We start from the raw sequence: 105,964 nt of genomic DNA on the forward strand, positions 1-105,964 counted from the left end.
AGGGATCGCAGTAACATGGGTGCAAGTCGAATTTCTCGAGAAATTCGGTGAATGTTTCATTCCAGGTTCTTCCAGCCTGTTTCAATCCATATAAAGCCTTGATCAGGAGGCACACGATGGAGTCATCTCCATTGTGGAAACCCTCAGGTTGTGACATGTATATGGTCTCCTTTAGAATCCCGTAGAGATAGGCTGTCTGGACATCCAGCTGTGCGATATGCATTTTCTTTGCTGCAGCTATACTTAGTAGAAGTCTTATGGACTCGTACCGAGATACGGCGGAGAATGTCTCAAAATAGTCGACGCCTTCTTTCTGTCTATGCCCTCGTATGACAAGCCGGGCTTTAAATCGATCAATTGTTCCATCCATTTTACGTTTAAGCTTGTATACCCATTTACTGTCAAGCAATCTTGCATTGGCTGGCCTCTTCACGTATTTCCAAGTCCCATTTTTCTTATGACTTTCAATCTCATCTTGCATTGCCTTTATCCATTCTTCCTTCTCTTTAGACTCAACGGCTTCTTTATAAGTTGAAGGTTCTTTGTCTGCATAAATGGCATGAGCTTGATATCTATCTGGTTTCTTAATTTTAGCTCTGTCTCTTAAATTGCGAGTGGTTCCTGATTTTTTACTTGTTTCAGGCAAGACAACACGTGTCGTCCCTTGCGATGGAATGCGAGCCGTGTAGTCTCCTTTTTCAGTTTTAACTTGGACTTCTAATTCATCACCCATTTTCTCGTTGTCAGGTTGTACTGGCTGTGGGTCAACTTGATCAGGCTGTGGGTCCTCGGGATCGTATTTCTCCTCGTCCGTCCATTCTGCATCATCTTGTGCATCATCTTGTGCATCATCTTTTGCATCATCTTTTTCAGATTTGGATTCATCAGGTTCATCTCTTTCTTCTTCGCCATGTATCATTACTGTCGGTTCAAAAGCTTCTTCGTGGAAAGATACATTTCTTGCCTCAACCACTTGTCCGGACTCAGGGTCGTAAAGACGATATTTCTTGCTCTCTGATGCGTACCCACACAGGATAAGTCGCTCTCCCTTTGCTCCCCAGACCGTCCTTTTCTGGGCTGGTATATGTGCAAATGCTACGCTACCAAAGACTCTCAAATGACGGAGTGAAGGTTTCTTGCCAAATATTGCTTCAAATGCGGTTATATTTGGACTTTGCTTGTCCAGTATTCGGTTGTGGACGTAGACGGTGGTGGCAACGGCTTCAGCCCATAAAGATTCGGGTAATTTAGCTGCCAGCAGAATAGTTCGAGCACAGTCTTTTAAAGTTCTTATTTCACGTTCGGACCTCCCATTCATTTCTGGATTGTAGCTGACGGTTGTTTCATGAATTATTCCCCGGTCTCTGAAGTATGATGCCAAAGTAGAATTACAGAATTCTCCACCATTGTCTGAACGGCATATCTTGACCTTTCTTCCTGTTTGATTTTCCATAAATTCAATGTAGCATTTGATACGATCCTTGGCTTCGTCTTTGCTCTTGAGAAAATATACAGTGCGGAAGCCAGTAGCATCGTCTTTCAAGAGTAAGAAATATTGAGCTCCTCCCAGGGATGCAACAGGCATTTTTCCGGCTAAGTCCATATGGACCATTTCTCCTGGTTTTATCGTTGCATTTCTTGTTGCGGCTGGAAATGGCTTTCGAGATTGCTTCCCAATCTCACAGTCTTCACACATAATTTTATGTGACACGGCCTCCAGGTCAATTCCACGAACTGCGTCTTTCTTGATGGAGTCCACCACATAGTTCATATTAATGTGTGTCAAGCGTTGATGCCATAGTTTAGCATTAGTCACGGGATGCATGTATGCAGCAATAATTTGTGAAGTGGGACGAAACTTCATGACATACATATCATTTTTGAACTCGGCAATTGGCCCCTTAAACCGTCCATCCTGATAAAATGTTGCTCCATTCTTGTCACGGACGATGGAGTACCCTTTCTTAGCCATTGATCCCTCAGAAAAAAGGTTGACAGCCCCTTGTATGTACAACACGTTATCTATGGTACATTCCTCCCATATGCCGTTGATGTAAGCGTCAAGTGTCACTGTCCCTTTTCCTAGTGCTTGTGTAGCCCTTTTGTCCGTTAGGAAGACTGACTTGGGAGTGTCAAACTCTTCATATCTTGTAAACCATGCCTTATCTCCACAGACATGCTGGCTAGCTCCAGAATCGCTTAGCCACACTTGTTCAGCCACGGGTGCTTGCATGGGGGTTTGTATTGCATTTAGCATGAACGCTTTCCCAGGGCTTCTATTGGCTTGTGCGGGATTATCTGAAGGTTTATTGCTCTGATTTTGTGGATTACTCCTGCATTCCCTTTTCCAGTGGCCCTTTTTCCCACACCCATGGCAGGTTGTTGCCTTTTTCAACTCTTCAATGCTCTGTTTCTTCTTGCCTTTCTTCTGGTCATGGGTCAAGAATGCCTTTGCTGCATCTTGATTGGTTGCTGCTGGTTTGGATTCCTTCCTCTCCAACTCCTCCTTCTTCAGACGGGCAAGTAGCATTATCATGCTCTGGTCCTTATCCGGAACGCTGTCCCATGCCTTTTTGAAGGCATTATACTCCTCGTCGGGGAGACTTGAGACAATCTTTGTGACAATGGATGCTTCAGGCATGACGACTCCCATTTCATTTAGTCTTCTACCCAGCTCTTCCACCTCTGCAAATGCTTCAATCAATGACTGACTCTTGCCAATTTTGTAATTGAAGAATCTAGCCATGGTATGTTGCTTGTTAAGCGAGCTTGAATCTGAATTGATGCTTTTCAGCTTGTCAAACATTGCTTTTGATGTAGCGCAGTCATAAATATGATTTGTTTGAGTGGCACTGAGAGTGGGGACAATGATGGATTGTGCTTGTATATCCTTCTTATCCCATGCTGGCTGTTGTGCTTCATCTGCAGGTCGTTGGGTAGTGCCGTTGACCACTTCCCACAGGTCATGTGACTTGAGAAGTAAAGTTATCTGAAGTCTCCACCTCGCGTAATTGGTGTCGTCTAGCTTGACAATGTGCGTAACATCTATTCTTTTGATTGTTGATGTCATCTTGTCGTTGTGGAGTAGGGAAAGCAGAAGCGAAAAACAGAAATAGACTTGTTACCTTCTCTTTGCCTAATAAAGAGCAGTAGAATCGAAAAAGGTCGAGATTTGGTAGACGGGAACTCAGGATTTGGGTAGAGTGGTCGTCCTCAATAAAACTCGTCCTCGGGCGGAAGGTTCAGCTTCGGGTAGAGTCAAAGGGTTGATGTCTCTTGTCCAAACAATGGTCCAATTCACGGCACACTTTTACAGGCTTACTCCGTCCAGACTGGCACTGGGCAGTGGAGACTTACTGCTATTATTAACTGATGAATTGACCTTTTCACTTCACAACAATAACACTGATCTACTTCAGTTTATCAAGTGTTGAACAGGAAACAGTTCTTCTCGTTGTGAGACTTTAACAGACTCTGAGACTGGGGCACTTTTGAGACACTCAATGAGGCAGGTTGAGACCAACAATATGAATCATACAAACTAACGGCTTTGCTACCATGAAAGTAAAAATGATCTCGCTGAAAGATATTTTTAGACTGATGGTGATTTTTATTAAACAACTTGGTTTTAAGGTTTTGACAGTACATAGGAGACATTCATACATATGTAATAATATGTGGTCAGAAGTGACCATACAAACTACGCAGAGTTATGCTCAAACGAAGTGTCCCTTCTAATGAGGCATAAAAACAAAAGGACCCTTTTAATCCCTTGTCCTGGGAAAAAGGTTGGAAAATGCTCAGCCCTCATAAAAGTCGACAAACTTAAAAATTGATAAATATGGAAAACTTTGTTAACATGCATATTTTAACAAATACCCGCATCGCATCATGCATAAACACATGACATATGTACGCATAATAATCCGTACGTACATATTAGTGTTGCATAAGACCTGGAGCATCAAACTCATTCCTTCCTCTTTTCTCTGACTTCCGCCGCACAAAATACCAGATGAAGCACGAATTTCATGAAACTTTCTCTTCTCCGATTGGAGAAAGTTATATCTCACTTCCACTTTTGCTGATTAAAACTGATCCGCCTCGTCCAAAACTTTTTTTTCTGGAGTAGAAGGAGAGGATTCTGAAAATATTTTTCAAGTGAAAGCACCGAATGACAAAATGAGTGGACAGCATTGTTGTCCTTGATAGATGGACGGATAGATAGGGAAAGTGAGTGAGATGGAATGTCAGCATTGGGCAGAACAGCGTGTATGTCGTGGGTGAGGAGGAATTGAAAGGAACTGCATTGGATGGATCTCCTATGCGTGGGAACTAACTATCCAGCATTTTCGACTACTTGGCTGCCTGACGCGTCAACGTGAGCAAAGTCGGTCTGCCCACGCACAACCCAATCCTCGCTCCAGAGAACTCACGCACTTTTTATCCCGCTCAACCAGCATCTCCATGGGAACAGACCCATTCACTTGGCTGGAGAGTCGATGGAGAAAAACTCTAATGTTTTTTTTGGATTGCTTGCTTAGATGATACGACGAGAATCATCATCATATTCTTCTCGTCGTCGTCTTTTCTTATTCTTCTTATTTCCAGTACTAGTTTAACTTAAAAATTGCGAATTGTTACATCAAAATTACGTAATAACCAGAAGACCAAAGATTAAAGTGCATAGGGAAAATTCACATTCAAATTTTTGTAACCTAAAAAAATGAATCGCATTCATGTTACGTATGATGAAATGTCTTCTCTTTTACAAATTTGCTTCTCATTATAGGTAGAGCTCCTTCATTTTTCATGAGCTGAACGTGATTTCCTCTGGGGCCGATGCAACTAACCTTCTATATCTAATCCGACGTGCAATTAAATTCGGAAATTTGACAGCGTTTAAAAAACAAATTCCTTTGGTTAAATGGTTTGAGAAATGTTCATAATAATATCCAACTCTGTTACAGAGTCTGCCTTATCATCGCTACAATTGGGGAAGAAAACTAATTTAAAATCTTAGATTGGATTTAAGATGTAAGAAAAAAGGTAACAAAAATAATACTCGAATTTTTCAGCTACATTATTTCCAAGCGAATTTAGCGTATCATATCATCTCCTTACATACATACGTACGTACGTTTTATGTAATAAAAAAGGTAAATTTCCTATAAAAAGGCAGAGTTGTGTAGTTGGTTGAATTGCATTATTATTATTGTGGTTGGTGGATTGGTATCGTAGCGTGGCGTAGGTATTGCATAAAGTTGCGTTCCTTTGTAAGTCGTGGTGGTGGGGATGGATGCACCGTTTTTTGTGTTGGAGCAGCGAGAAAGCCTGTTTTTGTTCCGTCCTCGTGCATTGATCTCCGAGGTTGTTGACCTCACCGTAAACAAACTCCTCATCTTTTGCCTACCAACCGACCAACTAAACCCATCCAGCAATATTATACTCTGCTTGGCCGGCACATTATTGCGTATCAGATGAGGTTTAATTAAAAAGAACGTTTTTGAACAATTTTGACCACTGACAGGATACACAGAAACTTGGCTAATTGCTACTATAATTTCTGACATAAATATGGAGAAAGCAAACATTATTGTTGGTTTTGTTATAAAATGTACTAATGCTGAGCAGAAAATAAACAAATTTTGTCTCGATACGTAGGAAGTGACTGAAATAAATAACACATTCGTTCATACATATTACACATAAACCATTCCAGAAGTTATAAGCTCAACATTTCTTTCATTACTTCATCTCGAAATATTTTACAACATTGGGCAGTAAAGGAAGCGGAATAATTTGGTAATATGTATTTTAAGTAAGGGTGATTTTATACACGTAGAGAATTAAATTTCTTTCCTTCCTTGGCTTCTTTGGCTTCTTCTTCGTCTTGCACGTAAGTACAGAGTGAAAGTAGAAAGAGAAAGAAATGATGATGTGATGTGAGAAAGGCTGATGTGTAGGAAATGTTCTTTTGACTGAATGTGTCTGCGTGGCTAGAATGAATTACTCTCTTCTTCTACTTTCACTACTATTCGGCGAAGGAATCTCTGTAGTTTGCAGAATTGTTTTGAAATTTCTGTGAGAGAGAGAGAATTTGGACTTGGTGAGAGAGGGAGGAGGCGTGGCGAGAGTTTGTTGGTAAATAAAGAGAGAGAGAGAGAGAGAAGCGGTGGTGGTCGGGGGAGTGCGTGTGCTGCGTGTGGAGGTCATTGCCCTCACCACCACCTCCTCCTCTCTGCCCCCACCAGCATCGAAACGACACCACAAGTCAGCGCGCTGGCTTCCTTTCCCTCAGTCCCAAAACTACGTCCGACCCAGCCACACACGCACTTTTCATGCGTCTCCTCGCCTCCACCCACCCACCCAGCTAGCCAAGAAAACCAGCTATACTTTTAGTTTACCATTTTACAAGTGACCACTGTGATCAAGATGTGGTGGTGACCAAGACGCACGTTTTTGGATTGGATTTTCCGGAAATTTTGTAAGTTTTTATACTCGTTTCATGGCACGACTTTTAATTAAAGCTGTATCATACGTACGCTTTTTGAGGGGAGGATATCCTTATCAGAGCGAGAGAGATGTCGTTAGGAAAGTTTTTATCAGTTGTTTATTAGACTGGAGTTAATCCAGAAGAAGAAAAAGAGAAGAGGTTCATTTCAGAGTTCAATGGTCATTATCCAGGCTGGCTATGTTTCATCTCGGAACGAAATTATTTATCATCTAATTGCATACTACTAGTTGATGGAATATTTTCCCTCCAAATTGGTACAGGACGCAGGTAGTAGTTGTTGTTGTACATTATAAAAAAAAGATTCACCTCTTGCTTTCCATTCTTCAGTTTACTTTGTAATAAGAAGCATAAGAAGAAGAGTTGAATATCGCCTACGTACGTATTAATCCTGCTGGATGAGCTCGGTAGTTATAGCTTTGGTGGTACTGCATGGCGTTGGCGAGAAGAAGCGCAGCGAGCCACCACCACCAGCGATGCGATGAGATGCCGCATGGCAACTTCTCCTTCGAAGTTGTTGGAGTTCGAGCAAGAACACATCCGAACCATATAACTGGCAACCATCGGAGGTAGCGGAGGTCAGTCGAGAAACCGACGTGAGTCCCGTACCAACGACGCTCGCTCCCTCCTCCCATCAATAGAAAAACCATCCACTACCCTCCACCACACTTACTGTATACACAGGCAACTGAAAACCCTGGCAGTAGCTATACGACAGAGGCCTCAACCACACCCACCCAATCAACCACCACCTAGCAATAGGGATAGCAGTAGTGGTGGTGGTGGTGGTGGCCTCCTTCATATACAATCCTTCAACTGTGCTCTAACAAAAAGGTTGTTACAGTCCTTCGGTAAAATATTGGGTGAAAGTATTTTTGTGAAAAAGAATCTGGCTGATTCTCAAAGTGAAAAATTAAAGAGGAGAAGAAGAAAGCAAAAGTTGTTGGGAAAAGTTTCTTTGGGAAAGTGTACGAGCAAGCACTCACTCACTCACTCAAGATGAGACGAGAATAATACAACAAGGCTGAAAATTTCTCCTTCTGCTCATATTCAACTCAATTTCTCTCCTTCTCATACTTGTCTTGCACTAATGTGTGGCTGTATTATGGATGGATCGGGGGGTGAGATGAGACGAATGTTGAGTTCTCTCTCTGTATCGGGTGAGTCAACGAATTATTCCATTTTTTGAATGGCTTGTATGTAGTAGTAGAAAAGTTGGGCTGGACAAGTAGTACATATTTGATACTATGTTGTAATGTGTTGCATTCGAGGTTTGGTCAGTTGCATAAATTATATCTCTCAACTTTTTAAAATTTTTATCCTGCTCTTCTGTCCAGCAGCACTCGGTTCGTTGCTCTCTCACTTTAGTGAATTTAGAGCTCTCTCATTTCTTACAACACGCATCCGCAATTGTGCATATAGGGCGAGAATATATGGTGGCAGATGTCATGCTATCACTTTTTTTTTTAACTTTTTCAACTTTTTATCTCGTGAATCTCTCGAGTTGTTTGTAATATAAGCGTTAAATGATTTAATGGTGTTTTTATATATAGAAAATTAGATTTTGAGTGTAAATGCAACGAGATACATATGAGATACTAGCAAAAGAGCGTTCCATTTTCCGGATTTCATTCTATGGCTCATTCATGGGTATGGGTATGAGGGAAAGATATAGAGATTACAAAAGGATTGGATGGGTTACAATTTCTGTCTGTAAAGTAGATTTTGGCAGGATTTTGCAGTGGTAGGGTTGGCATTGGCAGTTTGGATTTAAATGGAAAGATGCCTGCATCGTTGTGGTGGTGGTTGCAAATAATTGAAGTGTTTCGTTTCGGAGGGAATTGCAGTGATGGGTTCACACTTACATAACAATAGAATGTAGGAGAGAAAGAGTGGGGAGGTAAAATGTTGGAAGGCAAATGATAGGATGTGGTGGCAAGCAAACATAATGGCCGTGTAAAAGTATGCATATGTACACGTGTCTCATGGAACTCTTTTAACTTTTGGTAATAGTTGTTGGTCGGTATCCATCCATCCATCTTTTCTAGTCCACTTTTTATCATCTCTTCTTCTTTTTCTTCTGTTACTTTTTCTTCCACCTAAGTATGTATATCATCCTCTTCTTTATTCCTTCATTCGCTGTTCCAAAAGCAGTGTTTTTATAGGGACACAGACACATCGACATCTCCTTTAAATCTCCAAATTTCAAATCACATCGGCAGTAGGGAAAGAATTTATGCAGTTTCCCATTTTTCATACGGTATGAGTGATCCCTTTTCTATAATGCATCAGAAAAAAATAGAGAGTAAGTTTTACGGAGAAAAAGTTTGGCGTTGTGTAGATGGAAAATAGTAGTATTAAATAGTGGCGTTGGATTGTGTTCGTATGTGTGAGTGGGATGATGGGCAAACTTGGTTTCGAATAGTAACTTCTTTTTAGGAGTCCTGCTGGTGTGAGACTCTTTGAAATCGTTGTAAGACCTAAGCTGCTGGAAAGTGGTGCCCTGGAGAAGTGCTGGCTGAGCATGCAGTTTAAAATGGTGTGCATGATGTGTATAAGAAAACGTAGGAGTAGAGAGTTTAAAATGTTGTGGTGGTACTGGACACCCCCAAATACACGAATGCATGAGAGTGGTTGAGTTTGATACGACGGGCGACGATGACGGAGGAACCTGTTTTTGAATTAGTATTCAAAGGTGAATTTTAGACTTTTGAGAAAGAGAGGGAGAGAGACCTGCATATGCATTAGGTATGAACAGGTGGGCAGGGGAGAAAAGGTATAATTATATCTGCCTGTTTACATAAGATTTTGCAACGGCCAACTCTGCTAACTCCAGAAGAAGTCGAAGAAGAAGGGCGAAAGAAACTGCAAGAGGTCCATTTTTAAGAAAGGGTTAAAGCTTTAAATTAGTGGTTGGTAACAACAACTTGCATGCAGTCATCAGTACCTTATGGCCCACATATACACACGATATGTACAGAGATGTATATAAAAAGCACAAAAAGCATAAGAAAGAACGAGTTAGAAGTCTCTGTATCAGGTTGTTTGTTGCCATTGTTGGCGCCATGGTGAGATGATGCCATGCAAGCTTGGCTAGGATGCTTGGGTATAATTCGCACAGGGGGAAAAGTGCGGGAGACAACGGCGTCGGTGCAGTGCAGGCCTCATCAGAACAGTTTTCTCCAAGTGATTGGCAAACTGGGCGGTTTTTGGATTTGCACAGGGGTTGGGCGGGGGCAGGCGAGTACGTTGTTTGGCTTTGGTTGGCTTCGTCGGGGTGGCTCGGTGTGCGAAATAGCATGGCATGGATGTGGAGTCGTTTGGCAATCTTGCCATACTTGGTGAGCGCGAGGAGAGGAGAGTGGTCGGGGGGGTCGGGAGAGAGTGTCGGGTGGCCAATTCGCAAATCTTCAGACTCACGCACTTGACTCCGTCGCATTAGCCAATCTCCCTCCATCCACTCCACCACCCTTTCTCTCATCGCTCCTCTTCAACCAACCACTACCACTTCCTCATTTTTGCAAAACCAAATTCCCCCTCTCATTCTCGAGAGGGGAACCTTCCGTTGGACCTCACTCTCTCATCACTCGTGGAAATAAACACTATTATTCTGTGAAATTTTGTTGATTGCAGTGTGCACAAAGTGGGTGTGGTGGTGATTTGTGTGGCGCATCGTCATCTCTTTACCATCATCCTGATCATCATCTCTGTGGTGTGGACATGCAAGGAAGATCTCACACAAAAGGACGCGCTGGTGCTGCTGCTAGTACTACCACTGCAAAAGACGTTCTCGTTCTCCCTCAAACGGTGATAATGCATAGGGGTGAGAAATGGACTTTGGCGTGCCTTAAAAGTCGTCAGTCTTTTTCTCTCTCCTATATCTGACACCGAATTTTCGACGAGGGCGCTGAATTTCCCTCAGTGAATCTGCGAAGGAAAGTGAGCGAGGGAGCGAACCAGCGGCGGACTCGTATTCTTCTGCCGTGTAATGTAATGAGGACAACAAACTGCGTCGTTCCGCCAACAAATGAAACCAAGCCATCGCATACAGTTATACACGTACGGTAACGCTTTCCACTGCTAGGACATCGCTACAACACCACACAAAACAACCTCATCATCACGTTTCGTTTTCTACTGTCCCAATAAAAAATAGCATTACGACATTACACATCGTCACTAATTCCCTCCAAAAATCTTTCCATGCACCTGAAACAAATAAAATAACTTATTGTGTTTCGCAAGCATCATTATGTTTTTCCAAGAGTTTCCCACACTGGATCAATTGAAAGATGCTGAACACAAGATGGAAACTTAAAAAATGGTAAAATTTTCTGAAATATGTAATATTGACGTTTGTAATAAATGTAATGCAACGTATCGATGTAGCCATGCGCACGTATGAATGTCTGTAATCTGTGTATGTATGTATGTATGTATGTATGTCCACATGCTTAATAAATGTGAATGATTTAAAAAATGAATGAATAAATGATTGTTTCTACCATTGCATATATTATTTTAATCGTATTTAAATCCTATGCATCTATAATAAGTAAGTAATGCAAGACACATATGTCGTCGTAGCTAGTGCATGCATTTAAAGCAAGTTTTTAAAGTTTGCATATTGGAGAGACCAAATCATCATCATCATCCGAATTGCGACCACGCCACGACTTCATGATCTCCTAATACTGGATAATGGCTTGAGTGGTTCAAAACTTCTTGCGTGGAAAATAAATATGTTACCCAAGAAGAATTTTTTCCCTTCACCGTGATTTCTTGGGAGTGCGAATTCCTGGGAAAAAATATGGGCTGACAGGTTGACCGTTGTTGGTTAGGTTAGGGCGCCAAAAAATGGCGATGGCGTGGCAAAACTGTTTGCCGCTTCTTAAAAACGTGCATCATTATCATCTCCAAAGTAAATGACGAGGTTTTGCATCATCATCATCATCATATAATCATCATCAAAGGCTTCATTCTATTTGTTGGTGGGTTGTATGTATAAGTTGGCAACTCTCAGACATTGCCAAAACCACTTCCAGCCATTCGTCCAAAGTTCACTAACGGACATTAGGTGAAATAATGTAACGAACATTTTTACATAACCAACAACAACCTAACCTAAACCTCCGTCCAATTCGCCAATCAGCAATGCAGACATCTACAAACTCCGGGATTTTTACACGCAGCCTCCTCCAATATTATGCCACCCAAAAGGCTTGGGTTTTACATATGGAGATGTTCCACTTGTCACACTTGGTCCTCCGATTGTGCAAATCTTCTGTCCCAGTAAAATATAATTCAATCAGAGACAATTTACGAACAATTTACATAATATTCAGTTCAAATCGTCCCAATTATCTAATTGCCACTTCTCCTCCTCCCACTAATCCTAACTGCAAATTATAATATCTAAGCCCATATATTGACGTCCAGATGGATATCTGAATTGGAAAGAAACATTAAAACTGAGCTCATTCATACCATTGTTTCACGTAATGTTGTCCCATTTGCAAAAATTTGTCATATTTATTTGGTTCAAAATGCCCTAATTGCTATTTATTTATATAGCTCAAAAAAATATATGTAGCAACAGGAATTCTGCATTTTTACTTGTGAGCCTAATTTCAAAACAATTTCGATCATTATGAAGTCAGTATAAAAGAGTTTGACTTACCTTAATTGTTCGTAATAATGAATGGGCTTAGTAATTTAGTGTTATGTGCCGAAAAATGAGCACAAATCAATACCAATAAGATTGTGCATATAAACGGTTTCACTGGCTTCAGCAGTCATGAGTCATCGTCATATCTATCCACTCCGAAATGTCGTCCGTCCTTTTACCGTACGGAAACTAAACCTATTTAGTGTACGTAATATGGAACTTCTTTGAGTAGGAAAACCTCCGCAAAACTCACCGCACCTTCACCTTTGTAAGTGCAAATATACCACGTTTCTGAATAGGTTATTGCGAACCAAGACTTAAAAATAGTATGGATGCAAAGTGCAATTATTGACCAGCATGGGGCGACAATCTGTATAGAAATTGAGTATAAATAATAATCTGAGCTGTACATATAATAGTTTAGCTAAATATTATTATTGTATTGTCATGACATGTATCACATAGTGTTGTGTTGTAGGAAAAGTGGATTAAGCGACTACTACGTCGTATATTGACACACTAACCTCAACAAAACATCTAATTACAGTTAACGCAGTGTAGCACCGCTTCAGCCCCATTCAACTCTGGGTAGGCAATGAGTATCTGTGTGTGGCACCTTTAACAGTGCATAATAATTTGTCCCTGCGTATTTAGTCCTCTATCTGCTCCAACTTTATTATCAATCTCTGATGAAAAACCATGTAAAGTTTCATCAAGTCAAGTGAACCATTTTCAAACCATTAGCCGGACTTGTAAACAAAACAATTATATTCTTCTCCTCATTCACAGTTCCGTTTTTGGTCTGCCTCTCCTGGGAACAAGTGTGAGATATAATAAATTTCATCCACAAGGATCCTTGCTTACTTACAACCTTATGTATGTAGGTTACACAGTAAATATTTCAATTTAGAATAATGCCTCAAAAAATTCAATATAGTCCAAATAACAGATATGCGAGTAACAGAGGATCCATACTAACAATAAATTTAAATGTTTGTGAGAAGTCGTAAGAAACCTGAATAGCCCATCAGATATAATTCGGACATAAATAATAAGCCGACTACTGCTCTTCCAGTAAACCTTTTTTAACTTTCCATCCAGCATGTGCATAAAAATAATATCGTGGTTTTATGGTCTTCGCAAGAGTTCGCATTACATTCTGCGGATGACTTTGAATTGCTTGCACAATAAATGGAGTAGAAATCACGCATTCGTGTAACTCAAATAAAGATAAGAAGATGCTGATTAAATGAAATGAAGAGTTAATATCAATAATAATATTTTAGCGTTATGGCAAAGTATGCCAGATGAGAAGTATTCAAATCCATACATAATGGCAGATACCTATGTACATAAGTACGTACGTAGATGTGTATGTGCAGCTCAAGTTTCATGAAGAATGTCGTAGTGATGCGTAGTAAATACATGACTTCGTATTTTTCCGGGTGCGTTGTGTTTTACAACATTAGCAAAAGTGCAGTCATATTTTTACCGATTCGAGGAAACTGAAGGGGAGAAAGTTTATCATTCTGCTGCAATTTCATCGAGACTGGTTTAGCTGCCTCTCGGTACGTGTGTGCTTATGGAGTACGTATGCAAAGAGGTAAAGGAGACAGATGAGTCATTAAATGTTGCAGTTTGCACAGGCAAAGCTGAGCAAACATAGAATTTCTTTATTTTCTGGGCGATTGTTTCTTCTTGAGTTGTGTGGAGAGCGGTGGAGAGAAGGGATTTGTTGCTAAGGCTGTTTTACACTATTCCATGGGATGGAAAAGGGTGGCTTTATGAGACTGATGAAAAAACAACGGGATTAAAAAGCTCCGGATTTTTGCTACTGCATTGCAATTCAATTCGCATACCCGTCACCCTCTCCTCCTCCTCTTGGTTGTGGTGGTAGGAGCGTGTTGAACACATTAGAGTTATTTACAGGAAACGAGCCACAAGCAAATTCGCTTCTTCTTTTCCTCTGTCCTCACTGGGTTATTATGCAGGACAAGCTTTGTTGCTGCCAATATGCTCACGGATTGTGTGTTCGCAGATATAAAGTGACGATGGTGGTGTAACTGCACTTTGCAAATACGAATACTACGGCCTATGGATGGATGGATGGATGGATGATGGGTCGGGTGGCCATTATGGGATTCTTGCTGACTGTATTGTGATGAGACGGGATGTTGTGCAAAATAAATGAAGAATTGTGAGCAATGCACAACTACATACAAATACATCCAACTTTTGCTGGCTGTTGTGCTGACTCAGCCAATCCCCCTTTTACCAAGAAATGTGAACACATAACGCAGGGTCCCCATGATTCACCGAGCTCGACAAAAACGCCCAAGTCAAACAACGTGTCCAAAAATGGTTACCAGATTTGCAAACGTCTCAACAACAGCGTTGTCATCAGCACGAATAATTTTTATGCCGCTGGATGGATGATAATCTTGCAACTTTGTGTGTCCTGATGAATTTTTCCTCTCTCTTTCTCTCGCGCTGGCTCTACCAACCAGATATAACCAGTTGCAAATTATTGTAAATTCAGGTGTCCAATGCCGCTTATTCTCTCTCTCTCTCTTAGAGTGCATCAATATTCTCACCCGAGAAAGCGTTGCTTTTAAAGAGCGAGTCTTAGCCATAATTTCTGATCAAATAGCTAATAAAACGCGCCAGGGAGGGAGGAGGGACGTACTTAATCGCGCGATCAGAGTGCGACCCATTTTGTAGTTGGTGGATGCATCAGTCGTAAATTGCGAACATTGAGCCAAGGAGATCTGGTCATTGCCTCCATTGCAGAAGAGTCCACTGCGCCTTCCGAGGTGGAACTTCAACACTGTGCGAATATTTTCACCCTCTTCTTCTCCCTACTAAACTAACTTCCCTTCTCGTAGCCACTCCCACCCTGCCGCAAAACTGGCCCCATAAAAACACGCACTTCTGCAACAAACCAACACATCATGGTCGCCGTTCCTTGGTTGCATTTACTATTTCTCCTTCTCCTCCTCCTCCTCCTTCTCTTCTGCTTTTTCTTCTCAGGGTTATTTTTATTTTAAGACCAAGTAATTGTTGTTGTGCGATGCATGTAGCAGATTCAGCCAACGCAAGCAAATAAAATATCACACCAGGAAGAAGTTGGTGGTGCGTGCTTCTGTTGCGGTTAAAATTGACATCACCAACCAACAAGCCAACCAACCAATCTCCATAATAATAATAATAATAATATAAGTGTGATGATGCGTTTGCTTCTCTTCTTCTTGGTCTTCGTGAGGTGTGTGTGTGCAGGAAATGTTTCATTATTTGTGGATGAATAAAACAAAAGTGGTTGAAGACGAGAGATGCTGAAGAGTCGGGAGCCCTCAGGGCGTGGGTATCGTTCCACCTCCAATACCGTAGGGGCGGCGGCGGTCAGTTCATGAACATTTTTTTTGGTACGAGTTTAAAATGGCAGAAACCGGAAAGAAACCACAAGGATGATGATATGATAATATAATGAATGCATTTAGACCGGAGCAGCAATAATCTTTATTCCCCTCGCCCCTCTCACCCCACCCACCAAGGATTGTTTGCAACCAACCACAATAATAGGTTCACGTATTAAGTATTATTTATTTCAGAGGTTGGTTGGTTCGTTGCTGCTGCTGCATTGTCGTCGGTTAATGCATGCACATCTCCTGGTAGGTATTGGCAATCTCGCAAAAATTGCACACAAGTACATACGTACGGATGAGCTATCTATCTGCTGTATGGCACGAAAACCAGTATTATTTGTTTACCTTTGCTTCTCATTTTTTCCTAGTGCACCAGCATAACCCAACCTGTCGGAGAGATAAATATCTGGGGTGATAGGACCAAAACATAGCGTAGTAGTAGTATACGAACGTAGTAATTATTTTTATCTCCACTCGTTACATGAGGATGATAATGTGTGTAGTGTAGCCCATAATGCCCATTGTTTCAGTTTCCTACGTACACACACCTCCGTCAATCTTAATTAAAACGAGCTAAATTAAAATAAGCAAACCCGTTTCACACGGTTACAGATTGAAACGAAATAATAAACTCCGCCGTTACTACACTCGCCATGCCATGGAGGAAGGGTGTATTGTTGCGCAGGAAGGCAATAATACATAAATACCTCTCAGAGGCTAAATAAATAAAGGTGGAGCATAATATGTTTCCATAAAGTTATTCCTTATCACCTATCACATCTTCTTCGTGGTGGTGACGGTTTGGCAGCCCATGTCCACGCAAAATTATGTGAAATCCAATTTTGACTACTGTGCGGGACAGTTCTGGACATAATCGGAGTCATAGGGCGACTTCGTAGGATTAGCGGCATGCAAAGTTCTGATGTACAATGTGTGGCGACAGGCTGTCGAAAGCTGGAGCATGTAAATACTTTCAACTTGAATTTTACTTTTATCGCCGTGTTCCCCTAAAATTTAGTCCTGTTGACAATTGGTACAAGCAGAGTTTATTTATATTTTATGCGAATTGTAAATTCATACAAGTACGAACTGTGCCCTGTCAGCCAGTCCCCTCCCTTCCTCCGCTGACACACACGCCAATAAAAATTACTCCAAATCATTCCCATTACTCTTAAACAGTGGTTTTGAATGTGAGCTGCTAAATGCGATTGAACTGTTGTATTTATTCTATGTACCTGCCAACCAACCACCCTCACTCGCAGTTCGTACTCGCAGTTCAGTTCATGCTTTCATGGGTGGTACTTTTACATCACAGGAAACAGAGCCAGTTTTGTGGCAAATAAAATTCTTTTTAAAAAAGAGAAGTTAAAAAAATGAGATACATGTATAAAACTTAATTTCTCAATAAAAATACACTACATTTTACGCACCCGTATCTCTTTTTCTCGGCAGTTGAAGTATATAATGACAACTTGTCAAGTTTTACCGATATTATCTCCACATGCAACTCAATTTCCAATCTTTGACAGAGATTTCGTATTACGATTTTCTTATTACGACAGGTAAAATTGTAACAAAAAACGATCACGGAATATGAAACGTCTTCTTCCTCCTGGTTTTGTGATAAAATGGCTTCTAGTTTAACGTTTTATGGTGGTGTGCACGTATATTTACATACAAAGGCTAAAAATAGCCATAATATTCTTTAGGGCTTCATACAATCTCAACTGGCTATGCACCCTTGGCAATTTTCTATTGAAATAATGTATTTATTTTCTTATTGAGATTGGATATTGGTTGCACATTCTGTTCATTTTGTCTCTTTTCTTGAATCTCAGCTTGTCATAATAATAATCATCATCATCATATTTATCAAAGAGGAGGCTCTTTTATGCCAAAAATAGTTAAACAAATACCCCCAGCCTTCTTCCACTTGGGATTGACGTGCCTGCACGTGCATTCAAAATGCGAACCTGTGAAGGGGAGTCCCCTCCCGTCAGTGTCCCCCTCACTTCATATGTACTCGGTGAGTACTAATCCCAAATACAAACTTACCACCTACAAAGCACGAGCTTTTAGAGTGATCATCAAATTCGCAATAAAACATTTATACGCGGAATCGCACTCTTATTATTATCAATAAAACCAGAATATATCAAAATAAAATCGATTCGAAACTCTTGTAGCAGAAAATAATTATCGCTCAAGTGTGGTTTTTTCGTCTCCCTACTTTTTGGGATCGAGTTCACGAGATTCGAGATCTATTTCTTTTTATTACCAGTTTTCACCATTGACAAAAATAATTCTGCGTGTCGGAACTAACAATTTATACAGAATCGTAAAAATGGCATGCATACTAACAATAATAGCGTCATCATTGCGAAAACACGAATAAATAGAATAATTTGTTTAAGATTCGCGAGGTCAGGTTTTTGGCATAGACTTTAAAACATTGAATACAAACCTGTATCCAAGTGGAAGTGTAATTCATGTATCTAATCCTAAGTAGTAAGTGGACACCTTGCACAGATTTTTATTCACATCGTGACTTTTTCCGACCCGAATCTTACCGGGATTTGGTGTAGCCAAAACACTCATCCAATGATATCCCTGTTGTTACTAACGGCTCCATGAAAATAGCATCTTTGATGTTAAAGAGGATGGCTCGAGGAGTTGTAATTTTGCGTGAATTGTGTGATTTCAAGTGAATGAATTAAACGAATAAACCCTGACGCTAACGAGTCTTGGCTTGGATATTAATTAGCTTGATATTTTACACCGGGCCGACATGTACGAATTCACTCGCAAAATGTTTACGAGTATCGCCTTTGTCTCATAAAGGTGCCTCAACGTCTCATTCATAAAGTCATTCAGCTCCGTTTGGTCTCACTTTCAATGTAAACTGTCTGGTTAATAAACTTCCACAACGGCTGCCAAAATTTTGCAGATGCAATAATCGTAGCTTTAAGTAAGTAAGAGTGAGGAGGAGCGAGCAAAATTATCCAAATATGTATGTATACACCACACATCATCACGAACTAGACGGCCTGGTGACTCTCGTAAACTGAGTCCAGACGACGACAAGATGAAGATATCGTATACAAGAGCGGACATTATCGTCACATTAAATATGTTAACTGATTCCAAGTAAGTGACTGATTTTTGATCCTCTTTTTATAAAATGTGTGTACACATCATTTTACATACAGCGAGAGTTGAGCCATGAAGTTCTTATTGGTGGACGAATATCCACATAACGTAAATACTTATAATTCGTGACAACTGACCGACTACTACGCATCGACATTTTATAATTTGTTCTCACATTTAATAAGCAGTTTTAATTCTTCGTGTTGTGATGGACTGTGTCATGAGCAATCCGATACGAGACGACGACGAACCTTGAGTTTTGCTATCCCTTTCACAAAAATCCAGCCAGCCAGACTGGATAGAGATATTTATGTACATGGGAATGAGGTTTGTTTCCCTTGTACTGTAAGCTTTTATCAAAAAATGACAGATATGCGGAATTGGATAAGCGAATAACGTGCTTAACAACATTTCGTACATTATTACACACATTCTGTTGCAACGGAGTGAGTAGTGCCAGAAGAGTGAGATGAAGTCATGCTATTTTTCGGCGTTGATGCTCCCTGTCTGGCTGTTCATTTGTGGAGCAGCAGACGGAGATTTCCTTGGTCTCCTGATAACCCGTCCATTGTCCTGACCCTCTTCACACTAAAAACTCATCATGTCGATAACATTTTATTTGAACGCTCGCAATTTCTACACACATCGCATATTCTCTCTGCTCCTCTCTGACCCAGTTTCAACAGTCTTTCCAAATGGAACTGGGTGTAGATTATTGTCCCCTCAATTAAGTTTACATGTGAACCAGGGCTTTCTACATATATTATGCGACGATGCGTGATATTGAGGATGGGTGATGTTGTAACTGACGTACATATCTTTAATGACGAGTAAAGTACACATGAAACAATTCGCACATACGCAGTCATTATTTTTTATGGATGGATGGCTTGTCATTTATTCAACTATAATTCATTACTTAAAAACAATGTTTCAAACGAAATCTACGTATATTTAAAACTTGCGCCACCCATCGGATAATCCATAACATCAAAAAATCCATCAAATCTAGATTGGTCCAACGTCCGCACTCATAAAATTGGTGATGTCTTTATTCCCTCTATTTTCGTGTAATAAAGGGTGCACCAGCTTTTTGTCTCAAAAGATTCTTCTGACCATCCACATAGTTATCATCGAGACAGGCCATGACGATGCTGTTGTGCTGGCCTTTCGTCGACTTTAATGGCCCCAACCTAATTCCAAAACCGCAATCGCACAAAACTTCTCCCAATGATTCAAATCTGTCACAAATCATTACACGATACTTCAATTTGAAATTGAATTTTAGATGGATTTCATATCTGGCTGGAACTCACTTGTAGTCTTGCTTCTCGTCCTGAGTAATGACTTCATACACAGCATCAATTCCAATGGAGGTGAAGAAATTGCAGAGGAGAACTGACTCACTCATTGAATTGACGATGCTGTTTAAGGCCGAAATGCGACCAACGGAGGGTCGCCATTTACCGGCTTCTGGGTTCCAGCAAAGCTCTTGGTTAAAATCTTGAAGTTCTAGGACAGAAGCAGAGGCAGGCATCCACACGTAGTAGATTGGCACTTGCTGAAATTAGGGTGAAATAATACCGACATTGGCCATTTGAAAAACAATAATCGTTGTACAATGTTAAATATATTTTGTAACATACATAATTCCAGGCATTCATATATTTCATGAAAGTGTCTCCTGCGTCACTTGACCACTGGCGTCCTACGCTTGGAACGAGAAACCGAGAATCCAGATGAACGCGGAAAGCGAAACCTGGAATTTTCTGAAAGTATGCTGGAAGGTAGCGTGTGAAGTGCTCTTTTATGGAAATATCCGATCCGTAGTCCACCAGAATAACCTATGAACGAGTCTTATAATTAGTTATTCGTCGTATTTTTTGAATAGCTAGTAATATTGAAAGACTCATAGTGCAATTTTTGCATACCTTCAAAAGTTTGACACTGTGAAGGACATGGCGTACCACGCCTCGGACCCATGTAGGTTCTTGATTAGGGGTAATTTGAATCTGAACCGCAATGGCAAGGCCTGCCTTCACACAATTGTATTGAATCGACTCTTCATTTTCGACCATGAGACTCAGAGCAGTTTCCATTTCTCGCAAATCATTGATATTGTTCTCCAACTGGACGTACATCACGCTGGGACAGGACATGTGAGAAAATCTGACCTGACACATTGCATTCTTGTAAGTGTTGGGAAGATGGAAAAAGAGATCTGCAAATTAATAATGTATTTCAACTATGAATTTCAGTGAGTATCTAGCAGAAAATATTTAATTGTATAACCATCACCTTTGGACTCATCATGCTTGGTACACATATCCGGAGCAAATAAGTCATACTGGGTTGACACAAAAATATCAGCCAAGTTCATCTCCTTTTTTCTTAATGTCTCTGACGTGGCCATTGCCGTCTTTAATGTCTCTTGAACAAGTTGTACACTTGGCTTTTTGAGGACTTTCCCAGTAGCTATAGCGAAAGCGTTATTCGATTCATTTCCAAAAGATTGTATGTCAAATCGCCCAATTTTTTCACCCAAAGCTTCCAACATCCCTGCATATCCGGCTCTACATAAAATACAATTCAAAGAGTTTCTGGCTCATTAAATAATCTGGTGTACATACACACAAATGCACATCAAAGCATTATTAGAAGTATTTTGTCCACTGCTTACAAACAACCAGTTGCCTCTGCAAACCCAGCCTTGACCAATTCTGCCTGAACGGTGATATTCTTCCAAGGATTTCTCTGCATCATGACCACTCCGAGGTACTCGCTAACTTCTGGAAACCCTTCAGGGAAAGGTATCTGAGATCTTGTGATGACAATCGTCGCAAAGCTTTTGCCCTCCACCAAACGTTTAAAGTAATTAACTGCCTCTGGTGACCAATATTTGTCCCCATTTGGAGGTTGGATGTTGAGCAAGTGGGTAGGAAACCCATACGCAGCAGATATCTAGATAGATATTAACATTAGCAAAAAAAGCATACATTTGCATATCATATTTAGCTTCACGCAAATAAGGCTACTTTTTGAAATGCAAATAAAATAAATTACACAAAAGTCTGGGTTGAGTTCCATTATTGATGATTTTGGTACAATTCGAAATTCATCTTGCTCAAACATGAAGACTTCCGCAATTTTTTTCTTCGTGCAATATTTCATCACGCGCACTCTTTCCCACAAGCCAGTCTCGGGATCATGGTACGCGTAACAGCGGTACTTGAATAGAATGGATGTTTTCTGCATAATAATTATCGCATTATGCAGTTATATTTTTCAGCCGTAATTTTAATAAGGGTATAATTAAAAGCCTTAATTAAGAGAGAGAGGTATGTACGAACCACTTGATACATTTCTAGGCCTGGGTCTTGGTCATTGTTGTAAAAGTTCTGCATGGCCGCTTTCCAGTCTTTGAAGCTATGGATTACATTTCTCATGTCAAACTCCGTGTAGAACATGTAAGGCGTCACGACCTTGTCCACACGTAAGTGGCGGATTCCCCGGGTTGGGTGTTCTCGATACTTTTTAATATCAACTTCGGCATGAGTGTACAACTATAAAATAATTAGTAAATTGTCATTAATTATTAATTAGCCGATCGTATGAATGTGAGAATGGAGGAGTCGAATGGCTGGATTTTCATACCAGTTTGTAAGAATCGTCGCCATCGACGGGGTTGTCTGATTCATAAAATATGACCGGTTGCTCCGCAGATGTTTCAGAAGGACCATTACTGGATCGAGTTTCAAATTGGTTGCAAGTGGCCATGATCTCGATAAATTGGGAAACTAAATCAATAAACGTAAGATAAAATGTCAGACGGGAGACGAAGACCAATGCATGCGGAGGAAAAGAAGGTATGTTTCAGACTAAAATTGAAATTGATGTGTTCCTTAATTTCATTCCTTGTCAATGGTTTCAAGGGTATGGAAATTAAAGATAGTCATATATTTCCTTCCTTCGTCCAAGTCCTGCTTTTCTCCCTCGCGATCATACGTATTTGCATTAATATTCTAAATGGATGGGTAGATGGATGGATGGTCGGAGGCCAGTTAGTTATGCATATTGGTTGTGAATATAGCTCCTCAAGAAGAGTAGTAGTGGCACCTTGGGACGTGGGGTGGTTGACCATGTCTGCATGCATCTAAATAAAATGAGTTGGGAATGACGTGACCAAGACAAATAAATGAGAAAATGCAAATTAGACAAATGCACACGAGAACAGAACATCCGAATCAGAGTATTGGTATCATCATGGACTCGAGTTTTCGAATTCTTGGCACCAACTTGGATGAATCAAATGGGAGATGTACATTCTAAAAATAGGAACGCGCCCATTGTTTGTGATGGATAAGCAAGCGTCTGAGGTCACTTGCCAAAATTCCAATGCACAAAAAAATGGCACGCATTCTCCTCTTTTCTTCTTTCCCAAATATAGTGAGACTCGCTTGTTTTCGTCGTCATCCTCGTTATGCCACACACACTCATACACACACTCGACGCTGACTTATATAACTCTGAGACGATAATACGCAGGGGTGGGCAAGATACTTTGGTCGTAAGATACAAGATACAAGATAAGATACTTTCTAGGATAAGATATAAGATACAAGATAAAAGATACATCTTGTTCAAGTACACAAGATACAAGATACAAGATACTTTCCTAAAGATTGAGTAGTCAAGATACAAGATACAAGATATGTATCTTAAGATACTTTTATACTAGATAAGATACTTTCTTTTTTTAGCTTGGTATTCATGCCCAATTGGTCATGTTTAATAATTTAAACGAAAAAATTTAGTGAGTACAAAATTTAAAATCATTCTATAATCATCTTACAAATTTTGTAGCCAGTGCTTATACTTCGAAAAATTTCGAAAAACTAGAACTCTACCTAACATACACATTTTTAAGAAGTTGGTATTATTTTTACAATATTCCCTGCTTATCTAAACCCTATAAGATATATACACTAGTTCAGCGTAGGTACATATCATGTAATGTGCATGTATGTGTACAAATGTACGAGTACAAATGAACATATATACATATACATATATATATATATATATGTACATATGTATGCATGTAGAAGTTTTTTACAAATTGGCAAAACATAAACTAAAAATTCACCAAATTCTGGTTCCGACAAATTCATGGTCAAATTGACTGTAGAACGAAATTGACTTTGACTTAAGAATTTGACGGAATTTTGAGAAAAAGTATCTTGTATCTTGACAAAACTATCTTAAGATACTTTTCTGCCAGGCATATCTAGATAAGGTACTTACACAAGATACTATTCGACTTTCTAAAAGATACAAGATACAAGATACAAGATACTTCTCTGATCAGGCGACCAAGATACAAGATAAAGATACTATCTTGTATCTTGTATTTTTTATCTTGACCAAGTATCTTGCCCACCCCTGATAATACGTAATGTATAATGATGATAATGATGGTATTGATAGTTATGCCATGGAGGAAAACAAATGACACAATTACAATATTTTAAAATACTAATTTCGTATATTTCAATATTTCTCTGATCTTTCGTCATAATATCATTTCACTTTTATTATTAGCATAGGTATATACACGTGTTATATATATAGTTATCGGATTTCGTTCAGTGCATTATACAACTTTTGCAATAATAAGTACGTAATATCAAATAAAGAGAAAACTAACCTGTCGACGCCAATGAAAAAATGTCACAGACGTAATAGTTCAAGTCATAAACAATAAAAATAGGTAATTCTCAAAATAATTTGTCAAGAACTTATGACTAAACAACTGAAAGCTGTGTAATGTGATCCGGTTGTTGACCATTCTCAACGCGCTCCCACATTTTTAAATACAATTTCTCCAAGTCTGCAGCATAATTAGCGGCGTCAAACAAAGTTGACTCCATCCTTCCTTGCCATACTTTCGCTCTGATTCCTCTCAAACTGTAATGTAAAAAAAGTGATTACAAGCTTGTTCTTGGTTAAGTTAAATTCTGAGTGGCAGATTAGTCTTTAATGTGCATGGGTATGCACATTCTCGGCAGATTTTAGCTAGAACACATTTAAATTGTCGAATTGCAAAACTTACAATTCACGATCCGTTCCCAGCCGGACAGCTATTTCTTCGTAATCTTCACGACTTTTTGCGATAAGTTCACCTACACCCAAGCATTTCAACTGAGACGCTGCAACACGAGATGCAAGACTTTCTAATGGCAACGTGATAACAGGCGTTCCTGCCCAAAGGACGTCCATCGATGTTGTGTGTCCATTGCACAATGGAGTGTCCAGACAGATGTCAACCAGTTGCCCCCTCCTTACGTGCTCTTCTTTCGCAGCAACGTTACTGAATATAATTTTACCAGGTGGCAAGCCCCAGGCTGTCGCAGTGGAGAGAATATTGGTTTCTCCTACTGCTGGGAATCTTAATAGCCATAGAACCCCATTGGGAACCCTCTTTAATATCTGAGTAATTAGATAAAATAGAATATATTAGACATACATAATTTTTAAAAAATACGTGTTCTTTATGTATATATGAGAGAAGTTTGATAACAGCTTAGAAAACTGGACGTAAGTTACAGAAAAAAATCCTTTCTTGTGATTAGGGAGTTGGAAAAATCACACGTTTGAAATTTATTATATGGAAATCGTAAAAAAACAATACTCTAAAATGTTGTCAAACTCTCACTGCAAATAAAAAATGTAAAAAATAGTATCACTTACATTAACCCACATCTTGAGGGTAGCAGGATCAATTTTGTATAATTGATTAAAGTTACAATAAACAACCGCATCCTCTGGTAACCCATACTGTACTCTAGTTGTAACAAGAATGCTTTGTGGAACTTCCTCCCCAGTAGCTGCTTTGTTGTTGGTTTGTGGAGTCGCCAAACCATTTTGTAGAAGCAATCCATTTACGGTAGTGTGCACGTGGCCAGATCTAATCATGGTCTGTTAAACATTTCACCAACAATTAACATTATCCAGCAATCAAAGGGTACGATTTTGCAATCATGAATCAAAGTAAACTTACATCGATCGCTGAAGAGTTTGGTAGTTCTGCTACTTTTAGAGAAATTGATACCGACGTTGTTGCTGTGCTATCAGGTGACGATGTTACTTGCACCGTTTCTTTAATTTCCCTCACATCTGCATGCCTCAAGACAGGGCTCAAATCTGGAGCATTAATTACCGTTACATTATCAGCGGGGACACCACCATTCTGTAAGTGAAACATCAAAATTAAAATAGGAATTCCCCACTAATTTCATCGGCATTAACGCGCATTTTATTATTTACTTTAGAATCAGATTGTCCGACAACAACTCGTTCCGTTAGATGAGGAAACATTTGCTTGTGGTCACCAATAAAATATGTATAGGGCATGTAAGCAAATTTTTCGCTATAATGACTTTGGAATTCCATCGGCGAAGTCGTTCTGTCGGTTATGATGTAATCCATGTAGGTAGCACCACTAGATCCAGGGTATCCGAGCCACATAACTTGAATAGGAGCTGGCTTCAAAGCAAAGATTTCATTCCTTGCTCCCTTTGTGTATCCATTCATATTCACCAACACGTGAACTCCATCCGCATGAATTTTATCGGCTGCTTTCCCATTGCACATAATCTGAAAATGTAATGATATTTTTTATGATGGTATTGTTATTATTGTAAGTAAGCCATTTCATAAATTCAACAATATTTTTTTTTAAAAAGAAGGAAACCTTACTCCTGATAAATCAACAAAATGTTCCGCTTTCGTAGCAATGTTCGCTCGGAATGTGGTTGCATCATCTGGGCTTAGTGCGTAACAAAATATTTCGACATTGTCGCGATTATGAAATCCTGGGATGGATTGCATCAAATGAGACGTCGGATGGTTGCCAAAGTCAGATGAGACGTAACCAATTCGCAATCTAGCTCTACCAAGATTTACAGGATATGGATAAGGCAACTTGTGCAAAACCGTCACCTAAGAAGAGTAACAACATTTAAATTCGAACCATGTGTTTGCAGGTTGTCGAGTTATTCACTACATAAACAAACACTAATCAATGCTATTTGATTTACAACTAACCTTGTCGGCACACATCAACGCATGCTTTCCTGCAATTAGTTTACGTTGCTCATGAGTCAGGGGATACAGCATAGAATGATGTGGATGGACTGATGGGAGACGATTTTTCTCCAATTGGTCAGCAACAATCTTAACCTATTAAAACAGAATAATATAGAATAATAAACAACGAATTTATATCATTACAAAAACTAATAAGCCTTGAATAATAATTAATAACTTACCAATTTTTCCATCCTTTCTTCATAATCTGACCAATCACAAATAATTTGCAAGCAATGAACCAAGTTGCAATATGCATCTGGAAAATCTGGTTTCAATTTAAGTGCTGTTCTGTAAGACTGAATTGCTTCAGGTATATTTCCAGAATCCTTGTGAATCGATGCCAAATTAGAATGTGCATCTGCGAATGCCGGATTGATCTGAATTGCTCTAGAATAGCATGTTAGAGCTCCAGCAATGTCTTGCATTTCCTTCAGCGTGTTTCCCATGTTGCTGTAAGCATCAGCAAATGTAGGTTGGATTCGAATAGCTTCTTTATAATGCATGAGAGCCTCCGTGAGTTTCCCTTGTTGTTGTAGAACGGAAGCTAAATTTGAATGAGCTGCAGCAAATTCTGGAAAGACTTCAAGGGCCTTGTTATACAAAGCAGTGGCTTCTTCAATCGACCCCTGTTCCCTCTTGATGTTTGCCAAGTTGTTGAGAGAGTCGGCGTGTGTGGGACATAGTCGAAGTGCCGTGTTGTAGCAGTCCTCCGCTTCCTTTACCAAACCCTTCTCCTTCAATGCATTCGCCAAGTTGCAGTAGGCGTCAGGGAAATTTGCTTGTAGCTCAATGGCCTTTTTGTATGTTTCAATTGCCAAATCCGTAAATCTGATAATAGTTTTAGAGGAAAATTAAAATTTTGATTGTCCTCTTTCTTCAATACATTATGTTTTCAGAATGTATGAAATCAAAGTAAATTACTTACCCTTGTTCATAATACACACAGGCAAGGTTCCCGTGAACCACGGCGTTATTTGGGCTTAAGTTAAGAGCCCGCAAATATGCAGCCACGGCACTAAAAGTTTTAATTTGCAATATGAGTTGAGATAATACTTTGTGTAGGTAATAAATAATTAATTATAGTTAAATATACCGATCAAATATCCGAGCTTCTTTGAGCACATTGCCGAGATTAATGTAAGCATCCAAAAAGTTTGGGTCTAACGTCACTGCTTTCTCGAAATGGTGCAACGCGAGCCATATTTCTCCCAGAGCGTTGAAGACGCATCCAAGATTACTCCACGCAACGGCAAAGTCCGGTCTGGTCTCGATGGCTTTGAGGTAGCAGGCCTTGAGTTGTGAAAATGAGAGTGAAGAAGGGGGCATTTGGTAATCGGGGGCAAGGTCAGTTCAGTCGATTGAGGTAAATGAGGTAGTAGGAGGTCAATGATATCGAGTGAGAGGAGGAGTAGGAGTAAATCAAAGAAAAATCAATTAGCTCAACCCTTCCAATTTTCACTTTATAAATCAATGATGAATTCTAAAAAAATAAGATAACGAATATTTTCTTTTGCCATATCAGTTCAGAAAATGTTTCATATTTCTTTCTTAAGAAGTACGTAGCACGACGCGATGAGTAACCAAACTATTTCTTTTTTTTCAGAGATGAAACAGCGCAGCGCACAATTGCATGCAATTTTCTCACGTAATAATTATAATCATAATAATAATAAGAATAATAAGTCAAAGAGCGCGACACTATTGAGCAGTGATCCGTGGAGGAGCAGCGTTTCCTTGAGCGCGACGCGCAACCTAACAACGACGACTATAGCGCAGCGCATTCCCTACGATAAGAGCGCAAACCCTGTAACCGGGTTTTAAGTTATAAAATGTAGAGCGCGAGGAACCTGAAATTTTTAGCAAAGGAGCGCACAAGGCTTTATAAAACACGATAGCAGCGCGCGCGCATTATTCGGTCTTCAATTTTTCTTGTTTGATCAATCATTGCGGCTTGGAGCGTTGCGTTGCGTTGCGAGAGCGCGGCGCGAGAGTGGTGGTGTGACAACGGAGTAAGGATTTTAAGGATTCGTGGATAATAGGAGGACCAAGATTGCAGATAGGATCTGAACTGAGAGAAAATCGCATTTGCGAGAATAATACTAATATGTTTATCGTAGTCTTATAAAAAGGAGAGGTAGAAGGAGGAGGAGAAGGAGAATGGAATCGGAATGGATAATAAACCTTGCATCCACGTTGTATTTCTTACAACAATTAGGTATTTATATGTAGGTACAACGTGTACTAATCGGTGGGTATATTGCAGCGCGTGGATATAAGGTGGTGACAAAGAGGGGGAGTGGAGCGATATTAAAGTATGGAAATTTGAGCAGTAGAGAGAATAATTATAGTAATTACCATGATATAAACTAAGATTGGGCAACAACAACGCTAAGATCGACTTGTTGATTATGGATAGAGGATGGATAGGACAAGGTTGTCGCTGCTTTCCGCCATATTCAATTCTTGGCAACAGAGAAACACCATGCACCACGACAAGGCGCGACGACCGACGAGACGGTGCTGACGGTGACGTGTTGGAGATCATCTTGGTGGAGGACACGATGTGCTTGGCGGTAAGAGAAGAGACGAGCGCTCGAGTACTATGAGGTAGTAGTGCAAGTCAAGGATGGCCTATCTACCTCTCCTAACTTACCCGAACAATCACAAAAATGAAATGTGTCATTAGTAAAGGTCAACTCCTCTCTTTCATCCCCAGCAACACCAGAGTAAGAACAATCAAAGCACCTAACAGCTCAAGTCTTTTGTATGAAGAGTCCAAGATGCACTTTAGAGATGAGTAGTTGGGCACGGTCGCCCTACGTCACCGCCAAAGATCATTTTGGAATCCAATACACCAGACGACAAGGTTGAAGAAAAGCGAAGTAATGGATCCCATGCACTGAACCGCCTTCCGTATCTTCCGAATGGGCTGGCACCGTTCCAGTCTCTATTCCTTTGTTTTTAATAACCACGGCTCACTTCTCCTTTGAAGTTTAATTCGAAAAAAACTAATAAATAAAATCAAAATATTTTTTTACAATCATGAATCAGTGAGCTTAGGTCAACGCGAGCGAGCGCATGCATGTGGGTTGTTACTTATCTGCATAGTTTTGGTCCATAGCAGCGCGCGCGGTAGTTTGGAGCCACAGAGGGCGAAAGAAAAGGTACAAATGCCACTACATACAATATCGTTTCTGGAAAAAAATCCATGTTCCACTGATTAATTAAAATAAGATATTCATATGTAGTTTTAATACATATTCAGCTTGAACATTTTGGACTATTTCGACCAAAAACCATACACAAGAACTTTAATGCACCCAAAAACTGTTAAGAACAGTAAGCGACAGAATATAAGAGAATTCTAGATCCTTCCTCTGTACAGCAAATGAATCGGCAAGGAGGCGATGACACCAATGATGATGATGGTGATCCATCGTCCAGAAAATCCAGTCAGGATGAGTGAGCAAGCGCTTTTCATTCGAAGATCTGGAGCGTTGGTGTAGGGCGGCGGCGCAGCAGCAGCGCGATGCGTTTTGGTGTTAGCGAGCAATGATGTGTGTATGATACGCACAACGAACCAGCAATTCGATGTTTTTTTTGCCAACCCACAGCAATTTTGAATTTCTATAAACTAGGCTAATCCATCATTCTGTGAAGACAGGAACTAACCACACGAGTCCTGGTGAGCCCATTTGGAATCAACAACGGAGCAGATTTGAAATATTGACAGCTAATATTCAGGAAAATTCAGACAGTGCCAGAACAAACATTACTTCCCAGTTTCCTCAGCTAACCGATCTTTTGCAATTTACTTTATATTATATAGAAGCCTCTTGTAGAAGTAGGTTTTCTTACAGAACCCACGTATTTGCAATGTTGCACTAATTCGATTTTTTTCTTTTTTATCAGCTTCTTGTTTCTAAGTTATGATTGGAGCTGACTCATATGAACATAATTTAACAATTACCTTCGCCTCATCAAGCCGCCCTAGTGCTTTTAACAAATTTCCCAGATCACTACGTACGCAGTAAAGTTCCTAAAAAGAGAACAAACAAATCAAATAGGTCCTCCAAATCAGAACTTTCGACGATAAAAATTCGCCCCTATATAAACTCTCTCCTTACTGGGTTGTACTGAAGCGCCGTGACGTATGCTTGCACAGCTTGTTCCATTTCGCCAGCTGCGACCAGTGCGGCGGCGAGATTAATATATCCGTCGATAAAGTCGGGCTTGAGTCGAACTGCGTGACGATAACTTTCCAGCGCCTCCTGCAACTGACCCTTCTCTTTATACACGTTTCCCAAGTTGGAGTACGCCTCCGCCAACATTGGATTCTGCTTGATGGCCAAACTGCTGTACGACGCAGATCTAAATAAAAAATATGAAATATCAGCACCAACATCTCAAACACTTTTTTGTTACTACACGAAAATTAACTTACTTGTCTAGTCGTCGACACTGGAAATGGATGGAGGACAGGAGTAAAAGTACCGATGTGTTTGTAGGCTCCTGTCGCCTAAAATGAGAGAGAGGTTTAACTTAGGTTAGGTTTAACTTACAACAGATTTTTTGTATAATTGATTATTTTAAAACCTACCACAATTGCATGCAATGCCGTTCTGCGTTTTCATAGTCCCCTGTTTGATACTCGCGATGAGCGAGGTCCAGGAGCCCCGTTACGATAAATCCCCCCATTAATTAATTAATTGTTGTGGAAATTTAACGACGACACCACTATCATTCCAAAGCTGAATGTCTTTGTGAGGGAGGAATGAATAGTGATCAAGCAGACGGATTTTTTTATTAGTTACGCAAATCCAACTCCTTCTTCTTCACCACCAAGCTCCTCCCTCCCCACGAGCGTTTACGAGAAACCAGATGGAGCAAAGTACAGCTGCGATACCAACGAAGTAAAAACCAGACGTGGTCAGATGAGGAGGCAGGTTGACACGTTTTTCTTTGTTCCCTTGCTATAAGCAGTCGAACAGTAATGTCTAAAAATAAAATCAAAATGCGAGGTTCGCTTGATGATAAGATACAATGGGGTTTCCAAATTATTCATAGAAATGCATAAAATCATTCAAATCTTAACAGTTTGATGGAGGTTTGAACTTAAAAGTTCTTTTAATTTGGTTATAAGAAATTAAGAAAACATTTTTGGGGACAATCTGACCTGACTTTTTCCGTGCTAGAAGAGACAATCTGTCCCACCTGCAAATTTGATTATGTAACAACTAGTTCCATTTTTTAAATTATACTGTATCCTACATAGTTCAGCTAATGTTTTCAAAATAGGATCGGGCCGATAATGTCTGCACCGACAAAGCTTATCGGTCCGGTGCGGTCCGATTTTGAGAACAGTAATTTGGGCATTTCAATTTTTAATGATTACGAGTACAAGAATATTCTGAAAATAAATATTGACAGAGAATAATGGGGTCCAAAATAATAGCAAAATTTGTTTGTAAAAAATGTGAAGAAGATACTTTGTATTTTTTTGTCTTGTTCTGATAAAAATACGTCTCAAGTTTGAAGACTGGTCAGAATGTATCATGTAAATAAACAGACAGAATAAGATGGAGACTCGGAAATGGGTCAAAATTCAATGATCAGATTACCGAATGTTGACTTGAGGATCATATCATCATCATCATAATATTCATAGGACTCGATTGGATAATGATTGATTAGGGCGTTGCTGATTGTGTCACGTACTTGGTCGGCATGACCTGTTCTCCTATTGTCAGGTGACGCCAGTTGCATGAACATGCAGTTAGTGACACGACGAATTCATACATATATTTATACAAATTTATCTTCCTAGGCCAGTGGTTGAGTAAAAAAGTTGCATCATTTCCAAATTTTTAATGTGGACCCATACCGTTTTAAGGTGATACAACTAACTGAAAATGGTAAAGTGATAAAGTGATGGCAATTGTGGCGTCGTTGTTAGTGTAGGGAAAGGAAAGGAGGGACACATTTCCAGGTATTTATACTTAAATTACTCAAAATCATATAGTAGCCAAATTTTCTATAAAAACGGTCCTAATAGAAATTTCCTATCTTCCAATTAATGACAATAATGACGAAATAAAAATGAATCGTAATAATTAAATCGACTTTCATTACTTCTGGTCCCATTACAAAAATGGGCAGAATGATAATTAGCATATCTCCGATAAGTCTTGTTTGCATGTTGAGATGAGGAATTGAGTGTGATACTGAGAACCAATAAAATAATAATAACACAACTTTAAGATAATTATGTGATCATTGCTACAACGACCGTGTGACTCTTGCTCCCAAACATTTCCTGGCATATCAGTCGCATATCATAGCAGATCACATATCAGAGCAGGGTTATGTATGATGTGTAGGTGGGTACCCGACAAGAACATGCCGTGGGGTTTGTATGGGAAATGAATGGGTTTCGTGTGGGTGTGTGGATTTGACGTGGGCAAAGAAAATATGTGGGGTTTGGGCGAATTTTTCGTGTGGAAAATGCATGGGGCAAAGATAATTTGCACGCATAAATATTCTGAATACGCATCCGCGCAGAATTCTCGTGGGGATTTACAAGAAAATGCAAGACGAATTTGTCTCATTGTCACCCAAACAAAAGTTGCATGGGTAAGTTTTTGTGAATTTTGCCCCACAAGGAATCTGCGCATAATATGCATGCGATGTTGCTCCTTTCAACTTTCGTGAGACTCGTAGATACTCGGGCGAAATGACGTGGGGAAAATTAGCGGGAAGAGGTGGCCACGCATCTTTGTCCGTTATTTTTTCCCCACCACACACCAGTCAGATTTATTTAGCTCCAAGTTCTTCTTTCTTATTAAAAATTCGTACAAATTGTAGAAATGTTCTCAGTCGTAAAATTTTTAGGGGAAAATTCAGTTTCGACTGTTCCATCATCGTGGTTAAGCCGGAAAGGTTCAAAGTGCTTTTGGCCACCAGGACTACCAGCAACAGTGTCCAGGGCCATCAGTTCAAAAAAATCACCTGAATCATCTTGGACAGCTCACCCAATAAAGTTTTATAAGACAGCAGGTAAGTTTTTTAAAAAATATTTTTCACTTCCGACTCATGATTGATTTCGTAGTCTTCTTCCAATCAAGCGTAAAACTGACTGAACTAAAATGTGTCAATTTTTATTTACAGATAGTTTGTTAGCTGCCAAATCTCTCGAAAAAGAGGCTGAAAAAGCGGAAACGTTGGACACAACTGATCCTGAAGAGTTTTCAAACATTAAAAGAGCAGCTACTAAGACGTTACAGCCCCGTAGCAAGAAGGTCAAGAAATCGCGACCACCTCCACCAGAATCGTCGGACGATGACGAATCAGTTGAAGACGATGACGAAGAATTAGATTTGGTTGGATTTAATGGTCATGTATTTTCTCAAGCAGGTAGAAACCAAATTTTATTTTTTTTCGTATCGATAAATTTATTTATTCAAATTAAATAACTACACAATATTTCTATGTATTTGTAGAAGTGCATGTCGCCCAGACTGACGAAAACTTAGGTGCGGCCACTTCTCTACAGGATGTTTCCTCAGCTTTCGTTTTATCAGATGCTCAAGAAATTGCAACAACTACGACCAGCCTTCCACACCATTTAGAGAACGAATCATTACAAAACTTGATCCACCCAAGACCTAGCTTGACTCCAGTCTCTAAGTTTACGTCGGACAAAACAAGACGGGTATTATTTTCTGATGTGCGTCCTAGACCAAAAGGTGATGGTCACAATAAATTGTAAAAGTTAACAGTTATTTTTGATACAATATTTGAATTACGGTAAAATAACTGTTTTACAGAAACTTTTGAGGAGCTGGTGCTACGATTGCTGACTGAGCTGAAGACTGATGTCGCAGAACTTCTACGTCGCTCGAAGGTAGTAAATCCGTCAAAGAAAGTTGTCGAAATTCCGTTCAGTTTACCATTCCGTGAACAACGTGAAATTGATGAGTTGGAATTATGGATTTTGGCCGACGAGAAAAACTCATTAGATTTGGTGCGAATAAATACTACTTAATATTTATTTATTATGCTGTCGCGTATTATATTTCAAGATAAAAATTTTCAATTTTTAACACTTAAATTTCAGATTGAATTTCTCTCTCAATGGGGTGGGGAAACATCAGCCAAGGTCACCCGCCGAATTTTATCAGAACTATTTGATTCAACTTTAGGACGACAGTTCAATTATACGGGAGGTGGAACATTGAATAAACGCTCTTTTTCTGCGTTGGAACTACACGATAAAGTTGTTGGTATATGATGAATCATTTAATCAAGCTTTTCATTTGTATTTGTTTAGTATGTATGCTAGAAAATACACTAATATTTTTTATTTATTTCTTAGCTGCAACAAGGCAATGCGAGGCTGCATACAATACTGAAATTGTGAAGATCGAGCGAGTTATTCAAAATTATTTTAGGGACACTCGCGACAAGAAAGGACCAGGCGCTCGGATTCGCTCTCGCAATGTATCAAAGAAAAAGAAGAGTGATACGGCAGGAGGTTCAGAAACTTCTGTCGCAGATGGAAATTCGAAGTGAATCTACCACAGACGAATCTATTAATGAAGAACATGTCTCTAGTTCTTCCGATCTTAATGTAAATAGTTATGAATGCCAGAAATCCTCTTTATATTTAGATAGTAATGTTAGACATCAAATTAGCGATATTGATGAGCCGATTTTGACTAGTAAGTTAGCAAGGTGGGCAGTACAGTATAATATTACTCATACTGCCACCTCCTCTTTGCTTAAAATTTTAAACCCGTATGTTGATTGTGAGCTCCCAAAATCCTCAAAAACTCTTCTATCTACTCCTAGGCGTATTTTAGTTAATCCTTTGGGGGATGGAAAGTTTGTTTATTTTGGTATTTTAGATTTTCTTAAGAATGAAATATCTAATGGGCTGGCAGAGTCCCAAATTCCTTTGGTAGTTAACTGGGCTAATAATTTTAATACTATTACTAAAAAACTCCTTACAATAAGTACTTCAACTGACGGTATTCCAATTGTTAAAAGTAGTAGCCGCCAAATGTGGCCAATACTAATTAGATTAGACCAGTCAAAATGTAAAGAGCCTAAAATGGTTGCACTTTATAGTGGGGAAAGTAAACCGTCTGACGTACAGGAATTTTTTAAACAATTTTTAGAAGAAGTTAAAATTTTACAAAATGATGGATTTACGGTAGATAGTGTTACTTATTTTCTTCGAATTAGTTGCGTGATTGCTGACGCTCCAGCCCGTAGTATGATCAAAGTAATTAAGGGGCACACGGGATATCATGGGTGCGAGCGTTGTGAAGAAGGAGATTACTACCAAAACAGACTGGTTTTTGTAAATTCCAACTCCCCGTTACGGAATGATATAGGATTTCGGTCAAAATGTTGGGGATTCGCGTTGGGGATTCGCCGCTTTTGTCTGTAAACATAGGTTTAGTGTCTAACATAGTGCTTGATTATATGCATCTAATTTGTCTAGGAGTGATGCGTAAATTATTGTACACTTGGGAATCTGGTCCTCTTGTTACTCGACTTCAAAGTAGAATCTTCTTACTTCTTCTTACTTAGTAAATATTTCTAAATTGGTTCCTTCCGAGTTTGCCCGTAAACCCCGATCATTTAAGGATTTACACCGTTTCAAAGCTACAGAATTCCGTCAGTTTCTGTTGTATGTAGGTCCTGTAGCTTTGAAAGGTAATTTACCTGCTAATCTCTACAAACACTTTCTTTTGCTACATTCTGCAACATTTATACCATTGTCTAGTAAAGCTCATATTGTGGAATTTAATAGCATAGCTAAATTAATGTTAAGAAAGTTTGTTGACAAAAGCAATGATTTGTATGGCAGCACATTTATGAGCTATAATGTTCACTCCTTACTCCATGTGGCAGATGATAGTATTTATTACGGAAATCTAGATAATGTCAGCGCATTTCCATTTGAAAATTTTTTAGGGCAAATGAAAAGGATGATTCGTGGAAACGGGTATGAAATTGAGCAGGTTGCTAAACGCGCACACGAAAAAGAGAATTGCTTGGGAATCAGGTCAGAATGCGTTAACTCTAAATTTATGACCAAGAAAATGATAGTAAAAATATACACTAAAGATAATATTATAGTATCGTCTTATCGACGTGATTGCTATTTTTTACTTTCTACAGGAGAAATAATTCAAGTTATTCAAATTTTATCACAAAACTTAGTTAGTTGCAGGACTTTGATTTCCAAAAAATTGGTGAAATATTATCCCATTGTTAGTTCAAGTCTAGCTATATATGAAATTAATTTAAGTAATTTTAGAGGATTAAAAACTATAAACGTTAACAATATTATTTCCAAATACGTTGTATTACCGTTTAGTATTGATAATCCTAATGTTTGTATTTGTATTCCAATGGTGCAAATGGATTTGAAATAAATTTTTGTTTGCAATTTGAAACTTTGTACAACTTATTATGCATGAAGTAGTGTGTGGGAACAGAGTGGGAAAAGAGGGGGTGTCCCTCGCGAAAACTGCGCAGTTGTTGCATAAAATATACACGAGTACTAAGTGGGATCGGAATGGGGAAGACGTGGGCACCCCACGCGGGACACCCCAGTCGAATTTGCGCTGGACGAATTTTCATTTGTAGCGTATTTTCTTTGGTCATTTCCCGCGTGGGAACGGCGTGAAATCATGATTTGGTTCTTGTCGGGTAGGCAGCGTATATCGGGCTCGGTGAAAGTTGTAGAATAATAAGACAGGTTGAGTGTAATTAGATAATGGAGTTGGTCTCAATAATCCACTATACTACGACCAACAGAGAACAGAGAACAGAGCAAAAGGCAAGGGTTGCCCAATTGTTCCTCCATCGTTATCCACATATACGCACACAATTACTTTCTCCCCTCGAACCCTCCTCTGGCAAACTCAGCACGGTTTTATGAAATGCAATCACAAAATGTACTATTAAATCACCTACTTCTTGGTCGAGGCTGTTCATTAACTATTGCAAATAGTGGGCAAAAAGGACTTGTTTGAGTCTCTGCATATGCATCTGTACTTGTGATAATTCGAGTGAAAGTCTCAAGTGCAAAATGAGTATCATTTGTAAAGTAATGTTGTTCCAAATTAGCCAAAACAGTTTAGCCATGTGGAACGATTATTAGAAGATTATGACGGCAATAAATAAAGTCAGGCAAGAGGTAACAGGGATGGTGGAGAGGTTGTACGGTTGAGGGGAAATAGTATCGTTGGAAATGATACACGGTGACATAGTGTGGGTCGATAACTCAGAAATTGCGAAAAGCTTTTTCTATCTCTCCAATTACATCAACATTCATCCACGCAGTTCTGATTTATTTCAGTTTCCTTTTCCATTCAGTTTATCCGAGAATATGTCAGCCGACAGACATACACATTTCTGTTAGTGGATAAATTGTACATACTTTTAATTTGCTCAGCGTTCTCACTTTTTTGGTGGGCAACTCTTTCTGCACATATTCATGACAATAGTCTGGGCACTACATAACATATATTTTCACGGTGACATAATGTATCCGGACTGAATCTAGTGAAAAATTTGGCTTCAATTTGGTGCCCCACTTCGAAATGGCATCACAAGAAGTTTCAAATTTTAAGTCAAATTCTGACCAAAATAATCAAAGCGCAAATAGTAGCACTGGCAATAATGACGAGGCGGTTAAACCCAAAGATTTGCTACTCCAGGTGCCTGGAGCTACTGACGCCATGTCGTCCGTGTCACCTCGGAGTCGACCCCGGCTTTCCTTCGACGAGACTTCCATCGCCAACACGAAGCAAGCCGCAGCAGCCGAAGGTCCACCAGCTCCTCCTCCTCCGGGGGGCCCAACGACACTTTCGACAGAAGCTCCCGGTGCCACGACGAACATGGGAAGACTTGCTCCTGAGTCAATTTTAAGAAGATCATCATCTCCCAACAATAGCAACAGTGCGCCAAGGCCAAGTCTCCATTCAAACACGAGTGACGATTTATGCTCTGAAATTGCCCGACTGGATATGGATCCTCCAGACGATTCCAAAATTCCTCGAATTCGCAGAGTGGTTAAGATTGTGCAGGTATCAGGGCGTCAGATTAACATAAATACAAATCTCCTTATACGTAAATGTGTATTTAATACTGTAGAATTTTCGCCAATGGGCAAATAATCGGACAGCCCCGAAAGAACCGGAGCGTCCGGACTCCTTCTTAGAAAAATTTGGGATAGGAGTGGCCGGCGCGGGAAGCGAAGCCGGAAGTCAGAGATCTGCAAGTCGAGCGGAGAAAGTCACTTGGTGGCAGAAACGCAAAAAGACAATTTTGTCAAAATGCGTGATTGACTCTTCCAAACCTGCACATTATCGAGTACGTTAATTGTTTATGCAAAGATGCATAATAATGTCCCATATTTATTTATTAACTAATGAAGGCTATGCTTTGATTTTTCCCTTCCGACGATAGTGGACAGGGGTATTATCAATAGCCGTTTTATATAATCTAGTCTTTGTCATTGGACGTGCAACATTTTGGGAGTTGCAGAACATTCTTCCAACAGCATGGTGGTTTATGGACGCCATTGCTGATATAGTTTACTTGGTGGACTCTGTAATTCATGCTCATGAAGGTAAATGATGATTTAACTGTTGCTCCTCACAAATATAGTAAACGTGTTTTTTTTACTTGTAGGATATTTGGAGGAGGGAATGATGGTTAAAGAGCTGTCGAAACTTCGGAGCAACTATTTTCAGTCACCATATTTCAAATTAGATGTTATTAGCTTGTTACCCACGGATTTTGGTTATTTTTTCTACCCTACTCATTGCCCAGCAATTGTCCCATGCCCTGTTATTTTCCGTCTCAACCGACTCTTCAGAATTCACAGGCTCAACGAATTTTTTGAGAAGACAGAAAGTCGTACCACGTTTCCAAATGCTTTTCGAATTGCCAAAGTCGTGTTGTACATTTTAGTCATCATTCACTGGAACGGTTGCTTTTACTTTGCAATGAGCTACTACATCGGGTTTGGAAGTGATGGCTGGGTTTACAGAAACATCACGGTGGGGAAATACGCTGATCTATCACACCAATATATTTATAGGTATGTTTATATTCAAATGGAAAAATCTGCCGATACTAGTTATTAAAAGTCTGAGAACTAAAAAGACAAAATTTTTGTATTCAAAATTTCTACAGTTTTTACTGGTCAACCTTAACGCTCACGACAATCGGAGAAGTTCCACCTCCAGAAATGGACATTGAATTTATTTTCGTCGTCTCTGATTTCCTCGTTGGAGTCTTGATTTTCGCCACCATCGTCGGTAATATTGGAAGCATGATTACGCACATGAACGCGGCAAGAGCCGAGTTTCAGGACAAAATGGACTCCATAAAACAATACATGGTGTTCCGCAAAGTGACAAAAGATTTAGAGAAACGAGTCATCAAGTGGTTTGATTACTTGTGGACAAATAAACAAGCACTGGATGAAGATCGAGTAAGGAGAAAGTAGCTAGAAAGCTTTGTAAGCAATTTTATGATAACTTGTTACTCGTCACAGGTACTCGGGGCTCTTCCAGATAAGCTAAAAACGGAAATTGCCATTCATGTTCACTTGGGAACCTTGAAGCAAGTCAAAATATTTCAGGATTGCGAACCTGGATTATTGACAGAACTTGTGCTGAAACTAAAACTTCAGGTTTAGTAGAATATGTTTAACCCAATATGAATTCTAAACTATAGCTCCTAATCGGAATAATTTGATTAACAGGTTTTCAGCCCGGGAGATTACATTTGTCGAAAAGGAGACGTTGGGCGAGAAATGTACATTGTTAAGCGAGGAAAAGTTAGTGTTGTAGCAGATGACGGAAAAACTGTATTTGTAACTCTGGGAAGTGGATCAGTCTTTGGCGAGGTATGTATCAGTTCCTGTCAGAGTCCACCATGTGGATAAGAAAGAATCGTTGTAATTACTTTCACGTATCAACTTAATCGCGACAACAGGTTAGTTTGCTGAACATTGCCGGAAATAAGACAGGAAATAGGAGAACTGCAAATGTGAGAAGTGTTGGATACTCGGATCTCTTTTGTTTGTCAAAGGATGACTTGTGGGACGCACTTCGAGTAAAACTATTTATAACCACAACCTTGTACTTATTACTTTACAAGATCATAATAGCACAATAGACCTTTGTGATAATTCGATAGGAATATCCTGAAGCAAGAGAAGTGCTCTTAGAACGGGGAAAGCAGATGCTACAAAAGGACGGATTAATCGATGAAGAAGCATTAGAAAAAGAAAGACAAGCTCAGCTAAACACTAGTGACAAAATCTCAAAATTGGGCAAGTCGTTATTTAATTGTTGCTTAATTGGGTGATTGGTAACTTTTTGTACGTTACGATACGACGCAGACTCTCTGGTCGAAACTTTAACCACACGGCTAGCTCGACTTACTGCGGAATATGCAAGCACACAGCAGAAATTTAAGCAAAGACTGACAAAGGTCCGTTTCAACATTTTTCTATTTGACCGTGGTGAAGCAATAATTTGTGCCTTTAGTTGGAGAAGAACATGGACGGACAAAAGGGTCGGGGTCAGTTTTTCATAAGAACAATGGACGCTGACGATGAGGCTTCAGATGGTGAAGCGAGAAAACTGAGACGTTCTCCTTCTGCCCCTGAGCCCTCAGTTCCTCCAGAGAATGACGATCGAAGTTAAGTCCAGCAAAATTTATTCACAGCGAACCTGATTTTTAGTCGTCAATACTTCTGACACTTTTTAAATTATTTAAAAGTGTCAAACTATTCTAAGCTTCACACTTGATGCCTTTGATGTTTAAATAGTTCACGTTCAATTTAATTGTAAGTATCGTATCGATTCAAATTCTGATTTCTGACACCACCAAGCTCCATTTATTTACCAAGAATGACAAGTAATGAGAATTTTTGAGATATTTTTATTTATAGACGAATCGTGATTAAACCAAACCATTTCTACGTTTAGTTTTGTTGCAAAACAAAAGTCGAAAAATGGGTTTATGTTTTGCATGCAAAAATGACTTTCTCAATTTCCCCGTAACGGAACTTACAATTCATGGTAAATACTAAGGATGAGCTTGGTGACGTTCGAAGCTAGATGCAAAGTACCACTGTTCTTAAAAATGCCACAGATTATTATGTGCTCTTAATCAATCCTTCCATTCATTGTGTTACACAGTGCAATTTATTCGCCTTAAAGTCTTACATGAATGAAAAAGAATAAAATCAATTCAACGATTAAAAACCGTCATTAAAAATGTCGAACTCAATTACGGAGTGTTGGGATAAATAGCGTTTCTGCAGAGGAACACTTTGCAACCATTTTCACAACATTTCTTAGCCCCTGAAAAAAATGGAATAAAAATTAAGATTCAAATTTAAACTTTTGAGGTTTCGTAGCAGCTTTTTAAATAGTTTAGTTGATAATTTACCGGGACAGTCAACGTCAACTTTGCAGATTGAGGTTTGATTTCGCTTGGAGCAATCGTCAATTCCTGGTCTGGGGGTAACTTTGGTGGGACAGATGCCTGGTCGGCTTGAGCTTGGTGCTGAAAATTAAGTACATCAATCGTTACATAATTTTAAATATCAATGTACATTGGATCTCAAATGATATAATTATTACTTCTTGGAGTTGTTGATGCCTTGACTTTATCGCAGTCGAACTTGCTGCATTTGTCCGCAGCAATTGTTGCACCGCAAGTACAAGTGTTGCAATCTTTCGGGTATGTCGTTCCCACGGCGCAATTCTCTGTAAATATTACACACAGAATTTGTTAAATCAGAACAAAGAGGTTCGTACAAGTTGTATTTGAAGCTCACTTGGACGAGGGACAACATCCAGAGCGACGGCCGTGATGACCAACAATGCGGCTAAAATGAAAAGTCGGGACATTTTGAAAAAGAAAGTTATAATCCCTTCTGATTTTCTTATTTTGCAGAAAATGCGTCAATGGACACTGTTAAATTGACTGTTGAGTTGGTACTGAAGTAAAACTTCTCCCAGTGGTTGAGGTTGTCACTTATTGTGCGAATGGGTTGCAATTATGCAGATGCAAAAAACTTGTGCGACAGGAAAGGCGGAATGGTTTGTGACGTGATATACCTTTCCACATGAGATTAACTTGCTCATCATTGTTGCGAACTCTTACTAAACATCATAAGAATACGTATATATATATAGTGGATTATCTGCATACATTCTATTTTCAGGTAGCAACAATATCGTTGTGATCGTATGTATGTTTGCTGTGCACATTGCATTCGTCATTATTTTTTATCGTCGTCAGCTATAGTTCAGCAAAACAAGCTTATTGTCAACCATTTTTGAGGTACACTATCAACTGTGTCGTCTGTTTATTCTCCACGGATTCTGTATTATGCTCTGAGCACTCAAAGCCACATAAAGTGTACACACACATCATGCCTCATTTCAAAGCCATATGGAATTTGGTCACGTTAAAAGTTTTGTTTGGGATTTCGGGGACATTATTATGTTTGTACTTTTGTGGTGCATGTACAAAAAATGCAGCATTATTTTTCATGGCTACACTAAAATGACTCTTCCACTGCACGATCTGAGAGCACAATGGATTTTTAATGACAGTACAGTATGTGACCACCAGCATATTCACATGTACTCAGAACTCGTGTTCACTTTTATTTTCAACTCACTTCATTAATGAGGATTTGCAGGTAATCGGTTTCAGCGAAAAACAAACTTTTCTATATCTCCAGTACAATGTGTCACATTTTCTACGAAATGAGTTCAAGGTGATTTTCTCAGGAAGGTGCATGGGACGTTGATAAGGTCATGTGTCACAGAAAAAGGCTAATGTTTAATGTCGACGTGTTATGATATGAATTAAAATTAATGCAGGACACGTTTCTCATGCGTCTAAAAAATTACATGGTTCAATGAAAAATGGTATGACACTACATATTACTATTTTTTGTTCGAGAATGTGACCTCTCGTTTGGGGTTAAACTATTAAAGGTCAAAATGGGATTATGCAGCCCTAACTGTCACTTTAAATATTCAGTATGCGTCATATATTCTATAATTTTTACACTTAACAAAATACCAGACTACTTTAATTATGATGTTACAAGCTGTAAATTTCGAGAGATGACGATGACGACCGAGCTGTACGGAAGAATCACAAAATAGGATTCTGCATATGATGTCGCAGACGTAGATGGAGATGCAGATGGGTGCTTGTTCCATACTCTGATCAGATGTTGATGACTAGAGACCCAATGTATTCCGTTGAATTGTCCTAGATGCAACGGAAATTGAGCTACTGCACATTTAAAAACTTATCACTAATAATGCTCACCATTTGTTCCATATATTTGTAAATATAATTTACTCCTCTTACAGCATTATAATAGTTTGACACACGTTATATAACTAATACACATTACTACAGTACTAGGAATTTTTTAAAAGTTTTTCTACGGTGTCTGCAACTTGTTGCATATTATATTTGCCCCCAGTTTTCGTCTTCACTTTTGCTATGAGCTGATTCATAAGTTTGGACTTTCCACTATTTTTAAATTTCATGACTAGGTTAGGGTTTTCTTTTAGCACGTCTTCACAAGCAGACATAATTGCTCCAGAATCCGTTACTTGCATCCAGTTTTCGTCTTTGACAATCTGCAAGCATTCAAAACATTGAGATTAAGTGTTATTATTTCGGCTAAATAGACATAATTGTGCGTACTTGCAAAGGTGAGCGATTATCTCCTTTTAGTAATAATTGCATGATTTCTGTCGCCTTTATAAAATTAACCGTTTGGTCATCTAGTATCTTGATAAGTTCACCAAGTTTGTCTGGGTCGATCATACTGAAACGTTAAAAGAACAATAAGTTAATTCAGCCATTAAAGAAGTTCAACTTAATAATTTCAAGTACCAGTCGTTCAATGTTAAATTGTTCTTGTTTAGTTCAGATAAAATTTCAACTGCAATAAAGTTGGCTGTTCTTAAACCTAAGTTTGAATCTATGTTCTTCATAACGGACTGAAAGTAGGGCAAGAAACCAGGTGTGTTCTTAAGCAGCAAATAATTAAAATTCATTATTAAAATAATTACCAAAAACTGAAACCTTCATAGTATGGATATAATGTTGTATTAGTGTGTTGTACATACCACGATCATTATTGCAGTCTCTAATTTTAACCCAAACTGTTTCATTAATCTCTTTCTCGTAACTTCAGGAAGTTCTTTCAACCTACTCCGAAGCTTGGCAATATTAACAGTCTTACTGTCTGTTGACCCCGGATCATAAGTCACCTTTAGTGGGGGTAAATTAGGTTCAGGCATAAACCGGTAGTCCTATATTTCCAGTATTTATAAAAATTAGACTAATTAATAATTAATTAGATACTTAACTTTTAGGGAACTATTGGACTGCATGACTGACCTGTCGTTCTTCCTTGTCACGCATCGGAACCGTTTGTTTCGTCTGTGCGTCATAACCTCGCGTCTCATTAACAATTCTACGCCCTTTTTCTAACTCGCTGATTTGACGTTCAACTTCAAACTCGATTGCGTTTACAATTGATCGAATGCTGCTTATATTTTTTACTTCAGTTCTGGTGCCTAGTGGTAGTCCTTTTCGATTTACTGAAATATTTGCATCTACCCGTAACGCACCCTCTGTAAAGCAGAGTATATTTTAGAACTGGGAAAATAATTTTAAAAAATTGTATACCCTTTTTTGGGACAAACCTTCCATTCGGCACGAGCAGGTTCCGATACGCTCAAGTATTAAACACAATTCTTTGACTAGTGCACTCGCCTCCTCTCCGTCTTTCAAATCTGGCTCAAAAACTATTTCCATAAGAGCGATCCCAGCGCGATTTAAATCAATAAGGCTTCTACAATTAAATATAATTGTACAAAATGTTCTACTTCAAGAAAATATCAACTGATGATTAAAGAGATATGTACGTTACCTGTTTCCAGATGGAACATGTAAACTTCTCCCACTATCCTGCTCTAATTGCAATTGTTGGATCTTGCTCTTTGCGTAATACGGCTGCTTATGAATTGATGGATTATACACCACGAACTGTAACTCCCCCTTGTTTGCGATTGCCTTTCGTTGTTGAGTAATTTGAAAACCAGACTACCCAAAAAAGAAGTGCATCAAATGATAAACGTCAATTAACCATATATTTTCCAAATGAATTACCGGTAAATCAGAATAGAAATAGTGTTTCCGATCAAACCATGATACAGGATTGATTTCGCATGAGAGAGCCATCGCAGTTAACACGGCAGCTTCCACGCATTTCTTGTTCAAAACCTGGATGAATTTAAGAAATAGCTTTTGAATTTTGAATCAAATTCAAAAATAAATAAAACTCTCAAATTACCGGAAGCGTGCCAGGAATGGCTGCATCAAAAAATGTAACCAGTGAGTTCAACGGTGCTCCAAAAGCGGTTGCTCCCCCAGAAAATAGTTTGGATTCTGTCGAAATTTGAGCATGCACTTCCAACCCAATAATGCTCTCCCAGTCTCCGCTGAAAAACAGGATCAAATTAAAGACAATTAATATCCCTTAAAAATATCGGCAGGATGCAGGAGAAGGAAACTATTATGAACAACGTACGGTCGTTTGATGCTGGAAAACCATCGTTTCGTCGCCCGGTTCGCAATGTTGTTGGTAGAAAGCTGAAGGAATGATCGTCGCATTTTGGTTGGTGAAAGCTTAGATAACTAAATGTACCAAATCACCTATTCATGATTCCACTAAAATAGCTTCACCATCCGTAACGAACAAGAGATTTTGAAATTTAATAAAGAAAAACTAACAAACTGTGAAATAATTTAAACAAAATTTTCTTATACCGAGCCGGTCGAGTCGATGTACACAATTCACTTATTTTTATTTATGGGATGAGAATGATGAGATCCACATGAAATATGAGATTTGCGGGTTTGAGTTGGGGCAATATTCATGCTCTGTGTGATGCGATATATTTCATGAGTAACATTTATGAGATTTGGAAACGACTATTTTGTCTCAAGTAAAGTGAACTAGACACGAGAAGTAATCTTTCGTATTATCTTCTGTAAAACAAACTTTATTATTTGATTGCGTAAATTATGGCAATTACATCACCTGAATGAGGATCTATGAGCTTATTCGACAATGTCGATAACATTATGAGATGACGTTTCAGAAAGAGGTAAGAAACCAGTAAATAATAGGAAACATAACGGTGTTAAGACTAATCATAATGATGAATTGGTAAAATTAGGTACACATGTATTTATATATATATAAATATCTATACAATATTTATATTTCGGTTGGGCGAAGGCTGCGAATTTCCAGCATTATTTTGCCCCGTCGAGTCCAAATTTTGTTTCAATTGTTCCAACTCTCGTAGTCCAGTCTCTGTGAGTTCGTATTTATGTACCACCAACTTGTGGTAGAAGTGAATGGCGAAAACAATAAACAGAATTAGTACTGGCACCATAACAATCGTGGCTGACGAAGCAGCCATCATTGAGTAGTCGTAAAATTTGACCCAACATAAAATTGCTAGCTCGCAGAGAAACAGGAATATTCCTAAAACTGTACTGAAAGCCCATCCTGCTTCAATATACCTGCAGAAAAATAATTATTTACTCTTAAGATGCACATGCATATCGAATCTTGTTTTTGTAAAGTACCAACCAATGCATTCTCTCATGCGGTGACTCCTCCACAATATTAATGTTATGAAGATTGGAAACAGCTTCGACATTTGGTAATATACACGTACTGATCATTAGTGCGAGCATGTGAACAGCTGCAAAAAAAACAGATTAAGTAGTAGATTTGAAAATGTAATGATTGAATTAAAAAAAATATATGACTGTCAGAAGTGTACATACCTACTAAAAGACTAGTGCAAATGACAAAGGCAACTAACAATCCGGGTGGGACTTTGGTGTCATCATTGAGTTGCATTTCCACCATTGCCACCTAACGCACAACAAACAAGAAAATAAAATCAATACAAACAAATCCTCAATTCATGTACAAATTTTAAAAATAAAATTTTCAGACCATGGCGAAGCCAGACATGAGGGCTGACGTTTTGTTGATCGCCTTCAGCTTTGCTCGACTCAAGTGTAACTTCCTCCATGACAGCAACGTCGCCGCAGAGTACTGCCCCTCGGTACTCATGTTGTACTGTAAGATATTAAAGTTGAATATAATTATAATAGATGATAACATATGTACAACAACATTAATTATTTTAATTACAGGGTATATATGCCAACAAAATCTAAAAAATGCACCTTCCAAAAAATGAAACAAAATATAATTACTTTTTAACTAACCGTTATGTAACTAACAATAAACAATAAGCAATAAATAAAAAGTGACGAAATAAAGCAGAAAGAGAACTGAAAGCGATAGAGTCGCTGCGCACTGCTTACCCCCTGATAATAGCCCCTGATTTCGGGTGGCACCCACTCCATGTCGCAATCACTGTCGCTGTCGTATTGTAACACCCTTCAGTTTCCGATAAATCCCCACCCACAATCAAGACAAAATTCATATAAGCGAATAGTCATTTTTTTCAGATAAGCCTGTTTCCAGCACACTTCATTGACCACTCTAAATTTTTGGTCACATGGTGGAGAAACCACTGTTATTTACCATGGCACTTTTTTACATTTGTACAAAAGTTAAAGTTAAGAGAAATTGAATCAATGAAGGTTTGCGCGAGACCCATTATCAAAGCCGTAGCAGTTTTGGAAATCTCACCCTAAACTACTACCCTTAAAGCATTACAAATTAGGCTAACACCACGGACCGGATTTATCGGAACGTCGATCGTAAAAGTGAAATATTAGTAAAACATTATTAAATAGGGATGGATTTAGAGGAAAACTTACATTACATTGTGGGGAGTAGTCAAAACTTGAGATTCTCAGATAAAGGTCACGATACGTTTCTTCCATCAACTATTTTTTACTAATGGACAAGCTTTCTTCAAGACCAATGTTTTCACTACCTATCACCTAACTTCACCTTGTCCGTGGTATGTGATAATGATATGGTCACCTGTTAATGGACATTATTTGATTCTATACTATAAATAAATAACAAACTGATTGGCACCAATTTAATTCTGTTCCCTGCTGACTATTTAAACAAATTGTGTGTTAGTTAAACTACCACACTCCTCAAGTGGTAAGAATAATAATAATATTGTCAATCAAGTTAAAATATAGTTGAATTTACTGCACCCAGTTTCTACACATCGGGGAAAGTGACTCGGTTGCCTCTACTCGTCATCACTATTTGCAACGGAGAAGAGAGATTCAAGCAAGCGGGGTGAAAGTAGAAAATTACACGAGTCACCGAGAATGCATAAGCGAGGCACGCAGCTTTCACCGTGTATTACGACATCAATTTTTTTATACAAAGGTCAAAATTGCATGCAATTCAATTTCATTTGACTAATTAACATAATGATTGATTTAGAATTAGTTTTGAATGCATTTTTATATCGAGGATATCATCCACCTTAAGCAAAGACTGCACTGCACAGTTCCAGTGATAGGCTGATTATTAAAGTGGTGTGAGATTAGATTAGCATAAACTTTCAAATTATGCAAGCCAATGTCATACACATTTAAGCAATTAAAACACGTGTAAAATGCATTTATACTATGTAAAAATAACACGATTTTAAAACTTGGGATTAGTAAGGATTTGTCATTTTGCACTTACCAAATCTGACGCTTCCGCATGTGTCTGACCAGGAATGGAGGCGAGGCTGGTGGCATATGCGTAGTTCTCGTAGTACAAACTAGACGCCAAAGGAGCGTTTTGTGATCCGGACTTCATCTTTGACGACGCTGGTCCTCCGCTTAACTTTATTCTGTGTCGAAATTAAAGAAATTTTCCCAAAATTAACTTTTTTGTAGAACTGATAGTCACTCCAAGCACACTTTTTCACTTCTCTGCAGCATTCTGCAGAGCAGGGGATGATATTTTACTTGGTTTGGAAGGAAAGAGAGATTCGATGCCAGTTGTATAATATATTTCATGTCCCTGGTGTACAGCAGCACAAAATAAAGGCCAGAGTCCTATGCCACACCTCCTACTGCGAATAACTGGGGAGGCAGATGGCTTTGATGATGAATTCACCTCACTGACTTCCAGAAACAAACTGATAATAATAATAATACGATGATGTGCCTAAGCCTGTACTTGACTAGTTATCGCAGACAATGATGAGCGTGGAACAGATCATTTAGCAGTGAAAACGCTGCTGGAGATATGACGAATTATAATAAATCTGAATATTCATGGGATTGTGGGACAAGGATGAACAGAAGACGGAACTAATCGCATCGAACTGATACCGTACACTGATTTCCTCCAAATTGTTGTTACGAGAAATTTTATCACGTTTGTCGATTACTTGGATTTGTCACCATCAGTCAGAGTACACAGAAATTACTAATCCTATGTACATTCATATTTTGTAAATATGTTGAACGTTCCTATGTCTCGCTATCAAAGTTTTCCACAATGAGTTTTATGGTACTTTGTCTCCCTCGCTTCAATCGTAAACTAACTCTGAATAACTTTTACACTCAATTTATAATTGCCATTATGTGCTTGCTCATGAATCAGCATCTCACGGCGAATGCAGCAAAATTTTATGGCCAAGATTTCCTACAATAATGATTAACTTGCCTCTAGAAATCATTGCAGGCTTGAAACCAGCCAACTACTTTTAAGGAAGTTTAACTGTGAACATTTTATGACCATTTGCAGCTAAAATGAAATAGAATGCATTCAAGCAAGTTATTATATACTGTACTGTAATTAATTTGTAGAGGATGGTGCTCATAGACGGAACTAGACACACTATTTCAAGATGTGCTGAAAAATTACGGATTGCTAATTGATAAACTATTATATATGTAGAAAAAAGTACTTTTAAAACAACAGAGATGAATAAATCCTACAGATTTAGTATTATAATTTTGAGAAGTGTCAGGTGTATACGAAAACTAAACAGTTTTATTATAAATGATGCTCTGCACAATTAATGTAATGTTACTATTTATATAGTGAGCCCATAAAGCGCACCACATGCAAACAAAACACAACCAACACAACTCTGTATCCTGGAGTCCATGCAAAAGTGTGAAATGTTGAATCGGATGTAATTCAATCTTCTTGACGGTGATCACAAGTAGATGATCCGAGTAAAACACAAACTGAGGGACTGGACAAGAACAAGAATAAAATACTCACTTAACAAACAAAATCCGTGTGAATGAATGAGGCCTTTTTGGGATAAACACAATTCGCACAATGCATACAACTCTCACACCATGAATGTTTTTGTAACAGCATTGGTTCACACAGAGAATGGATTTATCTAGTATTTGTGTGTGCAATGGATTCCAAAATCAAATCGCAACAACATTGCAGTGCTAAATAGCTCCTCATTCTTATTACCATAAACTCATCGTGGTTAAACAAGCTAAGCTCCCACTATTTGTTTTCCATTTGACTCACATATCATAACTGAGTATGTATGGTTGGTGTATAGTACAAAGTTGAGAAATACAAATACAGCAGAATACAACATAATATGTAACCATAAAGATAATGATCGAATCCGATGTAATAAGTCACGAGACATGAACTCGCTTGATCCTTCTCACACAATTACATAACATTATTCAGTTTTTTACACCGTCGCGAGAGATGAACCAGACCAAGTGTTCCATAAAAGCATTTTCCATATTTCGCGAAAGAAAGTGTTAAACTCGGGTTCTGGTGGGTATCAACTACCATCGCGCGTCAGTGTCGTATCCGTCGCACTTTGTCGCGCTCACCCAATCATGCGTATAATTTAATTAACTATACTGGGTTACTTAAATGTTAGCTTATCAAAATACAAAAAATTTAAATGTTGGTATATCATTAGCCCTCGTTTGTTACGGCACTTGCCGTATAACCCCTTCCCTCAGAAACTTTGACCCCAAAAAACTCCTTGCCCCAGCTATTTGCTTCGGACAACAAAAGCTGAAAATGTAGCTCTTCCCAAGAGGAAAAATCTGGCATCAGGTTGTCAGAAGCAAATGGCTGGGGCAAGGAGTTTTTTGACGATTTCTGTGTACGCAAAAAAACCGCCAATTTTCGAATTTTGAAACTCTTGATGCATCAAAATGTTCGTATTCCAGGGGGAAGTCAAATTGCAAATGCAAGTATATGTCTAACTCTTGTTCTACAAGATCTACATAGACTTTCTCATTTTTCCAAACTTTCTTCTTTTATTTTTACAGGGGGTGTGGTTGCACATTATTCAAAAAATTCTATGGGACATTACTCATTGTACCCATAATTTCAGTTACAATTAATTTTATTTAATTCAATGAAATCGATGCGAAAAGCTATGGAACATATCCGTCATTTTATCTCGCGAGCATTATCCATTGTAGAAAAATACCATTAAGTTTGTGGAAACGAAACAGGAAATCAATTACAGGAATTTGTTATTTGTAATAATATGTATATTTATATTAGGTTTAAATACAATGTCATTCCAGCAAAGGCCAAATAAAATGGGGATATGAATTTATGAATAAATATTAATAATATTATGATAAAATATACAATACAAAATTTGCAAATGAACTGTTCTACACATTCTATATTTGGAAATCATCGTCACTTTCACCAAGTTTATTTCCTCCCTAGGGAAGCTTAATGTTAAAATGAGAGCCACTTTTCGAGAACTATTTTGATAGTCAATATAAAATATTTGCAAAATGTGTCCAGTAGTTCCGCACCACTTATGCATATGTATAATTCTGAAATTTGGATTGACCCCCACACACAGAGTCAAGTCCTTAAAAGCGTCACCCACTCAAGTAACACAAATACATAAACAGAATTTGCAAGATCTTCCAGGCTAGTGATCAAAGTGAGACTCAATATCGCCCATGCCAATATGCCTCATCCTGGATGATTTACATATACAGGAGCACCCAACAAGCTCAAAACTAAACTTTTCCCACGTCGAACTTTCACCTGCTTAAGAAAAATTGATGCTATCTTCCGAATTTTTTTAAAAAAGACGAGTCATTTTCACATTGTCACCTCCATTTTTCCATCAAACAAAGCATATTACCCCCGATTTTGACGTGTTAAGAGAGCTGAGAATATGTGAAAGCAACTTTTTGCCCACCATAGCTTGCCCACCAATGGCAGATGGCCGCTTCGACCGACGTAACGTAAGCCATCATCCACCACCGTCAACCACTCGCTTTACTCCCTGTTTAAAAGCACAAGATATGAAGAAACATCAACAAAATTCTCTTCTTTTGCCTGCTTAAAGCCAAACCTAAAGCTGCTGCTGTTCTCGGTGTAAATTTTCTTTGGAATTAGCACGAGGTGGTGGGTGATAAATTTTAATAAGGAGAAAGCACAAACCAACCTTCCCACTAGAGAGTATTACACCAAATTGGGACCCACCTTACACTCTTCATAATATCTATTAATCGATTGAGTCGGTAATTTGTGCCTTGGGTGAGTTCAACAGTCACACCATGCATTCTTAACACCTTTTCGGCAAAGTCTTGACGCCGTAAGAAATATTACTCAATTTCATAACGCTATTTATTTAGCTCATTGGAGAAAGTGAGAGATACTAACATTAAAAACCAAACGGCATAACTTGATATCTGTAAAAGTCCACATCACTACTACGTTTAATCACTGTCACATAACTTGATACATACAAACGTACTTAATTACGAGTCGGTTTAAAGAATCACTACAGAACTTTTTGTGGCGTTGCTCGTTGTAAGTTGTCAAAGTGGTGATAAAGTTTTCTTTATGACAGATCAACGAATGCCGGATCCACGGGAAATGATGATGTGTCACTGTACGGAAGGAGCGTGATTATTGAGATGATTGCGGACCAATTCCATCAAAGATTAAGTGAGAGGAAAAACAAGTGATTACCGAGATGGAGGGAAAGCACGGGAAGAAACGATCCGACACGGACAGAAGTCCAAAGCGTACAACGCGTCAACTGGTGAGATTCCTTGGTTTATAATGTGATATCTTCGTGATGTACATAAATTAACTAAGCTTCGTTACAAATGGATGGAAGAGTTTCTGATAAGAAATTGGAGGTGGAAATGTTATGCTAATAGAGCCACGACCTGAATTGTATGAAATACGGAACATGGTAATCATCTTCACAATCATATCACTTTATATCAGTGAATGTGTATCTAATGTATTCATCAGATAGATACTTGTGCTGAGCAGACTTTGGTCTCAGAAAACATTCTTTTCAATTTGAATGACGGATCAAAGGGAAAGGAATGCGATTCATTTCTGACAAATCTAAATTTTCTTGATTTGCAATGAGCGTCAAAGTAATGTGCACGGCACTAATAAATCTTGATTCCAACAAACTTATTCCAACAAAAGTTGAACGTAGAAAGAGCAAACAAGTATTTATTCCTTAATCCTTTTTGTACAAATTTCCACAATTAATGGTCTAATAAAACCAATCTGGTTAAGAGAAAGTAAGCGTGTATAAAAGCAGCGATATGGATACCACTTCCGATTTTGAGGCACAGGACGATCACGTACTTTTTAGTCTTGGTTTATTACATGGAGTAGTAGATAACCAAATAAAAATGATATCTATAAATTACAGCGAGATCGAAAGGAGAGAAAGGTGTACACCGACTTCTGGGCTTTGGGCGATGCAGATGACGACATTGAAGGCCCTCAAAGTTTTGACCTGGAGGAGAAACTCAATTCTCCGAAATTTAATAAGAACGTCGTCCTTAGCATGAAAGGCTCTGGTAAATAATACATGATATACTTGCATTATTCCAGAAATTATAGAGCTTCCAGTACGTGAAACCTCTAATTAAATTATTTAATCACAGAATTCAACCTAGCGTATATTCAGAAGCATGGGTTTACGGAACCCTTAATTTTTCACAACAAAGAAGGACTCGGAATACGCATACCAACGCCAAGCTTCAACGTAGGAGATGTAAAGACATGTGTCGGTAATGTATTTAGATTTCTGTATTTTTAATTCTCATACAACTTAAATGAATATATGATGGGAATCCTAGGCTCAAAGAGACTGCTGGATGTGATGGATGTAAGGACACAGAAAAATACCGAGATGACAATGAAAACTTGGCAAGAGTACTACGACAAGGACAACAAGGACAGGCTCCTGAATGTGATTAGTTTGGAGTTTTCACACACAAAGTTGGAAAATTTTGTGGAGGCTCCCAGAGTCGTGAGACAGCTCGATTGGGTGGATCGGGTGTGGCCACGACATTTAAAAAATATGCAAACCGAATCCACTAACGTATGAACATTTATCTATCTACTTTCTCCTCCATAGTTTGTTTAAAGAAATTAATTAATTCAACAATTTCACAGGTAATGGACGAAATGATGTATCCCAAAGTTCAAAAATATTGTCTAATGAGTGTGAAAGGATGCTACACGGATTTCCATGTTGATTTTGGTGGTACTTCTGTGTGGTACCATATTCTTAGAGGGGCAAAGGTCAGTTGATCCTACAAGTATTTATTTGCATTCTTAGCATTAAACATAATTTATATAAATATTTATTTGCTGTATGTTTTTCTTGTCTCAGGTTTTTTGGTTGATTCCTCCAACTGATAAGAATTTAGGACTGTATCAGGAGTGGGTACTTTCCGGAAAACAGGGCGACACTTTCTTTGGGGACAACGTGGACATTTGTAGTCGTGTGTACCTGCAGGATGGTGACACATTTTTCATTCCATCGGGCTGGATTCATGCCGTATACACTCCAAAAGATTCTCTGGTGTTTGGAGGAAATTTTTTGCATAGTTTTGGAATAGAGAAGCAGTTGAAAATAGCCACGGTTGAAGAGCAGACAAAGGTAAGGTCATCATTACTATTAAAGACTCCATTTTCATAGTTAAGTTTTGTTCTTGCTTTCTATTTAGGTTCCACAAAAATTCCGATACCCATTCTTTACAGAGATGCTGTGGTACACGTTGGAGCGATATGTTCATTGCTTATTGGGACAAAGCTACCTTCGAATACCCTCCGACGATGATAGTTGGAAACTACCTGGTCCTCCTGGGGAAAAGTTAGTGCCCGAGGTATGTTGGATATATTTACATAATTAACCTATCAAATTTACAAATCAATGTTTTTCTAACATATATTTAATTATTTATATTATTATTTCATACAGAATGTTGCTCTTAGTCCGCAAGAGCTACTTGGTTTAAAAGCAATTGTGTTGTACTTGCACCAATTGCCAATTCAACGAAAAAATGTCCCTGTTTTAATTTATGACGCCGTCTCACTTCTGAAATGCATTCGGCAAGTTGTTGAAATGCATCGTTACGATGATCCCGCAAAAGCAGTAACGGGAAAACCTATATTGATCTGGCCCGGAGAAAGGGCAGAGGTATTGCTACAAATAAACCAAATAATGCTAGTAATTTTAACAAAAATAGTGGACTTTCTTTTTTAAAGAATAATTTACATGATTGTTTCTTCACCAGAATGTTGGAAAAATTACTCCTATCCGACGACAGAGGCCTTTCAAAGCAATAACGGCAGGCAAAGTCAGCAACGAGAGCGATTGGGTTGACAGTCCTTCCAGCAATCAAGAAGACGTCACTAAACGTCGCGGTCGTTGTGGAAAATGTCAAGCCTGTCGAAACACAGAGGACTGCGGTCAATGCGCAAATTGTATGATTCGGCAAAAGTACAAAGATTCCGTTGACATTCTTCGACGAAAAATTTGTGTCATGAATGAATGCATGGCTCCAGTATTGTTGCACAACACAATTTGTGGAGAATGTGGTTTTGATGGTTGGAATGAAACGCCCCACGTCGTCCCAAAACTGCACACGACCCTTTCAACCCTCATGGAGTGCAGTATATGTTGGAAAATTGTTCATCCGATCTGCATCGGACATAAGTCTAACCCACAAGTCATTGCCATTGTGAACGATGATCTTCCCAATAGCTGGGAATGTCCGCTGTGCCTCGACACCTCCAGACCTCGCACTTTAAAGAAACACAAAAGCTTGGAGGACTCGAGCATGAAGGGATCCATGTACAATAATAACAGCAACAGCATGAATCAGGACGTCAGCAGTGTGAGCAACAATAGCGTTGTAAACCATAATGACGCTGTGACCATGAATGGGAACAGTTCGGTCAGCTTCCCAGGCAATCTTAAAGGAAGTTCGATCACCTCCTCAATTTCGACCCCATTCCCCGCAATAGTCAAGGAAGAAAAAGGGGAAATTCGGAAATCCACACAGATGATGGACAAGTCTGTAAGTATATTTCGTTAACTGATTTCAAATCTTTAGTCTTAATTAATAATACTAATAATTAATTAGGCACGAGACGATGAGGATAGCGTGAAGCAAAAGTTAGATGAAGTCGTTCGAAGAAAGTCGACTGAAGAGGCTGCCAAAGTCATTGCCGGAAAGATGAATGCTGCAATAAAACGAACTCTGTCCACTGGAAGTGAGGGTAGCAAAACCAAATTTCCACGTCGTCAGCCTGAAGAAATCAATGGAATCGTCACAACAAATAACAATTCTGCCACGCATTATGATCATAAACCCGTGAAATTGGGTAATGTATCGAATGATAAAGACAAACTTCCGTCCAAGAAAGTGAAAAAGGAAGTCGTTTCCGAAGAATCTGATGATGATGACGACGATGAGAAGGATGAGGCTGGGGTCAGGAAATCATCGTTGCCAATAAAATACCCATTCAGGTAATTGATGCTAGTGGTGGTTCAATTTCAAAATTGATAGAAAAAGTTGCCGTAACTTATCACAATACTAATTAATATTGCAGAACGGAGTTATCTGGTAAAATCATTGGTACTTCAACCAAATCTTTAAAGAAGCCGACAAATGTTGTCCGCCCTTCTTCTGAAATTGCAGAGGACAGTTCCAAAAAGTGCAAAAAAAAGTTGGGATATCCTGCCGTCCTCAAGGAGAAGCTTATTTTGGCTCCCATTTTCAAGTGGTTGGATATACAGTCATTGAATCGTGCCGTACAAGTGTGCAAGGACTGGAATAGAGTTGGGATTTCTCCAGAACTTTGGAAAACCATTAACCTCAGCCATAAGTATGTAAATTCATGCGCTATACTGATATGTATACGCTTTTTTGTTAGATGTTACATATATATTAGATTATCCAACACTTTATAAACGGATTATTAATTACAGGAAAATTACTGCAGAATTGCTCAAAGGCGTTGTACGAAGGCAACCAAACATCGTGATACTCAATTGGACACAGATCTCTAAACAGCAATTAGTGTGGCTAATTAGTCGACTACCTCAATTGAAACACTTGTCCCTTCAGGGAAATTCGTGGAACACGGTTTCTGCTTTAAAAACTTGTTTTTGCCCAGTACTTGAAGGTCTCGATCTCGGATATGTGGATAATTTGTTGGACAGTGGGGTCAGAGAAACTCTAGCCGCCCCACTAGATTCCAGACCTGGCTTGACCGACTCTAAGTCTCGACTTCGACACTTGAAATACCTTAATTTGTCCGGAGCTCCTTTATCAGATGTGTCCTTAAGGTATTAATATTGACATGGTCGATTATTAACTATTCCTTATTTGTATACTCCTCCGAGTCAAGTGAAGTGCTTTTTCTTATTTATAAATCTCTCGCTTAATGAAACTCAGGTATGTCACCCAGCATGCCGGAAGCATTGCCAAGTTGGATCTCAGTTCCTGTTCAAGAATAACAGACGCAGGGATTGCTCAATTGGGTGCCCCAGATTCTCCAAGTTTGGAAAATTTGACCCATCTGATCGTCACTGGTTGTCCTCAAATAACCAACATCAGCCTGGATCACCTCAAACGATGCAAAAAACTAATCTACCTGGACATTAAGAGCATACCACAAATTACTGTCGTAGGCCTTACCAAATTTTTTAATCAATTGGCTGAAGCCGAAGCTTCAGGAATTAGAACGTCGAAAATGGTTGTGAAGCACAGTCTCTCTACAGCACAGTTGGAGCTACCCAACCTCCACCAAAACTTCTATCAGTCTGAAATGGTCAGCTCTCGAAATAGCCTCACCTCACCTTCGTTTTTGGTCGGCGTCCACATAAACACTACTACACCTTACCTAAAATAAATTGTTGTTTAATTACACCTTATCTTAAATTAATTGTTTGTTTATTCAATAAAGTTTAACTTGTTATTACAATATAACTGAGGTACACTTACAAATTTATTTATCGCATTCGTCGAACGAAATTCACTCTCTTATCCTTGAACTGCTACTGTTACTATTTCTAATCTGCTTCACGTCGGCGACCGAATGACTCGTGGCTTCAAGTGGAAATACGTTTTTTTCTTGACGTTCTAAATCTTTGGTAATTCCTTCGTGCAGATTTTGTCTAAGAAAAAAATAGTATCTCAATTTTACACAATTTTTATAAAAAAATATCATAACTTGTTGACCAACCTGTCCAAATGCTGACGGAGGTGTACGTATCCAATAGTGCCCGCAGTAATGACGCAGGACGTTCCAAAAACCGTTTTCGCCAACTTGCTCATCCTCTAGATTAAATTATTCAGTTATTGTGTAAACAATTTGTAAAAAATTGCGTGTTTCTGAAGTTAGTGAAAATGGTTCCCTCTTGTTCGTCCCATGTGAGCAGGGCAGAGCAAGACAGGTGGAGAAAGCTGTTGAGCTTCCTAAATAAATACCTCGTTGTGAACGACTTTCACTTTTATGACACGGTTTTATTGCACCATTTAAGAAATGCCAGTTTGTTTTTTTACTTTGTAATTACATAATGCAATATAATTTAATGGCTTCAGCCATGAATAAAATATTTTATGAAATTTCATCGAATCGAATCAATCTGCATAGCTGGCCGTGCCCCCAACGGATGGTGGAAGTTGGTTACGAGGAATTTCACGGTAAACTTGGCTTTGCCATTTTTCTTTGTTCCGTCCAAAGATTTTGAGCGAATCTCTAGTTAGAGGACTTACTGCGTTTTTTAACACTTGCAAAACCGGTTCCATTGCGGCTGGAGCTAAAACATGGATGAAATTAATGATATTTTTAAGTTTAAGACAAAGCAATTGAAAAATATTTTTCTACGCGTAATACTATTGATTAAAAACATGCTGTCACATGCTCCTGGAAAATGATTCTCGTACGAGTCTATGAAATTCAATGTCATGGGCAAACCTGTAGTAATAGGAAAAGTTGTAATTAAACAGTTTTAAATCATTCAAATACGAGAAATAAAAGAAGGTTTACATTGGAGGCACAGGTGCTGGGCGACATTGAAACCGCCCAGATTTGTCACGAGAGAATATTGAGTGATATTACGACCTTCAGTTTCTCGAAGAGTTCTAACTTTTGTTGTCACTTGTTCCAAGTATCGGTCCATATATCGAAGCAGTCGCTTCCCCTTTCCACTTAATGAAGCCCTTCGAAAGTCATAACTTCCCAGGTCCCAGAACGCAACTAAATAGTAATGTAATTTACAAATGCAGCTCAATTTTAGGGGACGGCGTCATTTTCTATTTAGTTTTTCTAAAGACTATAAATAATCAAATTCATATTCAATACCCGGCCTTCCTTGGTAATCGAAACCATCTATAAAATATTTATAATCGGATTCCATGTCGGAAAAATCCTCATCCAAAATGGAATCCATCCCATTTTTCTTTCTCCAGTCTAAATTCTAGTCGAAAATTCTTACATTAATAGCATATAATAGCATATTTGTTGACCACTCTGTACCCCATAAGGAAATTTTGCATACCTTTAGAAGCATGGATTCGGCTGCATGAAGATCAAAATTCCGTGCTGCATAAAGTCATAATGCAAAAATTAAAAATTTAATGCTTAAAAATTTACAGAGTGCAACATGGAATAATTAGTAAAATTATTTAATATTTTACCCCTTAACCACCGAATAAGGTAGATATCTTCACGCATATAATCATGAGTTAGATCTGAGTCAACTAATTCTCGAAACTAATTATATAAAGTTGACATTCATAAACTAAATAATTTAAATTACAACAAAAATATTACTGGTTTATACCTTATCTAACGCTTGTTTTTGATCCCAAGTAATCGACAAGTCTTGTTCAATAGTAACTGACAATGTTTTATTAACATAAAACAAGAGTAGCACGAAATATATTTCTTGGCAAAAATGCATTATGATTGGCAACTTATTCTGGATACTGATTGATGGATTTCAGCTTGAAAAGTGTTAACAGTGTCGGGCAGTAAATTGCATTGAATGACAATGAGATAGTTGCAGACAGTTTATGAGCAACTCAAGATATTTATTAAGGGGTGAAAGCCCTTTATAAGATCGTTATGTCCGTCCGTCTGTCTGTCTGTCTGTCTGTCTGTCTGTCCGTCCGTAGCTCCGATAACTTTTGAAAGGAAAGACATAGAGACTTGAAATTTTGAACGTTAACTCCTAACGTCAAGGGACAGGACAAGTTCGAAGATGGACACTTTGACAGTGATATCGTCACAGTGACGAAAAGTGACGAAAAAGTGTCACTTGTCAGTTTTGACATGTGACACATCATTTTTAACTATTTTTCAATGAGGAATTCGAAAATTCATGTCATTTTGTGTTTGGACGTCACCTGTGACGATGACATCGTCACGGTGACGAAAAGTGACGAAAAAGTGTCACTTGTCAGTTTTGACATGTGACACGTCATTTTTAACTATTTTTCAATGTCAAATTCAATGGTGACCTCCATTTTGACCTCAGAGGTCATGTAAAGGTCATAGGACATATCTATTTCAATTTCAACTGAAATTTAACCCCGAATTCAATGGTGACCTCCATTTTGACCTCAGAGGTCATATAAAGGTCACATAAGGGTTATCAACTGTTAAATTTGACACAAATAAGACACAAAAGTCGAAAACACGTCAGAAGTGTCAATCTTAACAAATTTTCGAACAATTATTTGATATTCACATTGACGTATGACACTCCTTTCACCCCTTGGTTACATGCGTTGTAACGGTTTATTGTTACCAAATCTCACATGACGCTTGTTATCCAACCAATGCCAAAGAATAAAAAATCTGTAACAAGACAAATAAAAGTTTCATGGAAGGTTAGCTTAATTGCGTTTAATTGAGGTATCGTCTGACCAATAATTATACGGGCAGGATAATCTTTTATTTCATCGTTATTTTATTGTCTTAACAAGGTACTTTTATTTATTTACATGGTCTACCTGCAGACATGTCTTGGAATACGTAAATTGAATGTATTGGATTTTATATAATTTTCCTGTTTTTTTAGAGCCACTTATCTTACTCCATTTTATTTTACTTTACTTGTTTTACAAATGAACAACGTGACTACATATGTATTTATATTGATTAAATATGAAAACGAGATCCTAAAAAACTGGACACATTTTTTTAGCATAGATATGTAGCATCTTCAGCATTTAATTTTTGCAGATGTTCATGCAAAAGCTTGAATTGTTTTTTTGCATGCTGTTTAAACTGTTACATAAGTAATTCTAAGTTTAATTATATAATATGAAGTCAAAAAGTCACGGAAATGAGATAAAGGCGAGGAAGATTTATTGCTCAATCATTTGAAAAATATACATCATGATTTAAGTAGGTTATAAAAATATATTAAGTCTACTGAAATCTTGAAAGTATCAAAAATTCGTCTTGTGCGTGTTTAAGATTTTTATTTGCACTCTGGCCTTTCATACTTTTGACATTCTCCAGTCGTTTGTCCGTGCTCGTGAGCCTTCTTGATTTCCATACTCACTGGACTATCACGAACCAACTCGTTGTCACTCAAGGACTCAACCAAGCCTAACAAGTCGATTTCATCCTCATCCTCTCCTATTTTTTTCTCCTTCTTTTCTTTCTTTGAAGAAACTGCTTTGCGACAAATTTGCAACTGCAAACAACTCTGGGCAGTAGTCACATACTTCTTGGCATAGTTGGACACGGTCGATACTAAATTTCCAAATAATTCCGATGGGGCTACGGAAATCGCCGTACCGTTGACCTTGTCATTGCTCCGACCTTCTCTACGAGACGACTTTTCCCTTGCTGTAGTATCTGCTTAAAATATAAATATTTAGACATAATTCTGAAAAACAATTCATTTGTCAAAGAATTTTAAAATCGCACCTTTCCGATTATGATTATGAACACCATTGTACTCATAAAAGTCCTGATAACCAAACGGACGGTTTCCAACATGATCCTCATTTCCAGACCAGCCGTCTCCATTGTCCGGTCCAAAGTTGTTGCCACCATGTCCAAAATGTCCACCCAAGAACTGGTCTAAAATTCCGGGAATCCCATGTGGCAAAATGCTGTCCAGCAGTGAACTTCCCCATCCTCCACCAAATCCATTTCCTCCTCCTCCCCCAAATTTGCCAGGATGTAAGAGTCCAGGGACTAGAAAGAATGCTCCAATTCCAACGACTATTGCTGCAATGAGACCTCCCAAGTTCAACTTAAGAATGTTTGAGACGTCATTTTGCCCTCCACCTCCTCCTCCGTAGGACTTCCCAGAGAACGTATTGATCAGCTTGTCCGTCGAGAGTGAGACGAAGGGGACGGTGAAGGCGAGGCCGAATTGAAGGTCTGGAGGAGTTTTCTGAATTCCAAGCGGACTTCCGAATCTCGCCCCTTTCGAATCCCCACCAAACAAATCACCACCTCCTCCTCCAAGACCAGGAAGCAGTGATCGCTTCAAATTAGTCGCAGACGTTCCGGTGGTTGAATTGGTAAACTTTCGCCCAACTTTGGCATCTTGATCATCAATTTGATGAGATTGTTGACGAGATTCTTCAGCATCCAGCGTTTCACTGGATCTGGGTCGCTTCCCATTGTTGTTGTTGCTGTTATGTCGTCTACTTTCTGCCTCTTCGGCATAACTTTCATTCCTCTGGAGTGACCTGTAGCTCGGATATTTCAAGTGTTTAGGTCTGTGGAGAGATAACAGAGTAACAATGTTTTACACAATTATGATTAAAACCCTTAATTAAATATGGTGACAATCTCTTTAATTGTGTCCTCATTATCATTAATTTTCATTTTCATTTAACTTTCTCTTATGATGACGATGCTACAATTAGCAGGCAATTTGCTGCATATGTCGAGCAAATTGTTTGTGGTCAGTGACTGTATTACATGTATTATCTCATGCATGTCGCCAAAACTAATTATTTTAGCTTCCGTGATCTCTGAATGCAAGTGTTTAGAAATTATCTGACGCGGTGTGCGACGACAAAAATGTGTTATACTAATATTTTTGTTTTAATTTCAGAAATTTAAATTTAATTTTGCATAATTTACGAGAAGTGTTAATAGACGTGATAAATACTTTGTTGCCTATGAGGTGACAAATTTCTTCTAAATGTCTATCTATATCAAAATGCGAATTTAGTAAACTATTATTATTTACAAACCTCTCTAACTTTTGCTAAAATTTTGTGAAAAAAATTCAAATATGCCAATTCGTTTAATGCAATCGTTCTTAGAATTAATTAAAAAAAAAATATTGACAAGAAAATAATAAATTTCTTACCTCACAATTGTGATATCCTTTGGAGATCCATCTATTTGTGCTTGGCATAAAACTGCCAAAATTATGACTACCAGTGAAATAACGGATAACAATATAGTACCACCACTTCCACAAAATTCTCGATTTCCTCGCCACATTGTGCGATTTTTTTTTGCGATACGATATATATGCTTTTCGAATGTATATGCCCGTGTACGAAATAATGTTTCAGGCGTCGACAACTAAACTGAGTCCGTGATCCATGTAACACTCAGTTTTATAAAGATTAAAAAATTTCTCTCAATTTCACTCTCGTTTCTTATAATAACGATGACAATGGACTTTATCAACAAGTATTGTTATGTAAAGTTAAAATAGGATTACGGAATAATTATGATGGATGAGATCAGCAATAGCGGAGTGGTTGTGGTGGTCTGGGTGGAGGGTGCCATGACGCCACAACGTTCATACATACGTGGCGTTGCACCACCATTGTCCCATTCGGCGTGGGGATAAGAGTGGCTGGCTGGCTGGTGGGTGGGTCTCTGTGTGTCGTGTGTGCAAAGAAAATGAAAAACTGCCTCGGTTCAGAAGATTTTGAAGCAATTAGTCACGTTATTAAATGTTCATGTCACAGCAATTATGCTCGTCGTACCCCTTTCAGATTATTATGCTCGTCATGGATGGCTTCCGGTCGCCGTGGCCTCATCACAAGAAGACACAAACAAACAATGCACTTTAGCAGCATCAATACAGTAGCAGAAATGCCATATACAATATGCCACCACATATCATATCCACCACTTGGCAAAGGAAATGAAAAAAGTGTATCCATTATTATTGAACACAACTAATTGGTGCACTTTTAATATGTGTGCGTCTAAGCTATGTAAAAGTACTCCACTTCTTTGACACATGTGTACCTCGTTTCCTTCTTTGCATTTGTGTATTGTCACCAACAAGCAAAATTTCAAAACGTTGCAAATTATTAAGCGACGGTTTGATTTTGTGTCATATTTAAAGTATGAACAGTACACTGCATCATGAGAGGCAGAAAAGGTTTTTTTTTATTACACGTTATATTTATTTTTAGTTGTTACGTGATTATGAGAGTTGAGTTAATAATATCGTTGAAAGTAAACTTTTGACTAAATTGCTTTTCACTTGAACATGTTTCCTTTGAACCGTTAACGACAGTGGGTTGTGCATAGGTACAAATGTATGTATGTAGTTGAATAAGATATTGCAGTAACGTTGTTTGAGATGATGGATAATGATGTAAGAACTATGGTTGAAAGTGATTGATATTGTTTTATGTTGCCAATTATTTTCTTTTTGGAATGCAATTATTTATTATAGGACAAAAGAAGGAAAACAAGTTGTAAGATTTTTATTTTATTGGGAACATATTTTCTGGAAATTAAATGAAAGTTGTGTGATCATTAGTTTTGCAGAATTCAATAATTTACTTCGTCATCGACGTCAAGGTAGTACATCCCCTTTGTTTTGGAGTCACAATACTCTCCAAATGCAGCTTTGTCCTCACAGTCGCATCCGTTCTTGAAGTGTTTGTAGTCGTCGCAGGAACAGGCATACATTTGTGGTTGAGCAGTAGAGATGGACTTGGCAAAATAGAACGGGGCTCGGTTGTGGCTACAGGATCCCATTTCTGCAATTTATGTATCAATGGAATTTAATACTATTTTGTCGATAGTTAAATGGAGAAAATTGGGTCATGCATATGTTGCGTACCTCCCATCGTCCTATTTTCTCCAGCCTTGACGAATTCATTGTAACAGTAGGGCTGAAATGGGCCACCACCATTGGGGTAGAAGTCAACATTTCCTGTGAATTTATTAATTATTAAATTTGTCGGTGGGAATACAGAACTGGTCCAAATGTTGATTGAATTAGTTTAATTCGCTTGCCTAACGTTGACAATGTCCCGAATTCTCCTTGGTTGGAGTGATACACATCAACAAACTTGGCACAGTCTTTTCGCAATTTTGGAGATGATATGGCCTTGATCTCAAAGTAAAAGTTGGGACCAGCAGGGTCGAGTCCTAAGAAATGGAAAAATGTTTAATAGAGAATTGTCTTACTTTTACTTTTCAATAGTTGAATCAGGATCACTTGCCTGTGATTCTTGGAATTTTTTCTCCCGACAAGTTGAATATGGTTGTTCCTGCATTTCCAGAGACGTGTGCTCCCAGAGAGAAACCGACAATGTGGACCTGCATTGTTCAAAATATAATATTAGCATTTTTTTAACAAGTTTTTGACCAATAATTGTAGTTTGCTTACTTTTTTGTAACTTTCTAGTCCTCCATTTTGTCGAAGAAAATGTACCATCTCGCCCACGCGTTGACCAACGACTTGGACATTTCGTACTGCGAAGGTGTACATGAGGAGAAAATTAGCATTTCCTGAAAGTTTGGGATCAGCCAATGGTGCCCAGTCCACGATCAACACATTGTAGCCTTCTGCATTCCTATCCCGTTCCAATCTTCTGCGATACTCGGATAAATAAGCTGTTTGTCGTAAAATAAAATACCGGATTAATTACTTCTTAAATGCATGCATTAAAAATACTGAGTAAATTTGGTCTTACCGTTTTTCACATTTTGAGGAAAAGTCCCAAACTGAGACATGGTGTATCCGTGAATCAAGATTTTCCATGTAGATCCAAACCTGTATCTCGCTTTTGCTAAAGACTCGACATTGTTGTACACGATTTCTTCAAAGTAATCTCGATTGCTGTGGATAAAATGACAAGATTAATTTTAATTATTCGCACAACTCACTGTCAATTTAAAGTCATAAATGAGTGTAGGGTAATTACTAAGGGTCGGGATACAGAAAAAAGCGGACTTGATTTGGATCCCCAGAAATCAAGTTCTCTGTCATATTTTGAGCCCGAGTTTGGAAGTAGCTCCACAATTTGGTGAAACAACGTCCCCGTCTTGCTGAATTTTCCTGGCCATCTTCTTCTAAGAATGTATTAAAAATAGGAATCAAATTAAATCAAGTTTATCAACGGGATTGTTTTTCATAAAAAAACTGTAATCAACTTGGACAAATTAGCACGTTGACGTACCCACGGGATGCAGAAATGCTTGGTTAACTAGTACAACGAAGAACAAAATATGCAACAATTTCCACATCTTCAATCTGTAATTCCGAAGGTGAACTGAAAGGGAAACTTGCTTCGGAAATCTTTTATATCGACCTACGTGACCTACATTGATCCCAAGAAATTTGAACGAGACAATGCCAAGGGTACATCCCTTGACCTTGACAATGCACTTTATTACCTCACTTTCACTCTTTTTAAACGCAAATCCACCTCCGCCTTGTTTTCCACCTTATTCCATTCACCCTCACCTTCTCAGACAATGTCACTTCAGGAAAGGGACTGTCATGCAGGGCTTGGAAATGATTTTTACCAAAACTTTGTCATTTTAAAGATAAGAATGCTTTAATGGTTTCTAGATCCAGAGAAGAGATTGTCCAAGTAAAGAATAGTACACATACAAGGAAAAGGTCGCAATATGCATTCGTCATTTAATGGATGTATGTTGTTCATCTTGAGTACCGTACATACATAAACAGTAGTTTCCTTAAACAACCTCAGTTTTTAACGCAACGTTCCCTGTTTCATATTGTTATTATTACTAAATTTAAGTAAAATAATCCCGAGAACATATTTTGTTCCATCATTTGCTGAGTGGTAAACGTCTTTATATCATAATTTGATATTACAGTAAATGGAAAAGTGTACCTAGACCAACGGATAACGCTCAATTTTGCTGAATCGAGGGAAATAAGTTTCCCATCTTGAAGAGAGAAAGCTCTGAGTGTCCTTCGCTCTGTGATCGAGTCAGCTCCTAAGAAAACTTTTTAGATCTAAACTCAAATATCACAATCTGTCCGTATTTTATTTCTTGAATGTGTCAAATCATTGGAATCATGACTGGAAAAATGGTGATCGTTAAAAATAATGAAAGTACTTGTCTGTCAGAATATATGTATATATCCAGAGTACGACATCCCTTCTGCATATGTTCGTATTAGTATTCGTATCATTCATATCAAACCTACCTACCTGGAAATCAACAAAAATGCAGGAAGCGTGCAACCACGTGGAGAAGAAAACAAGTTTATTCATTGTCAGCATCCTTTGAGTTGGCTGGATCAGTTTCGGATATGGATCTCTTAATCCTCATCCAGCGCAGTAATCAATGAATAGAATGGACACTAATTTTTCTCCAGGTGACATTTTTTATCACTCCGCCACACATTTATCATGCCATAGTCTCGTCTCATTCGGATGGAAGGATGGTCAACCCGCATTTTTACTCCCACCCGGTGTGCATAATGCGAAACCTTCTTTCTCCGTATGCATAATGCCAGAGACCGGTTGGACAACTGTCCAGATAATTCTTTTGTGAGTCAATCACATTATGTAAATTAGCCAGCTGCTTAACTTCCTCATTTTCTTTTTGGAGTTTCGTGTCTATTTGTGTGTGGCAAATTCAATAAACTATGATAATTGTGAACCCTCGTTTCTGTGTAGATATGTTTGCCACACGAGGAATGGAGATTGGTGGTGGTAGCGTCGGTTGGATCACTGCTTGGCGCATTTCTGTAGAGATATGACACCCGAGGAGTGGGAGATGATGATGCTTTACTTGCCGAGAGGAGTAAGTGTGTGTGTGGGGATGAAAAGGCGGTGTATCCATTTTATTAAAAATAAGCACTGTATGAAATCAATCATACGAATTCAATTCAAATCCTTCGTTTTAGGAGTGCACAAAAGAAAAACTGCTCCTTTGTCTGGATTCCTTACTGTGCATGCATTGGTGGTGGTGGTGGTGGTGGAGGAGATAGATAGTGGTGCTGGAGGATAGATGATGTATGAGTTCGAATGGCTTTCTTCTGGTGCTCGAGAAAAATTCACAAAGTTCGTGACATGAAGAAGAGTAGCCTTCTTCTTCTCCCAAGGATGGGTGGGTATATTGCGTAAGGCTATTTGACAAGAGGGGCACGAACGCGACAGCTCTCAGTGTTGGTGGGGGGAATGTCGTAGGAAACGGAAAGAACAAAATGCATGAATTGGTCCAAGAGGAGCGGATATGAATATGGATGGCTGTTGGCTGAGCTGAAGGGAGAAGGGAAGTGTAATTGAAGATTTGTGATGTGATGTATGGGGCTAATGTGTGATATTGACATGTCGCCGTTTCTTTCTTAAGAAGCCCAAATCCCATCTCACTAAAAGCTTTCCAGGGAGCGAGACGAAGGTGGCCATTTGGAAATTTAATATCGCCGTCTCCTTTTGAGACTCTGGACTTTTGATAAGTCACCCGTGTGCAAATAAATACAGATGCTTCTTCCTCTGCAGTCAGTCAGGTGCACACTTCGCTAATTGGAATTTGACACGGCTTGCTTCTTTGTATCAGGTTCACGAGGAGGATGATGATGATGCCTTCCCTTTAACACCACCACCACCACTTCTCGTCTTCCTTTGTCCCCATTTTTCCACACAGATTCGTCCAACTACGGCAAGTATCAATGGTGACATCCGTACGTGTAGTAGAATGGGGGCTCCTTTTGGGGAAGAGATGTGAGGACGTGAGGACCACACTTTTGGTGGCAAGACCGATAATGTGGCATTAGGGGGAAAGGTGGGAATTTAATGAGTTATTTGTCCAGTGGAGGAAAGCAACGAGGTGGTGGATGGATGGATATGTGTCTGTTTATTCCTCTCAAGGGACGATGCGAAGTAAAATTGAGAATTCGCAAGTTGACACATTCCCAGAAAAAAAACGTCACAAAAATCCCTATTTATGGACACTGTCGCTCTCTTTCCTTTATTGCCCATTTTATGTTCCCTAACACAACCACCTATTCCCATTGCAACAAATTTCTTCTTTTCCACTCATCTCATCTCTCTTCCCCGTCTACTCAAAATCTTTAACAACAACTTCAATCCAATAGGAACACTATGCATGAGCACATGTGTACATACATACGTATGCATGCACATCTCGGCGTCTCGTGATGCCAGGGATTTTTTAATTTGTGCTCTGGGTGAGTGACTGAGTGACAACATGAGAGAGAAAGAGAGGAGGAGGCTGAAGAAGAAGGAATTGTCAGCTAAGCATGCACTACATAATTTGGAAATTGAAATTTGGCTTGTCATACATGGCTGTGCGGTGAAAAATGATGTTGAAAAATGGAGACTTGTGTTGTTATTGTTATTAATCTCGGTCGAGAGTCTGCTTTTGAAACAGAAATCACCCTTCGCAAAAGGTGAGTGGTAGTGACAGTGACAGGTGGAATGGATACTGGTGAGACTCCGACGAATAATGTACATTGCTCTCTAACAGCAGCAGCATCAGCAAAAGTAGTATGTATGCCGTTGAATGGAGCAAGCAAAACCTCTCTCGAAATCTGGAAGCGTCTCGTCAAATATGGCGTCATTTCTTGGGTCATCTAAATACGCCTACATGTGTACGTACGTACGTCGTACGTGTGTGCATGCACGGGGATCAACAAAATGCACCGAATTGAGACGAGGCGAAAATAAATTAGCTTTCGGTTATGGTGAGCATTCCAAGCAGCATTATTTTTTTAATTTGCCTCAAACAAAAACCATATTCCAATAAAATCTCTCATCTTTTAGTTCTCCACTTGAAAAAAAATCTCAAGTGCGTACACATATGTGTACGAGAAGCATAACTCTAAATTCCAAATTTTGTTTCTCTTCCCTGAGTGGCTCTTTAAAGCAGGGATGAGCTGCTTTCTTCCGAAATCTAGAAAAACTACAAGATCGACAAGACGAAAGAGCATGAGGCTGATTTGTGGTTGGTTGGTTGGTAGGTTGGCTTTGGTGAATTTTCAAGTTTTCCTTCTGGTGAATTTTCCACGTTGGACGATATGCTTGCTTGTGTATGGAGGTTGAGGTCGGAAGATGAGGATATGATGATGGATGGGGAATGGTGCTTCGAAATTTGGATTTACACGATATTCGATGAATAGATATGAGAGTGATTGGATGGGGAGAAGGAGAAGAAGGGCGACCACTGCTACGCGATATGCATGTACGTCTTTTCTTATTCTTATGCGATGGTCATGAATTTCAAGTGTATCACAACAACATTTCCCTTTTTATGTATTTGTGATCCAACCATTTAAATATGCAGAGTTGTCCATTTTATTTGAATGCTCGAGCTGGTTGAGCAGTGCGGAGAAAGCAGAGTCAGAAACGTGTGTGTATGTATCGGTATTGTTTGGAGATTGGTGATGTGGTGCTCAAACGTGTGTGTGTGTTTGTGAGAGGAGGGATGTAATATTTCTGAGTGGTTTAAAGGAGAAGGTGGAAGGAGAAGTTTCCAATTTGGTTGGTTTTGTGGTGGTGGTGGTGGGAAAAGATATGTGGAAATTGATGTGCAAAGAGTGGAGAGAGAAATAAGGTTTATAGGGAAAATATTATTAGGAATATTATTCACTTCCGCTCCCGTGACTTTCTCTCTCCGCCATGGTGGACCACCCCGAAGTCATAGTCGCAAGAAAGAGTCGACGACGACGACGACGAGGCGGCGGATGCCCATCATATTTCCCTGGTCGAGAAAGCATATGAAAATATGAAAATCCACTCCACTCACTCCAACCAGCCAACCCATCCATCCATAATATTATTACGCAGCCTATGCATCTATTATCCACATGTCGACTCCACTACTCTGCCCAGATTTCTCTGGAATAAAAACACAATCCGACTCCTTATTTTCCACCAACTCCCGTCATCCAATCCAATGTTGTTATTGGGTATCGATACTCTCTCGCTTTGGTCGTGCAGACTCTGATTCCTCCAACGCCGACTACTTTCTCTGGTCGTAAATAGGTAGGCATGGGTATGATATGTGTCGGCATTTTATGCTTGTGTTTGTGTGTGGGTTTTTTCATAGGGAGCAGCGCAGCCGAGGAGTGTCTTAAATATTGGGAACAATAAATCAGAGGAGATGAGACGGGCCGGGAGGTCAAAGAGTTATTTTCGAAATAAAAATGGCGACTGGGGCCGAGACGGTGAAAAATGTTGGAAGGAGTTTATCTGTTTCCTCCAGCCTTACAACTTCCTTCCGTTCTTCGGATTTTTGGCTACTCGGGTTGCCAGGAGATATGAATACATATGGCTTATCTCTCGCTTCGCTGGACTCCCATTATTTCCATGTCTCGCCCGATTTCCTTCTTCTTCCTCCCCGTCTGTCCGTCCAGCCTGCCTCCGCCACCACCCAAGCTTCTCCTCCCCCAACCACCACCCATCATCCCAATTACCTTCATTCCGCGGATGGCAGGCACACATCCAACCTCGAATCATCCTTAATGCCACGTCACCGCTCCCCCAAATCAAACCAACTACGAGACGAAGTATATGCAGTAAGTAGTTCTTCTTCTTCGCGTCGAATGTGCATGTGTACGCGAGCCATAGTTAACAAGGAGATTCACAATGTCACAAGTCGCATTCCTTGAGCCTCGTCTCCAGCGAAGGCTCCCATGTGACATTTCCGCTGCTCCCTTCATGCCTTCCTGCTTTCTCCGTACAACAGCGGACACTCACTTCACTCGTCCTCATGAATGAATGACAGACGGACCGCCGACGACTTGTTTCGTAAATAGGAGAGCAGGTTGCTTATACATATTTCTTCTGGCTGCCTTGTCTGCGTGCCGGCATTATCCGGGCATTTTCTGGTGGATTTCCTCATGTAAAAGTCTAGGATTATGGGAGAGAGAGAGAGACGGGTGGGGAAGAGGATTGGAATTTCGGAGCCATTGCACGTATCCCATTTGGCAGATATATTGGGAAGGATGACCATTTAGCTCCCCCAAGCTTTTTTTTATGGTTGGACTATAAAATGTCTGTGTGGAATGGACGGACGGATGGATGAAGGGGATTAGGATTAACGATGCAACGAGGCGGACGAATGACCATTCCTGAGCAATAACAGTGTTACTGATACGACCAGCAGTACGAACCATTCCATTACCCTGCCCTGGCTGGCATCTCCAAAAAACCCACTCATCCACTTCCACTTGAAGGGCATGAAATTTCAAAAAATGCTGGTGAACAACCACCTACTTTTTCCTCCTTCTCCTCCTCCTCCTCGTATGCTCTTGCTCTGTTTATTTCTTTATTTTCTGTAGGAAGGAATGGACCTCAGCTAGGGCAATTAGTGGGAGAAAGTGGTCGTTAAGAGTGGGTTGGTTGGTTGGCTGGTCGGGGGATTGAGAGTCAAGAGGGAGAAAAGTCTTTGTTGCTCTTCTTTCCGTACCAGAAAAAGAGAGTCAGTAAATAATCACAAAATCGATAGTTGAGAAAGAAAGAAAGGAAAAGAAGGAAGGAAAAGAAAGGAGAGGAAAAAAGTTGGCTGGCCACTACTTGTACTTTCCCAGAGCTGATTCTACTTTTGCTGCTGGTTGGACTTTCTTTTATCCTTCTGTTACTGCTGCCTCAACCACGACTCTCATTGACTCCACATTGCTGCTCTGGTGGAGGAGATGTCCAATCCACTTGTTCAATCCATCCAATTTCTACGCCGAATTAAGTTGTTATCTCTGGAGAGCGAGATGCGAGTGAGAGAGAGTCACTTGGTACAGAGCTTGTCCACACCACGAGAGCCAACCAGCAGTCAGAGAGAAGAATGGACAGGGTTTAAAGTTTAAAAAGCGAGGCGATTTGGATGGAAATGGGAGCGAAGGAAATGATGTTGATGTGGTCCCAGTGGCATTGGGGACCAAGAAAGGGTCATTCGGAGGCAATAAGGAAAGTGGTGGTGGTGGTGGTCTGACTCATCTCCGCCAACTCAGCAGAACAGGCCATTGGACTGACACAAAGAGACTCATAAATTTCGCACAAGAATAATAAAATAGCCAGTTACCCTTTCGGGCCATTTTTGTTTGGTTGTGGCATGTTCGACGGTTCTATAGCCAACCAACCCGACCAGCCACCAACGCTTCCCCTCCGACCAATGCCTAATATACATTTCCCCCACAACAACCTTTCGTTTCCTTCGTCTTCCGTGTTAACTAGGCGTCTGGCTGAATTCTTGTGACGAGCAGCATAGCCTCAAGTGTGCATCAGCAGGCACTTCCACCAGGCAGAGAACTTTCCACTATTTGAAATGATGGTGGTTTGATGACAACAAGGCTGCATCTTCTACTTCCTCAACTCCCACTGCTGTTGCTGGAGATGAAAAATTCAAAGGAAAACAAGGACCCAATTAGTTGCAGGATGGATGAAGGAAATGGTTCAAGAGCATTTTTGAGTCAGACTCTTGGTTGGCTTGTAAATTAGTTCTCAGATGATTGACCTCACTACTCCCTTTATTTGCTGAGTCGTCGTTAGCTCAGCCTTCTTGCCCACTACGACACACGGCTTCTTCTCGTACACACGGCTACATGCTACACACAACTACTCGTACCACTCCTACCCGATGATGAGGATGGAGAAAGGGGAGAAAGAAGTCTTTGTGAAATCGCTCAAGCGTCCCAAGAAGTCTCCTTCAAATTTTTTAGTTGGACCGGAGACAGTTGGCTGCCAGAGTTGGAGGTAACGAATTTTTAATTAGAATTTAATCAACCCTGCCCATCCATCCATCCAATCCAATCCACCTGCCAGTGTCCAAAATCCGGAACAATCTGGAAAATGCTGAATGGAAAACTACAAATAAAAATAGACGCATTTCTTGAATTACATGTTTACTTTACGTATTTTGAATTTGCAATCAACGAGACTAGTTTAGAATCTATCATTACAAACCGTGCCTTCAATCCTCAGTGCATAAGTAAATAAGTCCATAGTAAATATAATTCTATGGCATTGTGAATTTTACAGAATCGACAACTATGTGCTCATCAATCCTAATGAATCGTCTACTGTTTGTAAAGTTCCTCCAAATTAATCACAGGTAAATGAGGTCCTTCATCCATCCTCTCCAAAAATTAAACTACTTCCTGCTTGCACCAATCCTTCTCCCCCTCTCTTCACCCTAATGGAGAATCAATTAAGCATGATTGGTCACCGTGTGAGATGTAAGAAATGAACGTTCTCTGTAATTATCTCCTCCTCCTCCAGCCAAGAAACAAATAAAATCCTTTTCGTCGCCCCAAGTCAGTCTTCGCATCCAAGAATAAGTATCGACCTCTGCAAAGAATACGAAGAAATGGGGAACTATACCGTCTTCACATAAATAAACATTTCGTACTGCTTCTGCTGTTTCGCTTTCCCTTTTCAGCCTGCCTATGAATGAGAATAAGAGAGTGGGCAAGATGAAAAGTCAATCACTTTGATTTATTACCTTCCATCATGGGGCAAACAAAAAGTGGGGATGACCAATTAAAAATTACCACATAATCATTCCCCCAGATACAACAGCCCAGCGTCTCATACCCAGTTGAACCCTTCTTCTTCCGTCCTTTAATATTTCTTCATGCGTACGACCAGCCGGTCAATGTGAAGTTAAGTTAAGCATTATTATTTAACCTAGGAAAGTAATACGGATGGATTTGGAAGTATAAAATATGAACCTGAAATAATAATTAGGCCCATTTTGGCCTGCACTCACTCACCAGTTGAAATAGATTATTTGATTGATTCACTTTTTTGGTATGGGTATTGGAACTCCAGGAGCGACACTGTGGGGGCTGAACAATTTTTGCACTCTGCTAATGACCCCACGCTGACATTTAATTCATTCAGTTTCATATTCCTCTCAGTTTCCTGCGGTGGTGTTCAGTATAATTTATACATCTCTATCAATCAATAAGTACGTGTTTATGATTTAAATTGTGAATGAATATGATTTTCGAGACAGCGTGATGTGAGGTCATGTCGCATAATTGACACCGTTTTTTTCTTAGGGTTTGAACATAATGTAAATTTTATATAGTGGTATTTTTTGTCTAATTTTTTAGCATTGGTTCAACAAATATATAAATTCACGAGTACATATATGCTACGCATACAAGTTGAGCAAATACACCAAAGCTCCTGGATACATACGTAAATACGAAGGATGCGTGTATGCACAGAAGAGATCGGAATAAGACCAAAGATTTTCCTGTGAAAGGGATGCAAATAAAAAGGCAATAAAATATTGTCCAATTTGCAGGAACATACGACATGCAGATAAACAACTTCACCGAGTGACACGGTAAAACTCTGGCAAAGGAAAAGGACGCAGTTATTGCTTTCTTCGTCCTGGTCTTTTTTTCATCCACGGACTGAAGTGCACAAAACCAACAAACAGCATCTTGTGCTGGTTGGCGTATTCATATTTTTATTTATTTATTACGTTGGACATCTTTTTGGGAGGCATAAAAAGTGGATCAGTTTGTATTAATTTTTTGTTGAGCATCATCTTGAGAAGGGTAACAGAAGCGGACAGGGTTGTGGAGGATAGAGTGGCTCGTACCTTATTGAAATTGGTGGTGGTGGCGGATTATTAGATGAATAGACTGGAGATTGGATTCTCGATGGGTCGGAGGATTATCTTCCCTTCCCAATTTCTTCTTCTTCTTCGTCTGCTCTCCTCTAAAGAAAACTTGACAAAAGTTCCATCCCATTTCTTATTATTTGGCATTAATGAAATATGAAAAGGCATTTTTGCCCCGCTGTTCCGACTTATTCCAATTGTGCCTGTCCTCGAATTTTTTTATTTGATTTGGTTTGATTGGAGAAATGAGATTGAACCGAGTTGAGTGACAATGAAACCCGGGATGGTGACAAGAAAGGACAACACAAGGGACTCTCCAGGAGGACACTCCTTGACTATGATTATCACTCATAATTCCAATCCTTTTATTCACCAGCAGCCCTTGGTTGTTATTCACTCTCAGCAGTTTTGTCTCTCTTTTCTCTCTCGATGTGTCGTTCTGACTCTGCTCCTGGATGCATAATAAATATTAGTCCGGGTCTGAAAAGGGTTAACGAGCTTTACTTTCCCAGGACCTTAATTGGCTTTAATCAAGACTAGTTGGATTGAGTTAGGCAACCACACCTGCCCTGGTAGCACGACTACCTGTGAGAGAGAGAGTGATTGACATACCTTTACTCTGTATTCTATTCATCATGATGTGGCTGGACATGAGAGAAATGGGCGGATCGGGACGACGACAACTTGTGATTATTATGTGCTAATGTGGATTATGTGCAATGTGTCGTGTCGGGTTGTTCGGTGGTTTGGTTGGGATGGGAAATGCATATGCGACGACGACGGATTTCCATAGTTGTTCGGGCCACTACTGTTTCGACATGACATCCAATCCACTCTGAATTATTTATCGATTTCCTCCATATTTACTCCTGCCACCTCCTCCGCCATCCATCCATCACTTCAGCCACGTATTCCCATTAATGTGATCTCTTTGTTTCATTCCTCCTCGGACACGTATGAATGTACGCATGGATATGCACACTCATGTCGAGGGGGACTCAGGACGACTAGTACTCTGGCATGCACTAAAAGCCAATTGTCGCAGATGACCCCGCTATACTGGCCAAAACCTAGTGAGACGCAATGTTATATCCACTTTCGCCATATATTTACAAGTACATGTTGGGGAACTATATACATACATAAGCCACATATTCATTTATGCATGGTTCTCATATATGTACATACCTACTGCACACAGGGAGACTCTCTATTCAACCGAAATTTTAAGTCCCGTGTGCATCCTACATAATAAATAGGTTCATTACTGGTCGCCTGCAAGAGATAAGCAGTATAAACCAACCAGTAGTCACAGTGTCCAGAAGGGATTGTGTCAATTTCTACAAAACTACAACCGTCACTCTCTGCCTCGTTCGCTAGCTTTCTATCTGGCTCACTGCGTACGGGAGGCTCGTCCAAAATTTAATATCAGTTTAATTAAATGAACTTCTGGAAAGTGCTTAGCATGCGAAATAAATTAAACAATCTCAGGTTATGTGTCCATGCATATTTGTATGTAAATACACCTCGACCTGGCCGGAAGATGAGGGTTTGACACCTATGAGAATTTCTCAAAAAGTTTCATCCATAACGAAAACCATAATTTAAGAGTGTGCCGTAGTGGAAGGAAGTTGTGGTGGTGGAGATAGCGCGTAGAGTGCAGGTTGGAGGATGGATGGATCAGATAGAGGCAGTTAAGTATCCTCCATATAATCAGCTACTACTCCACAATTTAGAAAATGACACTATTTTAATCAATGGTGGCCCTTTGTAGTGGTCTTGAGTACGCATCTTGAATTTAAAATTCAGCTGCTGCTGCTGCTGCTACACAGCTATAACGCTCCGAGGTTTGCTACACGGGACAGGAGAGCATCATAGCACCCGTTACATGCACCCTTGGCAGGACAGGGAGCAGAGAATGTAAATGCAAATGAGGTCCATTGAATGGGAGCATACGGAGTGGTGCATATGATTACAAAGAGTAAATCCAACTGATTATGATTATTTAGGGGAATGGACATTATCTATGCAAATGAGGGGAATTTATGCACACATGCAATGGCTCCAGATGCATCTCTCTCCTTTCAAATTTTAAAAATCTCATCTCACTCACACCCCGTCCGCACATATGTACGTACCAAGGACCAACTCACTAAAAAGTCTCCCTCAAAAATTCCCAAACTCGTTCTCTCGGAATTCACCGTTTTTCCACACCACTGAAAATAATCGTGCATGAATCTCAGCCACCACATCACCAGCAGCAGCAGCAGAAAGAGTCACTGGAAGAATTTATATTGGCGAAAGAAATTCAGCAGCAGCAGCAGCTTTCACTCACGGATGTGCATTTCGTGAGCACGATACGAATCGGCGTCTTCGTCGTCGTCGTCGTCGTCGTGATGGTCAGGTGTCCAATGAAAGGAATTTTCTCTCTCTCGCTCTTTCACTACGTACCTAAATACCTTCTGGTGGTGGAGAATCCCATTTTGGAGATAATGGGAAATGAAAATTTGGATTTGAAACGGAGTGAGCATTGTGCGGAGGAGGGAGGGAGGGAGATAAGACGGAGGAGAGGGAAGGGGAGCATTGTCCAGGGGAGACGTTGAGTGACGGGCTTGAAGGGAGGAAGGAAACGGCCAACGTCTTCGGACATCATTCCATCACTATCTCATTACATCTCACATGTCGACGTCCCCGGCGTCAGCACAAGGAAAGCTGTCCCGTATTTCTAGCAGAGCATCCGCCTTGCTCACCCTACGCCAAATACCAACTTTTCAATTTATACGTGTGGACATCATAGTGCATGCGAGAACCATGGACGTCGACATTGGGAGAGTTGAGCAGAGAAAACCCGAAGTTCGGTTGGTTGGTAGTCAATTTGAAAAAAATTCGGATGAAATGGAGGCATCATGAGATCACATTACACCCTTTTCGTCCATTTCAAATGAATACAACATCCACTGTTCGGTGCTTGTATGGGATACTACCATCCATCTATATGCAATCATGCCCCGTTAGTATTCGAATGGGAAGTGCTTCCTTTTGTTTGCTTTTACCCGAAACATGATTCCCAGAACATGAACGGAGTGCTTGTATTATTGTGTTTCAAATTCGTAAATATAATAAAATTTATAAAATGACTTTATACCTTCTTCGTTTTGTTCCGTATTGCTTCAAAGTAAAGAATGAATAACTCTAGTTTTTGCAGTGTTATCTGTGTCACCACGATGAATATTATTTAATAAAAAATTATACGAAATTATAAATTAAGTCGAAAAAATTAATGCCAGTCAAAATAACAATTTTGTAGAATATATACAAATTTTAAAATTGTTGAAAGGTTTATACTTATCCAGATATTTACATAGTGCATCTAGTAATTAATTTAAAATCAACAATGTCCAACAATTTTTTGTGTGCCGCAGCATGCAAAAATAGTTCCTTAAGAGACTATTTTTTAATAATAAGAATTTTATAAATAGTTATTTTTTTCCTTTTAGCCTTGCATGAAATAAAATATGATTCCACATTAATGAAAACTATATGACAATGCCAAACTTTTTGAGTCTATGGCTCTATTTCTTTTCAAAATGTTTGATGTAAAGAACTCAAATTTGTATGACAGTATTCTTCCATAGTTTCGAGTAACCTGTACATTTTGCAAAAAAAGGAATCCAATCTTAACTAATACTATTTACCGACATTTCTACCCTCATGATCCATTGTCGTATATATTGAACAGAGGTTTGTTTATCTGACCAAATCAATCGATATTGTACAGACAGTCAATAAGGGGGTTAGATTTTTTATGGACGACTGGCTGAGACGACTCTCACCGAATTGCATACCTCTTTACAAACATATTTATTTGTGTCACTCTCCCAATGACCACTCCAAACCCTATCTTTCCTCATCGACCACTTCAACGCCCAACTAATTGACTGATGTCGATCTTCCAGTATCAGCTCTTGATTATCCGCCAAGTGCAACTCACACTTGTAATGTTTTGTTGCGTCTCTTTTTTACTCGTAAATTTTTGAGTTATTTTTTTTTGTTTTTGGAACATCTTCTGAATCCGCATGAAAATTGAATGTACTTGCATGCAGAATCATTAATCGAGTTGATGATAGGTGTGGAAAGGCATTGGGACATGTATCGAGAGCAGCTGGCATGTTGCGGGAGGGAAACAGTGGGAAAAGGAGGAAAAGTAACCCGGGTGGGAGTGTCTATTGCAGAGGCCGAGCCAAACAAAACTCCCTGTCACTTACTGACCACATCAAAAACTCGTTTACCTCAAAACGCCATTTTTGCTCCCTTCCACTACCACTTCCTATTAGTACAAAACCAACCTTTCTAATTGCTCTGTTATCATTTCATGGCAGGAAAGTGTGTGACATGTTTGTCGTTTCTCTGCAAATTGATGCTTAATTGTAGAAATTATTACAATGTGTTAAAGATGAAATTTAATCAATCCAGACAAATTTGCTTGAAATGCTTAGAATGATTCGGGTGCAAAATGCAAGGTCCAAAAATTTTTTGGACGTACGTAAATAGTGTACTACAACTTATAGGTTATATCGCTTTCAGTACGCATCCTGCTGTTTCTTTGACCGATTGATGAACTTGTTCCAGGGGTGGAGTGGACATAAGTGTGCCCTCCACTCACTCAGCAATGACCAATTTATCTTGTCCAACCGGTTTCCTATATTTTTCTTGACAACCCAATCAGTCCTGTTGCTCTTTTCACCTCTTCTCAACCCGACCCCACTTTTACTGTCAGCCTCGTGCCAAGAAAAATCTATTTAAAAAATTAGACTGTATAATCAGTCACACCCTGACCAACGGTCAAATGGTATTTTTCCAAGAGAAAGTCAACCCTCTGTGACCACCAGCACGCCATGTGTATAAATCTACCCATCCATTATTCAAGGGTTGTGACCATGGGCGTCAGTCAGAATTAGATTGCCTTGCCATTTTCCTCCACCACTGTTTTCTCTGCTTGAATAATTTATGTATGTATGCAGTGCAGGTACGTATGTAGATCTGCTTACCTGGCATGTCGTAGTAGTTGCATAAGAGCCTTTAAATGTCAACTTTCGAGTGCACTTTGCCATTCTGACACACTTTCAATCAAAAAATATCACAGACACACAAATATCTTTACGGGTGATTTGCATCCTCGTCGGTTATGCAACCAACAAGGCAGCGTGAACTTTGTATATTTTTTGCCAACTTCACAGCACAGCGTGAGTCCAACTAAGGAAAGGGTTGGCTGGCTGTGTCGATATAATGGCCAGAGGTCCATGACAAAATCAGACGTAGGAACGGCACCATGTAAATTTATGTTAATGACGTCCAACAAAAAATTTCCATATCCGGCCGAGATTAAAATGCACTTATCAGTTTGGGGAGCGAGAGCGCGGTGAGTGAGTTAGTTGAAGTGTGACCTTAGAGACATTGCAGGGCCGACTGAACCCTTTCGATGGATAGGCACATTCGATCAGGCGAATTTATTTTGCGTTTTTTGTACTTTAAAATTAAACCCTTTGAGGATGATTCGATGGATCATATCCAATTTTTTTGTGACTGCATCATTTCGTTTCATTAGAATTTGTTGGGTGTTATGGGATCTGGTGGCTGGAATGCTTACGTGGAAAGGGTCGGTTGCTACATTTTTTTACTCCTTATAAAAGATGACCCTTGGTTGACACAGCAGGAGCAGACACCCAAATCCTCATCACCAAGGAGCCCTTGGTTCGTGAGAAAAGATTCTTCTACCTGAATTAATCAAATCCTTTCAGGTAACCCTTCCATTCAGCGAGATGTTCATTTGGCCCAATCGATACCTCATCTATTTCCCAATAATATATCTCCCCATTTTTATCTCTCTCTCTCTTCCCTAAGCGGATCACCCAGATCTCTACAAAAGCAGCAAAGCAAAGGAACTCTCTGCTAATGTGACTCAATCTCATCTCCGTCCAAAAATGCTGTTTCATCCGCATCCACACAAATGCCTTCGCACTACTCGGGCTTTCATTTCCTTAGATCTCTCATGCCATTCAGCAGACAAGGTTTGATCCCCCTTTTGAACGCAAAGTCATCAAAATTACTTTTTCACCCAAGACTTACTCCTGCTCAAGATAAGCCGGTAAAAGTGACCACGCAAGAATTTTATAATATTAAATATATGAGAGAGAGAGAGGAGGGAGATGCGGAATAACATTATTGCGTTCAGGTAACAGCTAATAATATCCGCGGAGAAAAAAGAAGCCACCTTTTTTTCATCTTTAGGCCAAGAATTTTCATTTGAGATTTTTATCAGGATTTTTATATGCACATACATAATGCAGGATGGTGACTAAAAGAAAATGTGCAAATTTGCAAATTTTTCCATCAGATTTCCTCTAATGCTAAACACTCAATCGGTGGTGCATAATAAATGTGGGATGCTGTGCTTGATGGTACGAAACAAGTAATTTTATTAATTTACTTATCCTTTAGGTTTTTAACTCACTGCAAGGAAAAGGAAGGAGAGAGGAGCCATAAATAATTTTCGCAGGAGTCGAGTTAGGAGATAATTGAGTTTGGTTTAAGGATAGATGTAGGAGGCAAAAGCCCGAGGGAAGCTAAGAAGGTGCTCATTTCGGCTTTTATGACTTATTTTACTCTTTACCTGACTACATGGAAAAGTGGGTTGTTTGGTTCTCCCATTAGTTGCACATGTTTACGCAGTCTACATCTACATCCAAACATGTACTTTATGCAAACTTGTCTAGGTCAGGTTTACTTCAAAGTGATTTCAGGTAAGGCAACCCGCGCGTAATCAAATTTGCAAAAGTTTTGCAACTCTTTCACGCTCAGCTCAACACACATGCACAGTCTGCAAATAAATGCCTCACTTTCACCCAAGAAGACGTAATTAGCATACGCAGTGAAGGACCTCCAGGCAGCTGTGTTGTCGTACTGCATGGATTATAAGTAAGCAGATACGGAGATTTTTTTGGGCACGTATTGTATCCAGTCACCACCGGAAGGTCATCAATGAAAATAGACGATGACACATCTGTGCTCTCCAGGTGGGGATTTACATGCCGAATTGATACTGTGGGGAGGCATTGATATGGAAATGCTAATCACTATCTATCTCCGTGTCAAGACAGAGTCCCTGATGAATTAGGGGGCCCAATACCATTGCAACGATGGAGGGACTTAACCCTTCTCCTCTGCATCTCTCTCTATGCATCTCGTTTGCATCTCCTCCCAATCACATTAAGGGTTCGTGCATGTGCCTTACCTGGAAGGACCCGTCCCTTCCTCTGGCTGCTTCCATCCCATTATATTATAATGTCCCACTTCCTTATGCATAACACCACATACATGAATCGAATTTCATTACAACCCTTTCCAGGGTCTCTCTCTTGCCTCCATCATATCAGTCTCCCATCGGATATGAGTCTCCAATGAGTCTCTCGAATTCCCTTAACCCATGGAGGAAATGTGGCGAAAGTCGGGATTTTCCCCGTCTCAAGAATTACGCAAACAACTCGTACGACATGCACCAAGGTAGTGTTTTCTTCAAGACGACGAAATAAAAAGTGTTGTTGCAATTGCGATATCGTCGTCCTTGTGGCTTATTCGATGGGAATAAGTGAGTGAGTGAGTTGTTGGAGTGGGTGAGTGGGGGCAGGCAGAAGAAGAAGTATAGAAGAAGAAGAAGAGTTGATAAGTTATTCATGTGTCGTGTGCGGTTGATATTCGCATCACATTATGCGGCCACTACAGTGCAGTGGTCTAGGATCTCATGAATTCACAATCATTCGCCTCTCTTCTTCTCTCTCTCCAAGTCTGCTGGGTAAGTCCATTTTCCGCTATTTTTGTTTATTTTATCCCATCTTTTCTGTCCAACTGATGGAAATGGATCCAGATCAAATTTTGCTGATTCCTCTCCTCAGCCAGTCAGTCAGTCATACGAGTGAGCGAGGCTATATTTCCAGACATAACTTTCCGGGAGACTGGTCGTCCTCGGGTATTGATGTATTTGGCTCTTTTTTTATTTGGGAGAGGCGTGTAGCGTATGGGATGACTCGAGATTTTACATTTTATACTCTTTGTCCCCATAATAGACTCCAAATGTTTTGATTGACTCTCCCCGTCTCGTATTTTATTCGGAATTAATACAAAACACGGCCAAACTTTTCCATCAGAAAAGGAACAACAAAGTCCAGTGACTCGCCTTAATTGTGAGTGAGCTACTAATATTTCCAACAGAAGCATATCATCCATCCATCCATCCCTTGACTTTAAGTTGAATTGATGAAAACGCAGTTCAAAGAATGGATGAACATTATGGAAAAGCATACACACACATTTGTCTGTCTGGCTGTTGAGTGAAATGGAAAGTTTTTAAGTTTGGAAAAGGGTTCTCTCTCTCTTCTACTTGGTTCGGCAAGTCATTGTGCTTTTGTTCTCAGACTTCTCTCACTTTTTAGAGTTAAGCCAGCGACGAAAAATCTGCACCTTTGGTCCATATTTTATTATTTCATAACTTAACTTTTTGCTCCAGAAAGTGGTTAATGGGCAATTACAACTTCTTGCTGCCGACTTTGAGGAGGAGTATGACAATATGAATGGCAAAATTATGCTCCTACTTGTACTCCTCGAGAGCTATTGTACCAAGGCTCTTGGCTCCTCTCGAAATATTTCAATTTCAACATCTCCGTCTGAGACGAAATTACATTTTTTGGGAAGATTATTGTGCAAGTCTAAAAATAATTAGGAGCATCAAACTCTGCATAGTAGAAAATTATTATTAAAAAAAACTCTCAAAAAATAGTTTATCTAATTCCAGCAAACGGCTGCTGTTGTTGCAATCGATTACATTTTCCGAAGAGATTTTGATACTTTTTCGAGAGGACAACGAACAATGAATGAATGGCGAGCATGTCATGTCTTACGTGGCAGAGTGCCAGAATTGTTTCGTAATTTGGTTGTATTGAAGTTTGAACATGATACTTTGGTGCGTCGGAATGCGTGTGAAGAGGAGGCGGAGGATGGAGTGTCTGCGGTGGAGGGACAATGGACAGGGATTGATGAGGAGTGAAATGGGTGAAATTGGATCAGGGCCTGAAACGGATCCGGATTTTGGGAGAAAAGGGTTGAATTCATGGAAACATTGCTGCCTGATGTGCTTACTCTAATCCCCTGCACAAATAAGTGAAGCCGTAATAATATAATCGGGTTGTCACAAGTCACACGCTCACAACACACACCTTTCCTCTTCTCCGTAGCAAAGAGGAGTCATCAGATCGGATTACATGTTTTTTACCCAAAATACACCTTTTTCATACACACCAAACCGGTTGACAGGCTGGATTTTTTGCTTATTTTTTATCCATACATTACTAATTGACGTACAAAACTCTAATCCATTTTTACCATTTTTGTTGGTTTTGTGTAACTGAGAGGGTGAATGAATCGTGTAGAAAGCCCCTGCATGGTTTTTATGTAGCGAGATTATTATACATACGTGCATGGTTGTTAGACTAACTGGTTGGCATTTCGCAATGCAAAGTTTTCTTTCACTCGCAACCCTCCAAGCTAAATAGCAAGGCCCCATTGTGTGTAACTTGTTTCCTGATTGCGAAATCTACACTTGATGCAGTAGACAAGTTGTCGTCGGATGGATGGAAACTTTTTTAGCATATTACGAGTAAAAATAGATCCAACCGGTGGTGCATTGGTTGAAACTGCTGGCGGGGGCGACATGATACGTTTTCTGTTTCTCAGCCAATTTGTCCTCAAGCTTGCAGATTGTTGTTGTGAGACAGTGTAAAATAACATCATAAGTCATCACACAAACTTTGATTGCGTTGAGATCTGGATATGAAATAACGCACCAAACAAGAGCACTTTGTTGGGAACTCGTTGCTTCCACTTTATTCAAGTTTAATAATGCTCTGAGCATATTGCGCTCTTGGAAATGAAGAGAAAATCGTGCAAAAACTTTTGCCCGTTGCGTTATACTCTCAACTTGAGGAGGAAGAACGATTGGGAAGAAGAAGAAGAGGCGTTGAGAGTTAGTGGTTTGCCTGCACTCCTTCTTGTGAGAATACGGTAGGAAGTTGCTGAGCTTCTTCTTCTTCTTGGAAAGTATTCTGCTAGTAGTAGCAGCCGTATAGTAGTGCAGATTGAGGAAAAAGAGCACATTGGCCCATAATTTAGTTGCACAAAGTTGGCAGATTTAATGTCGTACCTGTTGCGACTCATCTTTCCATATTCCTTACCTGCCTCAACGCTTTCTCTGCTCATCCTTCTCTGCGACCTTTGACCCTTTCCGAGGTAAAGAAAGGTTTTGAAATACTGAAAGAAACGCATCCGTTAAATGATGTTCATGTCGACGTAGCTCTCCATCGTCGGGAATAAATTTATTAGTCGGGTGAAAGAGAGCTGTTCATACTTTATAGTCATGGCCAGCGTAGAGAAAGGTATGTTTGGAGGAGGTGGTGGTGGTGGTGGGTAAAAGAGATGGACGTTGGTAGCCGGAAGTGGCAGTTGGAGGAGCAGGATTTTTGGAGCTGCTGGTTGTTGTGTGCTCTGAGGGCAATAAAATGGAGTGAGGGAGTATCGATCGGATCCGGGAGAAAAATACATGGCATGCGCTTTCGCCCAGCAATGACCACCACTAACATGGCCACCAGTCATTTCCCAACACGCCCTTCTCCCTCCATCATCACCGCCGGATGTGACTCCACTCGCCAAATTAAAATTTTATCTCCACCGCCACATGTTCCTTCATGGTCGTGCATGGCGATGGGCCCCAAACGACGGTATGGCGTGTACAGCTCCTCTGCTCCTTTTCGGGTGGGCGAGCCCGTCTTGCACATTCTGTCTGCACGCCTCGAGACGACATATGCCAAGTCGTAAAAAAGTTTCCTTCTTCCCAATCCCACTTTGTTTTCTCTCATTGTGTCCCGAATTCCTGTGGACGGACGGACGCTTTCTCGGAGGAGGAGATGAGACTCGGGAGCAGCGATATTTATTTACGATTAGAGTCGTCGTCGTCGTCGTCGTCGTCGTCGTAGTCAAGGGTCGGGTCGTGTAAAATAAAAAGAGAGATGAAATGGAGTAAAATAAAAAACAGCAATGAAATCCCAATCGAACTATCAAATGAAAATTTATGTGTTGTTGTACATAAAGGTGGAAGAGAGAGAGAGAGAGAGAGAGACGGGTTTGGTGGTGATTCCCAGGCCACGGACTGGAAGGGTTGCTTATATACGATTCCAAAGAAATGGACACTTTCATTTTAAACTTTTTTTATACTCACCCTTTTTATGTCGCCAGATTCCATGGAACGGCATAAAAAATGATGTGCAGTGTAAACTCACTTTTAAATTTGCCTGACCTGATCCGTTGGGCACAACAGACACATTTTTTGTGCCAATCCAGGACTCTGCTACACTTCCCTAATCCTTTAACCCTTTACTTCTCCATTAAACATCCCAACGTCGTCTTTGTTCTCCAACGCTGTGCATCTCCGCCACTACCATCACCACTGCTTCCCACTCCTCCTGCTATGTGTTCCATGAGAGAGCAAATGACAAACTTTCCTTGCTTGCCATTATTCTGCGGGGAAATTGGTTCTTCTCGAGTTTGCAACTTTCTCGCACGATGCTAAAAGAAATGCACTCTGCTGCTTCTCCTGCCGCTGAGAATGGACGATAAGTTTTGTAAGATGAAAAATATTTGTAGTGGAGATAAAAGGGTAACATTACAAGTAGGCTGATGGCCAATATCCCAATCCTACTGCTACTCAAATAAATTACACCAACCAGACAAGTATTTATGGCACAACAACAAAACATCCCTTTTTCCTCCTTTTTTATCCGTTCCGACTCTGAATTAATGTGTTTCTTTGTCCATTGGCAAAATCAAAGGTCTCTCGTCATTCGATACTCAAGTGAACTTCAATTGAAGCCAGTTTTTTGCCATCAAACTCAAAGGGTTGATCACTCTCATGTGATGTATGTACATATTATGTACGAGTATTTGTGTACATAGGTCTTTGGTCGTCTCTTGGAGACTGTAGCTACTTTTAGAGCTAGCGATATATTTATTCGTACGTACGTATAATGGCTGGAGAGCAAAATGAGACACTCATCCAGCCGCAAATGTTATGGCTCAGTAGATGTGTGTGGCTTCTGCTAAAAACTTATAGCATTTCGTACAGCATTTGAATTGCAACTTCATTGTGTCGTTATGTTCACTAACTGCCAGAAAGTGATGACAACAGCGTTATTACAAGATGCGGAGAGACCCGTTCAAGGGTACATTCTTGAATATCAGCTCGAAAATTGATGAAAACTGGAATAATTATGATACCAAACAGAACCACATTGTCAGGTAGGAATTTGTTTGTGTTTATTGCTCCTGAAATTAGTGGGTCTCGGATTAAAAGGGATTACATGGAATTTGGGTTAATATCAATAAATTGACTTTTGATTTGACTGTTTAGAATTGGGATTAGCATCCCATGCGCTATGGGAACAACACATTGTGACATATAATCTACTTGAAGCACTCTCAATGACTGCATAAACATTAACTTGGAGCTATTACTGTCATCGCTGAAATCCTATAGGCTCGTTCTCCCGACAACATCGCAACCTTTGTATTCGTACATTCAGCACTAGCAACGACGATCTTTTGATTTTAATGCTACAGAAGATGACAATACGCATAATGTGTGGTTCTGGTGATATATCGATGCATATATTTATATGTACATGCCGCATATCACCGTAAACTATGGAAATAGGTATAAATGCGCAACAACATAGTTTGCAATGGTTCCATCCAGGAAGGAAAGGCTGGTGCTGTCTTCACGGAAGACTCGATCCCTTTTGATTCGTATTGTGAGGAATGTTTCAAAGAAACCGGAATGCACATATGTACGGCGTGTATGATTCCTATCACCAGTAATGATGGCACCCTCGATCACATGGATATATGAAGGGTGCACATATTCAGCATGTGCATAAGTGTGAAATATGAAGTGTCTGGCTAGCGGTGGTGCTGGTGGTGGTTGAAGGAGGCAGATGAAGACGAACGACGCGAGTGAGTGGGAGGAAAGTCGGAGAAAGTACAGGGGATTTGTGGACATGGAGATTGGAGTGACTTTGCTCAATCAAAAATAAATAAGCTGCCAATAAAAATAATAAGCTTTTTTTTTCATCCGATGCACCACATCCATCTTCTTAATCCAGCCTCTGCCTGCCTGACTGCCTGCTTCTCTCCATCGCTGCCTGTCTTCCTTCCTTCCTTCTTCGCTCTCTCTTTTCCCTTGCTCCATAATAATAAGGAAAGGCTTAGGCCCCTCCACCCGAGACAATGATAAGAGCATTCTCCTGGGGTTACTTTTCGGACTTTGGAGTCGACTAGTCCATAAATTACCCGGGTTTTCTCCCTTTTTTCGGCCATCTTTTTCGCTGACGATTGCCCTTTTCCTAGGGAAATAACAGAATCATCAGTCTTCGTCTAATCCCAAGCCAAACAACCCGGATTCACTTCCATTATTCTCTCCGCAAGAAGAAGACCACTCTCCCTGTCAACCTAGCGTGTGCAGCTCCAAGGGCCGTACCTCCGTCTTCATCTCCACGACGTGACCAATCTCCTTCACAGCACGACCGCTCGGCCCCAGAGGCAAGCCCACCTGCTTCTTTTCCTTTCTTCGCAACCCAGCAAGTCTCACTTTCTCCACAAGTCCACGCAAAAAAGTGGGTTTTTGGGCAGCAGAGATATTTCCTCTGAGATGGTATCACCTCCGTTGTCGTGGTCATAATCGTAGGAGCTGGAAATCTAGTAGTCATTACTGTAGAAAGGAAGGGGTCAGAGGTCGTTTGGTGGGTATATGGGCGGTCCACGAGATTAGGAATGGATGAGGAGTTTATGTGTCTCAAGTAGTTGGAAATGGACTGAGTTTCTCGGGAGAGGCTGTGCTACGGCGCCCTCGGCCGATCCATCAAGTGTCGGATATTCAGAGACCAAGAAAGCCTGCTCAGTCAACCGAAGTTATCTGCCAGAGAGAAAGACGGGAAAAAACGGATTTTTCTTATTCAGACCACGAAATGCAAATGCTGACTGTGGGCCCCTTAGGGCCCCGTCTCCTCCTATTATTAGCATTTTCATTATTATCCCCTCCTTCAGTCCACCTTCACCGACCAAGACCACCACCACCATTCCGACGTTGGCTATATCCGTATATTTATATTGCACACAACTCGCGTCTCATCTTTCTTCTTCTTCTTTTCCCATCTTTTCTCAGAGTCTTTTTGTATCTCTCTGTACTCCAAGAAAACGCGAAGGACGGCATTACCACACACACATACACACACATCAGCCAAGTCAGCCAAAAAGCCAACGTATATACCATTTGGGATCCTCCTTCCATGCAAGTGGAGAAAGAAAGATGCAGCAGCACTTGGAAATTTGAATAGGCGGTAATCGAGTGGCCATTGAGTGGCTGCAGATGCACACTGCTTTGTCCAGATCCATCAACATGCATTCATCAGGCAGACACTAGACTCATTAAAAATACACCGCATCAATAATCCAGCAGTTGTAAGTGGGGTGCTTCGGAAAATCTCAACAACTTATCTCTTTAAACACAAGTAGTCGTCGTAGTAAACAGGACAATGCATTAGGAGATCATTAGCTGTCCGACTAAACTCGGTATTATGTAAATGGGCTCATCCTCATTTTTTACAAGAGGAGGAAAGCTTGCAGATTTTTTCAAGCTGCTTCACAGCTATTTTTTGTTCCTTTTATTTAACTCTCTCTCACTCACTCTTTACTTGTGTGCGTGCTCTGCTGCACTGGTTTGATCAAATGGGATTCCTCTGCACAAATAGTGCCTTCTTCCTTCTTGGTGAGAAATGTTTGTGTCAGACAGTGCACACGGAGGATAGCAGGGCGCATATCGTGATGTGATGAGACTGCAGTTGGAATGAATTGCTAGGATCAGAAAAGAGGTGAATGGATCGAGAGTTTTTATGCTCTTTTGTTGGCAGATGAACCTTGTTTTTTGCTGGACATGGACAATAGATGTTGTGGATGGACTCTGAATTAAAATGATCTTCGGAGAGTGAGATTGCACCTTGAGAATTGATGCACTTTTTACTGAGGTGGGAACCCTTTCCACCGCAACCCTTCGTTCACACAGTTTCCCTTGGCCGTTATTTATTGCCAACTTACCTGTCTCGATTCTGATACATTATCTCCCCATCTGATACCCATTTCCAGCAGCGGCTCTCACTCAACCCCTATCAATTTTATCAGGTAGCCAGCCTGCGACAGACATTGGGGCAGAAGTGAGAATATGTGAGCTCTCAAACTTATGTACTTGGTGTGTACATAATACGTGAAATGTAATGATTCCCTATTACCAATATACTTCCAATATGGCAAGGTTTTGAACATGCATATACCACCGAAAAATGCATAGTTGCGAATTATTGCTGCCTCTCCTTTCCTCGCCGCTCCGCTGTAGGAAGAGCATGTTTGGAAAAATCAATTGAAAATAATAATGAGGAGACCAGACCAGGTATGTTTCGGAAGAGGAAGGAGCCACGACGACTGTGATGTTTGCTTGTGGAGAGATAAAGAGTCAGAGAACGAGGCAGAATGCTTGGTCACATCGTCGTCGTTGTTGGGAATGAGAGAATGTCAGAGTCATCAATATGCCTCGAGATCAAAGAGTTGCCTGGAAATCCAATATTTGTCATTTATCCCCTCTTTGACTCTTAATGACTGAGACCTCTGACCTTTTCACCAGCACTACCGCACCACCACCACCGCCACATCACGTTGTCATTAATACTCATATCTATGTATGTAATTGGCTGTCCTCTAACCTTTCTCCATCATCAATGTGTGCCTCTCCTTTTGTCATCTCCTCCTCCTCCTCCGCTCATCTAATGAACAAGATGTGCAAGGTATTGTGTGTGTGTGCACACATTTCCTTGCACCACTGATTTCTGTGGTCGCATAATATCCATCCATATTACATATCATCCACCCAACCGTGTGTGTGGGCATACACATATTCGCGGGGTGGGTGGGGTGGTTGGTGGGCTGTTTTCAAACTAGTATCCATCCATCTCTGCATCAGTTACTCCTCCTCCTCTTGAACTCTCTCTCTCACTTTCTCTATTCATTACGGTGTGTTGGCCGTAAATGTTTCGGAGAAAGAGACAGAAAGAGAGAGTGGGAGTTTGGAAGTGAGGTGAGGCGAGGGAGGCAAGTGTCTCGCTCGTGTCATGTCAACTCAGCCAAGCAGACACACATGTAAATTTTCACTCCGATATTAGATTTGGACACTCCACTGCCTAATCACTCACTCACTCACCTCATGAGTTCTCCATTAGACGGCATGCGACATTCTTCCCGAACCAACAGACGGAAATGTGTCAGAAACGTCAGGGAATTTGATACTGCGGTGCATAATGAGAAGCCCCACAATGATATTTGCAACTTTGGGGACGTTAGTCTTAAATGTTGTCTCAAGAAGTTAAAATCGTTAGATATCCTGGATCGCTCGGAGATATTGGACACGTTGTTCTTGTCGTTGTCGAATAATTGGCAAAATAATTCAAGTAGTCAGCGTGTCCTTTGTCTCTATTTCGATTTGTGTATCGAGGGAATCCTGGAGACAACATTTCGAATGCCCCCACCAAACTAACTGTGTACGGATTTCATTCGCAGAGAGAGAGAGTTATGCATGTGGATGGAGCTGACGTTTCATGTGTGGATAGAAACCGCAGGATTTCAATTCGAAGTCACTTTTACGTCGTCCAATTAGACGGGTTTCCATCCCATGTCCTTTCACCCATGATAGAGCATACCACCATTCAGTGCAGAAGTAGCAGTAGCAGAGCTTTCTGAGCCAAAGTCGACTGCATGTCAACTCCGCTGGACCGCAAATAACGCTAAAAAATCATGCACAAAGCAGTCTACCATGTCAGCTCAGCATAATTAACTTAGACTTTCCACAAGCAACCAACCAGCCAACCAACCGGGTCAGACCATGCATGGAAAGGAATCACGATCTCCCCGATCAGTATCAGGCGTCTAGATTTTTTTCTACCACCATACTTTTCATATCGAGGTTAAGTAAGACGTAATTGTAAAAACTCCCGTAATTTTTGCTCATGCAACTCGAGAATGACGTGGATACCATAATTATGAGTTCCCAGTTGCATATATAACAAGTCTCCCATGAGGTAACCAACTCTGAGGAAAAATGTCCCAATATGCACATTTTACCTGGTCCCTGTCTCCCCACAGGTCATAAGAGTATTATTAGCACTAACTACCTTCACAACGAGGCATTCCTAAAAAATCTGCTCATTTTAAGTTGAGGACATTGAGAAATTCAAGTGGGAAGTTGAGAGTCACCCTCAAAGTTATCATCCATCCAGGGAGCAACCAACAGTGGTGGAGTCTAGAGCCCCATCTACGCACAGGGGTTCCAACTAAGCTTACTTTCTCCGAAATTCTCACTCGAAGCTCATCCCACTTACTCGCAGTTCCTTTTACTTTGCTTTGCCTTTCTCTCATCTAGAATATTTTAGGGGAAAAGTGAGATTTTTGAATATTTCTCATAAATAAGTTTTTGTAGAATTGAGATGTGGACAGTAATTATAATACTTGATCGCAAATCAGTCCAATCCCACATGTACACCAATGTCTAAATCTATCCAGCACTATTTTCTACTTGGAATTATTGATAAAGAGTAATTTCCAAACTGAGATAGTTTTCATACAATGATCTTCGATCATAGAAAACAGTTCAATCAAGTTCTTAGTTCCGAACAGGATGCACGGTTGCAAATTTATAATAAGTTAGCAGCAGTGAAAGCATACACGAAACTTCCACAAGTTCAAGATGTGGATAGAACACACGACCCAAATGTGGAGCACATGGTAAACAAGGATGAAGGAAGATGAACGGCATGATTTAATTGGAAGGGAGTGAAGATGCGTTTCTTGTGCTAATGAGCGGAAATGGGCGTCTGTTGAGGAAGGCCAAGGTCGGAACTAATTGGCTGTTTTTTGAGCCGAAATGAAGATGAAAGGACTCATTTGCATATCGGTAAATAAATAAGGAGTTGTTGCATTCAAGGGTTCCTTGACATTGTTTTTCTCCACCACCACCACTAACACTTTCACCACCACCACCACCGATGCGATTCTTACAACCTCTACTACTCCCTCCCACTCTCTCCTTAATCTCTTCCGGAAGGAGAACAATGAGATATAATGTGCAAGCAAATTGCATAAAACGAAACAACCCATAATCTTAACAAATTTCTTCGAGTTGGAGTGGCGGCTCCTCGCTCGAGACATTTCACTGAGCTTTCTCTGAACCCTAGTTTTAACAGAGAAAGGCTTTAACCCTGCTAACAAATTTCTACTTTTGAGTTGAGCATATTTATACTGCATTTAACGCAGTGGGAGATATACACCCTCTATAATTTGAGTTCTAAAAGTGTAACTATTCCAAAATAGAATAATAACATGGCCCAAAGTTATTTAAAACCGTGTGACATTGAACTTGCCGGAATTTGAGAGTGTCGGTGAGCAGAAAGAAGGGTGAAAGTGAGGAAATAACTTGAAGTAAAGATTGGTGGTGAAAGTGCCCAAAGTTTGGAAGAGCCGACCCTTGCCTTATTAAAAGTTATTAAAATCAAGTGCAAGGAATGGCAATGACTCTGTCTTTCCCAAGATACCACAGTCTCCTCCAGATTCTCTGCAAGAAAGCAGCTCTCTCTCTCCCAACAGCTCATTCCGCATGCACGTAGGACGACTACTTCCTCTCCGCCTTAATATGAACCAGATCAACTCAATGCAATGCACTTTCCTCTTCGCGAAAACTGTGCGACTTTCTCCACCTTTCCCCACGTAGTAGAGAAAGGTATACAAATGTACGGTATACACACACAGGCAGGAGTGATCACACCGTTTTTCTTTAACATTCTTGCCCTTTATGACGTGCGTCTTTTAGTTTAGTATGCAAAACTCGGTGTGAGATTGCAAACTAGTGCATGCAATGGCTTAGCGCTTTCTCTCCTCCTACATTTCACTTTAAAACGTAGCAATATCACTTGCTAACTGGATTTCTCTCCGGTGAAATGCAGGTTTGGGTAGACATTTGGGAGACGGGAGTATTGTCGTCTCATCCCAATTACAATGTTTAGTTAGAGCATAAGAAATTACGAGGCAGGCTGGAGCCCATTTGTTAGCCGCCGTAAAAAATGGGTGGTCACAAGAATCTCATTGGGACGGAAGTGATAGAACATTAGAGACGGCATTAGAAGAGACGGGTGGCATTAGTTCCGTTGACTGAGTGAGTGGCTGTAATATTTTACTTTGTCTGAAGAAATCCGAGCATCGGAGAACATATGCATGTGGGAACAATGGAGGTGGACACGGGATCAATAATTTCCAGGAACCCTTACTTACTTCGCTAATAATGGCAGCTTCTACCACCACCGCACTCGATCTTTGCCCTCCAAAGCAGTTGGTTAGGGGACCTTCACTCATTTTGTTCTAGTTTTCGGGGTTCTGTCGTCATTTTAAGCAGGGTGAATCCTTAATTTAAGAATTGAAAAGGATGGATGCTGCTTTCGATTTTCGCGACAAATTTTGCCATTTTATCCCAGCATTATTTATATTCGGTGTGGAGCAGTACTTTGGATTGACGAAGGGAAAAAAAGTCTCTCCTTCTGAAATGATAGCCTTGCACGTAGGAGAGAGGAGCACGGACTTCCGACTCTGTTTCCCCGCATGCACTCCACTTCAAAAGTGAATGCCTCCCTCCCACCAAGTCTCTCATACCAACAAAACTTTCTCTTGTTTACTCCCAGCTTTAAAAACAAGGTTGCTTTGGTCCTCGCATTTCGGTGGTGGTGATGGTGGTGGTGGTAGTCAAAGCCTGCCTGCAGTCGCAGGGGAGGCAGGTGAATAAATCAATTGGATCTACTCACTCCACTCATTCGGGTCCTACCGTTTTTTCATGTCATGTAATCTCCTGCCCGTGGCTGCTGCCTCTGATTTCTCAATCTTATTTTTTCTCCCTTCCCTCACTCCGAATCAAATGGAAACAACTCGAGTCCAAACCGGTTTACACCGATCACTGGATTGGTAAATGCTATTTGCGTCCTATTTTTATTGCCACCACGGAAAAGAAAAAAACATTCCTTTCCATTCCACCTGACCCCAACTGCTGCCCACTCGCTCAATAAATAAATAAAAACAAACATGAACCCATGAATTGTTATGCTTTAGAGTCTTTTTTTTTACAAACACAGAAAACTAACGAGTTATCACTTGAAAGTTTTCTGAGAGTTATTGCTCGATGCTTTGAATTATTCCGATTTTGCAACCACGTAGTTGCCCGGTGTTTCGGGGAAGCGGGTAAAATATGAGCGAGAGAGATTTGGTTAGTTTGGTGAGAGAGTGAGAGGGTGGACAAGAGAGAGAGGAAGATTTTGTGAGTGAGTGAGGGTCCATGTTTACTGTGGAGTGAAGGGGCTGGACTGGGGTCGAGCCGTCGCCATGGACGCGGCTCAAAGTCCCTCGGCCCAGCTTTCCTCCATCCGCGTGGACACACACAATCACATCCACTCCTCCACGTCAGTCGTCCTTCCTCCGCCATTACTATTATTACCGTCGTGCGGAGGCTGTGCTTTCTCACCAGCCACGGAGCGGACAAAGCAATCACATGTATGCGTGGTGGTCGAGATATGAGGCTAAATATTCCGAATTTCGGGAGAGGATGGTGCGTTTCTCTCCATCTTCGTGTGGAGGTAGGCATGTGTGCAGGATACGTTGTATTATTCCCTCTTCTTCCTGTTTATTTGATCTCCTCGATACAATGGGATTTCTCCTGATTTAAATAATTCTCTTGATGCTGAGGCGGACGGAATGATGATGCCGTGCGCCTCTAATGGTATATATGCAATGATCCATAAAGTAGTATTTGTACGGTCGTAGAGGTTGTGCATATGTATGTAACTCGGATTTTGAGCTCATAACAATTAGGATTGGGAACAATGATAAATTTCAGAAGCAGATATAATAAACTGGCGGAAATGGAATGCATTGAGATGTTATGCCGTGACCTTTTGATCTACAAGATAAATTAACAAACTCCAGCTTTCTTTTTAAATTAGATGTCCATATCCGCAAGCAGAACCTAAAAAAATTGATTCGTTGGAAAGTTATCTTTGTGACAGGCGGACATACAGACGGACAGCTCTATCTCAATAACTACGCTTCGTTCCGTTCGCTAATAAAATAATAACAATAAGAGGAACACAACTAACCATTTCATCCGCTAAATACGTATTTATTATTGTCAACAAGAATTTAAGATTGAACTGGAAGCAAACGTGAGCTGATTAAAATGTTGTTGCTGCGTCATGACGGATTTACAGATATATTATCGAAATGTTATTAAAACATTGGTAAAATGGCGTATGGGAAATTCCGTTCTATTATTGTGCGAAACAAAGTCTGTGGTATACGCATAGTTGGTTATTATAAAAGGAGTAGGCTTGAGAGAGTGAGGTGTATCTAGATATATGCATATATAATACAATATAATAATCATGGCAATTCCCATTCATTGGCCTTCTAGGTAAGTATACATTGTTTGTATGCAAGTGTGTTTTGTGGGGTCTGGAATTTGGAATCACATTTTGCATACTAGTCGAATATGCATATCGTTCAGAAATATATATCAAGAGAGAGTGCTCTTCTAGGTATACGGTTGATGGTCCTGACTTTACGTAGCGAGCTTGTGCATGGATGGAGGATTGAGAGCTGCTTTTGCATAAGGCGTATGTGGCGGTTGGGGATGTGTCAGTTAGTTGGAGAATCCATCATCCGAGTCGTCCAATGGATGGAATATGAATATGGCCATCCCAAATCTAATTTCGCCTAATGGATTCCTTGAGAAAACACCGAAATTCCATCAGGTCAGCCCCACCACCGAATTCCAATCCAGCCACCACACATTGCATTCCTTTTTGCCCACTCAGTCCGTCCAACTTGTTCCCTTCGGCTGGGAACGTAAATTCTTTGGTATCTTTGGAATGGAGAAAGTTGCAGAGCTGGTGTACGTACACATGGCGTCGTTATATGTGCACGTATGCAAATATCCATGACTATAGCATCACCGTCCTCTCATCGTCGTCGTGTCCCTCATTTATTGTTTGATGTGCTGCTGCTGAGTAGAAAAAGTGAATGATGGCGACGTCGACGACGACGACGAGGACAAAAAATGTATAAGGTGTAAAAGCCTTTGAAAGTTGGTTGGCTGGCTGGTTGAATATTTAGATTTTGTGGTCGGAGTGGATTTTTTCTGCTGTTTGGTCGTAGAAAATGTATTGATTGGCTTTGGTGGCGGAGTGCAATAATATTTTCTCGTGTTTCTGGCAAGAGTTATTGTAAATGTAAGTGGTCCCTGAGCAGTTGGGGATATTTGATGCGATCCAATATCCAGTCAAGCCATCACACTCGAACCAACAGGCAGAGTGGATGGGCGTGGAGTTATTTTTAATCCCGGGTGAGTTTGGGTCGGAGGTGGTGATAATCAGAAGATGAAAGAGTTTTATTCTCGAGGAGCTCGTTTTTCAAAAATTTTATATTGAACCCAATATTGGATCTGAGGGCAATAACGGAATGCGAGATGGAAAAGTGCTCTCGTCTTAAATTGCAAATGCGGTTTCTCTCCTCACCCTCTTACCAAACAACACACAAAACAAAGCAAATCCAATTCCCTTTATCGCCTATTCACAAAGCACAACAACTCATCCTCTCATCTCGTCCGCTCTCAAAACTTGGTTATTTTAACTTCTTTCTCTCTCTCTCTCCCACTCACTCTCGCCTTGTTAACATGACCACTTACACTGCTCAATGTGTGCCAGAGTGGAGAACAGTGTTAATTAGTGAGCAAAGTGCATCCTTATGTAGTTCACCTGAGTGGGTGAGAATAATTAGGGAATGCAGGAAGACAATGGGCGGAAGGAGAGCAGAGTGAGCGAGAAGTGCGTCGTGGTGGCGAGAGAGATAACAAAGAAAGCGTGAGAAGGTCACCAACCAAGAGAGAAAGCGAGATGCACATTTATTCAGAATTATGACTCTCAAACTTCCCGACGAGGATATTACACTTGCTCCATATTTCAATTTGCTCTTCGCTACGTGAGCAAAGTTGGAGATTTTTTTAGCTGCAGAATTTACAGAGTATCAGCATCACTCACTTGTACATACGGAATTTTGTTTAGCCCGACCTGTTAACGAGCAAGGCTGGGTTGGGTGGGTGGCTCGATTTTTAATGGTAGGTGTTGTGTGGTCCTCGTAATGTGCAGACTTAATTATTGAGCTGGAACAACAAGGCTGACAAAATCATCCCACCCAAAATAGATTAAGCTGTCTTTCTCTCTCTCTCTCTCGCCTTGCAACTTTTGCAACAAGTTTTGAGTTTGTACTTGTATAAACGTACGTATGTACACAGAGAAGTGTCGCGCATTGTATGTTTTCTTTGTATTTTGCTCATGTGGGGTTCAAGTATCAGTCGCAGGAGGAGAAGAAGAAGTGGAAATAGACATCTTCACCAACAACATGTACAAATATTCTTCAACGGCATAAAACTAATGGGATCTTGTGCTGAGGAGGAGGAGGAGGAGGCAGCAGAAAAAAAGAAGAAGAAAGCAACTGACTGGAGTTGAAATGGGATTGAATTCTCTGCTTTTTTAATGGGAAAGTGAGGGTTTTGAAAAATTGTCACCCCATCGGTCGATAGTGTGTGGACGGGAGATAGGGTGGCGGTGGCTCGATGTTGATTTATTATCTCGTCCAAGTCCCTTGGTGATCTCTCCATTTTTGAGCCTCTCTCTCTTTGGATTGGACCCTGGTCGGATAGACTGCACTAAAAATCCCATTCCCCTTCTAATGCAATTTCGACCAAAAAACCCGAGGGCGAGTGGTTGGGGGAGGGAGATAGGCAGCAGGCAGGCAGGCAGGCAAGCAGACACACAGGCTCCCCTTCGACCAACTAATGCGCCTATATTTTTATCTCTCTCTCTCTCTGAGTCCAATTACCCATGCTGACCCTTCCGCAAACCTAACCTTGTCTCATAAAACACACTCGGTCTTATTTCCGTGACTCATCCTGCACTAATACCACCATCACTTCTTCTTACCCTTCGTCAAATTGCTTCGAATCCTCTAATGTGCTTTCCCATGTAATGGAACAACTAATGTTTGCAGGGTGAGCTTAGTTGATGCGGCTCTTTACGAGGCTCCCTACACACACACAGATCCGCAAATACATTCAAACCCATACAGTACATCCTTAGTGACCTTACATGTACATGTTTTATATGCGTGTTTTGCGAGTAGGCTGAGCTGATTTGAATTTGAGAATCACGGATGAAAAATTGGAGTGGACGTTGAGAGAGGAGAGAGCAGAGTAGTTCCCGGAAGGATTCCCCCGGATTCAGCCAAGGGACGGTCACACCCTGACTAAATTATTAGTGAAGCCAAATGAGCACTTTGAATTTCCATTTCCTCTCTCAAACCAAATGCAAATTCTGTCATGTGCCGAGGTCTAATAGCACGACACACTCACTCACGAATACCACCAGAACTACGGCATCACATACACATCATCATGCACTATTCACATCCATCCACACATTTCGACTTTGGTCACTCCATTGTTAGGGAAATTATTGACTAGAACAACTCTGAAAAATTTTATGGCTACAAAAAAAAATCCGTATTGAAAAAGTTCCCATTGTGCAGTTGTAAAGTTCTACTCTTGGAAAAATTTACACTATTTCAATGAAATTCCTCAGTTTCTCAAGAACTCTATAAATTTGTAGTAAAATAATTGGAGACAGTTAAACTTTTCCTAGGACGGAATGCGTACATGCACTTTCTTTTCCTGTCGCCAGAGCATCACATCCGCTTTGGAGTGGTGGCAGTGTAGTAAGCATGCACATAACAGCAGTAATGTCATAGCGTAGCATGGAATGAAGTTTATTTAGTATTTACATGCATGCATTTTGATTAGCTCATTAGTCCACAGACCAACAATCATCGCAGTAGCGGCTATCGCATCACATCACACTCGTCCTCTCTCAAGGGACCCATCTTCACATTCATGCCACAAATAAAACAAGTACGTATGGATCCACGTTCGAAAACTCGAGATGCACATTTTTACCCCAACTTTGTCACAATTGGCTCTAATTTTACTTTCACTTCTTCCGACATTGTCCGATGCCCTCGCTCAATTTAAAAATTGGATTTTATACCCCGTTTATTTTTGGTGAGGAAGGCGTTCTACAGATAAAAACGGAAGGGTTCAAATGCTTAAATGGATTCATTCAAAAGAGGGAGAGAAAGAGAGAGAGGAATCGCGTATGCATATATTTTTTGTGTGTAAATACATACATGGAAATGGGGAAGGAATTAATAAGGGTCCTGCAAAACGAAAATAAAAATTCGGAATGAGGGAGACTCATCATTTTCCTCTCTGTCAACCGATGAATCTGAATACAGAGGCCCATCCCAGATGTCCAGCCCAATGTGACAACAAACGGCCTCTTCTTGTAAACAATTATTTTCCGTGAATGTCCAGCTTTTCTAAAATTGTGAAAAATTAGGACTTGTTTGATAAAAATGGGCGCGTTGGGTGAAACTGCTGGTGGTGCTGGGTGAGAGGTAAAAATGTGATTGGACAGGTGAGGCAGTAAGGGTTGCTTTGATGATCTGTATGCATAATGATATGCGAGAGAAGAGGACTTTGGTGGTGGTACGTAGGCAAATGAGGGGCAAAAAGTTCCCTTAACCTTTCCTTTTGTCAGCGTATCTGGCTCATCTGCATATTTCCTACTTGGGCACGTTCCCTCACACTTTGTCTCCGTAATTTATTCAAGGGGTCCTTTCTCATTCAAATTCTCACTTCCACAGGCATAAAGAATTTCTAAAATTTCTAAAGAGAAAAAGGTACATTCTTTCATTCAATCGTTTCACTGCATTGCATTTGGTATCACTATTATTCAGATGTGCGTATCTATCTACCCACCTACTTGCATTATTCCTACGAATTAAGGGCCTTGGGACATCTCGAGGAAAAAATGAGCGAATCCAACATGTAACGAATTAAACCGATGAAAATTATTCACAAAGTATTTATATTGGGTATGTACGAGTATGTATGTGTGTACGTATGTGCAGTAATGGTGTACCTACAATTATTCAGACAGTATTTATTATATTGGGGATGTATGTGCCGTAATGGTGTGTCTACTTATACAAAGGGAGTTTATCATAAGGTTGTTCAAACCAAAAATTGCAAAAACTAGATACATTTGCACGAGCCCTTTATTGAATTTCTAAATTGAACCAGCTCAACCATATTGCAAAATTGCTTATTTTCCGTTTCATTCATTCCTTATGTTTATTAGAATCATTTTGATGACTCATGCATTTCAACCTGCGCGTAAAACAACAACGAGAATTGTGAGAATAATGACTTATTTTGGACTACATATTTAGTTAACTGTAAAAACATCGTTATGAAAATTGCGCATTTTCCTGCAATTAATTTTTCGCATGATTATCTGTCTAGAGAGAGCATCACTAGGCGAATTTCTCATGGAAATGACGATCTTCTCTGGAAAGTACAAGGGTATGCATTAGGTTTGGAATGCGTTGGCTGTTTTGCGTTGGTTGTTACCTGAGAAGCCGTGGGAGTCACAAGCTTGAGATGTGTATACGATCGATTCTTCATTGATGTTTGTTTGTCAGGATAAAAAGTGAGCTGGGCTGAATTCAGGACATTGATGATGTAGAAATAGATGTGACACGAGAAAGATGAGATCAAATCACATGCACATCATGTTTTTCGAACCATGTAATGATCCTCCATTTTTATCAAATACTTATGTCGACCTTTTGTGTAGAGGGCAAAACCAATGATTATTTTAATGGCGAATTCATTTTTCAAATAAATAGTTGCCGATTTTTCCGATTTCCTGGATGTGTTCAATTTTTTATTTCGATAAAATCTAAGTTTAAAAAAAAAATTCTATGCGTGCATGAACTTCAAATTATATTTCGAGTGGAGATGACCGAGATAAAATGAGAGTGACGAGTGGTGACCCTTGAGAGTCCTTCAAGGTGTCCCCCAATTAGAGAGATCTGAACTGAACCTGGATCAGATCATGCAACCATTTCATACATTCATATAAGATCGGAAGAGCAATATGTATAGGAATAATTTTAGTTTATTCAGATGTAAAAAAAAACAAGTTATCCAACCAGCGTAAATATGGCGAATTTTCAGGTGAACAATTAACTCAATATTTTTCATCATTATGTAATTGGTCCTTTGGTTAATGTTGCGTTATTTTCCGTAAAATATATCTTCGTTAAGATTTTTACTGTTCAATAACAACCACCAAAATTTCTTGAGAAATATATGGAAACTGTGCATAATAATAGTAAAACTGCTTCATTCATTGACCACGCACCTTAAAAACGAGATTTAAAATGGATTGAGACGGTGCAATGTAAATATTTTTCGGTTCGGCAATTGTTAAATTTTCTTACTTTTTCTTATTAAGAGAAAGCACAAGTGGACAAATTTTAGATTTGAAACATCACCAAAAGATATTTTACAGACAACCCCACGTAAACTCATTGTTTTGATGGGAATCATGGGTGTGTGTGTGAATAGGGTAGTACATACATATTTACTAATTAAACCGTTATGCCCTTTGTTTTTATTAGAGATTTCCCAGATAGATTACGTTCGCAAATGGATGATGCCTGCACGTTCTGTGTACTCTAGAAAATTGCATCAAGACATGATGTACAAGTTGTTGAATAACAATGTATGTTGACTAAAGATTAGTTTGCAAATCCATGAAAATTCTGTTTTGTAAACTCATGTAATTATTATTGGATACAAAATGGCATGCATGATGTACATGCACTCAGGGTACACTCTTTTTTGAAATGCATTAAATTTCCTCACAGTAAAATTACTGTGGGGTTAGTAAATTCAATCGAATTTTCCAAAAATTGCATTTTAAAATGTGCATGACTTCTATAAAAATCCACTCCTTTTTTTAACGGAACTGTGGCGTGTTATTTTTTTAATGGATAAAAACGCTCTGTGCACGTATGTGGGTGCATTGTTCGTCTTGTGGCAGTAGGATCGCAGAAGTGCAGGATTGGACGCTGGTTTGAAGGGGCTCGGAGTAGGATTGGAGGGAGAATGTAATAAATAAATAATAAAGAATCGGGAGACGGACATTTTCTCCGGGAAGCTGAAGCATGGCACATAAATTGAAAAATCGGCTTGGACTTCTCCCCTCGGCTGATGAGATGGATTTTGGGGCTAAAAAGGAAGAGGGGAGTGTTTGTATGATGTCGCCAAGTGTGACCATCCATGTCGAGCTTCATAGGCTTCTAAAACCCTCCTCAACTTTTTTGGACTGCACCGAATAATGAGATTCCTTTACCATGTCGCTCTCCCCTCGCTCTCCCCAGTCAGCCACATCGCGTTCCTAGTATCCCTGCCTGCCACCACTTTGTTCCTTCCGTATTCAGCATAGATTCCATGAAAATTTCCACAGAAAATCCTCCTATTTTCATCCCCTCTCTCTCTCCATCTAACCTGACGCAGTTTGTCGCAGTCGTAAAATAATAAGGTCCTTTTGCTCCATGCACACAGTCGTCGTCGCCGTCGTCGGTCAGGTCATTTGGTT

General features: G+C 39.8%; 11 protein-coding genes and 3 long non-coding RNA genes across 28 annotated transcripts; 3 read left to right on the plus strand and 11 right to left on the minus strand.

The window, feature by feature from the left end:
• Nucleotides 1-11,006: 11,006 nt before the first annotated feature.
• On the minus strand, nucleotides 11,007-12,563 carry LOC110851339. Of its 3 annotated transcripts, none has more exons than XR_004835191.1 (3): nucleotides 12,195-12,563; nucleotides 11,639-11,961; nucleotides 11,007-11,577 (listed from the first exon to the last, which is right to left on the minus strand). It is a non-coding gene; the product is annotated as an uncharacterized LOC110851339 (long non-coding RNA). The 3 variants fall into 3 exon arrangements; XR_002548042.2 differs by having other exon boundaries at nucleotides 11,639-11,798; nucleotides 12,195-12,562; XR_002548041.2 differs by having other exon boundaries at nucleotides 11,639-12,562.
• A 160-nt stretch (nucleotides 12,564-12,723) lies between these two features.
• LOC118436092 lies at nucleotides 12,724-13,241 on the plus strand. The gene is made up of 3 exons (XR_004835194.1): nucleotides 12,724-12,883; nucleotides 12,972-13,058; nucleotides 13,132-13,241. It is a non-coding gene; the product is annotated as an uncharacterized LOC118436092 (long non-coding RNA).
• Nucleotides 13,242-19,622: 6,381 nt separating this feature from the next.
• On the minus strand, nucleotides 19,623-22,646 carry LOC110851351. The gene is made up of 9 exons (XM_022099090.2): nucleotides 22,409-22,646; nucleotides 22,105-22,317; nucleotides 21,818-22,003; nucleotides 21,435-21,715; nucleotides 21,053-21,327; nucleotides 20,686-20,975; nucleotides 20,401-20,598; nucleotides 20,071-20,315; nucleotides 19,623-19,995 (listed from the first exon to the last, which is right to left on the minus strand). Exons 1-9 carry the CDS (start codon nucleotides 22,529-22,531, stop codon nucleotides 19,815-19,817), a joined length of 1,992 nt encoding a protein of 663 aa, XP_021954782.1. The 5' UTR covers nucleotides 22,532-22,646; the 3' UTR covers nucleotides 19,623-19,814.
• A 1,633-nt stretch (nucleotides 22,647-24,279) lies between these two features.
• On the minus strand, nucleotides 24,280-31,705 carry LOC110850613 (UDP-N-acetylglucosamine--peptide N-acetylglucosaminyltransferase 110 kDa subunit). 2 transcript variants are annotated; one of them, XM_022098056.2, is made up of 14 exons: nucleotides 31,506-31,705; nucleotides 31,350-31,424; nucleotides 31,033-31,276; nucleotides 30,876-30,944; nucleotides 27,999-28,195; nucleotides 27,831-27,920; nucleotides 27,085-27,733; nucleotides 26,861-26,995; nucleotides 26,513-26,755; nucleotides 26,081-26,410; nucleotides 25,815-26,003; nucleotides 25,505-25,732; nucleotides 24,867-25,243; nucleotides 24,280-24,721 (listed from the first exon to the last, which is right to left on the minus strand). In XM_022098056.2, exons 1-14 carry the CDS (start codon nucleotides 31,601-31,603, stop codon nucleotides 24,559-24,561), a joined length of 3,087 nt encoding a protein of 1,028 aa, XP_021953748.1. In that variant the 5' UTR covers nucleotides 31,604-31,705; the 3' UTR covers nucleotides 24,280-24,558. The 2 variants fall into 2 exon arrangements, with proteins under 2 accessions (XP_021953748.1, XP_021953749.1); XM_022098057.2 differs by lacking the exons at nucleotides 30,876-30,944; nucleotides 31,033-31,276; nucleotides 31,350-31,424; nucleotides 31,506-31,705 and adding an exon at nucleotides 29,261-30,855.
• Nucleotides 31,706-32,656: 951 nt separating this feature from the next.
• LOC110850616 (cyclic nucleotide-gated cation channel subunit A) lies at nucleotides 32,657-42,261 on the plus strand. Of its 4 annotated transcripts, none has more exons than XM_035852952.1 (12): nucleotides 32,657-32,894; nucleotides 38,644-39,012; nucleotides 39,080-39,298; nucleotides 39,395-39,557; nucleotides 39,620-40,031; nucleotides 40,127-40,427; nucleotides 40,491-40,628; nucleotides 40,701-40,844; nucleotides 40,934-41,053; nucleotides 41,138-41,273; nucleotides 41,343-41,434; nucleotides 41,491-42,261. In XM_035852952.1, the coding sequence occupies exons 2-12, from the start codon at nucleotides 38,665-38,667 to the stop codon at nucleotides 41,647-41,649; spliced, it is 2,232 nt and encodes a 743-aa protein (XP_035708845.1). In that variant the 5' UTR covers nucleotides 32,657-32,894; nucleotides 38,644-38,664; the 3' UTR covers nucleotides 41,650-42,261. The 4 variants fall into 4 exon arrangements, 2 of the variants coding, with proteins under 2 accessions (XP_035708845.1, XP_035708844.1); XR_004835144.1 differs by lacking the exon at nucleotides 32,657-32,894 and having other exon boundaries at nucleotides 37,742-39,012; nucleotides 41,491-41,792; nucleotides 42,063-42,261; XR_004835145.1 differs by lacking the exon at nucleotides 32,657-32,894 and having other exon boundaries at nucleotides 37,742-39,012; nucleotides 41,491-41,792; nucleotides 42,101-42,261.
• LOC118436035 lies at nucleotides 36,977-37,429 on the minus strand. The gene is made up of 2 exons (XR_004835146.1): nucleotides 37,289-37,429; nucleotides 36,977-37,204 (listed from the first exon to the last, which is right to left on the minus strand). It is a non-coding gene; the product is annotated as an uncharacterized LOC118436035 (long non-coding RNA).
• LOC110850621 (WAP four-disulfide core domain protein 2) lies at nucleotides 42,131-42,999 on the minus strand. Its single transcript, XM_022098074.2, has 4 exons — nucleotides 42,792-42,999; nucleotides 42,595-42,720; nucleotides 42,401-42,517; nucleotides 42,131-42,312 (listed from the first exon to the last, which is right to left on the minus strand). Exons 1-4 carry the CDS (start codon nucleotides 42,862-42,864, stop codon nucleotides 42,239-42,241), a joined length of 390 nt encoding a protein of 129 aa, XP_021953766.1. The 5' UTR covers nucleotides 42,865-42,999; the 3' UTR covers nucleotides 42,131-42,238.
• Nucleotides 43,000-44,298: 1,299 nt separating this feature from the next.
• Nucleotides 44,299-46,878, minus strand: LOC110850615 (glutamyl-tRNA(Gln) amidotransferase subunit B, mitochondrial). Its single transcript, XM_022098058.2, has 10 exons — nucleotides 46,593-46,878; nucleotides 46,356-46,503; nucleotides 46,172-46,285; nucleotides 45,933-46,105; nucleotides 45,706-45,854; nucleotides 45,398-45,633; nucleotides 45,124-45,309; nucleotides 44,888-45,024; nucleotides 44,696-44,819; nucleotides 44,299-44,628 (listed from the first exon to the last, which is right to left on the minus strand). The coding sequence occupies exons 1-10, from the start codon at nucleotides 46,673-46,675 to the stop codon at nucleotides 44,404-44,406; spliced, it is 1,575 nt and encodes a 524-aa protein (XP_021953750.1). The 5' UTR covers nucleotides 46,676-46,878; the 3' UTR covers nucleotides 44,299-44,403.
• A 156-nt stretch (nucleotides 46,879-47,034) lies between these two features.
• Nucleotides 47,035-53,867, minus strand: LOC110850618 (calcium release-activated calcium channel protein 1). Of its 6 annotated transcripts, none has more exons than XM_035853358.1 (6): nucleotides 53,676-53,867; nucleotides 49,722-49,872; nucleotides 48,042-48,167; nucleotides 47,867-47,957; nucleotides 47,667-47,781; nucleotides 47,035-47,596 (listed from the first exon to the last, which is right to left on the minus strand). In XM_035853358.1, the coding sequence occupies exons 2-6, from the start codon at nucleotides 49,836-49,838 to the stop codon at nucleotides 47,275-47,277; spliced, it is 771 nt and encodes a 256-aa protein (XP_035709251.1). In that variant the 5' UTR covers nucleotides 49,839-49,872; nucleotides 53,676-53,867; the 3' UTR covers nucleotides 47,035-47,274. The 6 variants fall into 6 exon arrangements, with proteins under 6 accessions (XP_035709251.1, XP_035709250.1, XP_021953757.1 ...); XM_035853357.1 differs by having other exon boundaries at nucleotides 53,496-53,867; XM_022098065.2 differs by lacking the exon at nucleotides 53,676-53,867 and adding an exon at nucleotides 53,458-53,595.
• A 36-nt stretch (nucleotides 53,868-53,903) lies between these two features.
• Nucleotides 53,904-59,278, plus strand: LOC110850612 (jmjC domain-containing histone demethylation protein 1). 3 transcript variants are annotated; one of them, XM_035853353.1, is made up of 14 exons: nucleotides 53,904-54,060; nucleotides 54,697-54,847; nucleotides 54,935-55,060; nucleotides 55,130-55,374; nucleotides 55,449-55,577; nucleotides 55,669-55,938; nucleotides 56,006-56,164; nucleotides 56,260-56,478; nucleotides 56,576-57,361; nucleotides 57,428-57,813; nucleotides 57,897-57,910; nucleotides 57,986-58,172; nucleotides 58,276-58,635; nucleotides 58,745-59,278. In XM_035853353.1, the coding sequence occupies exons 1-14, from the start codon at nucleotides 53,992-53,994 to the stop codon at nucleotides 59,199-59,201; spliced, it is 3,558 nt and encodes a 1,185-aa protein (XP_035709246.1). In that variant the 5' UTR covers nucleotides 53,904-53,991; the 3' UTR covers nucleotides 59,202-59,278. The 3 variants fall into 3 exon arrangements, with proteins under 3 accessions (XP_035709246.1, XP_035709244.1, XP_035709245.1); XM_035853351.1 differs by having other exon boundaries at nucleotides 57,897-58,172; XM_035853352.1 differs by lacking the exon at nucleotides 53,904-54,060 and adding an exon at nucleotides 54,288-54,625 and having other exon boundaries at nucleotides 57,897-58,172.
• A 14-nt stretch (nucleotides 59,279-59,292) lies between these two features.
• On the minus strand, nucleotides 59,293-59,716 carry LOC110850622 (protein PET117 homolog, mitochondrial-like). Its single transcript, XM_022098075.2, has 2 exons — nucleotides 59,535-59,716; nucleotides 59,293-59,466 (listed from the first exon to the last, which is right to left on the minus strand). Exons 1-2 carry the CDS (start codon nucleotides 59,624-59,626, stop codon nucleotides 59,325-59,327), a joined length of 234 nt encoding a protein of 77 aa, XP_021953767.1. The 5' UTR covers nucleotides 59,627-59,716; the 3' UTR covers nucleotides 59,293-59,324.
• Nucleotides 59,717-59,794: 78 nt separating this feature from the next.
• On the minus strand, nucleotides 59,795-61,367 carry LOC110850620 (SEC14-like protein 4). Its single transcript, XM_022098072.2, has 7 exons — nucleotides 61,138-61,367; nucleotides 60,992-61,067; nucleotides 60,853-60,896; nucleotides 60,657-60,771; nucleotides 60,342-60,551; nucleotides 60,189-60,269; nucleotides 59,795-60,111 (listed from the first exon to the last, which is right to left on the minus strand). The coding sequence occupies exons 1-7, from the start codon at nucleotides 61,255-61,257 to the stop codon at nucleotides 59,933-59,935; spliced, it is 825 nt and encodes a 274-aa protein (XP_021953764.1). The 5' UTR covers nucleotides 61,258-61,367; the 3' UTR covers nucleotides 59,795-59,932.
• An 867-nt stretch (nucleotides 61,368-62,234) lies between these two features.
• Nucleotides 62,235-64,875, minus strand: LOC118436116. The gene is made up of 3 exons (XM_035853354.1): nucleotides 64,648-64,875; nucleotides 63,240-64,045; nucleotides 62,235-63,167 (listed from the first exon to the last, which is right to left on the minus strand). The coding sequence occupies exons 1-3, from the start codon at nucleotides 64,782-64,784 to the stop codon at nucleotides 62,785-62,787; spliced, it is 1,326 nt and encodes a 441-aa protein (XP_035709247.1). The 5' UTR covers nucleotides 64,785-64,875; the 3' UTR covers nucleotides 62,235-62,784.
• Nucleotides 64,876-66,014: 1,139 nt separating this feature from the next.
• LOC110850617 (endothelial lipase) lies at nucleotides 66,015-82,462 on the minus strand. 2 transcript variants are annotated; one of them, XM_035853356.1, is made up of 8 exons: nucleotides 82,169-82,462; nucleotides 67,469-67,616; nucleotides 67,238-67,383; nucleotides 66,931-67,157; nucleotides 66,764-66,860; nucleotides 66,555-66,689; nucleotides 66,379-66,471; nucleotides 66,015-66,295 (listed from the first exon to the last, which is right to left on the minus strand). In XM_035853356.1, exons 1-8 carry the CDS (start codon nucleotides 82,173-82,175, stop codon nucleotides 66,084-66,086), a joined length of 1,065 nt encoding a protein of 354 aa, XP_035709249.1. In that variant the 5' UTR covers nucleotides 82,176-82,462; the 3' UTR covers nucleotides 66,015-66,083. The 2 variants fall into 2 exon arrangements, with proteins under 2 accessions (XP_035709249.1, XP_021953752.1); XM_022098060.2 differs by lacking the exon at nucleotides 82,169-82,462 and adding an exon at nucleotides 67,724-67,882.
• Between the last annotated feature and the right edge of the window lie 23,502 nt (nucleotides 82,463-105,964).

Source organism: Folsomia candida, unplaced genomic scaffold (assembly GCF_002217175.1).
Source record: "Folsomia candida strain VU population unplaced genomic scaffold, ASM221717v1 Fcan01_Sc006, whole genome shotgun sequence".
Taxonomy (NCBI): Eukaryota; Metazoa; Arthropoda; class Collembola; order Entomobryomorpha; family Isotomidae; genus Folsomia; species Folsomia candida.

Bases quoted from the DNA above. Each gene is read 5' to 3' on its own strand.
- LOC110850613 (XM_022098056.2), bottom strand. From the start codon at position 31,603: ATGGGGGGATTTATCGTAACGGGGCTCCTGGACCTCGCTCATCGCGAG. The intron at 28,196-30,875 runs GTAATTGTTAAA...TCACAACTCAAG, and splicing joins GGCGGCTTGATGAGGCGAAG to GCCTGCTACCTCAAAGCCAT. The intron at 26,411-26,512 runs GTAAGGTTTCCT...TTACATTTTCAG, and splicing joins ATTTTGTTGATTTATCAGGA to ATTATGTGCAATGGGAAAGC.
- LOC110850616 (XM_035852951.1), top strand. From the start codon at position 38,527: ATGGCATCACAAGAAGTTTCAAATTTTAAGTCAAATTCTGACCAAAAT. The intron at 40,032-40,126 runs GTATGTTTATAT...AAATTTCTACAG, and splicing joins TCACACCAATATATTTATAG to TTTTTACTGGTCAACCTTAA. The intron at 40,629-40,700 runs GTTTAGTAGAAT...TTTGATTAACAG, and splicing joins TGCTGAAACTAAAACTTCAG to GTTTTCAGCCCGGGAGATTA.
- LOC118436116 (XM_035853354.1), bottom strand. From the start codon at position 64,784: ATGTGGCGAGGAAATCGAGAATTTTGTGGAAGTGGTGGTACTATATTG. The intron at 64,046-64,647 runs GTAAGAAATTTA...ATCTCTCCACAG, and splicing joins AAGGATATCACAATTGTGAG to ACCTAAACACTTGAAATATC. The intron at 63,168-63,239 runs GTGCGATTTTAA...TATTTTAAGCAG, and splicing joins TCATAATCATAATCGGAAAG to ATACTACAGCAAGGGAAAAG.
- LOC110850620 (XM_022098072.2), bottom strand. From the start codon at position 61,257: ATGCATTTTTGCCAAGAAATATATTTCGTGCTACTCTTGTTTTATGTT. The intron at 60,772-60,852 runs GTATGCAAAATT...ATTTTCGACTAG, and splicing joins CCGAATCCATGCTTCTAAAG to AATTTAGACTGGAGAAAGAA. The intron at 60,552-60,656 runs GTATTGAATATG...ATTACTATTTAG, and splicing joins CGATTACCAAGGAAGGCCGG to TTGCGTTCTGGGACCTGGGA.
- LOC110850618 (XM_035853357.1), bottom strand. From the start codon at position 53,575: ATGCATGGTGTGACTGTTGAACTCACCCAAGGCACAAATTACCGACTC. The intron at 48,168-49,721 runs GTAAGTGCAAAA...AATATCTTACAG, and splicing joins ATGCGGAAGCGTCAGATTTG to TACAACATGAGTACCGAGGG. The intron at 47,958-48,041 runs GTCTGAAAATTT...GTTGTGCGTTAG, and splicing joins TCATGTCTGGCTTCGCCATG to GTGGCAATGGTGGAAATGCA.
- LOC110850621 (XM_022098074.2), bottom strand. From the start codon at position 42,864: ATGTCCCGACTTTTCATTTTAGCCGCATTGTTGGTCATCACGGCCGTC. The intron at 42,721-42,791 runs GTGAGCTTCAAA...TAATATTTACAG, and splicing joins GGATGTTGTCCCTCGTCCAA to AGAATTGCGCCGTGGGAACG. The intron at 42,313-42,400 runs GTAAATTATCAA...CATTTTTTTCAG, and splicing joins AGTTGACGTTGACTGTCCCG to GGGCTAAGAAATGTTGTGAA.
- LOC110850622 (XM_022098075.2), bottom strand. From the start codon at position 59,626: ATGAGCAAGTTGGCGAAAACGGTTTTTGGAACGTCCTGCGTCATTACT. The intron at 59,467-59,534 runs GTTGGTCAACAA...TTTTTTTCTTAG, and splicing joins CTCCGTCAGCATTTGGACAG to ACAAAATCTGCACGAAGGAA.
- LOC110851351 (XM_022099090.2), bottom strand. From the start codon at position 22,531: ATGGCCACTTGCAACCAATTTGAAACTCGATCCAGTAATGGTCCTTCT. The intron at 21,328-21,434 runs GTAAGCAGTGGA...TATTTTATGTAG, and splicing joins GCAGAGGCAACTGGTTGTTT to AGCCGGATATGCAGGGATGT. The intron at 20,316-20,400 runs GTATGTTACAAA...CCCTAATTTCAG, and splicing joins ATATGAATGCCTGGAATTAT to CAAGTGCCAATCTACTACGT.
- LOC110850615 (XM_022098058.2), bottom strand. From the start codon at position 46,675: ATGCGACGATCATTCCTTCAGCTTTCTACCAACAACATTGCGAACCGG. The intron at 45,025-45,123 runs GTATGTACAACA...TTGCTGCTTAAG, and splicing joins AGACTGCAATAATGATCGTG to AACACACCTGGTTTCTTGCC. The intron at 44,820-44,887 runs GTACTTGAAATT...TTAACGTTTCAG, and splicing joins AATTTAACATTGAACGACTG to TATGATCGACCCAGACAAAC.
- LOC110850612 (XM_035853351.1), top strand. From the start codon at position 53,992: ATGGAGGGAAAGCACGGGAAGAAACGATCCGACACGGACAGAAGTCCA. The intron at 54,061-54,696 runs GTGAGATTCCTT...TATAAATTACAG, and splicing joins AGCGTACAACGCGTCAACTG to CGAGATCGAAAGGAGAGAAA. The intron at 57,814-57,896 runs GTAATTGATGCT...TTAATATTGCAG, and splicing joins CCAATAAAATACCCATTCAG to AACGGAGTTATCTGGTAAAA.
- LOC110850617 (XM_022098060.2), bottom strand. From the start codon at position 67,790: ATGTGGAAATTGTTGCATATTTTGTTCTTCGTTGTACTAGTTAACCAA. The intron at 67,158-67,237 runs GTAAGACCAAAT...TACGACAAACAG, and splicing joins TCCTCAAAATGTGAAAAACG to CTTATTTATCCGAGTATCGC. The intron at 66,861-66,930 runs GTAAGCAAACTA...TGAACAATGCAG, and splicing joins GACTAGAAAGTTACAAAAAA to GTCCACATTGTCGGTTTCTC.